At 31.3% G+C, this 144,179-nt stretch overlaps 1 protein-coding gene across 1 annotated transcript; it reads right to left on the reverse strand.

Moving 5' to 3' along the window:
- Positions 1 to 10,763: 10,763 nt before the first annotated feature.
- LOC135955421 (histidine-rich glycoprotein-like) lies at positions 10,764 to 64,665 on the reverse strand. The gene is made up of 3 exons (XM_065505772.1): positions 64,618 to 64,665; positions 63,882 to 64,220; positions 10,764 to 12,084 (listed from the first exon to the last, which is right to left on the reverse strand). The coding sequence occupies exons 1-3, from the start codon at positions 64,663 to 64,665 to the stop codon at positions 11,155 to 11,157; spliced, it is 1,317 nt and encodes a 438-aa protein (XP_065361844.1). The 3' UTR covers positions 10,764 to 11,154.
- Between the last annotated feature and the right edge of the window lie 79,514 nt (positions 64,666 to 144,179).

Genomic DNA, 144,179 nt, shown 5'->3' on the forward strand with positions numbered 1-144,179 from the left:
AAATTAAAAACGGAATGACAAACTTATATATACCCTTCTCACGAAGGTGAAGGGTATAAAAAACTTCGTTCTTTGCACTATAATTTTTAATAACTTAGGTGGGAATAAATGACAGATGTGTACAAGGGCGGGTCGATTTAAATTTTTTTAAATTTGACTTTTGGGTCAAAATAAGGAACCTCAGAATTCATTTTAGAGGAATGATTCCTTGTGCAAAGTTTCTTATTTTTATCCCTAGAATACGATTTTCCTTTGCAATGCGTGTGTATTTTTAGTATATCAAGTTATTTTCTTTAAAATCAATTTCCTTTTTCCAAAACGTCTAGATATTTTACTAATCGAGACTGGAACCCAATTCTAATCCAGAAATGCTGTCATTAAATTGCTTCACGGACGAAGGAATGAGATCAAAAAAATCTTAACACACGATTTTCCTTAAAACTTTTAACACAAGTATTATTTAAAAACAAGTAAGAAAGTATGGTCGGTCAAGCCCGATCATATAATAACTTACACTAAGTAAATGAGCAAAAACATTTTTCTTTTAAAATTTCAATAATTTATATTTTTGAGTGATTTTCAGAAGTGGGTCTTATGCTATGACCAATTATGGACCGATCACCATGAAATTAGGTCGTGTGATTTATGTCTCTATAAAAGTTTACTATGTTGAACTTTGTGTGTATACCAACATTTTTAAGCGATTTATGCACGTTAAAGTGATTTTCGGAAGCAGGTATATGTGGGAGCTATGACTAATTATGGACCGATCGTAACAAAATTTGATGACATGAATTTTGTATATATAAAACTTATTTGGAGTGCAATTTGTGGAGATACATTTATAAATTAAACATTTATGACCGATAAAGTCCAATTTCGGAAGGACATTTGGACTGATTTCAGCCAGTTTCAATAGGCTTGGTCCTTGGGTCGAACAATTAATATGTACCAAATTTGATCGAAATATCTTCAAGATTGCAACCTGTACTCTGCGCACAAGGTTTACATGGACAGCCAACCAGACGGATGGAGATCGTTTAATCGACTCAGATTCTAAGTCGATCGGTATACTTTAAGGTGGGTGTTAGACTAATATTTTTGGGCGTTAAAAACATCTCCACAAACGCATAATACCCTCCCCACTATGGTGGTGTAGGGTATAAAAACTGCGTACTAAAATTATTACAAAATTTTCAACAAAACCCAACTTGGACTTACAAAAAGTGCAAACAATCAAAGTTTGCCGTCTAACTGATTCCAGTGTTATTAAGCAGTATCGGGAGAACTTGACCGTTGATAGAAAGTCTGGTTCAGGTAGAAGGAATGGTCCACATTGTATTTCTAAAGCCAATAAAAGCATTTCAAAAGAGCTGCCAACACATCCGGTAGGAAAGTAGTTCGGTTAGCTCAGTACTCGGACTATTTGGTACGAAAAGTTAAAGTCAATGCAGACTTAAAAAGTACAAGGCTCTAAAAGTTCCTGACAGGAACTCTGCTAAAAATGTTGAGGCCAAAGAAAGATCACGGAAATTGAAGTCCAATTTTATAAAGAAAAAAATATACCTGCTGCATAACGGATGACGCAACGTATGTTTTGGAAAATTTTTCGCAGCTTCCTGGCCAATATTTTTAAGTTGCGGTAAAAGAAGCAAAACATTTGTTACAAAGGGCTCTATAAATATCGAAATTTATATCAACGAATGTTTACAAAAAAAGGATGTTTTCATTCATAAGACTTATTTTTGGCTTGATTTGGCATCCTGTCACTATGGTAAGCAAAGTCCTCCAAACTGCCTGGAGCTAAGGCCAGTAGAGAGATATTGGAATCTTGTTAAAAGAGAATTGAAGAGCACAAAAAAGGTGTCCAAAAGTGTGGTAGATTTTAAACAGTGAAAGCACTATAAAAACCTTAATGGAAGTGTTTCCGGAAAAGGTTAGAACTATAAAAATAATAGCGGTATTCATGATGAAGAGCTATTGGCCGGGTAAAAGTGTAAAAGAGCAATTTAGTGACACAAAATTTTACACATTGTGAACGTACCTTTAAATTTTGCTGTCGATAAATTTTATTCTCGAACCATAGATTGCATTTGTCGATTTCTTTCTTGGGATTTGTCCATATTATTTTGTGTTATATTTTTTTTTCTATAAAATTTATTTAGAAATAATATTGAATTTATTTCCAAAAAAAAATAAAATGTCATGAAATATCATGAAATATCAAAAAAAAATTACCTCAAATAGTTTAGAATGCAAAAGTGTAAAGAAGTAAGAAAGTAGTTTTAATGTATTTTGTTTTTGGTTTTTGCTAAACTGCTCTTTTGCTACTTTGCTAGAGGAAGTACTTTACATTGTGAATACCGCTAATATTTTTTGTAAATTGTAATAATAATTTCAATTAAATAAAAAATAAACAAAACTGTAGGTTTAGTGGATTCCTTTTTATGAAGATTTATGCCTGTTAAGATTTTTTCGATTTCACTCCTTATTACAAATGTGTCACTTTTCTGTTGAAATCACATGTCTTCCGTATCAATATCATCCAGTTTAGCCCTCATTTTCGAAGTAGTATGATCCAATGATGCCAACAGCCAACAATCCACAGCAAACAGTTAAATTGAGTTTTGGACAGTGTACTTCCATTACGTTCATTATATTTTCAACTACTACTATTACGACGGATGCTTTAGGTTTTTTTTTTTTTTATATTATCGATATCCCCTTTTTTAAACAAAGGCAGCTAAAACAGCAGCTACAGAAAACAACAGCAACAAAACGCCAGTTAAATAAACGTGCTTAACTATTACAACAACAATAATAACAACAAAAAATTCACCTGCAAAACAAACCAAAACTCAATTCAATTGAAGTGAATTGAATAAAAAAAAAGCAACAAAATGTGCAAGGGGTGAACCTCAAGAAACTATTACCAGCTAAACGAAACTCTCTAGTATTCGTATTCGTCTCATAAGAAAATGTACAATCCAAAAAGTTTAAGTTAAGGCCAGACACGTGTTAAGCATGCGCACTATGCGCATACAGCACACAAGGCTGGCTGGCTGGCTGGATGACTGGTTGGCTGGCTGGCTAACTGACTGGTGTACCAAAACCAAGGCTGGGTAGAGTACTAAGTGTACACCAAGTGTTTGTTGCACTAGTACTTTGCGTTTTTATCAACCACGAATAGTTTTACTTCTAAACAGAAATACACTACTACGTATTACATATTGCAATTGCATTTTATTCTAGCTGGGTTTGTGCGGTGTAATTGTTCATAATGATTTGCTGAATTAAGTTTTGTTGTGTTGTGTTGTTTGAGGACGCAAGTGTTTGGCTTTTTTTCTTTCTTTCTTTATCTGTGACAATGTCATAAACTCCCCCGTTGCTTGATGTATGACCATTTAGATTTGTAGGCGTTATCTCACGTTTAAGTTTTTTTTCTTTCGTGTTTTTTTGTATACCCTTCACCATGAGTGCAGGGCATATATAAGTTTGTCATTCCGTTTGTAATTTCTAAATTTTTCACTTGCGACCCCATATTCAGGACGTCTGTCTTTCCTTCTGTATGTTGAAATCAACATTCCGACACCTCCACATAATTTACATTCATGATTCATACATTAATATATATCCGCTATAGTCCCGGTTCGGTTACTAATTAAATTCGGGAAAATCGGACCACAAATGGCTGAGATATAACCAAAAAACTACGCCTACCTCGTTTTTTGTACCTTTTTTTGATCTACATACATATATCTGGATACTAAGTCATTAATGTAAACAATATGGATATATAATTATAGACATTTCAGAAACCGTCCTTTCCAACAATGTTCCGCCAGAGTTATTTGGATATACAATGTGTCACAATAGGGAAAAGTATTTATAACCCAATTTTTTTTAACGAAAAAAAATGTTTTTAACAAAAAATATTTTCAATTTTTATTTTAAACCATACTTTGGTGAAGGGTTTAGAAGAGTAGCTTCAGCCGAATATAGCTCTCTTACTTGTTGTTTTTTTTTGTCATACATTCACATAAAAATACAGAACATTATTATCATTTCATAATCATCTTTTTGGACACAATTGCCATGTAGAAACTGGCTAATAAATTGTACTTGAGGTGCAAAAAATTCTGTAAGATACACTAGTCAAGTAAAACGTAAAAAAATAAGTAACATATGTAATACAATTCTCATACTTGTAGTATTCGTTGTTTAAACAAAATACAAAATATATTTTAAAATGCTTGTCCCATACAGAAAAATATTGGTTTCCCACAGTTACGTCTCATTAAATTCCATTCGTAATAATTTATGAAAATGTCAATAGAAATTGCATTTATAACCCTGTAATTGCAGCATTTTAATGTTTTAGGATATGAAGTTAGTTAGTTAGTTTAGTTGTATGGATTTTTAAGGCCGTCTTATTAAAAATAGTTATTGGACAATCAATCATATGAATTAAATTAAGAATTCGTTTTTTTTTGGTAGAGGAGATAGATATATTGTATTGTATTTATATGTAATTTATTGTTGTGGATATTATAAATACTTCGATATATTTAAATTATTTGTTCATTTTCATATTGGTTCCAAAATGCATATTGGGTCAGTTATTTGGAGAAATGTGGCGAAAATTAAAAAAAAAATTAATACTTCTGCCAATGCACGATGGGGCCAATGACCAGTTTTTGAGGCAATAAATCACAGGAAACAGCTAGACCTTTCAAATTCCGTACAGATGATAATAATGAGCTTTTAAGTCTTCAGTAAAAAAATCAAGTCAATCGGGCAGTGCCACGCCCATTTCCAGTAGGTGGATTAAAGTACTTCTGCGGTTGATGATCACCGGGAAATAATAAGTTTCTGAGTTTCAAATAGGTCACATAAATGCTCACCTAAGACTTTAGTAATCATTTCAAGTCAATCCGCCTACTGCCATACCCACCTCTAGTGACAGGAAATATATGCATGGATATAGGCGGATCTTGAAATTAAACGATAATTGCATCAGTCTGTTCAAGATACATTTATTTAGAAACTTACTTTAAATAAACAAAATAATTCATATTAATACATTTAAGAAAATTACTTATTTTATTATTTTTTCTTAAATGGTTGACTTTAAAAAAGTAATTTTTGCCTCAAAAACCTGTAATTGACCCCATCGTGGATCGTTATAAAAGTGATTTTCGGAAGTGGGCTTTATATGGGAGCTATGTCTAATTAAAGACCGATCGACACAAAATTTGGTGGTGCGATTTCGGCTTATATAAAACTTATTTGTACTGAATTTGGTTTGGATATCTATATAAATAAGATTTTTATGAGAGCTTAACTATTTTCAGATAGGGCAATCGTATGGGGGCTAGGAGAAATAATGGACCGATTCTAACAAAATTCAACAGGCTTTGTCCCTGGGACAAGAGAAAAGCTTGTACCAAATTGTGTAGAATTTTCTTTAAAATTGGAACCTGTAGTTTGATTAAAAGGTTTACATTGACAGAATGACAGACGGACGGACGGACATCGGTTAATCGACTCAGAAAGTGATCCTGAGCAGATTGGTACACCATAAGGTGGGTGTTGGAACAATATTTGTGCTCGTTATAAACATCAGCACTAACCCAATATACCCTCCCCACTATGGAGGTTTAGGGTATAAATATCCAAATTTTTAAGTTATACGCTATCTGGAAATAAATTTTATAAAAATTATAAACAGCGGCAAATGGCGGCAGATGATTTTTCCAAGAAATTATAGTACACATTATTACCTTTCCCCACACATATACTTTTTCACGGATACGCTCGGATAAACAAAGTTCTATTCCAAAGAATATATGGACGACAGCAAAAACTTCACAAAAAAGACAACACAAGTTGACACAAAAAATTATTTACTACATCTAACTTTTTTTTTGAAATTTTTAATGACATTTTAATTTACACACCTTTACAAGTGTTTTCCATTTTACAAAATTTTTATAATCTTAAAAGTTTTTGTTTGACGACTAAAATTTCTTTGTTGTTTCATTATGATTGAATGTCGAAAAATGTAGCAAAGCAAAACTTGGCAACTTTGGCAGCTCGGCATGACGCCATGAGTTGCCACCTGACTTTAATTTTTTAATATTTGAGTATTTCAAAGTGTTAAATATAAAATACCGTTATTATTTTTTTTAAATGGTTGACTTGAAAAATGGACTTTTTGCCTCAAAACCTGTCATTGGCCCCATCGTGCAATGGTTTGAAAGTAATATATTTCAATTTCTTTTCGATGGTAAATACAGCAGCTGTTTCTATTCTATCAGATGGCATAGAGAATTTTACCTTATTATTACAAAATATATTTAAAAATTCTTCTCTCATGTTATCCATTTTCTTAGAAACCTAACACTGATCTGCAATTGTGAACATCGGCATAACAATAACTATCATAAGGTCTACTCTAAAACTTGCATGTAATTTTAAGATAAATAATTCACAAATTAGGTGTGGATCCTTTTCATTTCTCCGTATGTGGAAAACTTTAGTCGTTTAATCATAATATTAATAGGCAAGTTGAATTCTTTAGACACCTTTTACGCTCTCACTATACATTCAATTTGGGCAAGAAATAACCATTTTAAAGGGATTTATTCACAGAAGTGCAGAATATATATTTTATTGAAATCGGTTCAGTTTTTTTAGGAGTTATAAGCATTTAAAGATGTTACTAACACATATGCAAAAACGTGTACATGTGAACATTAAGCTAAAAATTAAACAAAGCAATGCGTGTTTGTCCAATTGGTTGTTGTAAATAAATAAGAGAAACAATTAAACTGTATTGATTTCGCTCTGTTTTAAGTGAGAGTTGTTATAGAAAACAAAGAAGAAGACTTTAGTAATTTAAAGTCACAAAAATATATTTTGAAGGTGTTTTTTTTATTTTCTAACTCCCATACGCATAAACAATTTTTAAATTTATCAAAGGTTTATAAAACAAAATTTCCATTCCAAATTTTTTTTATAAACCTTTGACAAATTTAAAAACTGTTTATGCATATGGGGGTAAATATGTAATTGTACATAAGTAAATACTGTGACGGTGACGGACTGTGACGGTTTTCAAACTTCATACGAATCAATTACTTATCACTGCATGAATTTTAATCAAAAATGGGACTGGTCGGAAAAAATGTAGAGTCGCCTCCCATACAAAGTAAATAGTTAATTCTAAATATTTTGTGAACTATAATTGCAAGATTCTCCAAACTTAGTGTAAATAGCTTTTTTATAATTTTGCATAGTTTCGTTGAAATTGTTCGGGATTGGAATAGTGTGCGTGGCACACCCTATAGAAAGTATATAATAATTTCGAATATCTGTAGAACTATAATTGTAAAAGTGTTTAAACTTTTAGCGAATTAATTTCTTATTACTGTGCGGTGTTTAGTTGAATATAGACAGAATTAGATTAGAGGGAATAGCACCCAAAATGGAAGGGGTCGAAAAAGGAAGTTAGTCACCTCTCATACAAAGTAATAATTGCAAGGTTCTTCAAACTTTGTCCGCATTAGCTCTCTTACCATTTTACACAGATTGGCTGAAAATGGTCGATATTCCATTAGTGGTTGCGGCTCAAAGTAGATAATTAATTTTGAATATCTGGAGAACTAACTATAATTCTAAAAGAATTTAAACTAAACGGAGGAGGTTAGCTAAAAACGAATTTATTCCTGTTCCATGTTCGAAGTTTAGCTAAGCATGATCGGCTTAGTTGGAATGACCCCTCCCTTATAAAGGAGAGTTAAAGTAAAGCTTGATATTTACATAAAAGGTTTAAAAATGGGTGGGATCAGAGCAGTGGAGTGGTATCTCACATACAAAATTAGTTAGTTATTTTCGAATATCAAGTGAACTGTAATTGAGAGATTCTCAAATTTTGTATGTGTTATTTTCGTATTTCCATTCATATTTTTTTTTAATTTTACTAGGATAGGGGTAGCGAAGTGCACTGGGTTATGCTAGTAGTTATAATTACATGTAGGAATAGGAGGAAGTTACTTTGGTTTAAAATTGTTTCTGCTATGAACGTAAAGCATCCTAGGTCTTTATAAAGTCTAAGCTTGAATTTTAGTTATTTCTTTAGTCTAGTTTAACTTTAATATAAGTTTTTTATTTAGTCTAGTTTTAGCTTTAATTATAGATCTCAGTTTTGTCTAGTTTAAGCTTCAATCCTAATATCTAGAGTGTGTAATTTAAATTCCATAGTAGATCTTTAGATAAATCAACTAGTTAAAGCCTCGAAGAGGTTTCTAAAGGAATATATCATATTCTAATTTAGTTACATATCAACCAAGACTTCGGGAACCATCTAAATTATAAAACATCCCTACTCAAACTCTTTCTCCAAAAATACAATCTCCAAAGTGCTATCTAGGATCAAGAATCCTACTGTGGAAGTATCTTAGACGTACTCCACTAAGGAAAGTTCCTATGTTAATTAAAATGATCGTAAATCACAGCTTTACTACATAATTCCTGGAAGATACCACCAGTAGCATTTTGATATGGAAGACAAAGATCGCTTAGGGCATCTAAAAAAGTTTGAAGACCAAGAATTGGAGGCATTACTCCATGAAGATTGTTTTCAAACTCAACAACAGCTTGCAAAGTCATTAGAGGCTACTCAGTCAGCAATTTCAAAACCTTCGTAAGTAGAAAATTTGCACCGAATCATTGAAAAATATATTACGATAATCCGATGAGTAAGAGATCGTATGTGAAACCCGTCCAAACAACCGAATCGATACCGGAGCCAAATATTCATGGCGCAAAAGTAATGTTCTGTATTTGGTGGGAGCAAAAGAGTGCTATCTAATATGAGCTGCTCATGTCTGGCCAGACCATCACAGGGAACCTGTACCGAACTCAGCTGATTCGTTTGAAAACATGAAACCGTAATATTCCATCATGACAACACTCGGCCGCATGTTGCAATACCTGTTAAAAAGTATTTAGAATTAAGTGGTTGGGAAGTTTTTCCTTACCCGCATTATAGTCCAGAAGGTGCCCCGTATGACTACTACTTGTTTCGATCGATGCAGAACGCTCCCTCTGGGATACGCTTAACTTTGGAACTGAGTATCCGATATTGGCTTGATTCGTTCTTGACCTCAAATCATGAGCAGTTATTTTAACACGAAATCCATATGTTGCCAGAAAGATGGGAAAAGGTTATAGATAACATTGGTCAATACTTTGAATAAATTTATGTATATTGTGCAAATGTTTCAAAATAAAAGTAGAGTATCCAAAACCGAAAACCGGTCAACCGGTTTTTTCATCTTTGTAAACTTCGGTTTTTTGACAAACCGGTTTTTGTATGACGGTTAACCGGGTTTAATGAATCAATGAAAAACATTGATACCATTTTTAAAAATATTGATTTATTTTATAGAAAATTGTACCATTTGACAACATTTCGTAAAAGATATAAAATAATTGCATAAAGCCTTCAAAAATGCTAAATTTACATTAAATATAATTATAAATTCAAATTATATTTGAATATAGGATATATATTTGGGGTATTCACACGGTCTGCTATTAATCATATTGTCGAAATGTCCTAATATATTATAATAGTTGTTGTTGTGTTTTTTTAAAGCATTATTTTATGACAAAACAATAAAGAAATAGTCGTATTAGTTTAGAACTATTTTGTTTGAAACACAACAAAAATTGGTTTAAATTGGTTTAAACTATCATAATATATTAGGACATTATGACAATACGACCAAATGTAGACTATGTGAATACCCCAATTATGCAACAAGTAAGAAAGTTGGTAAAGCCCGATCATATAACACCCTAGATTGAGATATGAGCAAAACATTTTTCTTTTAAAATTTCAATAATTTAGTTTTGTGAGTGATTTTCGGAAGTAGGACTTATATGTGAGCACTGACCAGTTATAGACCGATCGCCATTAAATTAAGTTGTGTGATTTGTTTATATAAGAAACTTATTTCTCTTAGATTTTTTTCTAGAAGCTAAAATTGTAAGACTTTTTGCTCGTTACAGTATTCTTCGGAAGTGGGACTTATATGGGAGCTATGGTCAATTGTGAATCGATTCGCACAAAATGTTTACATGCGATATACTTGTATATAAAACTTATTTGTGGACAAATTTGATGGATATCTATATAAACCAAGCACCGATATAGTCCTTTTTCGGGAGGACATTTGTATAGGAGTTAGGCGGGTTTCCTTGGACCGAAAATAATACAGCCAAATATATGAATGACACAGCTAAAACACCTGTGATCCGTATTCTCCTTTACTATGAATTTCATAAAACTAAAACAAAAACGTAACACAAAATGTGGAGCATCATTAATCGTATTCGGATTTCAAAGCACGAATAGCAGAATCATGAACTCGATCGCATTTTATTGACAAATAATGTTTAAACAATGCAAGAAGGAAATATAATGTTTTTATAAATTTGAAGCTATATATTGCCTGAACTCTTCAGATTTATAACCCTTTATGTGACTTCTAACTTATGTGTTTTATATTATCACAATTTGCTAAATAAATAGATAATATTGTAAAGTGATAAGTACTAGAAGAACTTACAAATTGTTCTGCTGTTTTTTTGGTAAAAAGCATTTAATTTTTAAATATTTTGTAATAGTTTAGTTTCTGTGGTAAAACCTTTAAGAAAATCTTATAAAACAATTAATAAAGAAGAAATTCAAGTTTTTGTTTCAATTATAATTTATTATTTATTGTACTGTAATATTTACATTTTTTGTGTTCTATATATGGTTTTGTCGAGTTTGTAACACTATGAGAAATAACTAGTAACAATAAACCTTAAAAACTAAATAAAAATGTTTAGACAGAATTAAAATGATTCAACTAATTAACGACTCCTGGATGGATAAAGGAAAATTATGGATGATGAATGATCAATGTGTGATCATGAGAGTTCGTTCGTTTAATAAATTATAGCTATGAAAAGCGTTAATTTTGGTTAATTTGTTTTTTTTTTTTGATGAATAAATGTGATGTAATTAGAATAGATTGGTATTTGGAATCCTTTCGAAAAGGAATAGAAGAGGGGTTTCAATTGTGGGAATGAAATCGTTTAGAAATGCTTTTCAGTGATTTTCACCTTGCCAAATTTGCCATGCAAATGATGTTTAGCAAAGGCTAAGATATCAGCATGAGTGGTGTGATGGGCAGGATAGACTTTGTGGACAATGGCGGCATTGTGATGATGGTGGTGGACGGCAGGAACGGCATGGTGGACCAAAGCTGCATGATGATGGACATCAGAGTGATGGACCAAACCGGAATGATGATGGGCATCAGCATGATGAACCAAACCAGAATGATGGTAATCACCGTGGTGAACTAAAGCGGAATGATGGAGATCACCGTGGTGAACCAAACCGGAATGATGGACATCAGCGTGGTGAACCAAACCGGCATGATGGTGAACATCACCGTGATGGACCAAAGCATCGTGATGAGCATCGGCATGCAAATCGCCATGATGATGAGCATCACCTTGATGCAATTCAGTGTGGTGCAAATCGTCAGCATGGTGGTGTTCATCGACATGATGGTTTTGGTGGACAACATGATGGTCTACAACGGGGTTGGTGTAATGCAAGAAATGATGGGGTTCATGGTGCACAACTTTGGTAACATGGTGGACGGGTTCAACCTTGTGGATGGGTTCATGATGGATAACTTGAGCCGAAGCAGCAGCAGAAGCATGATGAACATGATGGTCATCGTGATGTACTTCTACGGCGGCATGATGGTCAGCATGATGATAGACGGGATGGTGTTCAATGCCGTGATGATGATCAGCACCATCAATCACAATTTGCGATGAGTGTCCGTAGTGATAGCCACTGTCGTGATGAACATCAGCATGATGATGGATGTTATCATGATGGATGGCATGCTCAACGTGGTGAGGTTCGATAACCACTTCATTGCCATGGTGGGGTAAAAGACCAGCTTGGGCGGAAGCCAAGGCGAGAGCCAAAATGCAAACGAAGACCTGTATGTTAAATGGGGGAGGAAAGAGGTGTTGGGAGAAGTGTTAATAATTTGATTAAGTTGGAATATTGTGAGGGATCAAACAATTTAAAGTGATTTTTTGTTAGACTAGGGCAATATGACTTTTGTATTAGGGGTTGTTGCTTCTAATGTTATCAACATAGAGATTTTACACTTTGTTAAAGAAGCAGCATTGTTGCAAAGGTTTGAAATATTTGGAATCTTGTTAAAATTCTGTTTGTTTCTAAGAATGCTGAAGGCAGATTGGTAATGTTGCTTATGCATTCAGGAAAGACTTGAAAAGGGAATTTATTCAATGATGCAACATGTTGGTAAGAATGTTTGTTATCAACATTGTTGTAAAACTTAAGGTTTACAACTTAATATTGTTTTGCTGTCATTGTAAGCACCCAAAAGTATGCAATATTTTCTTGTGGTTATATTTATAGCAAGATATTGGCAACATGTTGCTAAGACAATTTGTTGTCAACATTGTTGTAAAACTTTAGTTTTAAAGATGAATATTGTTTTGTTGTGATTGTAAGCAACCAAAAGTATGCAATATTTTATTGTGTTTATGTTTATAGCAAGTAAAATCATGTTGCACTTGATTTTGTAAACATTGTTGCTAAACATGAGCTTAATAGCTTCATATTTCGGTAGGTTAAAATCTGTTTGATCTGTAGAACAGGATTTTTCACTTAATTCTAATCAATTTATGATTTAAATTTATATTTTGAATCACTTGATTTCTTTTGTATCATCACTTGATTTCAAAGGATTTGTTTTTGAAAATATTTTTGTATATTTTTTTAATATCGTACCTTCATTTCTACGATTTCACACTTAGATATTTAATCCCAAATTATAAAGTTACAAATAAACTTGAACGAACTCTTTGTTGTTTGACGCTGAGTACTGAACTGATGTCTAACCAGAAGCACCTTCAGTATTTTATACTAAAAAATTTTTGATTTTCATACGTTATACCTCCTCTTCCCCCTACCCCTTCCCCTCACGCAACATTAACATAAAACGGTAAAAGAAAACAGCTGATTTTGTTACTCCATAAACCAAATACCAAATTTAAAACCTACAAAACAAAAAAACAAAAATTAATAATAAATTCATTGCAACGAAATTGAAACTGAAATTACAATGAAAGTGATATAAAGTACGTTTCAATTATGTGTCCAGCATAATTAATTAGAAGACTCAATAAAATCGTGCAAAATTCAAACCAAAATACACACCATTCAAACAAACAAAAAAATACTGTCATCGCTTTTATGTTTTTAAATATTTAATGTGTGTGTTTCATTATTTTTGGACATTGGCAGCCAATTTAACGTAACGTCACCAAAGAAAGCCAATATTAATTTAAATGTTTGGTATTTTTACTGTAAATTGTACAAAAAAGCCGAGTCAATAAACCTGACTTAACAATTATCTAAGCGAACAATTTCATAATTATTTTCACAAGAAATCAAACAAAACAAAAAAAACCTAATTAATTATTACGTTGGCATTTCAAATGCTTAAGGTCAAATTGGTTCCCGTTATGAGGTAACCAGGGATTTCCTGTGGCCACTTACGATTGCTTTACATACTTGTTAACATACCTACCTACATATTAATTTAATTAATATTTTAAAATATATAAAAAAATATTAATAATAATAATGTTGCAATTACTTATTATTGGCCATCTTTGGTTAAATTTTGACATACTTTCAATATAATTTTAAAATTTTTAATAATTTGTATACATTTTGTGTATTTGTTACCATAAACTATATTACTATATTAGGTTTATTTATAGCAAAACTATTGTAGTTAACTACTGATAATCAATTATGTAGTTTATATTCATACATCATATAAATCATGATTTTTATGCTTTAAATATTTAAACATATTGTTTGCTAACTACTCAAATGTATTGAATGAAAATGTTTTAAATTGTTTGCAATGAATTGACATTATGTTTAGTTGAAAAAGTTAACTGCATTAGAAAACATCAGTTGGTTATTGTGGTGTAAAGTTACTTTTAAGTAAATCATAGCACAAATAAAGGCATTAAAATAAAAACATAGAAAATAATGTTTATAAGCAACTCAGAATCCTTTCAAAATGAATAATACAATTATACTTGCATGTAAAAACTCAGCAAAAACATGGATATGATTGCAATTACTGAACAACATACTTTTTAATGACTACGTCATACTGCATGCATTATTTGGAAGTAGTCTAGTTATGGTTGATATACAAAAAAGGAGCAAGTAGTAAAAAAATTCCTACTTAGTAGGTACTTGTTTACAATATTCATAATTAATTAATTTTTATACCCTTCACCTTAGTGAGAAGGGTATATATAAGTTTGTGTTTCCGTTTGTAATTTCTACATTCTTCATTTCCGACCCTATAGAGGATCCAGCATATTCCTTATAGATAGCGGAGTCGATTAAGCCATGTCCATCTGTCTGTCTGTCTGTTGAAATCAATTTTCTGAAGACCCCAGATATCTTCGGGATCCAAATCTTCAATAATTCTGTCAGACATGCTTTCGAGAAGTTTGCGGTCCATAAATAACGGAGATATGAGCAAAAAACCGGGACAACCTCGATTTTTGATCTATATCTGGATTACTAAGTCATTAATATAGACAATATGGATATCTAATGATAGATATTTCAAAGTTCATTGCAACGATGTAGATAAGGCTATAGTAAGTTGGACCTACAATGGATCAAAATCGGGAAAAATATTTTTTAACCCGAATTTTTTTTTCATCAACAAATTTTTTTTGTCATAAATTTTTTTTCCAAAAAAAAAAAAAAATTAAAAAATTTTTTTTTTAAAAAATTTGGAAAAAAAAAAATTTTTAATGTGGATCAAATTGTGAATCAAAAAATATTTGCAATCCTATTAAAATTTTGATACAAGGATTAGTTTTAGAAACTCAATAAATATGTAATATGCAACAAGATCTTTATTTATTAACAAAACTCAATGAAATTTTCAACGTTTTTTAGATTTGTCATTCTAAATAAAAAAGTGAAAAAACAAAAACAAAAGGTCAAAGGGAATCCCGCAATTCTTAAAAAAATTGGAGCGAAAATCCCAAAAATTGTATTTTTTACAATTTTGCCCATTTCCTTAGGGGCTGGGAAAATACTTTGGGGATAACTAGGAAACACATTAAGGTTTCAAAAGCTGCTTTCCGTTTTCTGATCCCAGCTTTGTAATTTTAGAACATGTGGCCCAATGTTGAAATATTGATAAAAAAAAGTTAATAAAAAGAGAACATATTTTTTATACCAAAATGTTCTCCTTACAGTAAAACATAAACTTGTTATATGTTCTTGAAGAAAGTTTTTTTTTTTAATAAAAAAGAGTTAAGTCACACTTTCGCCCAAAAAACAAGAAAAATCTACTATTTTTTTAATTTTTAAATTGAAAATCGTTTATTTTTGGATTGACAATTGATATTGCTCTGAAATCTTTTGTATATTATTGGTAATTTAGTTATCTCCACTCGGTCAAAATGTACACCCTATATTTTAAAAAAAACGGACCAAGGTATGGCAAAATTTTAAAATTTAAATTTTGAAATGCCTATGCCTATCTCGGATTATAACATATAAATAGCACACGCAAGCATATTTTTTCAAGACCTTGCCGAGCGCTTTCCAAATAGGAAACAAAAAAATGGCACATGTTTAAAAATTTTACATGTCGAAGGTACCCCACTTTGAGTCCCCATAGCGTCGCCCCTGAAGCATATGTAGGGCCCATTTTAATAACTTAAACTCGAATACTCCTTGGCTATGCCCACATCAAATTTTATTCCGATCGGACCAGCTGTTTAGAAATGCCAGATTTATTTCCAACAAATTTTAATTCTGCCCCACTGTGCAATAGTTAAATTACTTGTGCTATTTAAGACTGCGGCGATTACCATTGGGACACAAAATATCATGACATTTCCTATGTTTCTTCTTTTCTCATCCATTGTTTCCTCTATCGATATTCATGTATATTGTTTTTTAATGATTTTTTAAAATCTTCTTTACAATTTGTGTAAATATCTCAATCTGGTTTGAACTGATTTTTTTAAATGTATCCAAAATTTTGAAGTATTTTAAAAACATTTTTCAAAATATCTTTTAATTTATTACGTTTTTTAGTATTTTCTTTTGAAATTTGTAACATAAAATAAATAAAATAAAAAGTCCCTATTTGTAAGCGTTTGAAGTTTAATTATTTTGATATTATGACACGAACGCCATTTTTGGCTTGTTGAATACTCCGCTACTAAAGCACGCTAAAACTATTCATTTCGCTCATTGCGAGCAAAAGTTATATTGGCTTAAAGTTTAAACTAAATCTTAAAAATATAGATATGGTGATTCTCATAGACGCATGATTAATATTATTTATTACCTAAATCACATTCATATTTATCATACGCTCCATAAGCAAAATTTATACGCAATACGTACATCATGTAAAGGGCCAAAAAGGTGATTTGGGACCCCCCAGGGGGTGTGCGAAATTTTTGCTGGGAAGTTAGTGGGTGTTGGTCATACACTAAGACTCGATTGGGACACTTTAAATGGGTCAAAGTGGGATTTGACTTTTGGGTCAAAATAAGGAACATCAGAATTCATTTTAGAGGTATGGTTTCTTATTTTTCCGATTTTTAAATCGAACATACATTGATAAAAACAATTGTTATTAGGTATTTAGTTTTCAAATTTCTAAATATTTTTCACAGTCCCGATTTCAATTCCTTATTCTTCTGCATGTAATATTATGGAAGTGCTTAACACAGCCATATTGATGTGTCAGTTTGCAAATACAATATATAAAATTAGTAATTCAAATTGTATCAAAATTAATTATTTCTCAGTTTAATATTAATTAATTCGTACTTTTAAGCAACAATATAAAATTTATATTAAAACAGGTAAGAAAGTATGGACGGTCAAGCCCGACCATATAATACCCTACACTAAGTAAAAGAGCAAAAAAAAATTTTTCTTTTAAAATTTCTATAATTTATATTTTTGAGTGATTTTCGGAAGTGGGGTTATATGGGGGCTATGACCAATTATGGACCGATCACCATGAAATTAGGTCGTGTGATTTATGTCTATATTAAAGTTAACTATGTTGAATTTTGTGTGTTTACCAACATTTTTAAGCGATTTATGCACGTTAAAGTGAGGGAGCTATGACTAATTATGGACCGATCGTAACAAAATTTGGTGACATGAATTTTGTGTATATAAAACTTATTTGGAGCGGAATTTGTGGAGATACATATATAAATTAAACATTTATGACCGATAAAGTCCAATTTCGGGAGGACATTTGTATGGGGGCTAGGTGAAATAGTGGACCGATTTCAGCCAGTTTCAATAGGCTTAGTCATTGAGCCAAAAAAATTAGATGTACCAAATATGATTGAAATATCTTCAAAATTGCGACCTGTACTCTGCGCACAAGGTTTACATGGACAGCCAGCCAGCCAGCCGACCAGACGGACGGACGGACGGACATCGCTTAATCGACTCAGAAAGTGATTCTAAGTCGATCGGTATACTTTAAGGTGGGTGTTAGACTAATATTTTTGGGCGTTACAAACATCTGCACAAACGCATAATACCCTCCCCACTATGGTGGTGTAGGGTATAAATACATTAAAAAGTAGCCAAACAAATATTTGTCCATAATTTGGCTACTTCTTCTTCGCTGTGTAATCAAAGTGATTTTAACAGCTAATTTAAAAAAAAAAATAGTATTTCTAGAAACCTTGATTGGGTACTGTTGGCCTATCAGTTTAAGAGTTTCTGAATCAGTACATATCTGTCGCAGTGGCTACAAAACGCATTTGATTTTCGCTACATATTATTGTACATATTGTACAATAAAGTTGTAGTATTTTTGTTTATATCTAATTAAAAATTCAATTAACATTTTTAATAAAAAGTCATCATGTGTGGTGCGATTTGAATAATTTATTAAATTTTGGGCTTTACCAAAACAACATTAAGTATTTGTTTTTTCCACCATAATTTGGCACTTATGCTTAGACAGTGTCTCTTGTCAATTGTGTTTTTTTTTGTAAATATTTTTTAAATTATTTTCCATATAGTATCTTTGAAAAGACTTTTGAAGGACACTTGTTACAATTTTAACGCCCACTTAACACACTTGTTATCATTTTAAGTGGTGTGAAAAAATAAATAGAAGAAAAAAATAGAAACTTAATGCAAATAATTTGTACTATCAACCCAATGACCCACACACAGAGAGATACCGCCATTCAATTCAAAACGTAATTGAAATGTTGTAAATTTTATTCAAATTAGAATTTAAAATAAAATGCAAATGGAAGGAACGAAAAATAATAATGTGAAATAAATATTACTTACGAGTGTAAGTCAAAAGAAACGATTTATAATAATTTTATTTTGAAGTATAAATAAAGGGGGAGTTCTATACATAAAAGGAAATATGAAATTGGTTTGTGATACAGTTTAACAGTTTTGTCATTTGCGCTACAAACGACGTTGTCCAAAAGCCTCATGTATGTGATGTACGCCTTAAATTCAATATAACCAGCGAGGATTCTTATCAGCCTTCACTATAGTAGTCTGCTCAAATTCAAGATGCTTTTTGTTTAATCCGTGTGGGGATTTAATCACGATCGTCTCTCAGATTCATTGGAAAATATGCCCATTCCATATGATATTATTTTGAACTTTTGAAAAGGATTTGCATTTATTTTTGTTATCTTTATATTTTCTTCTTACAATATCCCTGTTACTATTACACTTTAACTATTTAATATTGATTGCCACAACTTTGCTCTGAAATAATGTATATGCTTTTGGAAAAGGATTGTTAACATTCCTGGCTTTCATATGAAATCCATGACTCCTTCTGTCATTCGATTTTGAGTCTTGTGTTACATGTTAGCTCCTGAATTGTGTGATGTGAGAATTTGTAACTTCCATTGATCCCTTTTGATAATTCGAACTGTCTTAAGGCCCAACTATAATATGCATAAGCTAGCTTAAGGTAATGTCGAAACCGAACGAAAAGTCTTTCAAATGCTTAAGGAAATCCGATGAAACTTTTAGGTGGCTATAATGTACTTACGTGCATTCAAAACAATTTAGCTCCATTTGCACATTTATGTGCAACATGCAATTAAAAAAATACGTATTTCTTATTATTTTATCTAAATAAATTAATTTCCTTCATCCTTTTCATTTAGTTTCCTATTTTCTTTGTATAAATAAACAAACAGCTGATTCCGTACGGAATGTGCGACCAGCTTCGCACTTTGCTTAAGCAAATAAAATTTGACGAAACTTAACGAAACTCTCTTAAGTACATTATAGTTTGTCACATACATTTGATATGTATTCGCACAGTTGCTTAAGCTGACTTAAGCTAGTGTATGCATATTATAGTTGGGCCTTTATTCTTGAGATTATATCTAATATTTGGTGGTTCTTTGATCGACTTAGAATCATGTCGTTCCGTAGCGAAGATCCGATTATCGTGTGAACTGTCTTCAAATAGGTATTCATCTTTTATAAAAGATCAGGATATATTCCGCACAGTCCTGCAACTTTTGTTAATAGAATTTTTCGTCATCGTTGTGGTTATGCAGTTCGTATTGTCACTACTGACATGAGTGTTTGGGAACCCTTTGAACCCAATACTACCCAGTTGAAAGTATTCCATTATAAGTATTCTCATCATTTGCTCCATAGTTACCCGTACTCTCTCCTCTCCGGTAGGCAAGAGTTTTAGGTTAAGCATGGGTGTAATATAGATAAACCTCCCTATTCAGCGATATCAAACACCTATTCCAAATTCTCGGGTTTTATTTAATACCAGCTTTTAAATAGTTTCGATTCAACTTGCAGATTTACGGTAATTAAAGCTTGCGGAAAATTTAATTGTCTGGTGGATCACGCATCTTTCGAGAGAACATTCATATTCCTATTATGGAACATTATCAATGAATGAGCATTAGGCCGACTAAGAGTGCCCCGTTAGACTAGACGATAGTGTGCTTGACTATCAATCTGGGGGTTGCGGGTTCGATTCCCGCCAGAGACTCTGGGTGTATCTGCAGACAAGCAAAATGCTTCGCAGTTTGTGTTTATTTTAAAAAAAAAAATAAAAAAAAAAAAAAAATAAAAAAAAAAGTGATTTTGCTATCTATCTTAAAATACACCTAGGTTTGTTTTAGGATGTCTTCCAAAATAATCTGGATCTAGTGATAACCGTTCGTAAGTGTATGACTTAAAAATGAGACAATAGATGGCGTATCTTTTGAATGCGGCTTTTGTTTTTAAAATCTTATACGTCGTTTTGAAGGGTCATTTATTCCCAATTTTTTTTTTTTGCTTCCAGTGTCGAATTTTGCACCAACAAGACGACATATGAAGGAAGTTTTGCTTTACTTCTTTAATTTGAAATAAAGTGCTGCTGAATCACACTGCATGCTCACCTAAGCTTATGGTGAATGTGTTTTATCGGTTTCAACGTGCGAGAGATGGTTTGTACGGTTCAGAAGACAACAAAGTTTGAAAACTCAAAATTGGAGGCATTACTCCATGAAGATTATTGCCAACCTCAACAAGAGCTTCCAAAATAATTGGGATATACTCAATCAGAAATTTCAAAACGTTTGCAAGCTGCTGGATTCATCCAAAAAGAAGGAAATTGAGTACCATGCGAATTGAAGCTGAGAGACCTTGAAATATGATTTTGTATGAGTGGCTAAAATCTGACCAGACAAGCACATGGAACCTGTATCGAATGCAACTGATTCGTTTGAATTGAGCATTTGCCGAAAAACGACCAGAATATGCGGCCAGGTAATACCGGTTAAAAACTATTTAGAATGAAGTGGTTGGGAAGTTTTACCTAACCCGCATTATAGTCCAGACCTTGCCTTGTCCAACTTCTATTTGTTTCGATCGATGCAGAACGCTCTCTCTGGAATATAGAATTCGTTCTTGGTCTCAAAAGATGAGCAGTTCTTTTGACTCGGAATTCATATGTTACCAGAAAGACGGGAAAAGGTTATAGCTATATGACCTAGAATAAATAGAATAAATTTATATTGTTCAAAATAAAAGCCAAAAATTTGAAGAAATTTAAAATTTTTAGTCCTACATACATCCAATATTTTTTTAGTTTTTTGAAAATATTTCGTCCCCTTAATAAAAAAAAATAGTGTATAATTTTTTTGCCATTTCGAAATAATTGAGTTTTAAATTTTTGTGTTAGTAGCAGAGACCGAAAATAACGGGTTCACTTTCATTTTAATGGTAAATTCTCATTCGCAGCCATTTAAAAATAATTTTTTGTGATATATCACTGAGAGAGTGATTTATTCGAGAACATTTTAGGTAGGGTTGAGAGAAACAGAAAAGAAACAAACACAAATAATCTGGATGAGTGATTTATAATTTATTTTTTTCGTAAAGGTCAGCTTATGACTTTTATTTGCGAACATGAAAAATAAATCGCAAAAATGCATTTGATGCAAATAAACGATTAAATATATAATATTTATCAAATAATTAATAACAATTTAAAAAAATTCTCATTTCTGTTACTCAGACTTCATTAATTCATACTTATCATATTATTTCCATAATTTGTTAAAAATTACTAATAATATGTTATTGTATGTAAATAAAAGAGAAAGTAACAGTTATTAAGAACAAGAACAAATGAATTCTTTATCTCACACCAAACCATTAAAAAACAACAAAAACGAATAAAGGTCATACCAAACCATTTAAATAAAAATCATTTTATAACTGTTATTTTCAGTGATTTATTTTTATCACAAATATAAATCACAATTTGGGTTTTTTTGGTATATGGACGAGTTATTTTCGATCTCTGGTTAGTAGACATCTAGAACAAAAGTAATATTTCAATTAATCTTTAGACCCACTTTGTGGAAGTAGAATTTCACCAAATTTTGATTACATATAGAATCAGTTATGAAGATTATTATTATGCAAAAAAAAAATGGCGTATATGCTTATCGCTACACTCTAATAAATTTTCATGTAAATTTACTCCATTTATAGTAGGTAACTTTTCTCCTACTATAATTAGGGTAAAAATACATGTTGTGTGTAAATTCAATTATTTACACACATTGTATGTAAAAAAATATACAAACAAATGTGTAAAATTACTTATTTATGTGTTTAAAAAATGTTTAGCAACATATCAAATTCATATAAATTTAAATATTTTGTGTCTATAAAAACATAGATAGTGTGTAAAATTACACGTAAAATTTGTAAATATACATTCAAAATGTATTCCACATTCTACTCCAAAGATACTCGCAAAAAAACAAGAAATATTTATTTTATTATATTAAACGATATTTTATTACTCGTATAATTAAACAAAACCTACAGTGAAAGACATTGTTTTTAGGGAATCTAAATTCAGCGGCTGCGAATTTGGTCGTAATTTTTGAGTTTGATCGTTTTTGTATAAAGCATGGTAGGTATATATTGAGGTAATAAGGTGGACATGGTGGACATATGAACAACAAGGACGATAGAATTCTAATAAAGATTTTGATAATTTCATTCTGTCATCCATATTGTTATAACCTCTTACAAATCTTGATTACATACCAGCTACTTCAAATAACATTCCCCCCACAATTGAATCATAAAAACGACCCGAGTAACACTCCGCCAAATATCGGCAACTCAGCGACAGCTGTATCAACCGGAAGTTTTTACTCCATGGAAGAACTTACGATGACAGCAGACCTGTTACAAAAATATCAAACAAAGTGTGATGATTTGATTTACATTTTGATCATTCGGCAGTCTCAACTTACAAATATAGAAATTGAGTTAGCTGTAATAAAGATTATCCTATCACTGATTATTTTCAGGTTACTTACATTTAGTTATATGATTTTTCCCACAATTTATATTAATTTGTATTAATTTGTTCATATTTTATTTATAAAAAATGTTTTACGAATGCTTTTTATTATTTTTTAAATAAAATTTTGACAATTTGTATATTACACTTTCAAAGTAAGATTACACATTTTGTGTGTAAAAATTCTTATTTAGGTACAATATATGTAATTTTAAACATAAAATGCCTATTATATTATAAACATGTTGAAGAACATTCAAAATACTACTTTTTGTATGTATTTTTGTATATAAAAGTACGTAATTAACTTTATCAAACATATTGTGCTTAAATTTACACACTTACTGCAATTTTACATGAAAACTTACTAACTTTATAGTAGTAAATTTACATGCATTTTTTAGAGTACTTTAATATAGAAATGCTCTAACATTTTTCTTACTCTACAGGAGAAGGAAACAACTTAATAAAACTTAGTTGCGATTTTTTTTAACACTGATTTTTATGAAGGTCTTCAACAATTTAATGTTGTGACATTTTATTATACCCTTCACCTTCGTGAGAAGGGTATATTTATGTTTTTCATTCCGTTTGTAATTTCCACAATATAATTTTCCGACCCTATAAATTATATATATTCTGGATCCTTATAGATAGCGGAGTCGATTAAGCCATGTCCGTCTGTCTGTTGAAATAAATTTTCTGAAGACCCCAGATATCTTTCGAGAAGTTTCTTATTTAAATTCAGCAAAATCTGTTCACAAATGGGCAAATGAGGAAAAAACCAGGACAACCTCGATTTTTGACCTATTTTTTTTACATATATCTGGATTACTAAGTCATTAATATAGACAATATGGATATCGATTGATACGACGTATATAAGACCATAGTAAGTTGGACCTACAATGGGTCAAAATCGGAAAAAAAATGTTTAAATCCGAAATAAAATATATATTTAAAAAAACAAAAAAAAAAATTTTAAAATTTAAAAAACAAATTTAAATTTAAAAAATTTTAAAATAACAATTCGAAACATTTTTTTTCCAAAAAATTAAAAAAACAACTTTGGAAAAAAAAAATTTTTGTTTACCTAAAAATATTTAAAATTTGTATTTTGAAGTATAATTTGGTGAAGGGTATATAAGATTCGACACAGCCGAATATAGCTCTGTTACATGTTTTATTTTATTAATGGTGTATTACGGGATTATCTATCGAAGTATGCAAAAAAACTAATGGTAACGTTATACTCTATTGTTTTATTGAGGGGACGATTTGTATGTATTTATTTATATATTTATTAATTTAAGTAAATTTGTACATAAATATTAAAATTTACTTTGGAATGTTAACCAAAATATTTGCGGGCACATTATAAAACAAACCAAGATATATTCTAATGGGGGTAACTAAATCACTTCTTTTTCTCCAAACGAAGAAAGTCGTTCTAATGAGCATACAGAAATGTTCGATATCTTAAATCCTATATATCAAGAATCTTTAGAGTCTTGCTAATAAGAAATCCACGAAATAACTATTATCTCAAACTGTACAGGCGATTTTTTTTTTTAGATTTCAAAGAGTGCCTGTTGGAATATTGTGACACTAGGCCTAAAAGTTAAGTGCTGAAAATTTGAGCCAAATCGGAAAACGATTTCTGGACGCGCATCGAGGTCAAACTTCAGATATATGCTAAATTTTACTATTTATATGGAATAAATATATGAAACTCGTTAACTTTCTGCACTGTTTTCTAGAAATATATAGATTTATTTATATTAATAGTAATATTACATTAAAAAAATGTTTTTGGAAATTAACCATTCGCTATCTTTTCATTAGAAATTCCAAATATTGAAAAATTTGACTTTTGACCTTCACGATTTAAAGGTTAGCGTTATCCGAATTTAGTAAAACTTTCAAACCATATTTGAAATTACCAGGGCTATAATATTATGAATAAGTTTTACTTAAAATTTATATCAGTAAGGCAATTGGGCTCATTCGCCAAAATATGGACAAAAAATTAGTTTTTTTCGAAAATCGCAAAATTTATATCGCAGGTGCGGAAAAACTGTAAGAGGTATTGACATAGTTTTTTCATATTTTTATTCCTATTATGATCTCAATGAATCCCAATGTGATGATCGAAAAATTCTTAAATTTGTTTAACAAAATTTTTAAAAATTTGAAAATAGAGATTCGAAACAGCCTTTAAAAAAAATATTTTTATTTGGCCATACCTGCGAATAGGTTAACGGTATCCTACGAAACCAAAAACACATACACAAATAAATACGGATATATTTTAAATAAAAATTAGCTTATATTTAAATTTTTCTCGAAATTTCTTAAATTTCTTGTTCAAGTGGCCTGAGACATGTTAATGGTGTGGCCAATTTGTAATAACTTTAACATTTTTTAACCAAATTTTGTCATTTATATCACATTACAACGACAATTACGTACACATTTCGATTCTTTTACATTCAATTGCAAAACTTTTTGCAAAAACTGAAAAATTTTCTTTTTTTTCCCGAATTTTTGCGATAATACAGTTTTTATGTCATTTTGACCCAAAGGGTTACAGGGTTAAATTCAAAAAAAAAAAAATTTTAATATAATATTTATTAATATAAATAAATCTACATATTTCTAGAAAACAATGCAGAAAGTTAACGAGTTTGACCTATTTATTCCATATAAATGGTACAATTTAGCATATATCTGAACTTTGTTATCGATGCGCGTCCAGAAATCGATTTGGCTAAAATTTTCAGCACTTAACTTTTAGGCCTAGTGTCACAATATTTCACCCGGCACTAAATTTAAAAAAAAAATGTTTTCCATACAACTGATTGTCACTCTACTGTGCATATTAACATATCTTGGTAATCAAATCTTTTATGGATATCTTTATTTAGTGTATCCTTTGTTTCCAAATGCTTTGCGTCTAGGCGCAAGGCTGCATTTTGACCGTTTTGAATATTTGTCTCTTGTACCTTGATACGAAACTCCCCATCAGTGAAACGAGTAGCTGGTACTGCTGCTGCTGCAGTAGTACTTAGTTATAATAATGTACTCTGCCACACAACCAACACATGTCTAGCGAACAGTAATAAAACACTAACAAGTGTAAGTAACTCATTTGCACTCGTATTAAATGCGACAACAACCAGAGAACTCATAAACAACAAACACACATTAAAACATAGATTTTAATTTATTTTAAATACGAATTTGAATTAAAATTTGAAGTTTCAATTTCAGTTACAATATGATTTACAAATTACCTTGAGAGTAACTACTATTTAAAACGTTTTCTATGCTGCTGGCAAAAACTAAACAAAAAAAAATTTAAACAAAAAAACACCAACATAATCGTGCGCATAAAAATGTGTAAATGGCTGAGTGACTGAATGAATGAATGAACGAATGATTGACTGTGTATAGTGCAGTTTAGTGCATTTGATTCACTGACTGGGGCATGCGACATGAAGCAAACAAACAAACAACCGCAGCAACAAAATGACTGTGACGATTTACTAATTACATAATAATTTGGTCAATTAAATTTATGTGCTAATGAGCCAATGATTACGTATGAAAAATGTTTATTTGGTTTGTTGGCTCTTTGAATGGCTGACTGACTGACTAAGTGATTGAAAGAGTGAGTGAGTGAGTTGAGTTCAGTTCCTTTACCACTTTAATAGTGCTGCTGTTAACTAATTTGAATTTTGTTGGCGCTGAGTCTGCTGGCTGGTCATTTAATGTTGCTCGCTACACCTCTCCCATTAAACGTGTTTGGCATTTTAAATTAAACACTAAAGCGAAGTATTTTTTTTGTTAGAAAAAAATATTTATGAAATTCAATTTGATATTTCTGTAGGTACAATTGTTTTTTATATGATTTGATTTGGTGTTGTACTTGTACATTTGTTGGTTTTATATTATTATTATTGTAAAATTGTCATTAGAATGCCAGTGGTGTTTTGGTCAATTGGAATGAATTGCTGCTGCTGTTTTTCTGCTGGGTTTTCTAGCCCACGCATTTTATTTCTAAAGTCAATATACAGGCAGGCTGGCAGACAGACATATACTCATGTCTGTCCGTTCATCCATAATGACTGTAAAATATTTGTAAACTTTTCTAATACGTTTATAAAATCGTTTGTTGTCGTGACAAATAACTTTATTTTGCAAAATTAATTAAAATAACAAAAAACCAACAACAACAGCAAACAAGTTAAATACATTAACTAAACCTTTTTTTTGTTTCATATTGTTTTTGTAAATTATGTCAACGTTGTTTGAGTTTTTATGTATTTTTTTTTTTTTTTGAATTGAAAAGTAATTTTTGTGTAAATTTTTTGCGCTCGATTAGAAACGTAGTATTTATGATTATTGGCGATATTTGGCAAAGTTTATAAATATTTTGTATTTTTTTTTTTAAATAAACAAGAAGCGTCCGTAAATTAAGATGGTAAATTTATAACGGATTAATTTGATTGCTACATATAACAGTGCCTTGTAAAAGTATGCAACACAAATATTAAACGATTTATATTGCTGTATTGAATAAAGTTATAGATTTTTAACAAGAAAAGTTTGAAAGTAATAAAATGAAGGGATTTTTGAAAATCTCAGTAGCAGCACCAAATATTTTGTAAATATGCAAGGGCAGGTTACAGCACAAACAGTCAACTAGGGTCGAAAGGGACCCGTTTTGACAAGACCGCACCACTCGTCAGATGTAGTGGCATTTACATCGTAATTTATACTAAAATGTCAAAGTTATAAGAACCAAGCTGTAGCATTGAGTTATCTCAGAAGGTCATTAAATTTAGAACCAGATATTTCACCAAAGTTGCTCAATATGTAGTTGCCATGGAATTTATTCCTACTAACACTCAGGGCAGTCCCAAAGAAGATGGAAACCCGTTTCCTCTTTTTCCCTATCCTTACAGCTACGACAATGTTCCGACAAGTCCAAGGCAATTTGCATGCTTGCCTACCGTTCAGTGCCCTGTTAATACTGCCACACAGAGAAAACAGATTCGTGATAGCAACCGAATTTGTTGCCAATCGAATGATTCGGTTGCACACATAGAATTTTTCAGTTTTAACAACAGACAGTTAGTTGATAAAGAAGAATTTCAGTTGAGGCAACCAAACTTTAGTTGCCACTTCCAAAATATTGTAGCCACAACTGTAAAATTCGGTCACTAAGACAGAATCATTCGATTGGCAACAAATTCGGTTGCTATCACGAATCTGTTTTCTCTGTGCAGCAATCTTTATATATTCCTTCCATTACAGGTAATCAGTTACATAGTTTTCATTAAAAGATAGCCACCTTAACTTGGTCACCCTATATGTATCTAAGTTGCGCCATTTGGTCTCAGCCTTTGCAAGAAAGTGTCTGAAGAAAATACTTTTAATAGTCCCCAGTGAAATTGCTACTGAAACCGCATTGGAGATATCCAAAGATTCTATTCTGCCTAACTCTTCTACCTTTTCATTACCATATTAGTCTCTATGCACAGGGACCCAAATTAAAGTAATTTCAGATAGACGACCCGGCCTTGACAAAGCATTCTTACATTGCCTGACTAATGAAGATGCAGTTGAATAGGCATTCAATGACAAAAGTGCCGCTTGACGGTCGGTCGACAAAAATAGGTACCGTGAAATAACTCCCAAATGAAATAATTCCCCACGTAAAAATTAAATAACACCCAACAAATTTTCCATACAACTTAGAACTTATTTCATTATGAAACAACTCCTAACGCATAGGGAGTTATTTCATAATTTTTTGTTGGGAATTATTTCATAATGCAATAACTCCCAACGAAACAACTCCCATTGAAATTTTTGTTGGGTTTTATTTCATATTATTGTGGGAATTAGGAGTTATTTCACTGTATTTGGAGTTATTTCATTTTTGTTGGGTTCTACTTTGCAAAAGCAAAACCCATAAATATCAAAAACTGTCTTCACTCAGAAAAGTTTTTTGTATTTCCTGCCTTCGACCGCGCGCTAAGGTTTTCTCCTCTGGAGTGTATCAAAAACTGGCTTCGCTAAGAAGAGTTTTTGCATTGCTGGCCTTCGGCCGGGCGAAAAGGTTTTCTCCTCTGGGATGTATCAAAAACCGGCTTCGCTCAGATAAGATTCTTTTTACATCGTCGGCATTTGTTAGGTTGCAACGATTTCTTAATCTGCAAATAGTGTTTAAATAAATTGCTTCGGAATGGGAATTATTTCATTTCTATTGGGATTTTTGGGAGTAATATTTTTAAAATTATGAAACCGCCGATTATTGGGAGTAATTTCATTTTACCCTTTGGTAGTTATTTCATTTTTTAATTTTGGGAATTATTTAATTTTTTATGAAAAACACAGGTTTTTGGATAAAACCCTTTCCGCCGAGAAATTTCTTCAGGTTTGGAAACAAGAAATAGTCTCTCGGTGCTAAATCTGGAGAATAAGGTGGGTGTGGGAGATATTCGTAGCATGGATATTTGAAATGAAAACTGCACTTGTGTGCAACGTTTTTCTTGAAAAATGCCGTCGTTTTTTTATACACTTCAGCTTCGTGAGAAGGGTATATATAAGTTTGTCATTCCGTTTGTAATTTCTACATTTTTCATTTCCGACCCTATAAAGTATATATATTCTGGATCCTTATAGATAGCGGAGTCGATTAAGCCATGTCCGTCTGTCTGTCTGTCTGTCTGTCTGTCTGTCTGTCTGTCTGTCTGTCTGTCTGTCTGTCTGTCTGTCTGTCTGTCTGTCTGTCTGTCTGTCTGTCTGTCTGTCTGTCTGTCTGTCTGTCTGTCTGTCTGTCTGTCTGTCTGTCTGTCTGTCTGTCTGTCTGTCTGTCTGTCTGTCTGTCTGTCTGTCTGTCTGTCTGTCTGTCTGTCTGTCTGTCTGTCTGTCTGTCTGTCTGTCTGTCTGTCTGTCTGTCTGTCTGTCTGTCTGTCTGTCTGTCTGTCTGTCTGTCTGTCTGTCTGTCTGTCTGTCTGTCTGTCTGTCTGTCTGTCTGTCTGTCTGTCTGTCTGTCTGTCTGTCTGTCTGTCTGTCTGTCTGTCTGTCTGTCTGTCTGTCTGTCTGTCTGTCTGTCTGTCTGTCTGTCTGTCTGTCTGTCTGTCTGTCTGTCTGTCTGTCTGTCTGTCTGTCTGTCTGTCTGTCTGTCTGTCTGTCTGTCTGTCTGTCTGTCTGTCTGTCTGTCTGTCTGTCTGTCTGTCTGTCTGTCTGTCTGTCTGTCTGTCTGTCTGTCTGTCTGTCTGTCTGTCTGTCTGTCTGTCTGTCTGTCTGTCTGTCTGTCTGTCTGTCTGTCTGTCTGTCTGTCTGTCTGTCTGTCTGTCTGTCCGTCTGTCTGTCTGTCTGTCTGTTGAAATCAGTTTTCTGAAGACCCCAGATATCTTCGGGATCCAAATCTTCAATAATTCTGTCAGACATGCTTTCGAGAATTTTGCTATTTAAAATCAGCAAAATCGGTCCACAAATGGCTGAGATATGAGGAAAAAACCAAGACTACCTCGATTTTTGACCTATTTTTTTACCTATATCTGGATTACTAAGACATTAATATAGACAATATGGATATCTAATGATAGATATTTCAAAGACATTTGCAAACGTCTTATATAAGACCATAGTAAGTTGGACCTACAATGGGTCAAAATCGGGAAAAAAATTTTGAACCCGAATTTTTTTTTTTTAAAAAAAAATTAAAAAACAAAAAAAATTTTTAAAATTTAAAAAAAAAAATTTTTAAATTTAAAAAAAAAAAAAATTTTTTAAATTTAAAAAAAAAAAATTTTAAATTTAAAAAAAAAAAATTTTAAATAACAATCGAAAATTTTTTTTTTTCAAAAAAATTCAAAAAACAACTGGAAAAAAAATAAATTTTGTTTACCTAAAAATATTTAAAATTTTGAAGTATAATTTGGTGAAGGGTATATAAGATTCGGCACAGCCGAATATAGCACTCTTACTTGTTTTTTTTCAAATACTCAATAAATCTTCCCAATAATTTGGTATAATATTCGCATTGATTGTTTTACCCTTGTGAAGGTAGTCAATGTAAATTACACCGCGAGGATCACTAAAACGGCGGACATGACTTTTTAGGCTGATAAACCTAACTTGGCGTTCTTTGGCGTAGACTCAACCCTAGAAAAACACTCTTTTAACTGTTGTATTGTCTCTGTTGTATGAGTTGTCCATATTGCAGTTGAACCACGCCAAACACACCTCCGAAGTTGTCATACGATTGAGTTTGTGTTCAATTGTTATCAAAAGCTTGCGGAAAGCTTTCTCATACCCATGTGATCGTTCGAAATTGCAACCATTGAGCCATGTGAGATGCTTGTGGATTTCACAATCTCTTGCACTTTCAATATCTGATCGGCCAACACAATAACGTGAATTGTTTCCGTTGTTTCGGGTGTAGAGACCTCAACTGGGAATCCAGAACATTCGGCATCTTCCGTGCTTGTACGGCCATCTCCAAATTCATAAATCCACTTTTTTACCATTGAAATTGATGGTGCAGAGTTCCCTTAGTATTTATCAAACTTAGCCTTGGTTTGAGTTATGAGTTTCTTCCCCAAAAAAATAATGTTTAATGAGCACATGAAATTCACATTTTTCCATTTTCTTCTCAAGTCACGCGGTAGTCAGTTATCAATGGTCAAACACAAACTAAATGACGCAGCTTACTCAAATTTTTACAGGAGTCAACTGACAGATGCCTGTCGATATGAGCAGTGTTGCCTTTCGGATTACTCAATGCCCAATAAGTATTTTATAGATCTTATTTTTAACTGGATACACAGATCAATGAAATTTCTTCCTGACCACGATATTGAAGTGTTTTATCAATTTTCAATTTATATTTAATTACCTTTCTGACTATACTAAACATAAATATTCCCGATCGATAGTCTCCGTCTGTTATTTCGTAAAAACTTTAAAATATTCCCAGAAATCTTACTCAAAATTGTAAGATTTCTGGTCAGTGGAAACAGGAGACGTTCCACCACGTTGTCGGTACTATCGAGGAGACACATTACTGGGAGAGTATATTATGGGATATTTTCTAGAACAGTATAAATATATCCACAATAGTCGACAATATAAAAATTCGGAATTTATACCACTTTTATTGAACGGCACCATTCAAGAATTTTCGAGCAGTAATTGCAAACTCTAAGCTCTCGTTGAAACGTAAAGCTGAAAGTCGATTACAATAGGTACTATGTGCCTTTTTAACTTGTAAGTATACATTTGGGAAGAGTCGGGTTCTCAACCCCTATATTATCAGTAGTGGATATGAAAACAGAGAATTTCATATCTTGCGATTATTGACTTCATGGGTTCCGGCCCTCTTGCCAGTTTGAAGACGATTCTGGGCATACTTTCTAACGATATCTACATCAAATAATACTCAGAGACCATATAGATTAGAAAGGTCCTACATCGAACTTTGATAGGATCTTTAGGATTATAATATAGACAGGTCCGTAAACTTTGTCCTCCGGCGTACCGCTATCTCAATTTCCCTAATAGTTCAGTGACGGAAATGGGCATTTTCTCTTATGAATTTGGCCTCTTGGTTTCTCAAAATATATGCCATCGATACAGGCGCGAAAAGAATCCGTGAAATAAATCTCGAGAATATTGATATCTATGTGAGCAGTCTTGCATTAATCACGACATTCAACTCCAACCTAATGAAACGTCATCGCGATTTCATATTTACACTGACCCAACTTCGACAACACCTCCAGTACCTGAGGTCATCGGAGAAATTCAATCACTGATGAATGCGTGACTAGCGTATCGTTCTTGTATGTAACTGTTGTTCAAAGTGTTGCATTTATATCCCCCTGGTTATGGTATCGAATATAATTGATAAATAGGGAGTCAAAACAGACGCAGATCTTCTACGATCAGGACTTGCAGAATATCATAAACGATCTGGCTCTTTATTGAACATGACTTTCTTAATTATTGTTAGGAACTTACATGTGTAACAACATCGCTCTACAGGAAGGTAGATCAAGATATTTTGGTAAAGACTTCTTTCATAATTTGGAATAAAAGGCATAAAACTCATTTTCAGTTGATTTATAATTAGAAAGAAGAAGGATTTCAGTAATTTGGGTGTCTCAACTTATGAAATAGTAGTTGAAAGCAATTCCTTATGACACTGAGCGCCCTTAAACGTACACTAGTATTCTAATATATGCACGAGAGGACTCAAAGAGGCTTGTAAAGGCAACATAGATCTTGCTGTTTTTATTGTTCTAATTCTTTGAGCTTAATGAATCTCATTATTTAATAAATTGAATACTAATTTAATTGTACTTTCCAAAAAAAAATCTCCTCTTATTAAAAAATTACATGGAAAACCAGGAACTTTCTCAAGAAATCCTCCTAATTTCTGGGCACTTGCTTTTAAATTTAGTCTCTCTATTACGGTTCATTACCACCAGATGCACATTATAACATTTCAATACATAATAAAGTTGATAATAATGATGATGATGGTCATGCATTTTATACATATATTCAACCAAAATGGGATGAATGAATGGAACGAACTTAGCTGAACAGAAAATTGTAAAAAAGTATTGAAAATAAAGATTATGAAAAAGCGCAAAATATTATATTACGAGTATAGTTACGAATATGTATGGTACTATACCATTACATATGCGAGAGTATAAATTCGTAGATAAATGTGTGAAGGTGATCACGGTACAAATTGAAGTTCGATTAAGAAAACGTTGGAAATGTGAAAAAAATGCAGCATTTTAAGTTTACAATCTTATATTGAGCATAAAGTAATATGAGTGGGGCTTGAAAAGGGTGTTCCAAAAGTAAAGTTAAAATCTATTGTTTTAAAAATGCACAGATTTAGGTCTTAAACAAGTCGAAAGAATTTTTTCAATAGATTTCTGGGTTTCATTTACTCCTCTAATTCTAATGCGAACCATGAATAGGACATTAAGTGATTTCATACAAAATTCGTTTTCTTTATTTTTAATTATGCAAACACAGATTATTAAAGAATCCAATTTCTACAGACTTTGAATTATTAACATTCGGAAGCTTTACTTTTCGCTCGAGATTGAGGAATATGTAACTAGGAATCTACTTAAGTAAAATAAACTTAATTTGGGGCTCATTAACTCCACTTTTATATATGCTAACGATGACTAGAAAAGTAAGTCGAAAAGTAATGGGAAATTCTATTTCTTTATTTACAATTCTGCAAATACAAATTATCCAAATCACAATCTTTTCGATTAGAGAATTCCAATTTCTATCGACTTCGAATGATTTTCGCTCGAGATCAAGGACATTGGCATTAAGAAGCCAGACTACTCCTAGCTCTAAAGTTTCAGATCTCATATTTGGTAAAAAGCATTACACATAGACCTGCGGTCCTATACACTATGGCTACAGACTAAATAATAAACGGTAAACATTTTGAAAAGTAAGCTGAAATACTAGAAGGTATATCGTTTACCATAATGTAATTTTGAAAAATGTAATGTAAAATTTCAGGAATGGAATGTGAAAAGCCGTATGTAATTTTATCCAGTGATCTGACAGTGATCTTCATGTCACCTCTTCTGTTTCTGGTGGTGTTGAATGGTATATTGAATAAATTGTTAACAATCACATATCCTGGGACATGTCGAGATATCTTAATGAAATTAGTCATAGTCAGTGCTGAAGTGCTTTTAAGTTGATTTATATTTACATCACTCATAGTAGGAATAGGGGCTAGTGAGCGGCCCCGCAATAGCCCCCTTGAAAATATATCTCTTCCTAAAAATAAGATTTGTTGAGGTCATCAAAATAGGTATTTGTTTGTGAGATGGTTTCATCGTTGGAATCAAATCTCTTTACACCGAGCCATTTCTTCAGGTTTCGATACAAGAAATAATTACACGGCGCTAAATCAGGAGAATTCGTAACCTAATTCATGATTTTTTGCATTGGAAACTGCACTTTGATGGTAAAAAGCACAAAGGTGCCATTAAATCGAACCAATAAGTTGGCCATTGATTTGTGTATCCCAAAAAAACGGTCGCCATGACCTTATTGGCTGACAACTCCACCTTGGCCTTCTCTGGAGCCCATTCACCCCTTGAAACCTACAGTTTTGACAGTTTGCTCTCTGGTGTGTTGTGGTGGATCCACGTTTCGTTCACGGTTACGGAGTGGTGCAAAAACTCCATATTGCGATTAAACAACGCCAAACACTCCTGAGAAGTCGTCACACGATTGTGTATGTGGTCGATTTAGATCAAAAGCTTGCGGAAAGCTTTCTCGTACCCAAGTTATCATATAAAAATTAAATCACTGATACATGTGAGATACCTATGGCATTCACAATCTCTCGCACTTTCAATCTCCGATCAGCCAACACCATATCGTGAATTTGTTAATTTTTTTTCGTTTGTAGAGAGCTCAACTGGGAGTCCAGAACGTTCGGAATCAGTCCAGAACGTTCGGAATCTTAAGTGCTTGTACGGCCGTCACGAAATTCAGTAAACCTCTTTTTTACCATTGAAATAGATGATGCAAAGTTCCCATACGGTTTATCAAGCTTAGCTTGGTTTGAGTGATGTTTTTTTTCCCCAAAAAAATAATGCTAATGAACTCACGAAATATTTTTTTTCCATTTTCTCATCAAGTCATGCGGTAGTCTGCTATCAATGGCTGTCAAACACAAACTAATTTTTCATAAAAATTGGACAAGCTGTGATAGTTTTACAAATGAACCGGTTTTTACACGCATTTATTTTAAGTTTTCTTTCAGAAACATATTGTATAAGAGAACAAATATGAAGACCTTTTTGGAAAAAGGCGTAAAAAATATGCTGTATTGTAGACCGGTTGATAAAGCTAACCTTTTGGCTGAATTATTTGCAAATAATTCGAACATACCGGAAAGCAATCAACCACTGCCCGAGCGTATCTGTTACTATGCCGAATATATTCTTTCGCGATCGCGTAGTTAAAAGGGTTTTAGCGGATCTCAACATAAATAAGTCTCCTGAGCCTGATGGTATACCAGCACTGGTATTGAAGCAGTGCTCTTCGACGCTAGCTCGTCCATTAGCTAACCTTTTCAGCACTTTATACCGTGCCGGCAAATTTCCAGTATGTTGGAAGGTTGCTAATGTAACGCCAATTCCTAAAAAGGGAGAGGCTAACAACCCTGAAAATTATCGCCCAATAACAATTTGTTCTGCACTTTCCAAAGTCATGGAGAGTATGGTTAACTACCATCTTGTGAAATATTTAGAGTCCAACAATTTACTCAGCGACTGGCAGTATGGATTTCGTAGAGGACGCTCTACGTTGGACCTGCTAGCCTTCCTATCGGAAAAATGGTGTCGTTCCATACACCGTTTTGGCGAAAGTAAAGTAGTGGCTCTGGATATTTCTAAAGCGTTTAATAGAGTATAGCATGGTGCGCTTTTAGCAAAACTTATTGCTTTTGGTGTCGGTAATAGCTTCTCTCGATTTATATCGAATTTTCTCAGAGATCGCACTATACGAGTTGTTATAGATGGAATCTCATCAAACGAGTTCAAGATCAATTCAGGGGTACCGCAAGGCTCCGTTATTTCTCCTACTCTATTTCTTATCTTTATAAACGACCTTCTACGTCAAACTTCCAACTCTATCTTTTGGTTAGTTTGGTTGGTTTACGTGGTAGTTCACTACGTGCGAACAATCAAGTAGAGTCGAAGGGACCCCGTTTTGATGAGACCACACCACTCGTCAGATGTATTGTCGTTTACATCGCAATGTAACTAAAAAGTGCTAGCTAGACCCAACCTGTAGCTGTGAGATTTATACCCGGCTACCTCACCAAGGTTGGTCAATGTATAGTTGCCCATGAATTTATGTCTCTTGACACTCAGAGCTGGGCATTCGCAGAGAAGGTGGAAAGTCGTTTCCTCTGTTTCCCTATCCTTACAACTGCGACAATGGTCGTTAAAGGGGAGTCCCAGGCGATTTGCGTGCTTGCCTAAAGCCCAGTGTCCCGTTAATACTGCCATCAACCTATATATATCCCTTCTATTCCAACCAACCTACTCTTTTGCAGATGACAGCAACATTTGCCATTCATATGCATTCAATTATAGACCAAGCCTGTCGGAGATTGGGGCAATGAGATAAAACATGAATGATACGCTTAACCAAGATATTGTGACAATCTCTGAATGGGGTTGTGCGAATAGAGTCGATTTCAACGCACGCAATACTCAAACGCACAACAGATCATGTTGCTCCATCTGTTTTCATGGGTGGTGTAAATATTAAGGAATCAGAAGCTCTTGATGTTCTATGCATGAGTATTCAGTGCTATGTCCACTGTACAAAACACATTTTTCGAGTGTCGAAAGAAGCATTCAAGTGCCTTGGTTTCCTTAAACGGAGTATGAATTACTTCACTCAATCTGATCTCCTTACTATTTACACCACTTATATTCGACCTAAAATGGAATACAACTCTCATGAGTGGGCCGGTGCTTCGAAGTCTATTTTGGAGTTACTCGACCGCGTACAGGAGAGGGCGAAGGTGCTTATCGGTGACAGTAGGATATCCAGCTCTATTGACTCACTGAAACATCGTCGCAATGTTGGTTGTGTTTCACTGTTCTACCGATACTACAATGGTATGTGCTCTGCAGAAATTAGGGAACTTGTTGCCGAAACCCGTAGTTTTTTACGCAACACACGTTCTTCGGCAAGGGCTCACCAATTCGGTTTCGACTGGACAGTGGATCGCACAACACATTACAGAGAAAATTCGTTCTTTAGCCGTACTGTCCGTATGTGGAATAATCTTCCTCCTGAAGTCTTTCCTGTCACTTTCAATATAGGAAAATTCAAATCTAATGTCCACAAACACTACTCCCTCTATCCTCCCTCCCATAACCTATTTTCCTAGTTCCAACACAATGCTTTGCATCCCCTGAGTGCTGGTCCAAGAAAGAAAAAACTCAACAAGATCTTCCAAAATCATTGGAACAACTCAAGCAGCAATTTCAAAATATTTGCGAGCAGCAGAATTCATCCAAAAGCAAGGAAATTGGGTACTATACCGATACTAAGCCGATTTTGCATGTCCGCTGCTTCGAAGCTATAAAAGAACGATAACCCGAAGCATAGGAGATCGTATGTGAAGACCGGCCAACCAGCCGAATCATCACCAAAGCCAAATATCCATGACGGTAAGGTAATGCTCTGTTGGAGACCTCAAGAAGATGTGATAGACCAATAACAAAATAAATAGATGATATTTTCATGTTTCTTGCTATCAAAATTGAAGTACTACAGCCTTTGGTAACAAAATTGATCTCTACAGAACTCTTTGAAACACCCTATCATGTAGTGTATTGATAGTGATACAATAAAAGTAACACTAATAAATGATGGACTGACTAGAAGGTCTGTCTTTGTACACCAAAATGAGTGCAATATGCGGAAGCTGAAAAAATCTTTTTACAATGATGATGTATTTTGTTTTGCCACTGCATTATTGTTTGGCTGGTTGGTTGGTCAGGCATTATACAGACAGCCTAAAAAAAAGCTGGGAGGCCGACAGCAAAAGTGCAAAAGTTACTGATGAGATTTTTACTTACTACTTTATTTTCGTTTCTTGTGTTGTTGTTTTTTTTTCTGCATATTTGTTGCCATGATCACATTATTATCATTATGGTAACACCAAATTCCATATGACCATAAGTTAATCAAGCATAAAAGTTATAGATGGGGGAAAAGAAAATAAAATAAAATATTGAACAAAGTAAAATTGTTATAAAGTTTTCGCAGTTTCTTGTTTCAGACATGTTAAATGTAATAATTATACAGCGTTCGGCATTATGCGTGGCTTAAAAGGGGATTTTGCGTTACTTTAGGCGTTGCAGCTCTAGGATTATACAGAAGCTGTAAAATTGTTTATATATATTATGACTATTTACAGCCCAGCCAAGTGTCCATTGCCACAAGTGAAAAAAAAGCTCAAAAAAAATCTCATCTCGGGTGATATGATGAACCTCACACTTACATCCCAGCTAATGGAGTAACACCTGCGCGCTTCAGTCTATGTGCAACAACGCATTGCTCTGTGCTATATGATGCTTTTGATTACGCATTAATGCGTAATTCATACGCTCTCAGATGCTCGCATACTGCACGATGTTGGCAGTTTGTTGCTGTAAGTGAAAAAATAAAACAGAAAAAAACATTTATTCATTCATCTTAATCGTGACTTATGCATTCTTGTTGTAGGGGAACATTTTTATTTGTTGCCATTGTAATGATCATGTCCATGGAATTAGCTGTACAGCTGGGTGTTTCTTTTTTTTTTTGTTGTAAGTTTTTGTTGCAATAAATAAAGTGCTATAAAATCAATAATTATGTGATAGAGTATGGTATATGTGTGTGTGTGTGTTTGCATTTGCAATTCTTGCAACAAGTGGTGGCACTGAGACTACTGAATAATGATGCTAATGATGATGAAGTTTTGTTCGCTTAAATCATGAGTTGAGCTGCTGTTAAATTAGTTTGTTGTGCTTATAAAGGCAACAAAAAAAACAACACAAGCTTTATAATTTGCACAAAGTAAAGTACAAGGTAACGTATGAAGTATTTTTATGATGTCATAAGGGTAACACAAACATAAGGCTAGTAAGTTCATAATAGGGAGCCTCTTGTTTATGAAAGGTCCGTTTTAAAGTAAATTTCTAGTTGCTTTGGGACTCTATATTTTCAACAGTGTGTTCCAAGAAGAAAAATGTCTGAGGAAGAGGTAAATTTCTAATAACTTCCTTGATATTGCTACGATCACTAAATTTAGCGATATTTTACTCTTGTTAACCGATAGTCGGAAATAGTTGTTTAAGTTCTGATAAGACACATTGATCTAGGGCCGAATTACCGCATTCGATATCGAGAAAATTCGATCGTAATTTTCTTATTTGAGATTACGGCATTCGATATCGAGCATGAAATTTAGTACATTTTGTTATAATTACGATATCGAAATTATTTTTCGATACGATAGTTCATTCGATCACGACTGCGGTAATTCGGCCCCTGTATTTCTGAACGAATATATACTATCATTCTGGATGATCTGTCGGAGCTATCGGGATGTAAATATAGTTAAATCGGATCTGATCACTAGCTAGATCTGATGAAGAGCTTAAATATTTCCGAGTGTTGTGGTCTATTCAAAACAGATTCACACTGTTTTAGATCAGCGAGTTACGTCTTGAACGAGATAAGAAGTAATTCGCTGTATTAACAGCGAAGGTGGTACAAAAAATATTGGCTGTATGACTTAATAATGCAGGATTTGTAATAGATGGCGTAACTTTTGAATACGGTTTATGTTTTTAATATCTTATATAACATTTTGAAGGGTACATATCTGTCATTAATTCTCACTTAGTTATTGAACATAGTGTAAACAAAAAAATTTTTTTTTGCATCGAAAATGTTGAATTTTGTACTAACAAAGTGTCATATGTGGGAAGTTATGCTTTACTTCATTAATTTGGCAAAAAAGTGCCGTTCAAGAACACCGATTGCTCACCAAAGCTTATGGTGAATGTGCTAAATGGATTTCAACGTGCGATTCAGAAGTAGTGATTTTGACACGGAGGACAAAGATTGTATGAGATCGTATGTGAAGTCCGGCAAATCAGCCGAATCGACACCAAATATCCATGGCGCTAAGGTAATTCTCGGTATTTGGTCGGAGCAAATACATTATGAGCTGCTGAAATCTGACCAGACTATTACAGGGAACCTATACTGATTCGTTTGAAGGTAGCATTGGCCTAAAAACAACTAGAATATGCGGCCAAGCATGAAACCGTAATATTCCGTAATATTAAAAAGTATTTCAAATGAAGTGGTTGGAAAGATTTTCCTCACCCGCCTTATGTCCCAGACCTTGCCCCGTTTTAATCTATGCAGAATGCTTTCTCTAAGATACACTTCTCTTCAGAACAGAGTATCCGAAATTGGCTTGATTCGTTCTTGGCCTCATAATATGAGCAGTACTTTTGGCGCGGAATGCATATGTTGTCAGAGAGATGGGAAAAGTTCATGGATAACAATGAACAATACTATTAATAAATTTATATTGTACAAATGTTTCAAAATAACAGCAACAAATTTGAAACGATCCCGCATTTTTAAGTCAAGCCGTCAATAGTTTTAGACACAAGACTTGTTCAAAAATCCCAGTTAGAAATTTATGAAAATAGAACAATAGAGTGAATAACTATGTTTCAAATAAATTTAATATAAATTCTGACTCAATCTGGACTCACAACATATGAGATTTAAAGATCACTTGAAAAAATAGAAGTCTAAAGTGGAGAATAAACCATCAACTCGAATGTCTGGAATTGGCTGATGATATCTATCTCATCAATCACTGCATCATATGTCCTCTGAACTATTGAATCTCGAGATCAAGGCTATAAACTAATAATTTTGGATGTAATGGTGCGTCGTTTTCGACCTTTACCAGGAACGCTGTAGATAACACTGTTAGTGGGATTAGTGAGGACACAGCTGATGCAGCGATGATGTCTGATTTTGTCGATATGTAGTTGTCAGCTGGACACATGTTTATATAAAAAAATCTTAACATTAAACCATTCCGATGCCAAAACAAATAGTTAGATCAATCCTATATAGATCTTCAAGCCTTTGCCGAAAGAATGATCCAAATAATTTTGATATTTTATCAGCTAGAATCAGACAGTCCCAGAGTAGGTGTATAAAAGTCTCCTTCTAATCATTTTTACATCTTCATAATAGAATAGAAATTGTTCGGATGTGGGGTTGTGCAATTTTCGCTAATCGAATTTGTTGCCAAATGAATGATTATTAGCAGCCAAGAAATTTAAAAAAATTGTATTCATAAAAGTAAGGAAAAAATGCTAACATAATCCTACTTCTGCCTACTGAATCTGTTTTCTAGGATAAACTTATAGTGCTCCTAATTATATATTGTTTTGCATAGAATCTTTAATGTAAAGTGTTATAAAACCTATTAGAGGCTGAAAAATTGTTTAGCCATTAGAGTTAGTGGCAGATACTTCATCATAGCGAATTAGGACTTCATCGTGCTCCACCAGATATTTTTTAGTTAATTTTTTTTATAATGTTAAATATCAATTTCACACTCTTAGGTCAGATACATCAGTTGCTTGCAGTAGCTCTATTTCATGAGTATACTGCCATTTATTCCTATCAAAGACCTAACCCAAATATTTTACGTTCTACGAAATACGAAGTTTATAATATTATCATATAAAATATATGTCGCCCTAATATTGTTATTAACCGCTGATCAGATGCACGAGGTAAATATATTGCCAAAAGTTTGATTATTCTTACACTTGACCATAAAATAGCTAGTGGCTCTAATTTGTTTTACTGGGTGTATGGAGTGTGAGATTGTTTATGTACTTAATAAACATATTTATTGTTTATAATTTTATTGTAGCCAACCATTACAGCCAGCCAGTAACTTAACTTCACATGGTATTCCAAGTTTACTAGGTATGATTGATTATTTCATTATAAAACTAATTTTGCAATGCACCTGCATTTTATACCCTTTTATTCTGGAATGAGTATCAACGATGTAAATTTAATTTCATAGTTTTTTGTTTAATAAAATAAAATGTTTGATTGGAATTTTTCGAAGAAAAAAAAATGGTGATGTAAATACTTACTAGATATATTTACATTTATTCATATCAATCAATTTGGGATTTAAAATGTTGCCATATTCTGTTTATTCTGTTGTGAAATAGGATTGATTGTTTTAGATGATCAAAAATCTAAATGATAGACTGAGAATGTATTTATATGAGAATACGTAGGTGGCTGAAGGAGAAAATTAAGAAGAAAAGAAACCAATATAAATCATAATCGACCAAATTGGCCTCTTTAGAATAACACTATAAAAAGAACCGGTACTCTTCCGATGTTCGCTGATCCCCAAAATTTTAAAAAATTTGAATTCGCTATTAAAAAGGCTCCTGATATTTTTCAAGTTATTCTATATTAGAGAACGAAGGAGGAAGAAGGAGAGAAGTAAGAACAAGTAAGAGAGCTATATTCGGCTGTGCCGAATCTTATATACCCTTCACCAAATTATACTTCAAAATAAAAATTTTAAATATTTTGAGGTGAACAAACTTTATTTTGTTTTGCAGTTTTTTAAAAAAAATTTCGAATTGTGTTTTTAATTTTTTTTTTGTTTTTTAAATTTTTTTTTTTAATATTTAGCGAAAAAAAAACTTTTGGTGAAAAAAAATCGGGTTAAAAAATGTTTTTCGGATTTTGACCCATTGTAGATCCAAATTACTATGGTTTTATATACTTCCTTGCAAAGGTCTTTGAAATATCTATCATTAGATATCCATATTGTCTATATTAATGACTTAGTAATCGAGATATAGGTCAAAAATCGAGGTTGTCCTGGTTTTTGCCTCATATCTCAGCCATTTGTGGACCGATTTTGCTGATTTAATTAGCAAACTTCTCGAAAGCATGTCTGACTGAATTATTGAAGATTTGGATCCCGAAGATATCTGGGGTCTTCAGAAAATTGATTTCAACAGACAGATGGACATGGCTTAATTGACTCCGCTATCTATAAGGATCAAGAATATATATACTTTATGAAAAATGTAGAAATTACAAACGGAATGACAAGCTTATATATTCCCTTCTCACGATGGTGGGTATAAAAAGGAGAGGAAAAGAAAATCATATTTTATTAGGATTGCCGCACAATTAACATATTTATGACTCCTCAAACTCCAATCTTTCTGGCGACAAATGGATTTGAGGCCAAGAACGAATCAAGTCAATATTGGATACTCTTTTCCAAAGTGAAACGTATTGCAGAGAGAGCATTCTTCATCGATCGAAACAAATAGTAGTTGAACGGGGCAAGGTCTGGACTATAAGGTGGATCAGGCAAAACTTCCCAACCACTTTTTTCTAAATAATTTTTAACATGTATTGCAACATGTGGCCGAACGTTATCATGATGGAATATTGCAGTTTCATGTCTGGCCACTTATTGTGGGCGCTTTTCGACCAAGTTGTGATCAATTTTGAGACCAAGAATGAATCAAGCCAATATCGGATACTCTGTTCCAAAGTGAAGAGTCTCCCAGAGAGAACGTTCTGCATCGATCGAAACAAATAGTAGTCGCACGGGGAAAGGTCTGGACTATAGGTGGGCATGGGCAATTTTTGTTTTCCGTGTCAAAATCATCACTTCTGAACAGCACAAACAATTTATCGCACTTTCAAACCGATGCACAGTGGTCGGTGCTGTATGGAGTCGGCGGCCAAAAATACTTCCAGTGTAGGTATCAACTTGTAAATTCGGTCACGGCTTTATAAATATGTCAGAACTATTTAATGATAAAATGGGAGTGGTTGATGACTCATACCCTCCCCCTACCATACCTTAGCATCCAAATTCACCCCAACGCGCAGTGCGAGGTTATGACATTCTAGTTAATCAAAATTCCATATCTCGGTAATAAATAATAGCACATTTATAATTTTTGGTACAATATATAATAAGGATATTACACACATTTGTTTCAAAAATGGGCGTAATTGTACAACTGCCACACCCACTCCCCATATAAGTGAAACTATAAACTTTTTAAAATTGATAAAAAATTAAAAATCAATAAGAATTCTTACTAAAAAAATTGCAAACTAAATCTGGGCGTGGTCCGCTCGCTCATGTGAGTTTAATAAAATCGACTGCTTTTAGGCAAGCCAATCATATGTATTTTGAACTTTTGTTTTTATACGATTGCATTTTTGCCAAAATTTTGAAATTTTTTTGCAATTATAATTTAAGCGTGTTTCTAAATTACTTTCTTTAAATGTGTAGCCCTCATTTTTAATATAGTTTTTCACGACATCCTTCACTTTTCGAGCTTTTTCAGCATTCCAAATATCAAAAATATGTGAGCGCGAAAGTTTGCAATTATAAGATGTGATTATTGCAAAAACAATTTATAATAAGGACCAAATTCATAAAGTAAAAATATTAAAAGTCCGTGGAAAAGAAAAATAACAAACACAATTCTTTACATGCAAAGCAACGCGAACATAAACTAATAAAACACCTCACAAAAATTCAAAGTTGGACATCAAAAACAACGAGGCCGCTTTGGTGTATGGGAGATAAATCAAAGAGATGCAAAAGGATGCAGCTGAAATTTCCAATTTTAGAATCTTGGAATATGAACTAATAAACCAGAAAAAATCCCATTGGAGACTTCAGGGGGAAACACAACTAAAACTCTAGTTGAAATTGAAATATATGGACGAACGAACACTAAAAATGACACTGGGAAGATATTAATTTTATAAAAAATACACAAGAATCTAAACACATTGTAATTATATTAAAATTAAGTTAATACCTTCCAATTCAGTATTCATTTTGATTTTTTTCAAAAAAACATTTTTTTATATGGTTTTAATTAATTTAAAGTTTCACTTAATTTTCCACGTTTTCACTCTGCAAAAACCAACTGTCAACATGCTCTCACTTTTGAAGCTATTCTTGAAGAGTATAGTTGGAATAAAACAAAAACAACTATAAATATTAAAACCTTGTTTTTATAAGAAATAGTGATGACACATTTGGTGACAAACTTTTCACTTTGTTTTTTTTTTATTTTTTGCCTATGGGATCGACCAGTGTGCGATGGAACATATTCACAATAAGCTTTGGTGAGCAATCGTTGTGCTTCAGCGGCACTTTTTTCAAATTAATGAAGTAAAGCAAAACTATAAAAAGTTATACGCATCCAAAGTTGGAACTTGTAAAAAGGGCCGTATTTTTTACGTTTTTTCCCAAAATTTTTTTCTTTTGTAGAAAAAAATTTTCTTCGGGACTATATAGAATTTTTATATGATCCGGAAAGACAACTTAATGAAAAAGCATGTAAAGAAAAATTTGGCTCAGTTAATCGGACATGTCACCTCTCAATCCTATCCAAACTTGTCCAATTTTTAAGAAAAAAATTCAGTTTGAGTAAAAATTTCTAAAAAGGCAAAGCACGGATCCACGATAGAGCTCCATATCTATATAACCCCATATGTTTCTTAAATACTTACTAAGTGTTTTTACTATCACACGGTAAATAACGTCCCAGTATGCAGTTTTCTGAAAAAATGCAGTTTTTGGAACACATTTTCATCGTTTTAGGAATTTCGGTATTTAAAAATAAAAAATTTCATAAATTCTAATGCTATTGATTTAAGGACATTTGGGTCTATATTGATTCCAAATTTTGTTATAAAACCTTTAACTGTTAAAGTTTTACATTAATTCAAATTTTGTATTTTTATTCATGGAAAATCACCATATTGTAATTTTTTTAGTTTTTAAGGCAAATGACGTCCCAAAATTTTATAAAATTATTTACTTTTACAAAGATCTCAATCCTCAAGTCCTAAGGTTTTCAACAATATCAAATACTTATATAAAAAGTCTTTATTTACTCCTCAGAAGTTCAACAAACCTTGCCCGCTTTTACAAATTTGTACGTTTTTTAATATAATGCTAAGTGAGGATAAATTACAGATATATCATTTGATATATCATAAAATGTTCAAAAGATACGTCATCTATTTATTATAAATCCCGCATTTTTAAGTTATACACCCAATATATACTCTTGTGGGTCTGCAAGGAATATTTCACTGAGTTACAAACGGAATGACAAATTCAATATGACCCCCATTTTTGTTGCTGGTGATTATAACAAGGTCATTCGGAAGCTAATGCCACAACTTCTAGATCACTTAAAATAAATTAGAGTTTCGTTTTGCTCTCCTACAATCTTGTTCAGTATAAAATCATTATAAAATAGCAATAATAATGACTTTGTTTAGTAAATAAAATTGAAAAGCAATTGTTGTAATTGTTTTAAACAATTATGTCTAAAACAATTTTTATTTTAACACTAATTGCGGATTAAAATAAAAACAAGTTTTGCCATAATTTTCATTACAAAATTTATAAAAAAAAAAAAAAAATAAAAATGAAAAACAAAAACACCTAGAACAAAGAAAACTATAAAAATAACTAAATAATTATAAAAAATTTACACTAAGAAGGCAATCAATAAAAATACTACTACCGTAAAACTAGAAAAAAATAAAATAAAATGATGAAATAAATAGAAATAATTGCTACCCATTCATATAATTTGAAAACCATACTTTGTAAAGCTCATCCATATAATGGAACCAGGCAACAGCAATCCACTTACAAACATTCAATTAAGTATTGACAATTTAATGACTTTTTCCGCGCTCTTTTTTTGCTTCAATGTTGATACTTACTTGCTGCAACTTCAATCAACAGCCTAGCAGCCAGCGGTAAAAATCTAGTTAATTTAACATTCGCTCAATGGATAATTTGACAAATTTCCCGTGTGCTCATTTATGTTTTTTCTGTTGCAGTTTATTCGTGCCTCATTCAACCAGCCAGCCAGCCAATGGCCGGCCATTTAACAGGAACAACACTTTGTCAAAAACGACAAAACTGGCTAACAAAACGCATTTTATGCGGTGGCATGCCACAAACTAGCGAGTATGAATGGAAGCAGCTTCTTTTTTTTTTTTGTTTGTTTTTTTTTATTAAGGCTACTGGTCTGTTAACTGGTTGCTACCAATTAATTTGGTATTCACTCATTCACCACTTACACATGCACTTACTCATGCAGCAGGATTACTGCACTAACAATTTACTCGCATTTGAAACTTTTCCAAACAATGAATGACTTAAGAATGGCCATTCGGGGCTGGCCATTCACTAGCTCAATGCTTGGATTGTATTGAAATTGTAATTTCCTAAATATTAAAGACGAAAGCAAAAAAATACTATTTGCCACGCATTGCCGGCTTCTGTTGTGGCAAATGTTGCCGCTTTAGTAGCAGCTCTCCCTAACAATGCTAGTGCTGGCTGCTGCTGATGATGATTATGATGCGGTTGCTGATGTTTACCGATGTTGATGTGTTGAGGATCATATTTAATGTTAAGTTTAACAGTAGCAGGAGTTTTAACCACACTTCTTTCTTTCTATTGCTTATTGTGCCGGTGATGATGATGGCGATGATTGCTCCTTTGCGACATTGATGCTTATGTTGCGTGTCTTAAAGGTATGTGAATAACGTTGGCGGCGCTTTAGTAGAGAAATGTTTTGTGTTTCTTCTTTTTTGTTGGTTTTTTAATAGCATGTCTAAAATATTCAATAGACACAAGACACAATCAAATCGATCACTTAACTATTCATATGCTCATCACCAGCTATTGTGATTGTAAGTATAAATAAACGGAGTTTAACTACCTTGTGGTAGTATGAGGGCCAAAATATCAAATTAAATCTAAATTGTTTAAAGGGGGAGAAATTTGTTTAAACTGAACTTTGCGTGTTGTTTCGCAATTCCTTCATTTTAATAAATATTTAAAAAAAATTTTGAGAAACTTACTTCCAAGATATTTTTGATTACATTGCGAGAATTTTTAATATAACTTTGTATATGTGTCATGACAGAATAAAAATCTCCCACCCAAATCAGCACTAAATTGCGATTTAGTGACAAACAAGCTGCTAGCTAAAAACCTAAGTCTGTTGCCAAAAACCTAAATCATGAGAAAATACCGTAGGTATGAAACTAGAGTAATTTTTTCCATTGATATTTTTCTCTAATTCTGATCTATGTATATTTCTATATGCTAGAAATATTAGTCTGCGTTCCAAAACACAAAGAGCAACGTTCAAACGAAAGAGTAAAATTTTAGAACAAAAGTTTTAATATGGAACCAAATAGAGACAAGATTGGGGTATGAACAAACCTATATAATTGCCAGAATAATATGGCCTAAGGTTGAACCGAGGGCGGACACCTTCTTGGATTACATCGGTTGCAACTAAGTAACATAGTGAGAGTGATAACCGGACATTACAAATCCAGGAGAAGACTTGGTTTGCTATATAATGACTTCTGTAAAAGCTGTCATAATGAAGAGGAGGATGAGATTATTTCAGACATCGGCAGCCTTTCTGAACTATTGGATATGCAGTTAAAATGCATTAACGAATTTATAAGAAATTTATAAGAAATACTTGAACCCGGTCCGCGTTGCTGCCCCTTCAACGATTGGTTTTGTGCTTTGTTAATGGTTATAGCAAAGGCAAGACGAAATGGGAACTGGAGACGCTTGAATTCAAATGGTACGTCTCACAGTGGCTCATTATCGTTTTTCATCGGCCAAAACTCTGTAACTTTTTTTGATGGACAGATAACTTTTTGAATTTTTCTCCAGTTTTAATTTCATTAAAATCGGTTTAGCAGTTGTTGAGCAATTTAAGGTTAAAGTTGAACTTTTATTTTTTGTATAGCATTTAGTATGAAAATGCAAATTTTTTGTTTTTTGAATCAGCTATACTTATTAAAAAAGTTATCAGCAGATAATAATAAGTAAGGAAGTATGTTCGGCCAAGCTCGACCATATAATACCCTACACTATAATTTATTTTCGTGAATAATTTTCGGAAGAGGGCATTATATGGGAGCTATGACTAATTATGGACCTATCGCCATGAAATTAGGTCGTGTGATTTATGTCTACATGGAAGCTATTTCTGTTGAATTTTGTGTTTATATCCAAATTTTTAAGAGATTTATGCTCGGTTAAGTGTTTTTCGACGGAGGATCTTATATGGGAGCTATGACTAATTATGGACCGATTGGCATGAAAATAGGTCGTATGATTTAGGTCTATACGGAAGTTATTTCTTAGGTGACATTAATTCAGTTTATATAAAAATTATTTGGAGAAAAATTTGTGTATATATCTATATAACTTAACCATTTACGACCGATAAAGTATAATTTCGGGAGAACTTTTGTATGGATGTTAGGTGAAATAATGGACCGATTTCAGTCATTTTCAATAGTAATTTTTTCGTCCTCGGGCCGAAAAATATATGTTTATGCCAAACAAAACAACTATTTTTACCTTTCCCTTGTTTTTCCCCGCAATTCCTATTTTTATTAATATATACCAATGCTGAGTATTATGAATTGCAGTATACGTTAAATTGTCATAGAGTTCTAAAAGAAAACGTCAATTTTATAAATATGTCGTAAATTGTTATTTCCGATAGAAAGAAAATTTCTATTGAGCTTGCTTGTACACTTATCCTAGCGTTGGTAAGAATTTCCATATTCCTAATAATTTAATAAATGCAAAGAAAAATCCTAATTACTTTGTTTTCCTTATTCCTTTTCTTCGCATATCCAAATTGAATTATTTATTCTGAGAAACAAAATATTCATATTTTGTTTTGGCTCAGAGAATTTATAAGATTCCAATCCTCCAGTTTCTTCATCCCCCCTCTCCTATTGAGCTAAACAATATATAAATACCAAATTTTATCGTAATATCTTCAAAACTGCGACTTGTACTTTGCGCCAGTCATTTGAACAGGTAAAATAAAAATAGAAAACAAATTTGGGAGTAATTTCATTCAAATGAAAAAAGTGTTCAACAAACAGGTCAAAACAGGTCAACAAGGTCTTGGTAGTAAAATTAGTTTAACCCTCTTTTATTCCACTGAAATTCAAATTTGTCTAAAACATAGTACCTGAGAAAAAAATTAATAACACATCAGGTATAAACGCTATAAATCATACCATTTCTTAAAGACTATTATCCTATGAATTGAACGAAAACAAATCATCCAATTATCGGTAATAGTTTGCGAGTAATGATAATTTACTTCTGATCAAATTTACAAAAATCACATTTTTATAAAATGACATAAAATATTTGACTTTAACAGCATGCCACGCACACAATTGACAATATTTTTATATAATTTTTAGGCTACCTTAGTTTCAATGTGTTTACTATTGAATGGCATTAAAATTTTTGAAATCGGAGTTAACTAAAAGTTGGACTTTTTTCCGATGAAATTGAGATATGAGACACAGTGCGTCTTCGCCTTTGAATCTGCCGATTATTGTTGCCTTAATTAATATTGGTGAATATATTTTGATGGTCAATCTTGTTCAGTTGCATAATTTTGGCGGGTTTAAGTTCCGGCGATCCAACCTTCAATGTTAATACAGGTGGTAACATTCAAAAATTCAATAGGATAATTGACAGCTTGTTCTTAGGACATTACTCGATTCTTTCTCTTGATCGAGACATTCGGATAAGTATGGCTTCTAGTATTTCGAAGCCTATTTCCGGTACTGCGGCTTTAGAAGCGATTTTCCTCAAGCGAAAAAAAATATTTTGTTGAGAAAAAAAATTTTGAGGACAAAATTAATTTTTTTTGACAAATTTACTTTTTGACAACAATCACTGACCTTGTAAGCCTATATTTAGGAAGCTATATAAACTATCTATAAAAATTTAAGTCGATGAACAATTATACATATAATCTTGTGATTGGCAACTTCAACCAAAACTTATTTTCACCACAGTATTTACTTCCCAATATTTTTGACCGCGGATGCACAGTGGGGCTGAATCAAAATTTTTTGGAAATAAATCTGGCATTTCTAAACGGCTGGTCCGATCGGGATAAAATCTCAATTAGATTCAAAAATATGACTAAGTCAGAACCAAAGACTTGTTGTACAAATTTTTTTAGTATGAAAAAGTGCAATATTTTTGAAGGACGGAGTTTTGAACCTAATTGAGATATTTACTTGAAATTTTTTTTGTAAGACCAAAAATTAACTTATCTAAACAAAACAATATAGCTCGGAATAAATGTGGATTAAATTGTTCCTAATATGTATTTGCAATCCTATTCAAATTTTGATACAAATTTTAGTTTTAGAATCTCAATAAATTTGTAATGTGTAATAAAATCTTTATTTATTAACAAAACTCAATGAAATTTTCATCGTTTTTTAAAATTGTCATTATAAATAACAAAGTGTAAAAAACTTGTCAAAAGGTCAAAGGGAATTCCGCAATTCCTAAAAATTGTAGCGAAAATCCCAAAAATGATATTTTTTACAATTTCGCCTATAGGCTCGGGAAAATACTTTGGCGATAAATAGGGAACACAGCAAGGATCCCATCTTTGGGATTTTAGAACATGGCCCAAAGTTGAATTTTTGATAAAAAAATAGGTCAAATTAAGAAGGGCGTAGGGGCGACATGTTTGAAAAATTTTACATGTTTTTTATACCAAAATGTTTTCCGTAAAGATACCTTACAGAAAAGTATAAAATTGTTATATGTTCTTAAAGAAAGTTTTTTTTAATATTTAAATTGAAAATCGTTTGTTTTTGGATCCATAATAGATATTGACCTCAAATCTCTTGTATATTATTACTCATTTAGTTGTCTAACTAACAAAAAAATGCGAGTCCATTCGGTCCAAAATTACGCTCTATATTTTTAAAAGAGCGGGCCAAGGTATGGCCAAATTTTAAATGCCTATAACTCGAAAATTAGATAGCACACGAAACCATGTTTTTTGAAGACCTAGCCGAGCGCTTTTCAAAAATATTAAAATCTTTGAAATGCAATGGGAAAAAAATGGCACGTGTTTTAAAATTTTATATGTCGAAGGTATCCTACTTAAACTCGAATGCTTCTTGGCTACGCTCACGTTAAAGTTTATCCCGATCAGACCAGCCGTTTAGAAATGCCAGATTTATTTCCAAAAAATTTCGATTCTGCCCCACTGTGTGCCGGTTTGAGTGTCGACACTTCAGCATGAAGAATGTGAATGTGTCTGAATGAAGCCTTAATTATGTATTGGGTGTATGACTGCAAAATGTGGGATTTACAATAGATGGCGTATCTTTGAACGCGGTTTTTGTTCTGCGATTGCTCACCAAAATTTATGATGAATGTGTTCCATCGGTTTAAACGTGCGACAGATGGTTTGATCACCCAAGCTAGCCAAAAAAGTTTGAAGACTAAGAATTAAAGATATAATGCATACATAGCGAACGCAACTAATTCGTTTGAAGCGATAATTGGCCAAAAAACGCCCAGACATGAAATCATTATAATCCAGTGGTTGGGAAGTTTTGCCTTATCCACTCTTGAATACGCTACACTTCGAAACATAGTATCCGACATTGGCTTGATTCGTTCTTGGCCTCAAAAGATGTGCAGTTCTTTTGGCAATCCATATGTTGCCAGAAAGATGGGAAAATGTCATAGTTAACAATAACATAGTTAACAGTCTAAAAATTTGAAAAAAAATCCTACATTTATAAGTCATACACCCAATACATAACTTATCTTTCAATAAATATTTCACTGTAAGCTTCCCCTCCAATTTTAGAAGTATCAGTGAAAATCCTCATGCGCTTTCCAGACAAGGAGGGAAGCACTTTACATCTCTCACATTATTCATAAGTTATGAACTTGTATAAAAACAAGTAAGAAAGTATGGTCGGTCAAGCCCGACCATATAATACCCTACACTAAGTAAAAGAGCAGACAAAATTTGTCTTTTAAAATTTCATTAATTTATATTTTTGAGTGATTTTCGGAAGTGGGCCTTATATGGGGGCTATGACCAATTATGGACCGATCACCATGAAATTAGGTCGTGTGATTTATGTCTATATTAAAGTTAACTATGTTGAATTTTGTGTATTTCCCAACATTTTTAAGCGATTTATGCACGTTAAAGTGATTTTCGGAAGCGGGTCTATATGGGAGCTATGACTAATTATGGACCGATCGTAACAAAATTTGGTGACATGAATTTTGTGTATATAAAACTTATTTGGAGCGGAATTTGTGGAGATACATATATAAATTAAACATTTATGACCGATAAAGTCAAATTTCGGGAGGACATTTGTATGGGGGCTAGGTGAAATAATGGACCGATTTCAGCCAGTTTCAATAGGCTTGGTCCTTGAGTCGAAGAAATAATATGTATCAAATTTCATCGAAATATCTTCAAAATTGCGACCTGTACTCTGCGCACAAGGTTTACATGGAAAGCCAGCCAGCTGACCAGACGGACGGACGGACAGACGGACATCGCTTAGTCGACTCAGAAAGTGATTCTAAGTCGATCGGTATACTTTAAGGTGGGTGTTAGACTAATATTTTTGGGCGTTACAAACATCTGCACAAACGCATAATACCCTCCCCACTATGGTGGTGTAGGGTATAATAAAGACCATTCGAATTAAAAATCATGGAAACTTCAAAGTATATTCAACCCTGTCCTGTAGGTTGCTCTTCCGAGCCTACTCCATGGAAAACTCGATTTTGAATGAATGATTTTCATTTCATATGTTTGAGCAAGCGAAGAAAGCTACAAATACTACTACTGCGTAGTACTAGTACAACAACTCAAAGTTCAAAAGGAACCTGCGCTCTAGAGCGGCTTCTTTTCATCTACAATTTGTTTCAATGATGCCAATAACAATAATACTTCTGATGCTTCTTAAAGCTTCTAAACTAATCATTACACTCAAACAAAATATATATAAAATAAATAAAAAAAAAAAACCAACACATCAAGAATAAAAACGAAGTGTTGATGATAATGATGATGACGATCATTTGGCAGGAAAACTCAAGGAGAAGGTAGGCATGCGAAAATGAAAAGAAAGAATGTCTACAAAGGAATTTTTGCTACTAGTTTGCAATTTTGTTGAACGGTTGACATCAAAAGCCGCACTGAAAAACAGAAAAGAATGGTCAAATCAAGTCAAGTTAAAATGAATTGAAATGATTCAGTCAGTCAGTCAGCCATACCATAGTTCTGCTACGGTTCGTTCCTTCTTCAGTTTACTAGCCAGCCTTGGAGTATAAAATTAACACTTGAACATATCAAATTCTTTTCTTTTATATTTCTACTACTTTAACATCTAATAATTGCAATTTAATGGTTATTTTTTGTAAAGTTATTGTATTGTAGTTTATAATAGAGTCATATCTTTGATAGAACCAACTTTTTACTACTTGTATGCGCACTCCTTCAATTTTATACAAAAGTTTTTAAAAAGCAAAAAAAAAATTATAAAATTTGTCTTATTTCTTTATAAGTACGAGTAGTTTTATGTTTTCCTTTTTAGATTTTGTGCAGTTCTTGTATTTTTTTGTTACAATTTGCTCATACAGTCATTAAAAATCTTTTGAAATTGGTTAATAAACGTGAACTTTTCAATAATCTTTTCAACACAATCAATTTATTTTCTTTCTTTTTTCCTATGTGTGTGATAGAATATGATAGTTATGTGCGAGGGTTGTGAAAATGTTTTATTACTCAGGCAGGAAATGAACCTGTAACCCTCAAACTGATATTCATATACTAAATATGGATAGGGTAAAAATATCCTAACATTTCGTTAAGGTGGCTTTTACCAATGACCAATTTAGCCATAATTTTAAGTTTAAGGGAATTCTGATAAAATTCCATTAATTTAAATTTGAGCCATAGACTTTGACATAGAACAATATTCAGCGATATTTCTGTATTTATTTTCACCGAATACTTTTGGTAGCCAACTTTACATATACAATATTTTCGTATGCCTAGCATATATCCCTCGCATCTGATTATTGTTAAAGTACCGCCACCATATGGACTACTAGCAACAAATTGTTTTTAGATATTTTTTTTTTTGATAACAACAATAGCAACAGCCAAGTGGAAAGAAAGAATACGAATTTAGAGTCCAGGGCAAAATATGTTTTTCTTTGTATATAAGTTTTGCTACTCAAATGTAGAGCTTTTGTTGCTGGTGGCACATTAACACGATCATCAATTTTCTGGAATGTTGCAAGTTCATTTATTAAAACAATATTCGATTAACCGAGCATAACAATACAATCATATCGAAATTTATACTTCTATATAAGTAAATATAACCCAACTAACATTGCTTAATGTTTTGGAAGTTTATTAAATTTTTAGAACGAAAATATAATGAAATTAATATGTATATTTAAATAATGAAAAGTTTGTTATAATTATACCCTAAACCATTATAGGAGGAGGGTATTTTGCGTTTGTGCTGATGTTTGTATCGGTATCTACACAAGATTCTAAGAAAATTACCAAAAGAAATATTAAAACCTAGCTCCCGTCGATAAACATAAATTTTTTATTTTAAAAAAACTCCATAGATTTGATGGAAAACAACATGTTATCACTAAAAAAATCGAAAAAGTTTTAGAGGCTTTTAAAAACTCTACACAATTTTGATGTATTGTGGTTCAGTAGTACAAATATGTTCCAAATTTTAAATTCTATGGAGAAGTTTTTTTTAACATTTTTTTTTTTTTGTAAAATTGTGAATTTCTTTAGACGTTTCTCCACATAATTTATGATAACTCGATATTATTAAAATAAACTTTGAAAAATTTACATAACCTTTAATCCGTTTATATATATTGCGTTTTAATCGGCTCAGTAGTTTCGGAATTATAATAATAAATTGAAGCAAAAAATATATTTTTTTTACGTGAAAATAGCTAATTTTTGTGTTTCAAAAAAACTCATGAAAAATCGAAAACGGCAGAAATTTTTCAGGTTTATTATTACATCGCAAAGCTTTATATGTAGCAACAAAATGACATATCGATCATAAGAATCTATCGTTTCTTTTCGAATTTATTCATAATTAAATGAATTCGCTCATTTTCATAAAATTTTAACTTTTTGTTTGATATACATAAAATTGAGTAGTTAATGTTCTTCTTTCGATTGATTGAATTTTGAAAACATTTTCCCTTTACTATGTACAAATTTTCACATATATATTGAGTTTTAATCGGCTCAGTAGTTTCGGAGTTATAATAACAAATTGAAGCCTAAAATATATTTTTTACGTGAAAATAGCAAATTTTTTTGTTTTAAAAAAATCATGAATAATCGAAAACGGCAGAAATTGTTTAGATTTATTGCTTTATCGTAAAGACACATGTAATAGGAACAAAATGACATACCGATCATAAAAATCGATGGACTATTTTCGAATTTATTCACAATTAAGTGGATTTGCTTATTTTCAGAAAATTGTATGTGCTTACAAGTGTGTACCTTTAGGGTGGTACACGAAGGTTGGATTTTGGCCATTCTCACAACCCAGTGTGGTGAACATTAGTAAAAAATCATCCTGAAAAAATTCTCAATAAATCACAATGAGATCATCAAAAATTCTGAAATTTGTTTAACAAAATTTTTAAAAATTTGAAAATGGAGTTTTTGGGCATACCTGCGAATAGGTTAACGGTATCCTACGAAGACAAAAAATGGATATATTTTAAGTAAAAATTAGCTTTTATTTTAATATTTATCAAAATATGTTAATTTTGGTCCAATATTTCTTGTTCTAGTTGCCTGAAACATGTTAATGGCCTGACGATTTTTTAATAACTTTAACATTTTTTGACCAATTTCTGTTTTTTATGTCTCATTAGAACGACAATTACGTACACATTTATATTATTTTAAATTAAATTGCAAAAGTAATTTTTTAATTGCAACATTTTTACAAAAACTAAAAAAATGCATTTTTGCCCCTTGTAAATGCATCTCAAAACTTCAGAGTGCTTGCGGCAGGTCTTAACACCAACCAATTTACCTACAATATTTTCAGGATGATTTTTTACTAATGTTCACCAAACTGGGGGGTGAGAATGGCCAAAATCCAACTTTCGTTTATTAAGGGCCACCCTAATGGACAGCCAGCCAGACGGACGGACGGACGAACATCGTTTAATCGACTCAGAAAGTGAGTGTAAGTCGATTGGTATGCTTTAAGGTGGGTGTTAGACTAATATTTTTGGGCGTTATAAACATCTGCACAATGGTGGTGTAGGGTATAATATTGACCCGAAAGCTGCGAAAAATTTTCAATATATTTTTTTGTATAAAATTTTCGTGCTATGTCTTTGGCCTCTAAATTTTTAGCAGAGTTCCTGTTAGCAACTTTTTGAGCCTTACTTGTTTTTAAACCTGCATTGGCTTTAACTTGTCGTACCAAATAATCCGAGTACTGAGCTAACCGGACTGCTTTCATACCAGATGTGGTGGGAGCTCTTTTGAAAATACTTTCTATTTATTGCCTTTAGACACATCATTCCTTCTACATGAACCAGGTTTTCTATCAACGGACAAGTTCTCCCAATACTTTTTAATAATACTGGAATCAGTTTGAGGGCATACCTTTGATTATTTGGTCAACTTTTTGTAGGACCAAGTTGGGTTTTGTTGGAAATATTTAATAATTTTAGTACGCACTTTTTTCTGGTCACTCATTTTAATAACTGACATACTTTACAAAGGTAACTTAATCGAAACGAAAAATCAAAGAATACTTGGGTTAAAAGTTTTAATGAAAGACGTTTTTTCGATCTCAGTCCCTAATTCAGACAAAATTTTTCAACAAGATCGGTCAAGAGCTCTCTGAGTTAGATGAGATAATAGGTTTTAGGAATAATAGTTTCATCCATGAAACTATTGTTCTTAGCAAAATGTGTCCCAAATTCTTTAAATAGCTATTTCTTCAATCTTTCGAAAAAAAATTTTGACATTTTTTCCAAAATAAAAAACTTTTGTCACTTTTTTTTCATTATTTTAAGAAAAAAGGGTCCATTTTGAAAAAAAGTCAAAAAAGGTTTTGATTTTGGAAAAAAAATGTCAACATTTTTTTATTTTTTTTAATTTTTTTTCGAAAGATTAAATAATTAGTTATCTAAACTATTTGGGACACAATGGATGGGACATGGATAATAAAAATCACCTGTTTGGCCAAAATGACAAATTTTTACCCCCTATAACTCACAGAGTTCTTGACCGATTTTGTTAAAAAATTGTGTCTGAATTACTATAGGACTAACCATGGTGCAAATTTCAACCATTTCGGAAGACATCTATTTAAAATGTTGGTTCACTTGACATGAAATGCCCCATATATAAAAAATAGAGGAAATTTTTCTTGGAATTTGTTTGTTTCTCATTAAATAAATCATATTTTTATAAATAAAAAATAGAATTAAATGAATACAACTTGATTTTAATGAATTTGACGATTTTTTCATAAAAATCCAAAAAGCAATTTGTAAAACAATTTGTGGTGAAAAAAATTGGTTAAAAATTTTTAGTTAAAAAAGAAAAATTTGGTGGTAAAAATTAAGTTGAAAAAATATTGGTGAAAAAATCGGGGTAGTCGCGTTTTTGCGTATATCTCAGTAATTTGTGGGTCGATTACTATTTTAATAGTAATCTAAGTTGAAACATAAAGGCTATATTGATGTATCAATCACGAATGTAAGTTATTTGGTGGCTATATCGATTCCGCTATCTATAACGATCCTAAATATATATACAGGTTCATTTCTTTAAATTATTCGGAAGAAAGGTGATAGGAAGAGGTGATAGGAGCATTAGTTTACCACTATGTGACCATAAAGCAGCATGATATAATATTTGAGTTAGAAGCCATAAGTTATCTGTGTACTGGGTTGTGAACATTGGACTATTTCGGCCAATGCATTGTTTACTTTAATCTTTGCTAAATAATCGTTAGATTAATAATGATATTAATGATCAATTGAACGTTTTAAAGTTAAATTACTAAATATATTACACTTGAAAGTATAAAGTAACTTTATATTGTATATATTCCAGTATAAAATGTGGGTCAAGTGTTTTCATACTAACAGCAATTATTATTTATAAGGTAGAGAAAATAAGTAATGGTAAAAAAATAAAGTTCATATATTGAGAACTATTTATAATTTCATTCAGTTTTAATTAAATTTAATATTTAACAAATACATAAATCAAAATCACCTAAATGTCATATTTCATTGAACATACTCACTCGTACTATAAAAAACTTCATAATTAAGACCTTTTTTTTTGCTGAGAGAGCATGTGTTGTAAATCAATGAATGAATACATTTTAAATTTATGATCAAATCATTTTAATTAAATTTATGAACACATTTGTAATTAATTGTGAAGGTGTGCAGCAGCAAATTTGAAATAATTTTAAATGCCTCTAAAATATACTTACAGCAGACATGCAAGCGAGTATGTACAACAAATGACATTTACGCTAAATTGTGTTGCAAACAAAATCAAAAAGACAAGACAACTGTATGTCTGGCTGGCTGGCTAAATAAAATGTTGTATGTGCGAGTATGTCTGTGTAAATCTTATTTACGTGTTTCGAGTTGACAAAGTCTGAGAATGTTTTTTTTTTTAATTTTGTTCGGCAATTTTTTATTCGAAATGATTTTTTAAGTTACATTACAACCATACATTACATGTTGTGACGACAAGCTCGACATCATTTAACCAATTAACAAAGTGTGGCAAATGCAAATGTGCACGGTAATTAGACAAAACATTACTCATGTTTAATATGCAAATTGTTCTCACATCACATCGCCTAGCCTAGGCTGTCTGCGCGGGAGGTAGAGAGAATGAGAGCCGGAGATACTACATAGAGGTTTAGTTAGTTTCTGCGGTGGATGTTCTATGCAAATTTTGCTATTATATGCCATGACAGCGACAGAAACAAAACGCAACACAAATAATATAACATAAATCCACCAACACCACTGCCACGCCACGTCAAATGCAACAAGTTTGTTGTGTTCTATGGCGGCAACAACGAATTTTAAATACACTACAACGAATTTATTGGTGATATCATTATAAATACAAAATACTTTTTTTTTAAATCAAAATTAAAATCAAATCGTTATTAATAGAAATATTTTTATAAGTTTTCTTCTTATTCATATTCGTTGTAATGACAAATGTATTTTCCATCGAATGATTGAATTTTTCCTTTGACATAGAAATACTTAGATTGAAATAACTGAATATTTGTCAGCTCAAGTAAAAATATTTCAAAAATAACAGAAAAATTCGGACACTCAGACTTAATCATCACATCCAAAACTTTGTGTGACAGAAACAGAAATTTTTTTTTTTTAAAAAATTAATATTTCGATATAGACAAGTTTAAATGTATTTCAAAGAACTTTTAATTTCAATGTTTAAAATTATAGTTGCTCCAAACATGTAAATAACTTAATATACTTCCTCTAACTGATAGTTACATGTCAACATTAGAAATATGAGCGTTTTTAAATTTATTGAAAATTCTGTTAAAAAAATTGTTAACGTATTTTGTTCTTGAGGATCTATGTTTTATAAACAGTGTGACAAATACTACTGGAAACAACAAATAAATAAATAAATTAAAGTATTGAAAAACTATAGTCTTCATCTAATGGTTTAGCATCAACAAAATCAATCAAAAGACCATATTTATACCCTACCACACCATAGTAGTTAGGGTATAATGCGCTTGTGCAGATGTTTGTAACACCCACCTTAGAATATACCGATCGACTTAGAATCACTTTGTGAGTCGATTAAACGATGTCCGACCGTCCCACAGTGGCTCATTTTCGTTTTTCATCGGCCAAAACTCTGTGACTTTTGAACCGATAGAGATATTTTAGAAATTTTTGGTGGACAGATAACTTCTTGAATTTTTCTCCAGTTTTAATTTCATTAAAATCGGTTCAGCAGTTGTTGCGCAATTTAAGGTTAAAGTTGAACTTTTAATTATACCCTTCAGCTTCGTGAGAAGGGTATATATAAGTTTGTCATTCCGTTTGTAATTTCTACATTTTTCATTTCCGACCCTATAAAGTATATATATTCTGGATCCTTATAGATAGCGGAGTCGATTAAGCCATGTCCGTCTGTCTGTCTGTCTGTCTGTCTGTCTGTCTGTCTGTCTGTCTGTCCGTCTGTCTGTCTGTCTGTTGAAATCAATTTTCTGAAGGCCCCAGATATCTCCAGGATCCAAATCTTCAACAATTCTGTCAGACATACTTTCGAGAATTTTGCTATTTAAAATCAGCAAAATCCGTCCATAAATAACGGAGATATGAGCAAAAATCCGAGACAACCTCTGAAAATTTCATCAAAAAACACAATGTATTGCATGCTTTGACAAAAAAGCAACAAAACGTATGTTTTTGGATGTACATGCTTTGCGTATTTTGTTTTTTTTTGTGTTTTGTTTCTTTTGGAGTTGTTATTGTTTTTTATACAACTAAACGTTTGTTTGGTTGTGTGTTGGTTTTTTTGACAAAAAAGCAACAAAACATGCTTGGATGTGCATGCTTTGCGTATTTTGTTTTTTTGTGTTTTGTTTCTTTTGGCGTTGTTGTTGTTTTTTATACAACTAAACGTTTGTTTGGTTGTGTGTTGTTTTTTTTTGACAAAAAAGCAAGAAATCGTATGTTTGGATGGCATGCTTTGCGTATTTTGTTTATTTTGACGTTGTTGTTTTTTATACAATTAAACGTATGTTTGGATGTGTGTTGGTTTCATTGGCTTGCGTATTTTGTTTTTTCTTTTGGTGTTTTGTTTCGTTTGGCGTTGTTGTTGTTTTTTGTGTTCTTGATAAATTTAGGATGCTGTACGCTGAAAGTGGGCAATGTACATACATATATACTAATTATAAAAAATAATAATGCATCCACAACAAAGGTGAAGGGTATATAAGATTCGGCATAGCCGAATATAGCACTCTTACTTGTTATAATTATTTTCATTTGTCTCCCTCACGACACTTCAACAGTAGTCTCCTAGCATATTCTGATCCCAAAAACCTTGATAATTCCTCTCGAAAAACTTCAAATTTTGATGGAAACGCTCTCCATGTTCGTCACTCATGTGTCCGAGGTTTTCCGGGAAAAAATCCACATGAGAATATAAAAAGTGATTTTGAGGGATATATTTACACCCATCAGTTCGAAATTGTGTAATAAATTCGCAACAATATCTTTGTAATTTTGACTTTTCTTATTCCCCAAAAATTCTTGAGCAACAAGTTTAAAAGAATTCCATGCTGCATTTTCAACATCGGTTAATAGGCACTCAAATTTGGTATCAACCTAATTTTTTCTTCTTTGAGGACCCGTAAATATCCCTTCTTTTAGTTTAGCCTCAGAAAGACTCGGGAACACGCTGCATAAATATTGAAATGCTGGTTTTGTCTTCTTTAAAGCTTTTACGAAATTTTTTTAATGTAAATAAGCGTTTTGCAGTGTTTGTGTTATAGGAAAACCTCGATTTGACTGAATAATTTTTCCGCAAATAACACAAAAATGGTCAGGGTTTATTTTACAATTCCTAGAAGACATTTTAAAATAGTTTTTACTTTAGAGTTTTGTATTTAATAGCGATTTATTAACCTTTATCTACAGGAAAGATGTACTTTTAAACAGTATTTATTTTTTTCCCGTTAATATTTTTTGGAATTTGTCAAAAGAATACAACTCTGAAAGTATCTAGTAGCTTCGCCAGAGTGTTGAGTACCCAAAAACGATGTAAATACTTAATTACTACAATTCGGTACACTACAGGTATGTATTAGTAGTACTCAGGGCAGGTGAAAAATAAAAACCCATATATCTCAAAATTTTGACGTATAGGTGGGAAACAAAAAATGGTCAATTAACTAGCATCCCTAGCTCTTCTCAAAAATATAAGTTTCATTCCATGAGCAAACAAAAATGTCTGATTTGTAAACTAGTGTTATCAAATTCCACTATTTAAATATTTATAAAAGTCGAAAAGTCGACTTTTTGTTTCAACTATAGAATCAACTTACCGTATCCCTCCAGTTTAACACCTTATTCATTAGCGGCACAGCCAATAACATGGCCAATACAAAGGCCGATGATTTGACCGTCTTGAAGGTACTATAAATATTTATATCCCATTTAAATTTAAAGCTGGTATACATGTACAAATATTGACCCTCATCTCTTTGGAACGTATATAAGGCCATAGAAATCAGTAGAAGGATCAGAAAACTGCGACGAGGACCAGGACGTTTTCTTACCAACACCGTAAAGGAATCTATGATATGCTGTTTATCGAAGAAATCTGGTATCAGGCCACAACAGCCCACTTCTCTTAGGGGTCTTTGTTTGGGAGTAGTTTGCCACTGAAAATCAAAAATAAAGAAAATTAAGAAAAATATAAAGCAATTTTAAAATATACAATTGGGATCAGTGCTAATAAATATGGATCTTCTAACATACTGGTCCGTTTGCAAAATGATGTATCAACGAATTGTAGAGTAGGACATAGGCTTTAAGAAAATTAAATTTGTGTTAGAATAGAATGTGGGATACAGTCAAATTTCATTTATCAAACTCATTTAAAAAATGTGACTTTGATTATATTTCACGTCTATGTGGATTGAGATATTTTCAAAAAAACCTGTTACGTATTATTTTGGAGTAATAACAAAATAAAGTCGGGGTAAAAAAGGAAAATTAAAAAAAATGTAAACTTCAGTATTGTTTAATTGTTTGCAGTTAAGTGTTCACTTTTCTAACCACCTTTTCTACGGTATTTAAAACATTTTTATTGACATCTATTGGCATTTTGCTAAACAATTATTTTATAATTATATTATATATTTTTTGGAAAGTCGACCTTTCGACTTTTTCCGTTTTTTAAAAAGTCGACTTTTCGAACTTTCGACTTTTGGTAGTTTATTAAAAGTCGACTTTTCGAACTTTCGACTTTTTAGTTAATCGACTTTTTTCAACTTTTTACCATTTCTTGTAAAAAATACATGGTTTCTACATTTATTGATGCGCCGTTTGTAATGATTAGCAATAAAAATTTAATTTATCAAGGCGATAATAGTTAGAATAATGTTGTAAGAATTTTGTGTAGAAAAAAGCATTATTTTATAAACATTTATTTATTATTTACATATATTAGCATACACTACAAAAAATGCAAGTGCAATATTTTTTTAACAATCTAAAAAGTCGACTTTTATCGACTATTCGACTTTTTTCGACTTTTATCGACTATTTTCGACTTTTATCGACTATTTTCGACTATTCGAAAATAGTCGATAACATAATCGATTGTTCGACTTTTTTCCGACCAAAAAGTCAATTTCGACTTTTTTCAGGAAATAGTCGATTGTTCGAACAATCGACTTATAGAACCCTAATATATAAGTTTGTCATTCCGTTTGTAATTTCCACAATATAATTTTCCGACCCTATAAAGTATATATTCTGGATCCTTAAAGATAGCGGAGTCGACTAAGCCATGTCCGTCTGTCTGTCAGTCTTTCCGAAGCCCCCGGTTGCTAATTAAAATCGAGAAAATCGGTCCACAAATGGCTGAAATATAAGGAAAAACCAGGACAACCTCAATTTTTTACCTATTTTTGACCTATATCTGGATTACTAAGTCATTAATATAGACAATTTGGATATCTGATGATATTTTAAAGACCTTTGCAACGACGTATATAAGACCATAGTAAGTTGGACCTATAATGGGTCAAAATCGGAAAAAAATATTTTTTAACCGGAATTGTTTTTTTCACCAACATTTTTTTATAATATTAAAAAAATTTAAATAACAAAAAAAAAAAAAAAATTCAATTTAAAAAACAATTCGAAAAATTTTGTTTACCTAAAAATATTTTAAATTTTTATTTTGAAGTATAATTTGGTGAAGGGTATATAAGATTCGGCACAGCCGAATATAGCTCTCTTTTATTTGTTTTATTTAATTTTATGAACCTGAATATAGAAGATATTTTGCTGGAAGGTATAACTTCGGATGGTGAAAATATCTGCTGTCGTGAAACCGAGGAAGAAGAGAATTATTAGGAGCAAAACGATTTGTTGATGCTAGGTGACATACCATTGGAGTCCACTTAAAATTTGATGTTGATTTTGATTCGTATGATGACATACCTTTATGAAATTTAGCTAATACATCCGTTAGTGACTTATCTGCCGAAACTGCTTTGGTGCTATCAAAATGAGGAACCCATTTTAGATTGGAAGAACCCGTGATTACACAGGATATGGAGATATACCAAATGAGATATACACAGCTATTTCGTTTGTTTTGATCAAAAAATTTAGTCAAAATAATTAGCTTTAATGTCAACCCACATGGTGGTTAATAAACTAACCACCCATATTCTATAAAAACCTTTGGTAAATTTTTATTTTTTCTTATTTTTCATAAACTTATTTATACACATAAAACCATGGCTGAATGAGTTAAACTATAAAATATAACTTGAAATAAACAGAATTTCTTCATCTTTCTACTTGATTTATAATATTCATTCATTCATTCTGTCCATATTTGTACAACTACAAGCTGTTCAAAGTTTACCTATCCAAAGGTGGTCGATTTTGCCACCCTGTATCTCATCATGCAATCTAACGTGGCAGTCACAAATTTCATTTGATTATAGACGATGTCCTTCTATACGAATTGTTCATACTGGTCCAATTGTAAAAAATGGAATATTTTTGAAGCACGGAGATTTAAAGTGTCATATTTTTTAATTGTAAGAAAAAAATTAACTTATTCAAACAAAAAAAAATGTTCGTAATAAATAAAATTGCTCCTAATATTTGCAATCCTTTTAAAATTTTGATACAAATTTTTGTTTTAGAAACTCAAAAAATTTAATAAAATTTTTATTTATTAACAAAACTTAACGAAATTTTCAAAGTTTTTTTATACCTTTCAGCTTCGTGAGAAGGGTATATATAAGTTTGTCATTCCGTTTGTAATTTCTACATTTTTCATTTCCGACCCTATAAAGTATATATATTCTGGATCCTTATAGATAGCGGAGTCGATTAAGCCATGTCCGTCTGTCTGTCTGTCTGATATCTTCAATAATTCTGTCAGACATGCTTTCGAGAATTTTGCTATTTAAAATCAGCAAAATCGGTCCACAAATGGCTGAGATATGAGGAAAAAACCAAGACAACCTCGATTTTTGACCTATATCTGGATTACTAAGGCATTAATATAGACAATATGGATATCTAATGATAGATATTTCAAAGACATTTGTAACGTATATAAGACCATAGTAAGTTGGACCTACAATGGGTCAAAATCGGAAAAAAAAAATTTTAACCCGAATTTTTTTTTCAAAAAAAAAAATTTAAAAGACAAAAAAACAAATTTTTTTAAATTTAAAAAAAATTTTAAAATTTAAAAAAAAAAAAATTTTAAAAATTTAAAATAACAATCGAAAAAATTTTTTTTCCAAAAAATTAAAAAATTAAATTTTGTTTACCTAAAAATATTTAAAATTTTAAGGTATAATTTGGTGAAGGGTATATAAGATTCGGCACAGCCGAATATAGCACTCTTACTTGTTTTTGTATAGCATTTAGTATGAAAATGCTATTTTATTGTTTTTTGAATCAGCTATACTTATTAAAAAAGTTATCAGCAGATAAAAACAAGTAAGGAAGTATGTTCGGCCAAGCCCGACTATATAATACCCTACACTATAATTTATTTTCGTGAATGATTTTCGGAAGAGGGCATTATTTGGGAGCTATGACTAATTATGGACCTATCGCCATGAAATTACGTCGTGTGATGTATGTCTATATGGAAGTTATTTCTGTTGAATTTTATATTTATACCAACAGTTTTAAGAGATTCATGCTCGTTAAAGTGATTTTCGGAAGCGGGTCTTATATGGGAACTATGACTACTAATGGAGCGATCGCCATGAAATTAGGTTGTGTGATCTACGTCTATATGAGTGTTATTTCTGTTGAATTTTATGTTTATACCAACATTTTTAAGAGATTTATGCTCGTTAAAGTGATTTTCGGAAGGGGGTCTTATATGGGAGCTATGACTAATAATGGACGGATCATCATTACATTAGGTGACATTAATTCAGTTTATATAAAAATTATTTGGAGCAAAATTTGTGTAGATATATATATAAATTAACCATTTACGACCGATAAAGTATAATTTCGGGAGAACATTTGTATGGATGCTAGGTGAAATAGTGGACCGATTTCAGTAATTTTCCATAGACTTCGTTCTCGGGCCGAAAAAAATTTATGTACCAAATTTTATCGCAATATCTTCAAAATTGCGACTTGTACTTTGCGCCAGTCATATGAACAAGTAAAATAAAAATAGAACAAAATTTTGGAGTAATTTCATTCAAATGAAAAAAGTGTTCAACAAACAGGTCAAAACAGGTCAACCCCTTTTGACCCTAAGCACTTTCATTCCACTGAAATTCAAATTTGACTAAATTATAGTACCTGTGAAAACATTTAATAACACAGTAAGTGTAAACGGTACAGTGACAAATCATATCAGCTCTTAAAGACTATTGTCCTACCAACATAACAGAAGAAAAATCATCCAATTATCTATAATAGTTTGCGAGTAATGATAATTTACTTCTGAACAAATTTACAAAAATCACTTTTTTATAAAATGACATAAAATATTTGACTTTAACAGCATGCCACGCACACAATTGACAATATTTATACCTACACCACCATAGTGGGGAGGGTATTATGCGTTTGTGCAGATGTTTGAAACGACCAAAAATATTTGTCTAGCACCCACCTTAAAGTATACCGATCGACTTAGAATCACTTTCTGAGTCGATTAAGCGATGTCCGTCCGTCCGTCTGGTTGGCTGGCTGACTGGCTGTCCATGTAAACCTTGTGCGCAGAGTACAGGTCGCAATTTTGAAGATATTTCGATGAAATTTGGCACATATTATTTTTTCGGCTCAAGGACCAAACCTAGCCCCCATACAAATGTCCTCCCGAAATTGGATTTTATCGGTCATAAATGTTTAATTTATATATGTATCTCCACAAATTCCGCTCCAAATAAGTTTCATATACACAAAATTCATGTCACCAAATTTTGTTACGATCGGTCCATAATTAGTCATAGCTCCCATATAGACCCGCTTCCGAAAATCACTTTAACGTACATAAATCGCTTAAAAATGTTGGTATACACACAAAATTCAACATAGTTAACTTTAATATACACATAAATCACACGACCTAATTTCATGGTGATCGGTCCATAATAGGTCATAGCCCCCATATAAGGCCCACTTCCGAAAATCACTCAAAAATATAAATTATTGAAATTTTAAAAGAAATTTTTTTTTTGCTCTTTTACTTAGTGTAGGGTATTATATGGTCGGGCTTGACCGACCATACTTTGTTACTTGTTTTATCTAATTTTTTGGCTACCTTAGTTTCAATGTATTTACTATTGAATAGCGTTAAAATTTTTGAAATCGGAGTTAACAAAAATTAAATTGAATTTGGCCGATGAAATTGAGATATGAGCCACAGTGCGTCCGTCTGGGTGGCTGTCCGTGTAAACCTTGTGCGCAGAGTACAGGTCTCAATTTTGAAGATATTTCGATCAAATTTAGTACATATTACTTTTTCGGCCCTGGGACCAAGATTATTGAAACTGGCTGAAATCGGTCCAGTATTTCACCTAGCCCCCATATAAATGTCCTTCCGAAATTGGACTTTATCGGTCATAAATGTTTAATTTATATATGTATCTTCACAAGTTCTGCTCCAAATAAGTTTTATATATACAAAATTCATGTCACCAAATTTTGTTACGATCGGTCCATAATTAGTCATAGCTCCCATATAGACCCGCTTCCGAAAATCACTTTAACGTGCATAAATCGCTTAAAAATTTTGGTATATACACAAAATTCAACATAAATAACTTTCATATAGACATAAATCACACGACCTAATTTTATGGTGATCGGTCCATAATTGGTCATAGCTCCCATATAAAGTCCACTTCCGAAAATCACTCACGAATATAAATTATTGAAATTTTAAAAGAAAAATGTTTTTGCACTTTTTCTTAGTGTAGGGTATTATATGGTCAGGCTTGACCTACCATACTTTCTTATTTGTTTACTTTACATATATATTTGTACCAGTTATTCTAAAACAACATAATAAATATCTAGTTAATGACGAAACCGGGCATTGGATCTCAGCCCTTTAATCTTTACTAGAGGGAAAAAGACCGACTTAGAACTGGTTACTTGATTGGTTCTTCAGAGGTAGGTTCCGGTTCCATATTAGGTACAACTGGATGGCCCGCATGTTGAGTTTTTGCAATTTTCAACGCTCCAAAGAAAAAATTGTTCTTTGCTATATACAGTTTTATTAAAATCTATTGCACATTTTATATGAAGTTTCGAGTTTTGGGTCAAAGTAGCAATATTTAGAAATAAAAACTCGCTAAATTAAAAACTAATATTATAATAGGTTTACCTATTATGGTATGGTATTATTGTAAGCCCAGTTTTTCATTTACTTCGATATACTACACGCAAAAAAAAATATAATTGGGCATGGTTACTGTAACCATTTAAATAGTGTTACACGATTTTTAACAATATTATAGTCACAGTAACTATTTACATGATTGTGGTAACCATAATATGGTTAATTTACGATTCACATGATTGTATCAACCATATATATGGTTACAGTAAACAAATATATGTTTGTGGCAACCATATTTATGATGAATATTTTTATCATAATATGTTGTTCTCAGATTATGATAAGCTTTAAGCCGAAAGCAACTTAATATGATCCTTCATCATATGAATGGTTGTCACAAACATATATTTGTTTACTGTAACCATATATATGGTTGATACAATCATGTGAATCGTAAATTAACCATATTATGGTTACCGCAATCATGTAAATAGTTACTGTGACTATAATATTGTTAAAAAACTTGTAACAATATTGAAATGGTTACAGTAACCATGCCCAACTATATTTTTTCTCTGCGTGTACATATCATATTTAGACAACAAATTTAGACTTCAAAAATCAAGAGTTAGGGCTGTTCTATATTAAGGTATTAACGATATTTAGGTTAATTTATTTAATTTTTTTGATTTAGCTCGATCTTTTTTTCGTATTTTAGATATAGAGGGGTCGAATTTTTCTAAAATATCATCTACATTTGCGATTAAATTCCAATTAAAAAAAAGAAACTTGCTAACAATTATCTCGTCCCTATAAAAAGTTACCCGTATCCAAATTTGAAACATGTAAGGTTTTTTCCAAAAAAAAAGTCACTATATTTTTTCTTTTATAGACACAAATTTTCTTTGGGACTTTATATTATTTCTATATGATCTTAAAAGAATTTTTGTATTTGAAAATAAAAATTGGTAAAAATTATAGTGGTATTGATTTAAGGACGTGTAGATCTATATTAGTTTCAAATTTTACATTAATTAATATTTTATATAGAAATACTTATAAAAAAGGATCATAGTTACTCATCTAAAGCTCCACAAAATCAGAAGCATAAAAAAAAAATTTCCAAACCACTGTGCACCATAATGGATTGCGTTTGAGCTGATGTTCGTAATGCTCAAAAATATCAGTCTAACACCCGATCGACTCAGAATCACTTTCTGAGTCGATGTCCATGTAAAGCTTTAGCTCAAAGTAGATCTCGCAGTTTTGAAGCTATGTAATGAAATTTTCTTCGGCTGCAATCGGCCCATTATTTCACCTAGTCCCCATACAAATGTCCTACCGAAATAGCACGTTTTTGTTATAAATGTTTGTTTATATAGGTATCTACACAAATACCTCCACAATATGTTTCATGTTACATTTAATTACATTTAAAAATTTTTTTCGGATCAATCCAAATCCAACAAAGGTAAGTTTCAAATAGAAATAATTCACAAGACCTAATTTCATGGCTGTCGGTCCAGAATTGGTGATAGTTCCCATATCAGGGCCTTTTCCGAAAATCACTTTAACGATCATAAATCTCTTATATATATTAGTATCCACATACAATTCAACAGAAATAAGTTTCATATACAGGCTGGCAGGTGAAAGCCGGTACTAAAAGATTGATTCTTAGATTTATTAAAAAAGGGCTCATTTCAAGAAACTCCCCCAGGTCGCCTGACCTAACTCCACCGGACTTTTTCTTGTGGGGTTATTCTAAACAGTGATACAAATCGCAACCGACAAATGTAGATGAATTAAAACAATCAATTCTAGCGACAATAGCTGCAATTCCAGCGTCAACATTGCTGGCAGTATTGAACAACTTTTTTCTAATTCTAATTAAATATTGGCCCATAATCATAGTCAAACACTAAAGTCGGTTCTTTTTAGAAAGAACTTTAAAATAAAAACCTGCTTTTAATTATTTTGCAACTATAGTCAAAATTAAAGTATGTTTTAAATTGAACCGACTTTAACTGGGTGCCACCGCAAATGTAGAAAATGTTTTCATACAACATACAACAAAATACAGACAAGTGGCAACGCTGAAGAGCTGACATACAAAATTAAAAAAAAAAAAAAAGGTAAACAATAAAAGGGACAACTAAAGAAAAAAAGTAGCTTGTTGTGGAAAAATAAAATATATAAGATGAATATCATAATTAGAATATGTTGGTACTAATTTTATTGATAACTGTTCAATAATTGCAAAATCTCTAGAAATTACAAATCCATAAAATTATAAAATGTTGCAGATTTGTCAATATTCATGATGAAATCGGATGTCACAAATTCGAACATACAATTTTCCGTCTATATTTATACCCTTCACCATGAATGGCAAGGGTATATAGTTTGTCATTCCGTATATAAATTCTGGATCGTTATAGATAGCTAAGTCGATATCAACTTTCCGTAGCCCCCAAATAACTTACAAATAAGATTGATAGATCAATTATCGGGAATTCTTTCGGCTCGAGAAAATCGGACCACAAATGGCTGAGATATAAGGAAAACAGCGGAATAACCTCGATTTTTTGGCCTATTTTTGATCTATATATGGATTACTAAGTCATTAATATAGACAATATGGATATCTAATGATAGATATTTCAAAGTCCATTGCAACGAAATATAAAGGACCTACAATAAGTCAAAATCGGGAAAAAAAATGTTTAACCCGAATTTCTTTTTACCAAAAAATTTTTGTGTCATACTTTTTTTTCACTAATAATTTAAAATTTTTTTTTTAAAAAAATGAAAAAAAAAAATTGGAAAAAAATTTATATAAAAACAATATCGAAAAAAAAAATTTTTAATTTTCAAAAACAATTTTGAAAATTTTGTTACCTAAAAAAATTTAAAATTTGTATTTTAAAGTATAATGTGGTGAAGGGTATATAAGATTCGGCACAGAATTGTATGCTTTAATATTTTCCAGCCTGTCTTCTTAATATTTGCTTAATATGATGCCAATGAACATTTGTTATTTGCCACTTTGATGAACCATAATAATGTTCATTCTTACGTTTGTTTTATTCATTCGTTGGTCGGCTGGTGTTTGCCTGTATGTCTGTGTGCACTTTTGAAAACGTCTGTCTAATGTCGTATCTGTCGGCAACTAAAATAATATTTTCTTCCAAGATTTTTTTGTATTTTGTTAATATGAAAGCGCAAAATGCAATATAACACCAACACACCATACCACACCATTCGTTACGTACATCCATCCACATTTGTACATAATCATCTGTATAGACTTGTCAATAAAACACTATGAATGTGTTTTTTTTTTCGAAAAAAAAAAATATACAAAATTGAAAACTACAAAATAATCGTGTTAAATACTTGACATTTTAATAATATAATAAATATTTTTGTGTGCATAAAATTGTAAACGACCAATAGTTGTCATTTAAATATTCAATAAATTATTTGCTAAATAGTTGGTAGTACTTTTAAGTAAATTCCATGTATCATTTATTTGAAAGGTGTTTAAGAGATTATTGAAAATAAATATTTAAATAAGATGGTAAGTGTTATATAACTCCACAATATCTATGCACAAGCTTATTTACAATACACTAGTTACCTTTGAAGCCACTGGTATCTTGTTAAGTAATGTATTCTGAAATACAAATAGAAATTCCTAAAATACCATTTGAAAATTCTGAAATATAATTGGAAACTTTTGAAATATAATTGAAAATTGTGTAGGTTTTTTAATTTAGCTTACAAAATATTGAAATCGAACTTATTTAAGTGCCTCCCTCAACCTTTCATATAAAAATATCTTTTGCATTTCTTGTTATTTTAAAACTCCCTACAAAATTTATTAATTTCCTATCTCAAAGCCGGAATCTTTTTGTGAAATTACAATCACGTAGTCAATGTTGATTTTATTTCACTACTATAGAGTGTTTTTTTGTTAAAAAATAATTTTACTTTCAAAAATGCCGTCATCACAGCCAAACTAACTGAAGTACATTTTCGTTTATTGTAGTAGTTGTTGGGCATTTAATGTCACATAAAACATTGTATTTTTCCAACAACTGTAACAGTCAGCAACAGGTACTAGCTGATTTTAGCTACCTGTTGAACTCGGCTTAAATATAAACGTTTAACAGCCCACAAATCAATGGCCAGAAACTGATTTCTACAGTTTTAGGGTTTTAACCGAGAAATTCAAATAAATACTCGTTAAACGATAACAAATTTATATAATTCTCTTAAATTGTTTTCTTTTATAAGTAACATGCACATTAAATAATTTTTAATGAGTTTTTTTTTGGGTGAAAATAGTAAAATATTTTCGGTTTTTTATTTTATTGGTAGAGATAGCAACACAATTTTCGGCTTTTTATTTTTAGTTGATTTGCTGATTAAAATTGTACAATAGTAAAGTTAAAAATTGTTTCATGGGAAATTATTTATGGAGGATGTTGTTGGTATTAAGAAATTAGTTGGTATTAACTTTAAATTAATAATATTGAGATCAGTGCTGACAATCTAGCGGGTTTTGGGACCAACTTTAGTGCTGCTTATTTGCCAAATAGAGCTTTTTTTAAGAGCCTTCTTATTGAATTTTTTGATTTTTTTAAGATCATGAAAATCATTATTATTACTTACTTAAATATTTTTTTTAGAACCGAATCTATTATTCAGCCGAATCTCCAACAAACCGAAACTTTTAAATTTTAAGTGATGTATAGATGTTTGTGGTGTTTACTCACTTTTGAGGCTGTGTTATATAAAAGAGTAACGTTACTGAGTGACTGACTGATTCATCATCGCACAACCCAACTACGACTACGGCTAGAAGCATACAATTATAACGTTTATGCGGGTCTTTTTCAAAATTCGAACCTTTTAGGGAAGGAAACGGGTAAAGACTGTATTTTGGTACTTTTTTTTTGGCACAAATTTTAAATCGTATTCTTTAGTTATCAAAAAATAACATATGGGCAAATCCTGCGTGACGAATGTTTCATTCGTACACATTTTCATATTTAAATATGAACATTTTAAAGATACAATACGCTATAGTGAGATTTAAGGGCAATTCCAAATGGCATAAGATATAACCTTTTAATTGCCATTTCTTGCGAAATAATTGATCGCAAAGTTTTGTGACGCACGTTACAAAAAAATGGAAGTAAAATTAAAAATTGAAGTGTTTTTTTCGTAGTTTTAGCGAATTTTGCATAATAAAGCACACAAAATCTTATTCCTAAAAGAAAGATGAATGAATGAGAATTCTAATATAAAACTTATTTGCATGAACAAACATTTGCCGTTTTCATAAAAAGCCGAGAACATTATGTGATGCACGTTACGCTCGTTACAAATTATCCAGATGCTTGAAAATTATCTCCTTTTCCGTGAAATTTCTCAAAATCTATTTGTATTTAAATTGAATGGTCAAAAATATAGCTGTCAATAGAACCATCTTGTTAACAATTATGTAATGATAAAAACACATTAAAAAATTTATTTTTGTTTGTATAAAATTAAGATATCTGAGCTAGTGTTGGATTTGGTAATAATTTTTGTATGAATGACCATAGAAATACATTTTGTTTATATATAAAATATAATATACATACATATCTAGTCTAATATTACAATTAAAAATTTCAAGTTTGATTCATTTAAAAATTTTTTTGTTGGTAGACTGTATCTGGGACTTGCCCATATGGACAATTCCATGTCATCGTACATGACATTTGTACGCCTATAGAGTGGAATAGATTTTGCAAAAATAAGAGTATCTGAAAAATAATTTGGTCTTTGAATTCCATTCAGAGGGTACTATATTTTTTTAAAAAAATAAAAAGTGTTTTCGAAACATTGTTGTCCAAAATATCGAGCGAAATAACGGTATATCGTATGTGACATAAAACGGAAGTAATTTTGAGGTACACGTAGAAAAATGCAAAAATTTGCGATATGTTTAGGCCGGGTCGATTTGTATGAACGATCAAAAAGTAAAAAATCGTATACGGAAAATTCTAAGAAAGTTTCCGCATTTCGTATTTTATCTCATAAAAAACCATTAAAACAAAATTTATATTGAAATATCATTGGATAAAATACGAAATGCGCAAGATAGAATTTGATTTTAGAGCTATGGTTTCTTGGGGAAAATTTCGTAGAATTTTCCATATAATGCGTTTCTGCTATACGATTTTTCGCGAAAAAAAATCGATCTACCCTAATATGTATATAAAAACTAAAAAAATAAATCGAAAATATATATTCTGTGCCAAGATGTATATTGAGCCAAATACAGGTAAAAAGTTTGTTACTGTTTTTAAAACATATTTTTCTTGAGCACATTAACACCACTTTTAATCGATTGAGATATGTCTGTAGCACAACAATTTTTAGCAAAGTGGAGTATTTTTTAAATTTTAAACTTAAGGGGTGTTCAAAAAGGCAAATTGGTACTTTTCTCCTAATGGCAATTTTTTAATATTTTAAATTATTTAACTTATCCACATTAAAGTTAGGTGATATGTATTTGACTGAAGTTGGAGTTAGGAATATGGGATAGTACGAACTTTTTCGTTATTCTAATGGTACTTTTTGAATTTTCTTTAAAAATGGCCCTAGAAATATGAAATTAAGCACATGGGGGATTTCATGTCAAAAGAGAGTTCTCCACCGATCTTGTTGAAACATTGTTGCTGAATTACTATCCAATAGAACTAACCTCGGAAGGTATTGATTTCAAAAGTTGGTTCAATTAACATGAAATGCCCCATATACATATATTCTGGATCGTTATACATGGTTGAAATAAACTTTCCGTATCCCCCAAATACTTACATATATAATTCATACATCAATATATCGGCAATTCTTCCAGCTCGGTTGCTATTTATCGATTAAATCGGCTCACAAATGGCTGAGATATAAGAATAAAACCGTTACAACCTCGATTTTTGGCATATTTATACCCTACACCACCATAGTGGGGAGGGTATTATGCATTTGTGCAGATGTTTGTAACGCCCAAAAATATTAGTCTAACACCCACCTTAAAGTATACCGATCGACTTAGAATCACTTTCTGAGTCGATTAAACGATGTCCGTCCGTCTGGTTGGCTGGCTGGCTGTCCATGTAAACCTTGTGCGCAGAGTACAGGTCGCAATTTTGAAGATATTTCGATCAAAAATGGTACATATTACTTTTTCGGCCCAAGGACGAAGCCTATTGAAACTGGCTGAAATCGGTCCATTATTTCACCTAGCCCCCATACAAATGTCCCCTCGAAATTGGACTTTATCGGTCATAAAAGTTTAATTTATCTATGTATCTACACAAATTTCGCTCCAAATAAGTTTTATATATACAAAATTCATGTCACCAAATTTTGTTACGATCGGTCCATAATTAGTCATAGCTCCCACATAGACCCGCTTCCGAAAATCACTTTAACGTGCATAAATCGCTTAAAAATGTTGGTATACACACAAAATTCAACATAGTTAACTTTAATATAGACATAAATAACACGACCTAATTTTATGGTGATCGGTCCATAATTGGTCATAGCTCCCATATAAGGCCCACTTCCGAAAATCACTCATGAATATAAATTATTGATATTTTAAAAGAAAAATATTTTTACTCATTTACTTGGTGTAGGGTATTATATGGTCGGGCTTGACCGACCATACTTTCTTACTTGTTTTTATCTATATCTGGGTTACTAAGTCATTAATATAGACAAGATGGATATCTAATGATAGATATAGTCAGTCCATTGCAACGATGTATATAAGGGGTCAAAATCGGGAAATGTATTTTTTAACCGAATTTTTATTTCATAAAAAAAATTTTTAAATTCTTTTTCCAAAAAATTTTTTTTTCAAATTTTTTTAAAAAAAAAAAAAAAATTTAAAAAACAATTTGAAAAAAAGAAATTTAAAAACTATTTCGAAAAAAAAAAAAATTAAATTTTGTTTGCCAAAAATAATTTAAAAAATTTATTTTAAAGTATAATTTGGTGAAGGGTATATATAGCTCTCTTATTTGTTTTTACTTGAAAATAAATTTATTCGATTAATCGGCAATTATTGATCGATTAACTTTTAATTCTAAATTTGAAAATATTATTCGTGACAATGACAACTCTAGTTATAGCCCTAATCTGCGATGTGTAATGATTTTGTAAACATGTTTATCTTTAAAAATTACATAAATAACACGGCGCTACAATGGAAACAAACTTGGAAACGCCCTAGCGTGGGTTATAGGTTATTATGTCAAAAAAATTTCAGAAACACATTCAAATTCAGAAGTTATTCTAAAAAAAACATTTTCAGTGATGTTCGTCAACTTATCTACCTGTAACTCAGTCAGTTTTTGTCCGACATTAAATTCTTTAACATGTTTTGAATGAAAACCGATTATGTATTGTTTTTGTTAAGAATATCGAAAAAAAAATTTTTTAAGAACTAATTTTTTTTTATAAATTAGTATATATTTTTATAAGATTTAATAATCAGTGAAGAGCTACTAAAACCTACTTTTAATAACGTAATAATAAATTATTTTGAACTTTGAGCACTTTCATATTTATGGAAATTATGTATGTGTATATACTTTTAGAACATTTTAACATATTTTTCAGTTTTTCCGATGAAAAAGTCATTGATTTGAAGATCGGTCCCTTTGGAACCGTAATATGTGTTTTAAATTTCATTAAAATCGAAGATGTCAAACCCGAAAATATCAGTTTTTTCTCCGTTTTGATATCCTAAAACATTTTTTTCGAAATAACTCAACATTTTAAGGGTGATTCAAAATCTTTTAAAACATTAGGTCGCTTTTCAAGTTCTGTCAAAAAGTGTTATTTTGTAACAGTGTGTAATTATCAAGGAACCCGGAAATATGCTCTAAAAAAGCGTTTTAGGCGCTAAAAACTTTAAAACATGTTCCTAAAATTTAAAAAATATGCTCTTAAAAAAACAAACTTTCACATAATTTTTAACCAAAAAAAATTTACTTAAATTTTCAAAAAAAAAAAAACTTTTACATAATTTTTAACCAAAAAAAATTTACTTAAATTTTCAAATAAAAATCGTTGTCTATTGGATCTGAAAACATTTTTATACATAGAAAATGTTCTTTCGACATCAACTGATGTTACAGGAGCAAATTTAAAAGACAATATTTCTTTAACACTTAGAACGGTTAAGTTTGAATTAGAACTAAAATTTGATATTTAGATGGAGCTATTATTAAAATAGTGCTTATTTTATATTAAAACAAGTAAGAGAGCTATATTCGGCTGTGCCGAATCTTATATACCCTTCACCTAATTATACTTCAAAATAAAAAATTTAAATATTTTTAGGTGAACAAAATTTTTTTTCAGTTTTTCAATTTTTTGGAAAAAAATTTTTTTTTTTTTAGATGAACATTTTTTTTCAGTTTTTTCATTTTTTGAATACAAAATTTTTTCGAAATGTTATTTTAAATTTAAAAAAAAAATTTCTGTTTTTTAATTTTTTTTTTTTTTGGTGAAAAACCATCTATTTTTCAATTTTGAATTTTAAACAAAGGAAGTAAAAACCTGTAACACAACAGCGAAAAATAAGTAAGACATAATTTGTTTTTGATAAACTCAAAATATGCTCTAAAAACACAAAATATGACATAAATATGCTCTTAAAACAAATATATGCAAAAATATGTATTTAAGGGTAAAATATGCAAAAATATGCACTAACAAATCGATGCCAAAATTCTTAAATAGTTCTGAAACGTGTAAATATCTTATCCATGTGCTCATTAGACTCACCAGAAAAAACATGCATTTGCATATTTTGGTTTCCCTGGTAATTATCATCATTGGATGTGATAAAATATTTCTCAACTAAAAGGACGATTTTTGGCCTAATACGAAGATTAAACGTAAAGAAATATTTCTTTATTATTCACAAATTATCATTTCCTAGAAAATTATATAATAAAAAAGGGGTTTTGTTCCGTAATCAACCACCACTTTAGAATTAATAAATCCATTAAGTTTCCTTTTACTGTTAAACCAACTAATTACTAGTTAAAGGCCTCAATTAAATTTAGTTTAAGGGAGAGCCTTTAAGACATTCGAAAGTATTAGTATTCTTATCAAAATATGAAAGAAACTAGAAACAAAATGGTTTAAAATAACAAAAAAAGATCAATAACTTCAAAAACGGCACCTGAAACTATTTTTTTAGTTTCTTTAAGCCAGAGTTTTTGTCTTGTATTTAACAAAAATCTATTTATTATTTTATAGTTACTATACAAGTATGTAAGTTTGTTCTATTAGAGAACTATTGAAATGATCTTGCTTGGCTGTAAAAAACCGCAAACAATGAAAATACATCGATCACATGAGAACATGGTTGGTTTATGAAAGTCTCTATGGAACTTAAACCAAATGCAGTTTTTTGTTTTCAATAGCTTTGAGCTGCATTGAGGCTATATTTTGTATGTACGTGTTTTGACCATAATGCTTTATAAGAAAAGTCAAAAGTCTTTTCAAATACTTATGTTTTTAAGCTTCTGTATTTTGTAAAGTTCTTAAGTCCTATTGTTTGTTATTGTTAATAGCAAATGTGATTTGGTTTGTAAGTAGTTTATTAACTATTGCGAAATAATAAAGTGATCTGTTTTCATTTATATTGAGAATAAAAAACCCTACACCTTACTTTGACATATTATGAAACTATTAAAACAATTGCAACAATATTTACACTATCTACTTTGCGCATTACCTGGTACCAATGATGTAACTGCTTTATCGTTATGTTGAGTTGAAAGTTCATCTGAAGTGTGTTAAGAAAGACACTTGTCTAAAGATTATTACCTTCATATTGCTTAATTAAATGATAAAAAAAACATATTGAGATACTCAGTAGCAACTAAAAGAATCAATGCTTTCAATTTCTTACCATTACTCTAGACATTACTTGGTAAGACCCCTTGTAAATGCTGGATATGTAAATTTCCCTAAATTATAATGACTTAAGCCCTTGTAAATCACTAATAATACCATAATTTGAATCTTTCATGCCTCACAGTTAATTTTAAATTTCAACAATGCCACCCATAACAATTCCAAAAAAATATCTCATAAAATAAAAGGGTTATGCATTTTGATAATCTTGATTTAAATATCCACAATATATGTAGATCAAAAAGACACGCACGTACAGGCAGAAAGTAAGGCAGGCATACATCAATGTAATCTACATTATGACTGTGATTATCGTCATTTTATGATCAGCGCTGTGATCATCACCATCATTATGAGCCAGATTATTAAAGACACCGTGTGCGGTATAATTTTATATGAATGTGGTCACAAATGACAGTCATAAAATCGTATAAAACAAAACGTTTTTGTTCTTTGTGTTTTTTGGTTTTATATTATTTTTTTATATTTAGGTTTATTTAATATAAACATGAGCTAAAAAAAAACATTAACTAAAGAGTTATAGAAAGAAAAAAAAGTCACATTTTATGACAGTTTTAAAATGTGAATGTGTTGAAGTAAAAGTTGAAAAAAAAACTTTATTACAATTCACCACTTTTAAACTTGCACTACCACGATCTACTAACTAATTTGGTTTAAAACATGTGTAATTAAAGGGTATATCTCACAGCGATAATAGTTAAGTTTAGAAATTTTTTATACAGAATTTAAAAATATTGTTTCAGTCTCGAAATCAAAATGCTTACAAGATGCTTAAGTATCCCATTTAAAATTTGGTAATTTTTTGCAATTACTCAATAACTTACTTTTCAATGGCTACTACACACCGTCTGCATTACTTAGACCCCTTTCACGCTAGGCAATATAGTTGCGCAAGTCTCTTGTGTTTGTAGATGTCAGATGTAATGTCGGGATAAGGAGAAGAAAATTTTGCATGCTGTTTTATTGTTGGGCAAGAGACTTGCTCAATTAAATTGCCTAGTGTGAAAGGGATCTTAGAATTAGTCGTATAATATCTTATTCATTATCTGTTAAATAATTACATACCTTCTGTTTTTGCCAATAACGGCTTATGTGAGACATAATTATTAATGAGTTATTTAAGTCATTATAGTTTTAGTTGTATTAAAGTAATGACTAAGTGCAGAATTACATGCATTTATTATTGGAAATAGACACCTTAAATATGCTCCAAAAAGATCCAAATATGACCTAAAACAAGTAAGAAAGTATGGTCGGTCAAGCCCGACCATATAATACCCTACACCAAGTAAATGAGTAAAAATATTTTTCTTTTAAAATTTTAATAATTTTTATTTTTGAGTGATTTTCGGAAGTGGGCCTTATATGGGAGCTATGACCAATTATGAACCGATCACCATAAAATTAGGTCGTGTGATTTATGTCTATATTAAAGTTAACTATGTTGAATTTTGTGTGTATACCAACATTTTTAAGCGATTTATGCACGTTAAAGTGATTTTCGGAAGCGGGTCTATATGGGAGCTATGACTAATCATGGACCGATCGTAACAAAATTTGGTGACATGAATTTTGTATATATAAAACTTATTTGGAGCGAAATTTGTGTAGATACATAGATAAATTAAACATTTATGACCGATAAAGTCCAATTTCGAGGGGACATTTGTATGGGGGCTAGGTGAAATAATGGACCGATTTCAGCCAGTTTCAATAGGCTTGGTCCTTGTGCCGAAAAAGTAATATGTACCAAATTTGATCGAAATATCTTCAAAATTGCGACCTGTACTCTGCGCACAAGGTTTACATGGACAGCCAGCCAGCCAGCCAGCCAGCCAACCAGACGGACGGACGGACGGACGGACATCGAAAGTGATTCTAAGTCGATCGGTATACTTTAAGGTGGGTGTTAGACTAATATTTTTGGGCGTTACAAACATCTGCACAAACGCATAATACCCTCCCCACTATGGTGGTGTAGGGTATAAATATGCACTTATATTTTTATGCAGAAACATTAAAGTTTTCATTAAATTATATTAACAATTAAATAGTTAAAGTTTAAAAATTATACGATCCTACTCATTTGAGAAAATGATGGATTTATTAATTCTAATATCTTTGGATTAATACTTGTTTAACACCATATAATTAGAGCCTTCATCATGCGACTTGTCTTTTAAAATCATCAAAATGTTGATCGTGCTGTAAAGTAGCATCTCAGCTTAATCTTTATCGCGTAATAAATTACGGTGAAGAGCGGTAACTGCCCAAATACTGCAAATACTTACATTGTAAAGTAATGAGTTAAAATGCTAATATATTTACAGTTCACTACTTATAAATTGACATTTTAACTAATTGTTTTAACACGGTGAAGTCATTGTACGCAAGTACATACCACGTTCGTATACAAATAGGGACTTAAATAAGTAATCTATTACAAATTGTCTTTAAAAATTATTACTCATATTAAAACAAAATTAAATGAAGAAAAAATTACAATATTTAATAATCCAATGATTGAATTAATTATGAATTTGGTAAAAAAAAGTACTACATACAATATTATATGTCAGCCATTACGAAACTAATTCTAAGTAATGCAGACGGTAAAATGCGGGACTTACAACCAAATTTCTAACTTATTTGTCACTTTGAAAGGTACGTATCTGTCACTTATTCTCATTGAGTTATTGTGCATTATAGTGTAATCAACAAAGTTTTTTTTTTTTGCTTCGAAAATGTCGAATTTTGTGCCAGCAAAGCGTCATATGCGAAAAGTTTTGTTTTTAAAAAAAAAAAGTGCCATTGAAGCACACCGATTGCCCACCAAAGCTTATGGTGAATGTGTTTCATGGGTTTCAATGTGCGAGAGATTGTTTGTGCTGTTCAGAAGTGCTGATTTTGACACGGAAGACAAAGATCGTCCTGGTCAGCACAAAAAGTTTGAAGACAAAGAATTGGAGGTATTATCCAATGAAGATTGTTGTCAACAAGAGCTTGCAAAATCATTGAGTGGTACTCAAGCAGTAATTCAGGATTCATTCAAAAGTAGGCAAATTTTTCACCATTTGAATTGAAGTCGAGAGGCCTGGAACGACGAATTTACATGTCCGAAATAATGCTTGAACGCAATAAAAGAAAACTATTTTTTTCGCCGAATCAATACTTGTGATGAAAAATGGATCTACCACAATAACTCGAAGCGTAAGAGATCGTATGTGAAGCCAGACCAACCAGCCGAATAGGCACCAAAGCCAAATATCCATTGCGCTATGGTAGTGCTCTCCTATTTATTATGAGCTGCTGAAATCTGGTCAGCCCATCACAGGGAACCTATACCGAATAGAACTGATTCGTTTGAAGCGAGGATTTGCTCAAAAACGCCAAGAATATGCGGCTGGCATCAAATCGTAATATGTCAACATGACAACGCTCCGTCCGACTACTATTTTTTGTTTTGATCGATCCAAAACGCTCTCTTGGAGACGCTGGAACAGAGTATCCAATATTGGTTGTTTTGGTTCGGAATCCATATGTTACCAGAAAGATGGGAAAAAGTCGTAGCTAACATAAATTTATGTATATTGTACAGATGTTTCAAAATAATAGATAAAAATTTGAAAAAAAATCCCGAATTTTTAAGTCATATATCATTTATAATACCCTTCACCTTCGTGAGAAGGGTATATATAAGTTTGTCATTCCGTTTGTAATTTCCACAATATAATTTTCCGACCCTATAAAGTATATATATTCTGGGTCCTTGTTGATAGCGGAATCGATTAAGCCATGCCCGTCCGTCTGTCTGTCTGTTAAAATCAATTTTCTGAAGACCCCAGATATCTTCGGGATTTAAATCTTAAATAATTCTGTCAGACATGCTTTCGAGAAGTTTCCTATTGAAAATCAGCAAAATCGGTCCACAAATGGCTGAGGTATGAGAAAAAAACCAGGACAGCATCGATTTTTTATCTAATTTTGACCTATATCTAGATTACTAAGACATTAATATAGACAATATGGATATATAATTATAGATATTTCAAAGACCTTTGCAACGACGTATATAAGGCCATAGTAAGTTGGACTTATAATTGGGCAAAAATCGGAAAAAATATTTTTTAACCCGAATTTTTTTCCTACAAAAAAAAAGTTTCTAAAATTTAAAAAAAAAATAATAAATTTTGTTACCTAAAAATATTTAAAATTTTTATTTTGAAGTATAATTTGGTGAACGGTATTTAAGATTCGGCACGGCAGAATATAGCTCTCTTACTTGTTTTATTTTACTGATCGAGCTCTATTTCCCAATTGAACGCTTATTAACAGAGTTATTGACGATTGAAGACAATTTGTGGTTTACATTAAAATATATCAGCCTTTGGTCAGAAATATGGGTGATCAGTAATAAAGCTCATTTTCTGAATCAAAAGCTAAAATCAAACAATTTTAGATTTTTAAAATTTTTCAAATAAATTTAAGTCTTTCGTTTGAGTTGTGAGTCACAGTAGTTCGAGTTCCTGCTCTCGATTAAAAGGCTAATTTAAAAAAGTTATTGCCAATATAAATGTTTTTGAGTTTTCCATATAAAATGTCAATATTTTGTCCAAATAACGAGTGATCACTGATCGAGATGCTTTTCTTGATTCAAAATAAAAGGGTAGTATTATTTGAACATAATAAAATATAATTGATTTTTTCATATAAAAGGTCAGTTTTTTGTCAGAATAATAAATGATCACTTAACGGGTTCGATTTCTGAATCAAGCGCTTATTTACTGAAATATGACTGATTACCGACCAAGTTTATTTTGTTGATTAAATGTTTAGAAAAAGTTTTTGGTCAAAAATTTAAATGATCACATAATAATTAGTTTGATATGGACGTTTAAATATTTTGAGTTTATTATATAACCGATCACTTTTTTCTCAGAGTGATCACAGATCAAAAAATAAGAAATAACAGATCGACCTCTTTAAAAAATTATAGTTGATTAATATTATTTGATTTTGAACACTTATAACATTTTTTTAGCGATCAATTGGATAAAATTTGCTTATTTTTAATACTAAACAGTTTAGGAAAGTGGCCCACTTAGCGCAAAACCGTCCTTTTAAAAGAACGGGAAAAAACGGGAAGACCGGGTTTTGTACGTGCATTTAAATGCACATTTTTTTTAAATTTTCATTGTTTATTACATGTTATGAAGCTTCTGAACCTTAAAGTGTCAGCTGAGAAAAGAAATTTCTCGTGGTTTAATTGTATATTAAGAATTTACGTTCCGAAATAAAAATTAAACTTTAAAAAAAAAAAAATCCAGCGCTATCTGGGTTAATGCAATTTTGCATTTTGAAGGTGATTGTGTTGTACAGGGCCAAAAACATTTATACTTCGTAGGTATTTACCGAACCATCACTAAAAATTATGGATGGAGTAACTAACTTACATGTGCTTTTGAACCAAAAAGTGCTCTAGTTCTTCTTAGTCATACAAAATTATCCAAATAACATGCTTTCATTGAAAACCCTGTAACTTTAACATTTAATTCATGTTATTCGACTGTGTGCATGTTTCTGTTTCTGTATTTCTTACTGTGTATTAAGGGAGAAATCGTTAATGTTTTATTATTTTGGCTTAAAGGCTTTAAATATAAAAAACACAACATCCAATGAAAAAACTACCTACCAGCCTTTAGACGGTTCTTTTTCATTCATGTTTTTCGTCTTTAAAAACTTTATAATTTGTCAACATTTATTAAAACTCATAAAAACACTGTATTGTTCTTTATATTAAGCTCAAATTTTGTATATTTTTTTTTTGTCCAAATGAACATAAAATTTTATGATTCTAGTTAGTTTTTTTGTTTCGTTTCTTTTCTTCATTTCATTTCCCTTTGTAAATGTGCAAATTATTATTGAGTGTTTGTGTGTACGAGTATTTCATGGGCTTTTTTGGTGCTCAATTTCGGTAAAAAGGGTCATAATGTTGAGGCTTACTTGTAAATATTTTAGTGGTTTTGAAATTAAAATCTATTATTAACACTTTCTATACATGTTGTTGGTGATTTAAATACATTTTCAAAGTGTTTTTTCTAGTATTCATTTGTATTTCTTTTTTTATTGCAGCCGGATTACATTTGTTAACATTATTTAGGTGTTTGTTTTAAACTGATTTTCTTTTATGTGTTTGGTTGCTTTTAACACGAATTTTTGAAATTCTTCAAAGAAATAAATTTGTGTCAAAGTTGGTCAGAAAATAAAATGAAAAGTAGTTTGGAGAAATGTTTAAAGTGCAAAAGTAAAGTGTGGAAATGGTTGAAAAAAAGTGTTTAAAACTGTTATTATTTTAACTTTATCAGCTTCTTGTTAATTTTTCTGATACAAAATTATTTTTTGGTCAGAAATATCAGTGATCGCAAATCGATCTTATTTTCTTATTTAAGGGCGATGAATTATTTAAATTATTTATGTAGAATATTAGTTCTTAGTCAGAAATACGAGTGAGCTCAAATTCAGCTACTTTTAGTTTTATTAGATGCTTGCAAAGTTATTAAGGATTTAAAGTTATTTGATAAGAAATTTGGGTGATCACAGATCGGTCTACTTTTCTAAACTAAAAGTTTATCAACAAAGTTATTGAAGATTTAATATTTGTGAGATTTTCATATAAAAGGTCAGTGTTTGATCAGAACAGAGTGATCACAGATCCAGCTCATTAACGATTTAAGATGTTTTGATTTTTTCATATCCAAAACCACAACAGTGACCACAATTTAAGACTTTAAACAATTTATTACTTTAAACCGTATTTACAAAAATATTGATGATTTATGATCTTTTAAATTTTTCACATAAAATAAGAGTGATAAAATCCGAACTCTCTCATGGAATTCTTAATATAAATAAATTGTACATAAAAAGGAAATTTTTATGAACAAAACATATCGAGCTGCTTTTCTATATAATTCGTTGGAATTAAACGATTTCAGATTTTTTTAATTTTTCATATAAAATGCCGGAACTATGAATGATCACCGATCAGGCTCATTTTGTAGACATTTGAAGTTTTTCATATAAAAGTTCAGTTTATGGTCTGAATTTTAAGTGAATAGAGATCAAGCTCCTTTTCTCGATTAAACACAGAAATAAAACGATTTAAGGGTTTTTCTCTAATTTTCAAATAAATTAAATTTTGAATTTTTAATGATAAATGAGTTTAGTCTGAAATATGAGTAATCACAGATCTACACTATTTCCAATTGTATTTCAGAAATTTCTGAAATACAAAAAGAAAATTCTGAAAAACAATTGAAAATTTCTGAAAATTTTCTCTATTAAATGTTAACTTACAAAGTTATATATGATTTAAGATTTTTGTAATTTTTCATATAAACAGTCAGTTTATTGTGAGAAATATAAATAATCGCTGATCGAGCTTATTTCCTTGATTAAGTGTTTTTTTTTTTAAATGAAGAGACTAATTACGATTTTTAGCGTTTTATATAAGAGATCAGTTGTTGACCTGAAATAAGATTGATCACTGATCGAGTTTTCTTTCTCGATTCAACGCAGAAATTGAACGATTTAAAATTTTTAAATATTTATTGTCAATTGATCGATGATCGAGCTACTAAACGATCGATGATCGAGCTATTAAACGCAAATTTACATGAATATTTTTGTAGGTTTTCTTATTTAGTCTTAAATATGGTCCTATATCAAGCCGTTGTTCTTGATTAAATACTTATTTCCAAAGATATTGAAAATTTAAGATTTTTAAAATTATTCCTTTACAATTCCAGTTTTTGGTCAGAACTATGAATGATCACCAGGGAAAGTGAAAATATGCTGTATTTGCATAAAAAATACTGTAAAAACCGAAAAATATATTTAGAAAAAAGCTGTATTTTAAAATCGAAGTGATCAAGAAAAACCATAGGTATTTCTGTACTCCACAGTGGGTCAGAATAAATTTTTTTTTTGAAATAAATCTGGCATTTCTAAGCGGCTGGTCCGATCGGGATAAAATTTGACGTGGGAGTAGCCAAGGAGTATCAGAGTTTAAGGTATTAAAATTGGCCCTACAAATGATCCAGGGGCGGCGCTATGGGGTCTAAAAGTAGGGTACCTTCGACATGTACAATTTTTAAACACGTGTAATTTTTTTCTTTCCCCATCCGACTCGAAAGATTTTTATACTTTTGGAAAGCGCTCGTCTAGATCTTCAGTGCGCTATTTAACTCTTATAATTTCCGAGTTATAGGCATTTCAAAATTGAAATTTTAAAATTTTGCCATACCTTGGTCCGCATTTTTAAAAATATAGGTCGTAATTTTGGACCGAATGCACTCGAATTTGTTTGGTTAGTTAGACAATTAAATTGCAAATATCATACAAAAGATTTCAGAGCAATATCTTTGAGCCCCCATAGCGCCGCTCCTGCATTATTTGTAGATCCCATTTTAATAACGTAAACTCCAATACTCCTTGCCTACGCCCACATCAACTTTTATCCCGATCGGACCAGCCGTTTAGAAATGACAGATTTATATCCAAAATATTTTGATTCTGCCCCACTGTGTACTCTATGGATTCAAACAAAACAGAATTGCTACATGAGAACCTTTGCATATTTTTATAGCCTTCAGCCATGTCCGTATGTCTGTCTGTTGAAATCAACTTTCCGAAGCCCCCAAATAACTTACATACACGATTTATACATCAATATCTCCGGAATTCTTCCGGCTCGATTGCTATTTAAAATCGAGAAAATCGGTCAACAAATGGCAGAGATATAAAGAAAAAACCAGGACAATGATAGATATTTCAATGATCTTTATAAGACCATAGTAAGTTGGATCTACAATGGGTCAAAATCGGAAAAATTAATATTTCACCAAAAGTTTTGTTTTCCCTAAAAATTAAAAAAAAAAAATTGAAAATTTTAAAAAAAAAATTTTTAAATTTAAAAAATTAAAAAAAAACAATTCGAAAACAAATTTTTCCAAAAAAATTTTGTTTACCTAAAAACATTTAAAATTTGTATTTTAAAGTATAATTTGTAGTGTTTATAAAAAACCGACTTTTTAAAAAACCGGTTTGTCGGTTAACCGAAAATTGGGCTTTTTTAGAAAACCGGTTTTTCGGTTAACCGACATCGAAAAAACTGGTTAAACCGGTTAACCGTCATATATATGTAGAAAACAAAAAATGTCCAATAAAGTATATACAGTTTTAAAATTTGTAGTTTTTAGTAGTCAGGAATGATTAATATTAAATACCTATGAATATACAAAAGTGCTAAGTCCATTTTATTTTGTAAAAATATCAAAATTATTATCTCAGTCAAATGGAATTGAGTATAAATATGTTACTAAATATATAATATACTTGTTTTAGTTATTGGTTTATTCATTAAATTTTTCTGATATGGAACAGAAAATGTAGCAAGTCCCAAAAAAGGACCTATAAGATGCAAACGCACTACTTCTTAGCTGTGATTATTTGTCATTATAAATCATACCAAATAATTAATAAAACTCCACTATCAGATTTCAAAATATTTCAAATTATGGATTTTGGAACTTAAAAAAAAACTCATCCATTCAAAAGTTACAGATCCGATCCGATCTGATCCGAAAATGACCAAAATTTTCCACTGTGCGTTGTTATTTCTGAAAAGGTATTTGTACACTAAGCTAACGAAATGAATAATAAAATAAAATTAAATTTTAAGAACAAAAAACACTAATGAAGTCAAATTGATTCAAAGAAGGTATGCACATCAAATTCAACTTGACGTTTGGTAAAATCATTACTAAGTTTATAATGAATATTAAGATTTTGCTTAACTTCTAGAATTCGGCGGAATTTAATTTTTATAGTTTGATTATGTGCAATTTATTCTGAAAAAGTTTTTAAGTAAACTCATCGTCCTCTACTATTTAGAATCATTGTAATTCTTAAAAATATCAATCTAAATAGGTTTATATTGTAAATCAGCAGTTTAGGTTTCAAATCAGACCAATAATGTTTGTACAATGAATATAAAAAATGCACAAAACCTTGAGATTTCTTAATTTTAAACCTAAATTTTAAAAACCGATTAACCGAGTGATAAAAACCGGATAAACCGGTTAACCGAAAATCAACATTTTAAATTAACCGGTTCGCAAAAAACCGAGATTTCGAAGAAAAACCGGTTTTTTGGTTAACCGGTTAACCGGTTTATAAACACTAATAATTTATTGAAGGGTATATAGGATTCGGCACAGCCTACTATGTTTAAATCAAATTTACGTAGCCCCCAAATAACTCACATACATAATTCATCCGATATACGGCTGAGATAGAAGCAAAAAATACGACTACCTTGATTTTTTTACCTTTATTATACCCTTCACCACCATAGTGGGGAGGGCTGAAATCGGGCCATTATTTACCTAGCCCCCATATAAATGTTCTCCCGAAATTGGGCTTTATCGATCATAAATGTTTAATTTATATAGGTATCTACACGAATTTCGCTCCAAATAAGTTTTGTATATACGAAATTCATGTCACCAAATTTTGTTACGATCGGTCCATAATTGGTCATAGCTCCCATATAGACGCGCTTCCGAAAATCACTTTAACGTGCATAAATCTCTTAAAAATGTTGGTATACACACAAAATTCAACATAAATAACTTTCATATAGACATAAATCACACGACCTAATTTCATGGTTATCGCTCCATAACTGATCATAGCTCTCATATAAGGCCCACTTCCGAAAATCTGTCAGGAATATAAATTATTGACCATACTTTCTTACTTGTTTTTATTTATATATGGATTACTGAGTCATTAATATAGACAATATTGATATCTAATGATAGATATTTCTAACGAGGTATATAATGTCATAGTAAGTTCGACCTAAAATGGGTCAAAATCAGGAAAAATATTTTCTAACGAGTTTGTTTTTTACCAAACAAAAAAAAAAAAATAGTTTTTACCTAAAAATGGTATAATGTTGTATATAAGATTCGTCACAGCCTACTTGTTTTTCGTTCGTTTTCTTTGCACTGTGTAATTGTTCTTTATTGGACGATCAATGATGGATATCTTTACTTCCTTCAGATTCAGACGGCTTAAGTCCCTAATAACAATTAAGCTCAAGTCAAATTGTTAAATCTTGAAAATTTCCTCCATTCGATAGTAAACAATTTTCAATTTCACTTAAAATAAGTCTAGACCTGTTGCATTGAAAATGCCCATAAATATTGCCAGGCATTAAAACAGTTTTAAATCACATTAACAGTGGGTGTTGCCGAGACACTCAAACAGACTGCTGGACACCGAGACAGACAGACATAGAGACACACACAAACCAGATAAATACGAATAAATTTCCAGGCTGCTGCCTGCTACCACACATTCATTACCAACCTTTTAAAAACTCATCCATAAAATGCATTTATACATTACGAATGGAAAATAATCGTAAATACAAAAAAAAATATTAAGTAAAAAAACAGAAACACAGAAATAATAATTTACAACAAAATGCAATTAATGCCATAATGAAATTAATATGACTAATATACGAGTAATATTTGATTATTGGGCCTTTTTCATATGGCCGACAAAATATAAAATATATGTAAACGAAAGTGGGCGTAATGAAAAAATAATAACAAAAACACATTTTTTTTGTCAGTTAACAAGGCTTAAATGGTGCATATTTAAAATGAATGTCAGCGAGATGCTGAATGGTTGACTGGCTGGCTGTTTGAACAGAATTGAATTTGAATGATGAGGCTGGCCCGGCAGTATAAACAAGTGTCACAGCCATAAATGTATTTTAAATGTGGTCAACAAAAAAAAAAAAAAAATAAAGAAAAATTTACATTAATTATGATATTTGTTTTTCTGTTTAAAAAAAGATAACATTTCATTTTATTACACTACATGTTGTGTTACATACATACGATGCCCATTTTAAATGACTCCAAATGCCGCCCTTTTTCCTACAAAACTGCTGTGACACTGACGACTGCATTGATTAAATTAACGTTTTTTTGTTTTTATTCTTTTAACAAACTGATTTTATATATTTAATTTTGTCTACTAACTAATTCTATATCTTAAGAGACAAATTTATTTCATGTAGTTTGATTAAAAGAATTTCTGTTTTTTCGTAGAAAGAATTAATAGACAGGTGCTTGTCGCCTTAAATTTGCTGCAAAACGAAAGTGTTGTAACTGTCACATAACTTTTACTTAAATTTAATAGAGTTTTTGTATTAATTTCAACACCTTTTTGAAGACATATTTTTGAAATTTTCATCGTTGGTTGGAAGCTTCAAGTAAATAGAAGGGTATTCGAATTATTAGATTTTTCTCTTGTTCGAATAATACGAATAATTCGAATAAGAGATTTTAACTTGTTCGAATAATTCGATCACACGTTTAAAATTTTAAATTTTTTTTAAAAAATTTAAGAATGAATTTTTATTGTCGGTTTTTTAATATTTTATTGTTAAAGAAAAACAAAAAATAACGTTAAAGTTAACAACTCAAGTATTGATAATGCTAAAAAACATTCGAAAACAAAGTCCATCATTAAATTATCAACAGAAATATTCTGATCAGAATAACTCTCGAACAATCTACAAAATAATTGACTAGCAATCAAATTAGTTTCCGTTTTGGAGCTATGCTTTAAAAAATTTGAGCTAGTTGGACATGATCATGAATTCAAATACTATATAAACGTATTAAGAACTTTTGTATGTCATTCATTAATTCGGCTTTTAAATTGAGTAACTAATTCTTTAGTAAATTAATTATTCACTATTTCTAAATTATTTATAACAAATTGTATTATACATCAAGCTCTATCATGGTTGCCTAATCTTTGCTTAATAAAGTGGTCTTGGGGAATTACACAATAAAGGGAATCTGTCCAAAGTTTGATATTATTGTCAGTGAACGTGGCTAATTTGAAGTCAGACAGTGCATGATTGACGCATTTACAAATACGCAAAAAGTTTATTACCATGTTAGACAAAGATGTTCAACGATGTTCAAAATCATGTATAAGACGAACTCGCTTTTCTTGCAACAAAATGTTTGTGTTTATCATTCGATTTATTAAATATTTTGCAACACTTACGTACGCGGTTAATAACATCACTTATATACATATATTTTAAGATCATGGCCTTCATCTATTTCAATAAATGCCATCCTCAATATCACCTTGGACGGCCGTTTCGGGAGCTGTCGGAACACTCATCTACAGTGATCGAAAGTCCCTTTGTCTTTAGTTATTTGTCGAATTTCAGAAACAATACAATTTTTGTGAGTCATTATTACTTATTTAAATTTGAAATTATGAAAAATTGTAAGCAATTTAATAAATTTAAATATATCGAGCCCTTAGCGCCAAATTATCTTATCGTAAGCGACAAAACACAAATTTTACAGGAGAAGTTTTTTTTTGATTATTTTGAAATTTATAATAATTTCGTTCAAGCTATTTGTCTATTTTTCAAAAATATTGATAACTTTTGACAATTAAAAATTCATTGAATACTTTATAGAAAAATATGACAAAAAATGTTTTTTATTGAATTTTTGCATAGATAAAACTTTTTCGAATTGAAATTAAATTTTTATTTATAAGTCCCGGTCCACACTGTGAAACATTTGCTGCAAAACATTTGAGTTTGTTGATGAAAGGGGAAAGAGGAATGAAAAAGGGAACTTTGTTTCATGTACATGAAGTTTTTGTTGAGTATGTCATCCACATTTATTCGTTCGTATTCGTACTGTACAGAAATGTCAAGAACTGAAAAGCAAAAACTTCACTGTGTGGACACGAATGCAGTTTCAAAAGAGAATTTAAAAATGTTTTGCAGCAAATGTTTCACAGTGAGGACCGGGACTAAATAGTTTTTAATGCATTTTCACAGTTATTTAGATTTTTCTATTTAAAATGGAAAAATAAAAACGATTTTTGAAATTTATTATCAGCAATCCCGTAAATCCCAAAAAAGTGTTGAAAAATTCCAAAAATGGTAATTTTTAGTTTTTTGGCTATAATATCCATACAAGGGTCGGGGTTATCGGGACCCTTTACAAAATAATTGGAAACATATTGAGCCACCTATAATTAGTTACTATATTTTGATATCGGATACGCGATTTTAGAATTTTTGCCCTAAAATTTTATTTTACATAAAAAATAGGTGTTTTTTGAAAGGACCTGGTCCCCTCGGTAACAATAATTTTGAAATTAGTTTTTCTTTAAAATATTTTATGAAAACATAGCTTTCAGAAAGTAGAAATTCCTTATACATCTTTTTAAAATTTTTTTGAGATAACTTAAAAGAAAAAAGTATTTTTTCCCAAAAAATTGGCGAAAAATTGTTTTTTAAAATTTTTTTAAATTCAAATGCATATAACTTTGGACTTAGTCATTATTTTTAAACAATTGTTTTTCCATTTGACACATACTTGTGTTGTTAGTCCAACAAATGAAAACTGGAGAAAATCGGGAAATATTTGGATACGCTGTTATAAAAAAACTGGAGTAGGCTGGGTAAAAATGTTGAACATTTAAATTACAAATGCTAATATCTCCTAAGCTATAATAAATAATTGACAGTTACGACGAGGTTTTTTGTAGTGTTCGAGGAGGAGATTATACATGAATAATGTTTTTGAAATCGGAACTCAAACCAAGAAATAATATCGTTTTATGAAATATCGCATGTGAAATTTCATTCAAACCAATCTAACAATTTAGAAGTTACAGATTTATTTCCCTCTTTTTTTTCTATACCGCTGTGTGTCGCTTACGATAAAATATGTTTACTGTAAAATATAAACATTGACTTACAATAAAATATTACCCCCTATATTTTTGATGTTAGTAACAATTTTGATATTCTGAGAACGCTAAAATAAAACAAAAATTTTAAAATTTTTTATTTGTTTTATTCGATTATTCTACATAAAATTGTTCGAATTATTCGTTATTCGAAATTGCCCATTTTTAAATTTTCCAAAAATTATTCGTAAGAAATTATTCGATTAATCGAACGATCATTAGTCGAATGAATACCCTAGTAAATAGTGACAAACCATAAACAGATATTCAACATGTTGAAGGCCATTAAGCGGGAGATTGTTAAAAAGAATATGGAAACAGAAATTATATTTAAATTCCAAAATTTAAATATTTTTTTAAGATTATTTTAAAATCAATTGGATTGTGGAAAAATACTTCATCAATGTGTACTAGATTGTCAAATAAATGAATTTGCCAAATATAACAACGTGCATAATTTGACGAGTACATATTTATATTTTCATTTACTATACATTGAATTATACTGTGTGTAATTTTTTGAGTCATGGAAATATATGGACACCACTACGTGATAAAAACCAAAAAATACCGGTGTCTCCCAGTTTTGCCCAAAGTCATGCACATTTTTTATGGGCCCCCAATGATTTGCGGCCTCGGTGTCATTTTTCCAAAAAAGTGATCATTTTCTCAGGCTCATATCTTGCAAACAGTTCGGAATTTTGATTTACTATCTGAGGCAAAGTTGTAGCCCTTGTCATAAAGAACAAAAACTGTGAACATATAAAATCAAAAAAACTTCATCTTCAAGATCAGAATCGCAAAAACCTTTGGCAAACAAATTTTATACATCATCGATCGATTTTGGATGAAAAGGCTTTTCCTAAGGACATCAAGAAGGCCATTGGCGGCGGATTACAATTCTTTGCATGGCTAATAAATTATGTGCACATATAATTAGCAAACGTCTTATGAATACTCTTTATACCCATTTAAAATGGGAACAAGCCGGTTTTCGTCCACATCGATCATGCATAGATCAAGTCAACATAGTACGCATAATAGTCGATCAAATGGCGATCACCGCTTTATCTTACCTATATAGATTTTAAAAGCACTCGAGTGTAAGGGAGTGCCCCACAAAATCATAAAGTTAATTAGGGCAAGGTGCAAGCTGTCGTATCAACTACGATCGAAACCTAAGCCATCATTCAACATTGCACGGTGGTAAATTCCGGCCAAAAATTTTAATTTTTGTTTTTTAAATTTTTATAAAATTTTGATGGTAAATTTTTCTTAACACTTCAGAATATACAGTATCATAATTATTTTGGCTATAAAGTAACTATATGGTTATTTATAGAGCTGTAAAGTCAAAGGTTTTTTCTTGTCATTTTAATATTTGAAAAATGTGAGTTTTTTACTTTTGAATTGAAGTAGCCTATGCTTTTTTCTTTAAAGTTTTTTTTTTGCAAATTAGCACATGCTTTTATAAAACAGTTAGTAGTTAACCATTCCACGTAGTTATTAAGGAGTTTTTGCGTATTATTTTTATATAAAAGTGAAATGATTCAGAACTAGTTTAAAATCTATAGAAACTAAATTAAAAAAATTTGAAAGGCCAGAACAAATTAAATGGGGCTATTAGATGTTAAGTGTAAATTACATCTAATACTATAAAGTATCAAGAGTAAGTACTATAAATTTCAGCTGCAAATATTTGCCATTCTAATAACCAGAACGATTTCAGTGCCTACATATTTTACACATTTTTTTGTATTTTTTTGGTCAATTTCAAAAATTATGTAAGTTTGAGTCTATGCTGAATTGGCCAAATCATGTATTTGTATGTCGAAATTTTTTCAATGGATCATTTATGTTATTTTTAATTATAAACCTGATTGAAGCCATTTACAAAAATGACATACTTTTTTCGATACTTTTATAACGTCAATGTTTATTTGGCCAACTCCTATATGCAATTTATAATATTATTTGCGATGGATCAAGTGTGTTTTTCTTAAATGTACACCAAATTTAAAATTTTTGCATGAATAACCTTACTTCTTCGATAATTTCGATGTATTCCGAAATTTGTACGACCATTTTTTCAATAACTTATACTATTCTTCATTTTTGGACTAAATTTCAGGCATTTACATGAATAACCTAATTTTATCTATTCTTTTAAAACGTCCATGATTGTTTGGACAAACCCTGTATATGTAATCCGAAATTTGAATGACCGATTTTTTTTTCGATCACATATTTTATTCTTTATTTTTGGAATAAATTTCAGCCGCTTACATGTAATTTTTTGATACTTTTAGAACGTCCATGGTTTTTTGACCAAACCCTGTACTTGAACATCGAAATATTTATCGATCGGTTGGTTATGTTATTCTTAATACAAATACCAAATTTCAAACATTTTTATGAAGAAATAAAGAAGTTATGGATTTTTGGCCGGAATTGACCACCGTGCATTGTATTGAGCAACGTACTGATCAACGTGATCCCGACAAACGCTGGTATTTCATGGAGACTTCTTGGAATGCCAGATGACTTGGATTATTCGGACGACATTTGTCTCATTTCGCTCATAAAAGTTCGAATATGTCATCCAAGCTGTAAGGTAGCCGAACGCTGGTTAAAGATTAATGTTGGCAAAACAAAAACCATGAGCGAAAATACTACATCGTATACGCCTTTTACTCTGTACGGCGCTGAAATAGAATCAGTAACCTCCTTCACATATCTCCAGTTCTGGCGGTTCCACAGAATATATCAATTCACGTTTATGTAAAGCTAAGGCTGCCTTTGTGAATCATTGTCTGCATATAATTATGCGAATATTCTGGCTTAACAACATCACAAACAATGAGTTGTGGAAACGATTTAAATGTTAATAGCTTGAACATACCCTACGCAAACCACAAGATGATGTAATAAGGCAAGGTATCGAGTGGAAACCTCAACGAAGCCTAAAGGAAGAATCGGAGGCTGATGTATCCTGGAGCGAAATCAAAGATATTGCTGACAAAAAAACCCAGATGGAAAACCGTTGTTGGGGCCCTATGCTCCTAAAGGGAACTACCACAAGATGATGTAATAAGACAGGGTATCGAGTGGACACCTCAACGAAGCCGAATGGAAGCAGCGCAGGCTGATGTATCCTGGAGCGAAATCAAAGATATTGCTGACAACAAACCCAGATGGAAAACCTTTGTTTTCCACTGATTGCTCACAAAGCTTATGGTGAATGTATTCTATCGGTTTCAAAGTGCGAAAGATTGTTTGTTCTGAATTGGTGATTTTGACACGGAAGACAAAGATCGCCCTGGCCAACCATAAAAGTTCGAAGACTAAGAATTGGATTCATTATTCCATGAAGATTGTTGTTAAACTCAACAGGAGTTGGCAACTACTCAAGCAGCAATCTCGAAACGTTTGCAAGCAGTACGATTAATCCAAAATCACTGAAATTATATACCGAATTGTAGCCGAAAGAACGACGATTTTACATGTCCCAAATGATGTTTGAACGCTATAAAAGAAAATCATTTTTGCACCGAATATTTTTTTAAGATGAAAAGTGGATCCATTACGATAACCCGAAGTGTAAGAGATCGTACATGAAGCCCGGTCAACCAGTCAAATCGATACCAAAGCCAAATATTCATGGTGCTAAGGTAATGATATGTATTTGGTGGGACTAAAAGGATCCTATGTATTATGAGCTACTGAAATCCGGCCAGGCCATCATATGGAACTTGTACCGAATGCAACTGATTCGTTTGATTCGTTTTGTACGAGGTTATTTTCGAATAACCCTCGTAGAAAATTGAAGGACCAAGCTCCCACAATTTTCTATTAACTTCACGATTGCGAGTCTGCCAGCACTTATTAAAACATCAAATAATGCCAACTGAAATTAAATTCAATTAACCGACAACAAACAATCAATTAATGATATTCACACTCAATAGAACTCAAACACAATAACAACAACAACTAAAATTGTAGCCAATTAAGAAAAAATAAATAAATATAATAAAATCAAAGAAATAAGTAAATATAAATAAATAATTTCAAAGACAAAATCCCACAATGAACATCAACTTGTGTCATTTTTTCAAACAAAACCATCACTTGGGGGACATGAATGTGTCCGTTTGTCTCTTGTTTGACTGTCGCTGGAGCTATCGCTACAATTTAGAGAAAAATATACAACAAACAAAAAATAAAAATAAAGCAACGAATTGCACAAAGCAATTCTAGGTAGTTAATAATTGTCAATTTGGTGAGCGCCAACCAACAATTGATTGGCGGTAAAATAATATTTTTGTGCCATATAAAGCGACTTAAATTACCCAACATTACAGTACAATTTGAGAGTGAATGAGTCGAGTGAGTGACTATTTTTTAAGATGAATGGCAGAGATAGACAGGAGTCAATAATAGTAATAATAACAGCAACAACTATAATAATAACAATAATAATAATAAAGAATAACGTTTTACATTGCCGCCAACGAAAAATACTTGCTTACAAGTTTTGTGTGATGTGGCAACAATGGTGCAGATAGACAGTAGCAACAAAAACATATAATATCTATCTATCTGTAAGTTGCTAATGTTGCAGCCAGCCAGCCAGCAAGCAACCTTTAAGCATGTGTTCGTTTAACTTTGAAAAGTTGTGAACGCTTGTTAAGCAATTATATCGCTCCTGTGTCATCTTTTACAGCCAACATCATCCATTCGTTTTTGGTTCGTTTGTTGCGCAATAGAACCTTTTGGAAAACGCGACTTTATCGTCTTTACGTGATTGGGTATTCATTGGTTCGTCTAATGTTTATTAAATACATTTTATGATTTTCTTGCACTTAAATAGGTTTTACTCTACTTTCTAAGAAAAGGCATAATGTGTGTTGTATTAGACTGTCGCAAATAGGATTTCCTTTGTGAATGATGAACTCTTCCAGAACTTAGGTTTATGGGGGAGTTGAACAGTCGTTTCCAATAAATCAACTTGGAATAACATTATAAATTATTGATATAATTTCATTGAAATATGTATATATTAATTCCTGTTGTTCATATGAGGAATATAGGGCCATAACTAGTTCGTTCCATTTGGATCTGTAGTATGCAATGGCTTTATTTTCCCTCCGGAATTTACGAACTCTCGTCAATTTCATGCCAATCTGCCGCTTACGTGAAAAATTCAAATTAACCCTATATAGCACTTGGGGTTAAAATGAACCCAAACTTCTAAAACCATAAAAAAAATTATTATTTTAAAAGTTTGGGGTCATTTTAACCCCAAGTGCTATATAGGGTTAATTTTAATTTGTCTGCAGTTTTTTTAAATACTAGCCTTTGTGTTATATTTTTGTTAATTTTCATCAAAATCGGCCCGAAAATATACAACATTTCGCTCTTTAAATTAGAAATTCAAAATATTGAAAAATTTGACCTTTGACCTTCACGATTTAAGATCTAAAGTTTTCCAATTTTAGCAAAACTTTCAGAGTATATTTAGAATTATCTAAACTATAATATTCTGAATAGGTTTTACTTAAAATTTATAACAGTAAGAAAATAAAGCTCATTCGCCAAAAAATTGCCAAATAATTGGTTTTTCTCGAAAATTTTAAAATTTAAATCGCAGGTACGGAAAAACTATGAGAGATATTTTCATAATTTTTTCATATTTTTATTCCCTATTATGTTCTCAATAAATTCCAATGAGATGATAAAAAAATTCTGAAATTTGTTTAACAAAATTTTTAAAAATTTGGAAATGGAGTTTTGAAATTGTAGTTAAAAAAAAAATATTTTTTTGGTCATACCTGCGAATAGGTTAACGGTATCCTACAAAGACAAAAACTCATATACAAGTAAATATGGATATATTTTAAGTAAAAATTAGCTTTTATTTTAATATTTATCAAAATATGTTAATTTTGTTCCTACATTTCTGGTTCTAGTTGTCTGAGACACATTAATGGCCTGGCGAATTTTTAATAACTTTAACATTTTTTGACCAATTTAGGTTTTTTATGTCTCATTAGAACGACAATTACGTACACATTTCTATTATTTTAAATTAAATTGCTACAATAATTTTTAAATGGCAAAATTTTTACAAAAACTGAAAAAAATTAATTTTTTCCCATTGTAAATGCATCTCAAAACTTCAAAGGGCTTGCGGCACGTCTTAACCCCAACCGATTTACCTAAAATTGTATCAGGATGATTTTTTTACTAATGTTCACCAAACTGGGGGGGTGAGAATGGCCAAAATCCAACTTTCGTTAATTAAGGGCCACCCTAGTTCACATATTCCTGTTTGTATTGGAATTTGTTGAGTTGTTTCCCAAAGGCGAGAGTTTGTATTTGGCTAATATATTTTAAGAAGTCTGCGTAGACAGTTGTTGGTAAAAACTTGGCGTCATTTCATATTTCACACCCATATAGTAGAACTGACTTTACGTTCTGCTTAAATATTTTGAGCTTCATTCTTTGTGAAATATTGGACGATTTCCACACGTTAGTCAACATTCCAAATGCATGATTTGCTTTCTTTACACCTGCTGAAATATCTGCGCTGGAGCCGGCCTGCCTGTCCAAGGTACCAAAAAAAATATACTGGCGGACTCCTTTTCCGATGTTTATCTTAGCAGATAGTTAATTTTCATGCAATATTCTACATGTTTAATAGATTTTATGAGACAGATCAGCTGTTGTGGAACTCCCTTACTGGCTAACGCGTTCCAAATTGCTATATGGTTGAGCATGTCAAACGCCTTTTCAAAATCTATAAAAAGGAGATATAATGGGGATCTCCATTCAACTGACTGCTTGAATATTATCCTGAGACTGTTGACACGGTCAACACAGAATTTTCCACGGCGGTAAACGGATTGTTCTCTTCTCATACCGAGAGAGATTGCAGCACAAAGCCTTTTCTTGATGATATGGGCAATAACTTTTAGCAGCATATTCAAAAGTGTGAATATGCTGCTCCAGTTACTACGTGCTGATAAGTCTCCTTTTTTCGGTATTTTTATGATCACACCTTCCAAAAGTGAATCTGGTAAATAATCCATCCATCAGCTGCAATTCGGGAGGGATATTGGTGAGGCCTGGATATTTGTTGTTCACCAGGGACATTCTGTGGTGATATTTTGGTTTACCTCATGTGACTCGCAGTCGCACTGTGTGTTGAGGGTTTGCGCTAGCATGTTCCTGTAAAAATCGGTTCAAAGATGCATTTGTTTATCATTCGATGTTGTTAGCTCTCCATTATCATATTTTAAGGGCTTTCCACCGAGCGCAGGGGTCTTTTTTAGTTTACGAATCTCTGCTCCGATTTGTTTCCCCAGCCTTTTTACATCTTTAGCAATATTTTCATGTCTACATGTAAATTCTCAGCGAGTTGTTTAGTTTTCCCCAATTTATTTGACACGCAAAAAACATAAGGTAGACATGTTATATATCAATGGATAGAGGATTTTGTCTACTTTTCAAAAATGTATATAACTTTTGACAATTAAAAAATTCATGGAATACTTTTTTGAAAAATATGACAAAAAATGCTTTTTATTGAATTTTGCAAAGATACATTTTTCAAATTAAAATACAATTTTTATTTATAAATATTTTTTAATGAAAATTCACAGTTATGTAGATTTTTCTATTTGAAATGGAAAAATAAAAACAAATTTTAAAATTTGTAATTGAGTATCCCGCAATTCCCAAAAAATCTTGAAAAATCGCAAAAATGGGATTTTTTCGTTTTTTGGCTATAATATCCATAATAGGGGCGGGGTTATTGGAACCCATTACAAAACAATTAAGAACTTATTGGGCCATCTAAAATAGGTCACTATATTTTGATATCGAGTATCCGATTTGAGAATTTTTGCCCTAAAGTTGAATTTTACATAAAAAATAGGAATTTTTTGAATGGACCTGATCCCGTCGGTATCAAAAATTATAAATGGTTTTTTCATTTAAAATATTTGGCGTAAAGTTAGCTTTTCAAAAAGTATAAATGCATTATACATCTTCGTAGAAAATTTTTAGATAACTTAAAAATAATAAAAGTACTTTTTTCCCAAAAAAATTGTGAAAAATCGCCTTTTTTAATTTTTTTAAATTCAAATGAATATAACTTTGGACTCAGTCATGATTTTGAAACACTTCTTTCTTTATTTGATATATAGATCTATTGTTAATCCTATAAAAGAAAAATGGATAAAATCGGAGAATATTTGGAACCGCGGTCACCAAAAAACTGGTGTAGGGTGGGTAAAAATGTAAAAATTCAATTTTCAAATGCGAATATCTCCTAAGCTATAAGAGATAATTGATAGCTACGACAAGGTTTTATGTAGTGCTCGACGAGGAGATTTTGTAATTTTAAATCGGAACACAAACGAAGAAATAGGACCATTTTAAAAATTGAACATAACCGAGGTGTCCTACTTTGGGAACCCCTGGTCCCGCTCCTGGTGGGGTCATAAGGTCCAAGTTAAAAACTTAAATTCGACTACACTTCCTCTTTGCGCATGTGAAATTTCATTCAAAGCGGCATAAGGGTTTAGAAGTTACAGATTTATATCCCTCTTTTTTTATTCTCATACCACTGTGCAGCGTCTCGCGCTTTTCTTGACTGCTCGATCTAGATTAGAGTGCTTCTCCTGACTTGTCATTCTAGCGAGGCGTGTTTTGGAGACGTTAATGTCACTCTTCGTTGCTTTCCTCCACCAACTTCCTTCTGTCCGTCCCTTCTCTTTGAAGCCTATACTTTGAACGGCAGTGTCGACCAACAGGTGTTCAAGTTTCGCCCAGCTATATTAAGGGGAAGTAATATAGCTTGGCATTGCGGTTTCCAATGTTTCGTTGTATTTCATAGCAACGTCGGGATCCTTCAGTTTACTTATATCGAATTTGATCCTTCACGATGTTTTGTTCTTCCTTATGGCAGCGACTTTCATTTAGGGTGTAGCAATTACTAAGTGGTGATTACTGGCAATGTCGGCTCCTCTCTTATTAGGTACGTCTAAAGGAGACCCCCGCCATTTTCGGCTGATAGTGATGTAATCAATTTGTTTTTGGGTCACATGGTCAGATGATATCCAAGTATCATTGTGAATTCTCTTGTGGGGAAACAGTGTTCCAACAATGACTAGAGAATTTGTAGTACACATTTTAGTAAATAGTTCGTAATTTTCCGTCATTCTTCCTAAGCCATGTCTATCGTACTTTCCATACTGGAGTTTTCAGCATCAAATTGCGCATTGAAATCGCCTATGACCATTAGTAGATCCCCGCGATTAACAGTAGCTAAAACCCTTTCAAGTTGCCTATAGAAAGCATCCTTTATTGACCTCTCCGATGTTTCAGTAGGAGCATAACACTGGACGCATGTTAGTCTTCCAGCTCTAGTATTAAATGTGGCAGCTATTATTTGATACGATATGGTTTCCAACTTACAAGTGCTCGTCGAGTTTCCTTCGAGACTTAAAACCCTACACCACTTGCGCTAACTTCGTCTGCCCTTCTGCCAGACTACAGCAGGGTTAGACTATTCTCCTGCATCAGACCAACGCAGCTCGCTAATGCCAAGTAGTGTCAGTTTATTATTTTTGAATTCCTTACATAGTTCTTCCAATCGGAATGGGTGTAAAAGCGTCCTTGCGTTCCATATTCCTATTCGTGTCTGTTTTTTCATGCAAAAGTTCGTCAGCTTGGGATGGTTAGCGGATTGGGCTAAAACATCCTAGACTGGTACTTGGACTGCTAGCTAAGCCTATCAGATAGGCTAGGAGAACAAACGAACACATTTATAAAGCGAGCCGCTTGATAGAGAACCGACGTACTATATCTGCGACACCCAGCAGTAGATATTGGTTTTGAATGGCTCCAATGATTCGTCATGACACATCGAGTATCATTGACACTCAGAATTTAGGAGGAGATCGGTACAACTCGATATCCCTCTGATACTCTACTCTCGACAACGCTGATTGTCCGCGACTCTATAAAGCAGCTAACCCGCATATCTGTCGGATGTAACACTATCCGCAACCTGTGAAGCTTCCGGTAGCATTCAGCTTTGCTTCCCACAGGCAGAAAATAGTTTAGTAAATTTTTTTCTTTGATTGAAACAATTCATGCATCCCTTTTTCGTCGTTGAATGTTGGAGTGGTATGATTTGTGTATCCAGAAAAGTGGTCGATATACAGAGAACATTCAATATAGTTTCTCTGTTGTAATCTGACCAGCTTGTTATTTTTGTTACTTATTTGATCATTTGTATGAACTTTATTGACATTCTGGTGACTGAACGAGAGACGATCACAAATCTAGAAGCAGTTCAGTGCTCTCCTAGTTATTCTTTTAAATCTAAGCTAACATCGTATGTGTCCTGAGAAACCTTAAACTGTTGGGTGTACATAATCAATATTAAGATCATTATAAATAGATTAATTTTTTACTTATGATCTGATATTGATGAATATGTTGGATCTCTCTCAATGAGAATTTCAAATTCTATAAGAAATTTTCTTACATTACTCTGAAAGGGTATAACAAAATTCTATATAAACCCAACAAACTCTGCTCTAAAATCAAGTGGCAATATAAAGAAATTATGATTTTAAACTTTGTTTGCAACACACTACAACCTCAGAAATAATATTGAAGGAGTCCTATTAATGTCTCAACCAAATGATAGATTGTGTGAACCGAAAGGAAAAGGTTGTTAGTTATTAACTTGGCTAGTTGATTGGTAACAAACATACAGAGACAGACAAACTTATAAGCCGCCCCAGCCAGCCACTTAATGCCACTGCAACAGCAGCAACTACAAACAAAATAATCGTAATCATAAAGGAATGAGAGTAATAACAAGTGTATGAAACACATTCATTCATACACTCACTCCTCAACCATTCACACAGCCCCAATGTACTGAACCGAACTGAATTGACGGTAAGTTAACGTCTATGATATCAAGCAGGTATGATACAATTATGTCTTAGTATTTCTTCAGTTTATGTTGTTCCTGTTTCTTAACGTTCCTACTAAACATCCGCTCAGACATGTGTCCAACAATAGAGATCAATGCAATTGTTATTTCGTTGTTATTACTCGTATTATTTTTTTTTTACTTGCTGTAATATGACCAGACAATATTTAACAGAATTGTAGCAATTGTTGTGGCTGTTGTTGTTGGTGTAGTTACAAAAATACAATACAAGTTAATGCCACTAAGGAAGCTGATCATTTATATCAGATATTTAAAGACTACAACAATCACTGTATCACTGTAACAACACATGTAACACATGTGTTTGCCCCAAATACAGTTGGGAGTAAAATAAAGCAGATTTTGGGAGTATTTGATAAAATGAAAGATCTCTATTTACTTCAAACTGGTGATCTTGTCAACCACTGTAAATCTTCAAAATGAGACCCGAAGACACATCTATCAAAATGTAAACTGTCTCGGAAGCCTCAAGTGCACTTGCACCTGGAGCAATTGTTAGCTGTGATCTACCTTATCCCGTCTTTCTGGCAACATATTTATTCCGAGACAAAAGAATTGCTCAACTTTTGAGGCCAATAATGAATAAAGCCAATATCGCATACTCTGTCCCAAAGTGAAACGTATCCAAGAGAGATCGTCCTGCATAGATCGAAATAAATAATAGACAGACGGGACACGGTCTGGACTATAAGCAAAACTTCCGAACCACTTCATTCTAAATCGTTTTTATCAGGTATTGCAACATGTGGCCGAGTGTTGTCATGATGGAATATTACGGCGTTTTTCGGCCAATGCCAATGTTGAGATTTCATCAGCTCATAATAGATATAACCCTTTTGGTCCCACTAAATACAGTGAATTACATTATCGCCATGGATATTTGGCTTTGGTGTTGATTCAGCAGGTTGGCCGGGTTTCACATATCGAAATAAATAGTAGTCGACTAAACTTCCCAACCACTTCATTGTAGATCGTTTTTAACAGGTATTGCAACATGTGGCCGAACATTGTCATGATGGAATATTACATTTTCATGTCTGGACGAATATTCTGCCAGTTTTTCGTTCAATGCTCGCTTCAACGAATCAGTTGCGTTCGGTAGAGCCTCTCTGTGATGGTAATGTGAGATTTCAGCAGCTCATAATATATCGAGCCCTTAGCGCCAAGTTATCGCCGAACATTGTCAAGATGGAATATTACATTTTCATGTCTGGACGAATAGTCTGCCAGTTTTTCGTCCAATGCTCGCTTCAACGAATCAGTTGCGTTCGGTAGAGCCTCTCTGTGATGGTAATGTGAGATTTCAGCAGCTCATAATATATCGAGCCCTTAGCGCCAAATTATCGTAAGCGACAAAACACAAATTTTACAGGAGAAGGTTTTTTCGATTATATTGAAATTTACACATAGAATTAAAAATTTTATGATGCGATATATTATAATTTCGTTCAAGCTATTTGTCTATTTTTCAAAAATATTTTATTGAAAAATATGACAAAAAATATTTTTTATTGAATTTTTGCATAGATACAAATTTTTCGAATTGAAATAAAATTTTTATTTATGAATAGTTTTTAATGAAATTTCGCAGATATGTAGACTGTTCTATTTAAGATGGAAAAATATTATCAGCAATCCCGCAATTCCCAAAAAAGTGTTGAAAAATCACAAAAATGGAAGTTTGTAGTTTTATGGCTATAATATCCATACCAGGGTCGGAGTTATCGGAATCCTTTACAAAATAATTGAAAGCATATTGGGCCATCTAAAATCGGTTACTATATTTTGATATCGAATATGCGATTTGAGAATTTTTGCCCTAAAGTTTAATTTTACATAAAAAATAGCTGTTTTTTTGAATGGACCTGGTCCCCTCGGGAACAACAATTTTAAAATTGGTTTTCCTTTAAAATATTTAATGAAAACTAAGCTTTCAGAAAGTAGAAATTCCTTATACATCGTCTTAAACATTTTTTGCGATAACTTAAAAAGAAAAAAAGTTATTTTTTCCCAAAAAATAGCGAAAAATAGCTTTTTAAAAATTTTTTAAATTCAAATGAATATAACTTTGGACTTAGTCATTATTTTTAAACAGTTCTTCTTCCATTTGACACATACATGTGTTGTTAGTCCAATGAAGGAGAAAATCGGGAAATATTTGGATACGCTGTTGTCAAAAACTGGAGTAGGGTGGGTAAAAATGTTGAAAATTTAATTTTCAAATGCGAATATCTCCTAAGCTATAATAGATAATTGATAGGTACGACAAGGTTTTTGGTAGTGCTCGATGAGGAGATTCTACTTCTATAACGTTTTTTAAATCGGAACTCAAATCAAGAAGTAATATCGTTTTAAAAATGTAACATACCCGAGGTGTCCTACTTTGAGGGCCCTTGGTCGCGCCCCTGGTGGGCCCATGAGGTCAAGGTTAAAAACTTAAACTCGACAACACTTCTTCTTTGCGCACGTGAAAGTTCATTCAAACCAATCTAACCATTTAGAAGTTACAGATTTATTTCCCTCTTTTTTTTCTATACCACTGTGTGTCGCTTACGATAAAATTTGTTTACTATAAAATATAAACATTGACTTACGGTAAAATCTAGCCCCCTATATTTTTGATGTTATTAACAATTTTGATATTCTGGGAACGCTAAAACATCAGTCAGTCCATAAAATTTTAATTTCTGCAATAAAACAAACATTTTAAATATGTCGCTTACGATAATTTGGCGCTAAGGGCTCGATATATGAGGAGCCGCAGAACAAAAGGTACTTTTTCGAATTTTTTTACCAATTGATTTTTTGGTATTTTTCTAATATTTGGGTTGAAATCTTCTAGAAAAAATCAATTTCCCAAAATTTTTAAATTTTCAAAAAGTACCTTTGGTTTTGCGTCTTCTCATATGACCCTTTTGCTCCCACAAAATATAGAAAATTACCTTATAGCATACGATCTTTTACGCTTCGGGTTATCGTAATGGATCCAAAATCGTCTTTCAAGGTCTCTCGGCTTCAATTCGTATGGAACACAATTTCCTTATTTTTGGATGAATCCTGCTGCTCGCAAACTTTTTGAAATTGCTGCTTGAATAGATCCCAATTATTGTGCAAGCTCTTGTTGAGTTTGACAACAATCTTCATGAAGTAATGCCTCCAATTCCTGGTCTTCAAACTTTTTTGGCTGGCCTAGGCGATCTTTGTCTTCCGTGTCAAAAGCTTTGGTGAGCAACCGGTGAAATTCAGCGGATTTTTTTCAGCCCAAGGACCAAGCCTATTGAAAATGGCTGAAATCGGCCCATTATTTCACCTAGCCCCCATACAAATGTCCTTCCGAAATTGGACTTTATCGGTCATAAATGTTTAATTTATATAGGTATCTACACGAATTTTGCTCCAAATAAGTTTTGCATATACGAAATACATGTCACCAAATTTTGTTACGATCGGTTCATAATTGGTCATAGCTCCCATATAGACCCGCTTCAGAAAATCACTTTAACGTGCATAAATCTCTTAAAAATGGTGGTATACACACAAAATTCAACATAACTAACTTTCATATAGACATAAATCACACGACCTAATTTCATGGTGATCGGTTCATAATTGGTCATAGCCCCCATATAACCCCACTTCCGAAAATCACTCACGAATATAAATTATTGATATTTTAAAAGAAAAATGTTTTTGCTCTTTTACTTAGTGTAGGGTATTACAAAATTCGACAAGTCACAGAAGATTCCAGACTCCACATTACATTAATTATGCTTCTTCCGTAGCGCATCCTTTACGAAAACCATGCTGACAGTCATTGAGTAAGGACCATTTTAAATTTACGCTAACTCGATTATAATTTTTTTTATGAATAATTTCAAAATCATGAAATTTTAGGATTTTATCAAGTCATGAATTTGCCGTATATAATTGATCGCGAAACACCAAAATCTCAATAAAATATTAAATTCTTTTCCCACAATATTGACATCTCCATACATTTGCACACCACTGTAACTCAAATTGTATTTACAAAAGTTGTATGTATGAATTTCTATACTCGTCTAGGAAAATGATCATTGTGGTTGTGTAATTGATCTCTGATCGCTATTAACTGATAAATGAATATAGTAAGTAGTACAATATGGTTGTTGTTGTTGCTGAATTTGACCATATCTATTTTTTTTTTCAATATTGACTTAAAACTGTCTATAACTGTGTAAGTATGTGCGATGTGAAAATTGTTTGAGTTTTATTAGTTCATATTTCTTGTACAAATGAAAAAAACAAATAAAAACTTTATGATTTGATTGTTGCATGTTTAAACTACGAGTTTATACAGAAAGACGCAAAGCAAAACAAAACACATTTTTGCCACATCATGTTGGCATAATCCTTTTTTATTGGCCGTAGTATTCTCTGTGGCGACATTAGTTATGGACACATGGGAACAGTTGGCAGTTATTTATTTTTTGTTTGTTTGAGTTAAGTATGGCATTTTGTTTAAGATTTGGTTTCAATAGGGTTTTACTGGTTGTGGTATCAGGTTTATGTCATTAAAGATAAAGTGATTTTAATTCATGTTTATTAATATTTCTTTAATTTGATTTATTTTCTATGAATTGGTTTATGGTTTTGGCGATTGATTAATTTCTGTGTGTGTGTGATTACTTAGGCAAACTGACTTAAATATTTGTGTTTGTTTTCATGTTTAGTCTCATGTTGCAAGATGATAAAATGATTTATGATTATTATCATTAAACGACAAAAGATTGATGCAAGTGGAGAGGTTGCGTCAGGTAGTTGGTGTAAATTAAATTTTAGTTATGGCCAGTTGGTGGTTCGAACTTTCGAAAAGTCAACTTTTAGAATTTTCTTTAATTAATGAGAAGTCATTTATTTTAATTTATTAAAGGTGAATTGATCCACTTTGAAAATAACTCTTGGACAATTTTATGTGTTTTCTTCGGTTTGACTTTTTAAGACCAGAAAAACGATTTCAACTTTTTTATTTTACCACATATTTTTAAAAAATATTCAACGTTTTCAACTTTTAGTCCTTATAACTTAAAAATGTAAATAAATTTGAACTTTGACGTCTTTGGATATATTAAGATGTTCGGTTAAATTTTAAGTTCAATTTTTCCACGATATAATACTCGACTTTTAAGCAAACAGAAACAAATTTTCGAAAAGTCGCTTATTCGACCTTTTATATTTTTATTTATTATTAGGTCCAGAAAGTTGACTTTTCAAAATTTTGTAAAATTGCTGAAATGTCAATAAATGGAAACTTTTGTACATATTAGGCAATTCGATGTTAATTTTTTAGCCAATTGTTCGACATTGTAATTATAAAAAAGTTGTATATTCGATTTTTTTATATTTGTATCTTATTAAGAAATTGCAACAACTTTCGATATACTAATCTGTTCGATGTAAAATTTTGAGCCGAAATTTTCCAACTCTTTTTCAGTTCTTGGATTTTTCGCAAATTTTACGATATAGTACTCTATTGTTCGACTTTATGCAAACCGAAACAAATTTATGAAAAGTTGTCTATTCGACAATTATTATTACCATAAATACGACTTTTAATTCTTTGAAATTTTTAACTTATAATTGTCAATAAATCGGAATTTTTGACTTTAAGCTGTTCGACGTTAAATTTTCCGTCGACTTTTTTAAATTTTTACCGACTTTTTTTAGTTCGTCGATTTTCCGACTTTTTGAAATATATAATCGATTGTTCGCCTTTGTAGAAAACAAGAATTCATTTTCGAATTTTTAATATTCGATGTTGTTCGATATTAAATTATCAGTCGGCTTTTTAAAATTTTTACCGGCTTTTTTCAGTTCGTCGATTTTCCGACTTCTTGCAATAGAACAATCGATTGTTCGCCTTTGTTGAAAACAAAAATACATTTTCGACTTTTTAATATTCGATGTTGTTCGATATTAAATTATCAGTCGACTTTTTAAAATTTTTACCGGCTTTTTTCAGTTCGTCGATTTTCCGACTTCTTGCAATAGAACAATCGATTGTTCGCCGTTGTTGAAAACAAAAAATCATTTTCGACTTTTTAATATTTTTATCTTTTGGTCGATTTTTTACTACGACAAAGTCGATTTCAAATTTATAATTTTAAGACTTTTTTCTAAAAAAAGTTATTTTAAGACTTTTTTCTAAAAAAAAGTTATTTTAAGACTTTTTTCTAAAAAAAAGTTGACTATGCGACGTTTTAACTTTAAAAATGTAAGCAAATCAGAACTGTTGACGACTTTTTGAAATTTTTCAGACTTTTATGCAAATAGAAACTAATTTTTAAAAATTTGTCCATTCGTCCTTTTTATATTTTTTTATTGATCGTCTTTTTAAGGACCAGAAAGTCGACTTTTTCGAAATTTTTTAAAAAAAAGTTGACTAGTCGACTTTTTATCTTTATAAATGTCAATACATCGGATATTTTGAAGGCTTTTGTGCATTTAAGCAGCTCGAAGTTAAATTCTCAGTCGACTTTTTAAAATTTTTACCGACCTTTCCTCGATTTTTCCAATATACATAATCAGGGCAACCAAAAATATGCAATATCATATTTTTTGATGTGCGTCGTATTAACGTATGAGTTAGTTATTTATCCGTTTCAGACAATTTTAAGAATTTTGGCATCGATTTGTTAGTGCATATTTTTGCATATTTTGCCCTTTACTGCATATTTTAGCATATTTTGCGTTTTATAGCTTATTTTTGCATATTTAACCCATAACTGCATATTTTTGTTGCATATTTTCTTTTTTTTTCATTATTTTGTTTTCCTGATATAATTCTATTGTTTGTATTGTAAGTTTTCATTTCTATATTTTACTATTTTGTTAAGGTCCAATGATAATTGGCCTAAGCAACTTAAATAAATAATAGAGTACCCATAATCGACTTATCTTCATAGAGTTTTCGTTGACTTAAGGGAGCTTAGTTTCCATATATTTCAATTAAATTAAAAATATACTAACACAAATATTAACAAATAGTAAAAATACGTAAAAAATTAAAAGAAAATTCCAAAATTGTATGTTATTATGGGCAACTTCTTAAAAAAAATTTGGACACGTTTAAAAGAAGGAATTTAAGGCAGTTATATTCGGGCATTAATAGTTTACCACAAATGTAAAATTAAACAAGTATTCAACAGACGTTCTGAATATTAAGATCTATCGAAAATCTCGCGTTCAAAACCCATTGATATATTTACACAACTTGTAAAAAAATTTATTAAGAAATCATTAAAAAAGAATATACGTGGATATCGATAGACGATACAATGGATGAGAAAGGAAGAAACATAGGAAATCACGGTATTTTGAGTCCAAATGATAAAACTTGAACAAACATTTTTTTTAATTGCCGCAGTCTTAATCAGAACTAATCATTCCACTATTGTAAGGCTCTTTTATAATTCTATTTAAATTTTAGAAGCCGAATTCAGATGTTAATCTAAATACATGATGAATGCTCCAAAATCCTTTGCAATTTTTTACCAAAAAATTACACGCTATTCACAGAGTTTTTGAAACATTATTCAAATGATAAAAAAGCTTTTAAAGCTTCATATAAAATAGAAACATTTGGAGAAATTTATTGGGTACATCCTCAGTAGGGATCCTATAAACATTGCGACACATGGATTGAGTATATAAAATATTATGCAACTAATTACTAAAAAAAAGTTTGAAATTTTAAGCAGTTTAAAATATGAGACAAATCAATTTGATTGTCTAAGAAACTCGGAAATCTAAAACAAAGATTTAGTTTAAAAATTTTAAAACTTAAGTAAACACATAGTAATTTATTGCTAAATATAATAAAATGAATTGAATCTAACTATTTTCATGGAGTACCAAATTTACTAAAATCGAAATATAATCCTATAATAACCAATTTTAATTTATGAGCTCAATATTTTATTTACTTCATATATATTTTTTTAATGAAATTTTGCAATCAAACAATAACCAACTATTTTTAAGTGCATATTTTTTATATTTTAAGAGCATATTTTTCGTTTTTAAGTGCATATTTTATGCGCATAAAACACTTTTTTTAGAGCATATTTTTGGTTGCCCTGTACATAATACTCGATTATTCGACTTTTATGCACTCAGAATCTTATTTTAAAAAAGTTGTCTAATCGACCTTTTTATATTTTTTAGGAGCAGAAAGTCGATTTTTCGTTTGGCTATTTGGCTTTTTATATTTTTAGCTTTTGATCGAATTTTTTGCAACCATAAAGGACTTTAAATTTTTCTAAATTTTTTTGGTCACTTTTTCCATCTCGAATTTTGGACCTTTTTAAAAGCCGATTCGATTGCTCGACTTTGTTGCAACCAGAAAGTAATTTTCGAAAAGTTGTCTAGTCGACTTTTTTATCCTTTAGTGGAATTTTTAGTCGATTTCTTTAAAAGTTTGATTAATCAAATGTTTTTACTTTAACATACAAAATTTAAATAAATCGTAACATTTGACGACTTTTCTATTTAAAATTTTCAGTCGACTTTTTTAAATTTTTATCAACATTGTTTCGTTCTTCGGTTTTTCGACTGCTTTTGCAATAAAATAATCGATTGTTCTACTTTTCGAAAAGTTGTCTATTCGACTTTTTTATTGTTTCATCTATTAGTGGAATTTTTTGCAACCATAAAGGACTTTAAATTTTTCTAAATTTTTTTTGGTCACTTTTACCAACTCGAATTTTGGAACTTTTTAAAAGAAGATTCGATTGTTCGACTTTGTTGCAACCAGAAAGTCATATTCGAAAAGTTATCTATTCGACTTTTTCATTTTCTGGTCGACTTTTATGCAACCAGAAAGTTATTTTCGAAATGTGACTTTCCTTTTCATTATTTTTATATTTTTCGAAATTTTTAAAAAAAATTTACATTTGACATTTTTATTTTTTGACCTTTATCTTAATAAATTGGAATTTCGGCGACTTTTGGTCACATTTAGCTCTTCGATATTTAATTTTCTGTGGACTTTTTCCAACTCTGGAATTTTTTTCAACTCGAATTTTGAACCCTTTTAAAAAAGTCGAAACTAATTCTAAAAAACTTAAATTTTTTTTCGTCATTTTCCGATATAATGAACGTTTGTTCGACTTATTTTCCACCAGAAAGTCGATTTCGCTTTTATCCACAAGTCGCAAATTTATAGAAATAAAAACTTCTTCAAAATTTACCTTTTCTCTTGCAACAAACAATAAGTGCCACGATTCCCTTGTTCCCTTCCCCAACATTTTCGTTTTGTCTGCTTTACAATAAATGCCAAGAACTGTCAATAACAAAACGCCAATTCGACATGAAATTGTAAATAAAACTAAACCGCGGTATGGTTAGAAAAGATCATATTGTTGCAACTATTGAACATCATCAAATTGACTTGCTGCAACAAACGGTAGCAACAACAGCAGCAGCAATGACAAAAAAACGTGTGTCTATTATGTTGCTTAAGCATCAATTTTAATGAACTCTAAACTTTTTAGAATGTTTCAAAAGTTACATATATTTTACGAGCATTTCGTTTGATATAAATGTTGTTAGAAACATTCTGCCACAAAAAAGAAATGTAAAGAAAAGAATTTGTTTAGAAAATTGTGTAGACGACGATTGAGTGACATTAACATGGGTGATATGTTGGTGGTTATTGAATAGAAAGTGGTCAATTACAATGTCAGGTTAATTGAGGTTTTTTCTTTGTAACTCAAGTGAAACAAATGATTTGAAGCAGGATGTTAAGCAGCAAGATTTTGTGCCAATTGTAAAATAATTTGAAATAGATATTGTGAAGGAAGGTAGTGGGAGATTGTTTATAATATTTGATGCCATTATTACCTAAAATCTGTTTATCATCAAATACTTCCTTGTTTTATAATATCCACCAGAATAATAAACAAAAATTCAGCTTAAACATTAATTGCTTAAATTTCATTAAATCATACAAATTAAAGAAAAAAATAAAAAAAACAAACATTCCCACACTCTGTGGGCTCATTTTGAAACACTTGTAAATTAAAACTGAAATAAAAAACTCAGTCAGTTTTTTTTGTTCTTATTCTTCTGTAGTGACATTTGAGGGCGAACAACAAACATAAAAAAACACCAACAACAAAAAAGTACTTAAAAAAAAATACTACAGGTAAATGCCACAATAAGCCAGCAACGACAAAAAAGGTTTAAAACCAAAAAAAAACTACTACTGGCCACTTTATTGAAGAAATTCTAAGAGCGAACAGAGGGGCATACAGACAGACAGACGGACAGACATTTCGACATGTGTATATGTTGAGTGGGGCAGTGATATGATAGACCTCCTAACTTACAAATGATACAACACAAAATAAAAATATGTATATACACACAGTTACGTATAAATTTGTTTATATTTTTCCGTTTAAATATAAAAATATCATCAAAAATAATTCATATGCGACATTAAGTGGTTAAACGACTCCATAAAATATAAATTTATTTTGTGTGTCTGTGTTTAAAGGAAATTATAAAAGACTCATCATATGTTTAAAATAGAGGGAAATCTTAGACTCAATGATGTACACTACAATGTCAAGGGATTTGTAAGAATTGTTCCATGTATCAAATCCTTCCAGAATTGTGTCTGAAAAACATTTAAATTTCTCATTTATGGTTTTCTAGTCTACCAACTAAGAGCAAACATATGATATTTAAAACCATTTATGTGATTAAATTGTTTAAAAATGTATTAGTTATGTGACGCAGTTTGTTTATGGACGATCATTTAATGATCTTCGAAAATGGTCAAAAACATAATTATGATGGGGTTGAATGTTTTCATTCACCAAATATGAATTCCGTTCCATCCTAATCTCCTCTAAGTTACGTTAATTCGATCAGAATCAGGGGTCGCCATTTATCTTGTGCAACCAATCTGTGGTTTTAGTAACACATCGTAGTACTGGTATTTATGGAAATTAATAAAATATTTACTAAATTTTAAATAACCATTATAGGGTATTAAAACATACAATCACACACACTCCAATAAATACCTACTAAATAATATATAAATGACCTAAAAGTCATCATAAATGCAAAGTTTAAAAATGTGTTTAAACTTCATCATGAAATTCTTTATAAAAAAATCATAAAATTGATAATGATGCAGTAGCATGATAATGATGATGTGGGTTTAAAGGTAAAAGTAACCAAAAGTACAAGTACTTTTCAGAATACAAGTGGTGAAATAGAATAAATTACACAAAAGTGTGTGCTGCCCTGCAAACATGCATACAAACTTAAATTCACAAAAAATAAATACCCTGTAGATCATGGAACGGCTTCCTCTGTGACAATGACATTAGTAAGAAACACCATTTAGTCAAACTAGCTAAACTTTAAGTTACAGAATGCTATTTGGCACATTATTCCATTGATTCGATCTGTGATCACTCATATTTTTGACCAAAAACCGATTTTTTATATAAAAACTCAAAATATCTTAATTCGCTAATAACTTGGCCAATAAGCGTTGAATCATGAAAGGGAGCTCGATCTGTGATCACTCATATTTCTTAACAAAAATCGATTTTTTATATAAAAATCCAAAATATCTAAATCCGCTAATAACTTGGCCAATAAGCGTTGAATCAAGAAAAGGACCTCGATCTGTGATCACTCATATTTCTGACCAAAAATCTATTTTTTATATAAAAACCCAAAATATCTAAATCCGCTAATAACTTGGCCAATAACCGTTTAATCAAGAAAAAGAGCTCGATCTGTGATCACTCATATTTCTGACCAAAAATCGATTTTTTATATAAAAACTCAAAATATCTAAATTCGCTAATAACTTGGCCAATAAGCGATTAATCATGAAAAGGACCTCGATCTGTGATCACTCATATTTCTTAACAAAAATCGATTTTTTATATAAAAACTCAAAATATCTAAATTCGCTAATAACTTGGCCAATAAGTGTTGAATCAAGAAAATGACCTCAATCTATGATCACTCATATTTCTGAAAAAAAATCGATTTTTTATATAAAAACTCAAAATATCTAAATTCGCTAATAACTTGGCCAATAACCGTTTAATCAAGAAAAAGAGCTCGATCTGTGATCACTCATATTTCTGACCAAAAATCGAATTTTCATATGAATAAACTCAAAAATCTAAAATCCTTAATAACTTGGCCAATAAGCGTTGAATCAAGAAAAGGAGCTCGATCTGTGATCACTCATATTTCTGACAAAAAATCGATTTTTTATATAAAAACTCAAAATATCTAAATTCGCTAATAACTTGGCCAATAACCGTTTAATCAAGAAAAAGAGCTCGATCTGTGATCACTCATATTTCTGGCAAAAAATCGATTTTTTATATAAAAACTCAAAATATCTAAATTCGCTAATAACTTGGCCAATAAGCGGTGAATCAAGAAAAGGAGCTCGATCTGTGATCACTCGTTTCTTAAAAAAATAGATTTTTTATATAAAAACTCAAAATATCTAAATTCGTTAATAACTTGGCCAATAAGCGTTGAATCAAGAAAAGGAGCTCGATCTGTGATCACTCATATTTCTGACAAAAAATCGATTTTTATATAAAAACTCAAAATATCTAAATTCGCTAACAACTTGCCCAATAACCGTTGAATCAAAAAAAGGAGCTCGATCTGTGATCACTCATATTTCTGACCAAATATTGATTTTTTATATAAAAACTCAAAATATCTAAATTCGCTAATAACTTGGCCAATAAGCGTTGAATCAAGAAAAGGAGCTCGATCTGTGATCACTTATATTTCTGACAAAAAATCGAATTTTTATATAAAAACTCAAAATATATAAATCCGCTAATAACTTTGGAAATACGCGTTTAATCGAGAAAAGGAGCTCGATCTGTGTTCACTCATATTTCTGACCAATAATCGATTTTTTTTGTATAAAAACTCAAAATATCTAAATTCTCTAATAACTTGCACAAGAAACGATTATTTAGGAAAAGAACCTCGATCTGTGATCACTTATATTTATGACCAAAAATCGATTTTTTATATAAAAACTCAAAATATCTAAATTCGCTAATAACTTGACCAATAAGCGTTTAATCAGGAAAGGGAGCTCGATCTGTGATCACACATTTTTCAGATAAAATTGGATTACTTATATAAAAACTCAAAATGTGTACATTGATAAGTGGTAACAGATCGAGAAAAGGAGCTCGATCTGTTACCACTTATATTTCTGACCAAAAATCTAATTTTCATATGAAACAACTTAAAAATCAAAAATCCTTAATAACTTTGTAAATAGGCGTTTAATCAAGAAAAGCAGCTCGATCTGTGATCGCTTATATTTCCGACCAGAAACCGATTTTTCATATGAAAAATTTAAAAAATCTAAAATCCTTAATATCTTTGTAAAAAAGCGTTTAATCGAGTAAAGGAGATCGATCTGTGATCACTCATATTTCTGACCAAAAATCGATTTTTCATATGAAACAACTCAAAAATCTAAAAACGTTAATAACTTTGTAAATACGCGTTTAATCCAGTAAAGGAGATCGATCTGTGATCACTCATATTTCTGACCAAAAATCGAATTTTTCATGTCCTTTTGTCAAGGAGGCCATTTTCCCGATGAGTATTTAGTGGAAATATGAATATGGAAGTAGAGTTGTAATAAGTTCAATGGCTACTTTTAAAACAGCAGGGCAGTCAGTGATGTGTGTTGGAGTAGATACATTTTAAATCATACATTTAGTAGTATGTGATGACGATGACGTTGAGGTCGGTGGTGATGAAGTACAGAATGACGATGATCATCGTCATGATGATGTTATTGTGTTGATACCTACCGCGTGTTATTTCATGAAGCCACACTTCTACGAAATCACATCACAAACAAATTTGTTTTGTACTCCTCGTACATATGAGTACATCATTTTCAGTCTGTCTGTCCGTCCTTCCATTTGATTCTCTCTGACTGCGTTGATATATCTTTTTCTGCGAAAATTACTAAATAAAACAGAAAAAAGCAGACACACACTCACTCACATTCGGAATAAAAGTAGTTTGTAGTTAAATTTGAAATTTGTTTATTTGTTGTGCGTTCTTGTTTTGGTTTCAATTTGAAATAAAAGTTCCCATAATGTTGGTTACAAAAAAAAAAAAAAAAGTTAAAGTTCTACGAAAGGTTAGAGTGTACGCAATCACTTTAACTTACATTTTAAATGATGATGAGGCAACAATTGAAGTTTACATTTAGGTATGATCGTGGAAGTTACATGCATATGTACACCAACGCATTGAGTTTTAAAGCACGAAATTTTATGAAATCTAATTCAAATGCATTTGTATTTTAATGAAAAATTTTTGAGTGTGGAGTCGCTGGAGATAGTTGAATTGTGGGAGAGAGATACTGTACAATTCATTTCCAGGAATAAAAAGTTATTTGTAATTAAATATCAATCAATGAAAGGTTCAAAACTCTTTTTAAAACTCAAGTTAGTTTCTCCTTAAATCATTTATCCTTTCTCAAAACAGACAGAAATTAGGTGTAATGTCCAACAAATTAACATCCTTGTGATAAAACCTCTTAAAACTTAAATGTTTGTTCGGTTCTCCCCCAACATGTCTGAATAATTTTAAGAAATTTTCCATTCTCCGAAACTGGGCCAGTGCATTCATGCTGATTTGTGACATTATTTTCCCCCAAAAACTCTTAAAGAAATAAATTCATAAAGTTTTAACTCTATAAACATAATTAGGAGTTAAACTGTTCCACTTGCAGTCGTTGTAACTATTTGGTGTTCCATAAAAACAACACGAAACTGTTTCATGAAACGGGTTATAATTCCTCAAAACAAGCTAATATTTCAAACATTTAAATTCAAGCCATATATTTTTGACAAACAACATTAAAACCCAAAAAATGATTTTGTTTCCCAAGCTTTTTGCTTTAAGCTAGTGAGTCTCTTAACATTTATAATGAATCAAACGACACCTGCGCTCTTTTCATTATTAAATCTTTTATTTCATTTTATTATTAATAATAATCTTAATTTTGTTTGAATAAAAGAAAAAAGAAATAAAAAGAGATTTTTGGGTTGTTTTTAGGGTTTTTGAGTTGTCTAATTAACAAATTTATTCAATTTGAAATTCATCAAAACGATCAAAACAAACAAATCAATGGTTTAATTTATCGATCGTTAGATCGATCTCATCATCATCATCATCGTCACCCATGATCAAATCATGTTAAACATTATACATTGTCATTTATTAAACAAATTTCAAATATATTTTATATTTATGTTGATAAAATGTACGTTTTTTTTTTTAAATATTTCTTCTATTCTCATAAAAAAAAAAATCAAAAAATCTCATAAAAATTTAAAATTAAGCTATAAACACTGCAAGTGGTATTTTTCAGACCATTCATTAATTTTAGTCTTTTCCAACAAATTTGAATAATGCTTTCTTTGGCTTGAGTTTGAAATTATGGAAAAATAAATCCCGTTACCGGGTCTCATGACTATAAGTAACGGCCAATGCTCGTTTAAATTCATTGATCAGAATGGTGATTTAAATATTAATTGTCACATCATTAAGTTTGTTCCATCGATTTGGTAGCAATTAATTGCCTGGCTAAATATGTATTTCTTTATTTCTTTATTTCTTTATCTTATGATTGCTGCAGCCAGTCCCATTTAAATGATTTTAATAATATAAAACAAAACTAAAGAAAGACATTCCAAACGTGATTTTTTTTATAACTTTGTAATCGTAACGAGGGTAATTAAAATTAAAACAAAATTTTTTTTTAAAACCAAATTAGTTTAAATGTTTAACTAAGAAAGAGTAGATTGAGTGGAGTTTTGAGCATTAAAAACATGCTTATGATTTGGAATGGAATTTAATTGGACAATTATCTACAGTTATATTTAATAAAATAGGAAAATTTAAACTAATTTTATTATGCAGTTTCAGATTTTATGCGATTGGGGCTAAGGGGTTAAGCATGATCTATTCAGAAAATTTAATAATACCATTACCAAGCAAGATAATGCTATATCTAAGATATTTGAAATAATGATCTCTGTGACCTGATTATTCCATAAAAAGAAACAATAAAGTATACTTTAAATGACAAATTTTAAAATAACAAGGTCTTCTTCAGTGATTAGACTCATTTCGATTGAATGGGTTCTTCAACAAACAAAAATTTAAGAATCCACATGCTTCCCGAAAAAGTCACTGTTTGGTGTAGATTTTGGGCAGGCGGCATCGTTCCATATTTCTTTAAGAGAGCCTTCAACGGCGATCACTATAGGTCGAAGATTTTGGGCTGAATTGGACATTATAGACACTAACGACATATGGTTCAAACATTACGGTTTCACTTGCCACACTGGACATTTTGCAAGAGCGAATTGAGGGCATTGTCATCTCAGGCAGAGTTGAAGTGAACTGCCCACAGGTACCTTATCTTTTGAGGTTTTCATAAGTCGCAGAACTATGCAATGATATCCCACACACATTTTGTTTTATTTCGATTTAAAGATAGGAAGAGCTTAACCCATTCCCAGCCATTGTACCTGCTTGAGTACAGAAAAAAGGGAACATTCAAATACTCATAAATTTTTTAACAAGACAAATTTGACAACTTTTTTTGTGATTTTGCATTGAACACACTGTGCTTTTAAACATCACACATAAACATTTAAAAAAAATAATACCCTTTAGGTGTATTTTGTCCTGTTTTTATAATGCTATATAATTTTTTGGAATATTAGCGAGGTTAGTAACAATTGAGCTGCGGAGAGCAAACACAGTTTTACGAAAGCAAGAGTTTTTTATAATTTTGTGAAGTAGAGTGATTATGTGTACATTTTATAAACATGTATAAGAAAAATAATTTTTTGGGACAAAGTTGTGTGATTAGGAAAATTGTTGTACCCAATTGGGTACAATGGCTTGATATGTATTATTTTTATTAAGATTTTTCTTACGCTAAAATAGAATTTCAGACCATCAAAACGTGAAGTTTTTAATGCAAATGTTTTAAAAACTAGATTTTTTGGAAAAATATGAGCACCACAATTTGGATAGCTATTATTTTATCAGATCCGGATTGTAATATGGATGAAGATGAAGGTGTTGCTGAGGACTTTGTTAGAGATCGCATGTACCAGATGAAATATAAGTATTTTGTGACAGTGATAGCGACGATGATGTTCCACTTGAGATGTTCTGACAGAAAATAATGCCCTCGAGATCAAGCAAAACAAATTCTATTTGGATAATAAGACCATGCGATGTTCAAATGTCTCAAACTATTTTTTTGGACAATGAGTTTAATATTATTTCATACTTGAATGGGAAAAGGTTATTAGTTTAACCATTTAGCAGACTTGCATTTATGCATCGCAAGCTAATAAACACAATTTATCCTTCAACGCAGAAGATTTGAATATATTCTTGAGTATTTTGCTTTACAGTGGATTTCGCTCTATGCCAAAAGAAGATATGTATTGCGTGCTCTGCGAGAACACACGCACTGCAAAATTTCCGAAATTATATCACGGAACAGATTCAATGAAATAAAACGTTTTGTTAATTTGGCTGATAACACTAATTTAAATGCTACTGACAAGGTGAGACCCATATACAAATTACACTGGCTTCTGGTGTCGCAACTACTCCTGGAAACCAATTTTCTTAAAGGATAAAAAATCCCCTACGATGGGGTGAATGTCATAACAGAATAAGATGGTTGTCTGAACAATGCGATATTGCGTTGTGTTGAAAAAGTAATGTTTTACAAATTTTCATACATTATAAAAATAGCATACACTTTACGCCATTGTACCCATTCAGGTACAGCCCCAAAAACACGTTTCCTAAATTTTTTTTTTATTTTTTTTTAATTTTCTATGTTCTTTGACCGTATTTTAGTTTAAATAAACAAATGAATTTAAAAATTTTTCATTTTAAATGGTCTTGGTTTTTAATGGGTTAAGGAAAGACGATAAGATAAGAATTTTGGTCTCGGCTCATTACCCGGAAATCGTACTTTGATCCTTGCTAAACATCTAAACTTGACTTCTTTTATTTAAATTCCCACAAACAAATTGAAATTAAATTCAACCGTTTTCTCGAACAAATCCTCCGAATATGTCGATCAAGGCTAGTAATCCAAACTGACAGGGAACTATATAGCAGGGAGTTAATTTCGTACTGTATGTAATCATTTATTGCTAATTGAATGATTCCATTATATACATAGATTCTTTCGGTTCTAGCAAATTAGGAACCCCATATTAATTGCAATTCGACGATATAAGAGACTCGGCTATATGAATCCAAATGACAAATGGAGAATTATAATAATCCGCCGAGATGTGTGGATTAAATTTGTTCACTTCATGTTGAAACAACTTGATACTGCAACACGACAATATGTGGTTTTAAATAATGGATAATGATTGAAACTTGAAACATTCGAACTATTTTCGTGTCATTGAAAGTTGAACAATTCAGGACGGGGATGTCAAATAACAACTTGGTGTCATGACAGAATAGTAGTTCACTCAATCGAATCATTTGCACAAATTGTCTTCTTCTCTCACCAAAGTCATAATTTCTGCTCGACTCAACTCGAAATTTCGCAAAATCTTTGTCGTAATAAATTACTCGATGGAGGCAGACAATACTGAAACCAAGAACTACATCTACAACCAAATGAAAGACATTCTGACGACTATTTCAGATCAGAGAAACCTAGAGGTGATAATGGTTAAAGACTTGTTGACATATTTTATTTCGATTGCAAATGAGGAGTGATCAAATGAGTATGGATAGACGGAGGTTATATTCAGCTATTGGAGTCAAATATATTCACCGGAAGAAAAACAGAAAACTTCGCGCCATCGTTTCTGTTTTTCTTCTGGTGAATACAACACCAACTCAAGTCAATGAAATTGATACTGATAATATACCGGAACAGATCATAGATAAGTAGGCGTCCGACTAGGCTATGTTTTATGTCCAACATGGTTTTTGATACTTTTCCATGGAGTAATGAACCAAACAAATCTGCATGAACGTTTTAATGACATCGATATTGCTCACGGTATACATACATATGTATGTTGTCACCGATGTGAATATATCCACTAGAGTTTAACTGCCTTGATATAAAAGTCAGGAACGTAGATCCAAAAATAGCAACCGAATTTGTTGCCAATCGATTGGTTCTACCTTAGTGATCGAATTTTACAGTTGTGGCTATAGAATTTTGGAAAGGATAACACAAGTTTGGTTGCTTCAACCGAAATTCTTCTTTATCAACTGACTTTCTGTTGATAGAACTGCAAAAATTCGATGTGTGCAACTGAATCATTAGATTGGCAACAAATTCGGTTGCTATAACGAATCTGTTTTCTCTGTGTGTATTTATTTGAGAATTACTTTTCATTCTCTTTATAAAGCATAACGTGTCTGTAACATACCCATAATAAGCTGAACGTATTTGTGAACAGTTTTCTCAGACAACTAATAATATCGCCAGAACTGCTTTCGGTTGGAATTCTCAATGCCAACCTCAAGGAGAAGAGCTCAACATTACATTGATCCAAATCATGTTCCTTGTGGAAAGATTTTGTATATGTTCTATCTTCCTTTATCTGGAAGATCTTTTGTGTAGAGAGTTGAAGATTGTGAATAGAAGCACTTAGATGAAAACATGAAAACACGGATATCATTCAATGTTGCAAATGACAGGGAACTCTATTGTTATTCTGGAATAACAAGTGTTACGTAAAAAAGTTCGGGTATAGGAAATAAATTCCCTAGTTTCACCACAACAGATTCCATTGTTGTGTCAATAGAAAAGTGAAACATAAGACATATTTGTGATGATGAATCAGGGTGAGTTCCGAAACCCCTGAAAATTCTACAGTGCTGTCTTTATCAAAATAAATGCATTGCAAACAGAGGTTTTGGAATTAACCCTCAAATGAGTTGAATACTCTATTAACAGCTAAGGCCACCATCGCATTCTCATGTTACTGGCGAATACAAACTCAAATTATTGTAAAAAGTTTTGAAAGTTTTCAACTTATACTTCTTTGTAGCCCTTATACAGCATAAATCAAGAACATTCTACTGCAAAAAAATTTGTTATTGGAGCTCAACTTACGCAAGTCGTTACAACCACCTGACTTGTTGCGACAACTCAAACTTAAACCACATTTTAATCTTAGAATAGAGAAAAGAAACTATTTTTCCCGAGGATACTTTGATGTGAATTCCAGTGTATGCTTGAACCTTTTTCATATAAAACCATCATGAGATTCAATTGAGGATTCCTTGGATTTCTATGTGCTCGCTTATGTCTTAATATTCTTTTGTGTTTTTGTAATCAATATAGTTCGCTTTAGATGACATATGCCTGGAGCAGAACGCAACTAAGGTCCATATTCTATGTACAATATAAGAAGGAAAAGTAATTTTACAATAGATATTGGGTGTATGACTTAAAAATCTGGGATTTACAATAGATGGCGATTCTTTTGAATCCAGACTTGTCTTTAATAACTTATAAATATCTACGTTTATTCTCAATTATTTATTGAGCATTATAGTGAAAACAACCATAGTTTTTTTTTGGTTAGATGTCGAATTTTGGGTACCGTGAAATAGCTGCCAAATGAAATAACTCCCTATGAAGTAATTCCCATCAAAAATGAAATAATTCCCAAACTTGAAAAATTAAATAACTACCAAAGGGTAAAATTAAATTACTCCCAATAATCGGCGGTTTCATCATTTAAAAAATATTATTCCCAAAAAGCGAAATAACTCCCAATGAAATAAATCCCAATAGAAATGAAATAATTCCCAATCCGAAGCAATTTATTTATGTAATCTAAAATTAGGAACTTCAGAAGTGCAATTATTCTTCGCTTACCAAACATTATTTGCATTGCGTTTACTCCTCTGGGATATGTCAAAAACTTGCTTCACTCAGAAAATTTGTTTTTCATTGCCAGCCTTCGGCCGGGCGCTAAGGTTTTTTCCTCTGGGGTGTATCAAAAACTGGCTTCGCTCAGAAAAGTTTTTTGCATTGCTGGCTTTCGGCCGGACGCTAAGGTTTTCTCTTCCGGGGTGTATCAAAATCTAGCTTCGCTCAGAAAAGATTTCTTTCATTGCAGAAAGGTTTTATAATGCAGGTTTTTTATACACCTCAGAAGAGAAAATCTTAGCGCATGGCCAAAGGCCGGCAATGCAAAAAACTTTTCTGAGTGAAGCCAGTTTTTGATGTGTATGGGTTCTGCTTTTGCAAATGAAATAACTCCCAAGCATTATGAAATAACTCCCAACAAAAAATTATGAAATAACTCTAATTTGAAAACAAGAGCCGCTCACGAAATCTTATGGTGAATGAGCTTCATCGGTTTCAATGTGCGAGAGAAGGTTTGTTCGATTCAGATATGGTGATTTTGAAGATCAGCCAAAGAACTTTGATGACCCAGAATTTTAGGCATTACTCCATGAAGATTGTTGTAAAAGTCAACAAGAGCTTGCAAAATCATTGGGAGGTACTCAAGCAGTAATTTCAAAAACGTTTGCGAGCAGCAGGATTTATCAGAAAGCAGGGAAATTGGATGATTCTATATGTCCTATATTATGAATGATCGCTATAAAAATAAATAATTTTTCCACCGAATCATTACTTGCGATGAAAAATGGATCCATTACGATAACCCGAAGGCCAACCAGCCGAATCGTCACCAAATATCTATGACGCTAAGGTAATAATCTGTATTTGTTGGGAGCAAAAGGGTCCTGTCTATTATGAGCTGCTGAAATCTGACCAGATATCACAGTCAATCGAACGTATTAGCCGAAAACGTCCAGAATATGAGGCCAGACATGAAACCGTAATATTCAATCATAATAATACTGTTGCAATACCTTTTAAAAGTATTTGGAATGAAGTTTGGGAAGTTTTGCCACGCTCTCTTTATAGTCCAGCCTGTGACCCATCCGACTACTATTTGTTTCGAACGATGCAGAAGACTGTTTCTGGGATACGCTTCACTTTGGAGGAGGGTATCCGATATTGGTTTGATTAGTTCTTGGCCTCAAAACATTGAATTAATTTATATTGTACAAATGATTCAAAATAAAGGCTAACAATTTGAAAAATCCCGCATTTTTAAGCTGATTTTTTTGTATCTCAGAACTTTGTTTAGATACGAGGGAATTTTGAGAAAAAATTTTAATAATCCCCCATTAATTTATCACAAATATGTTATTCTAATGCAATTGAAAATGAATCTATTTATATTCTTACCCACCATTTCCATTCGAACACATCAATAAACTAATCTATATTAAAAAAAAACCAACATTTAGCTTAGATTAAATACACGATCATATGCAACACTCTTCCTTAATACTGAACAGATGGTATTAAGTACTGATCTCTTTATATATGTACATTAATTTTTTTTAGCTTGTTTTGCAAATTTTGTCAAACGTTAAAAATCCATTTAAATAAATCTTGGAAATCAAAGCAAACAACTAAATGATTTTAACAAACAACACAAAAGACACCATTCAAAGTGCCAACAAACATGTTGAATTGAACACAAACACTCAAATTCAAAATCTGAAGGAATATAGGAAAATAAAAAGAGACCAAAAACGATTTTACACCAGACCTGATTTGCTTGCTGCAAGTTGCATGCAATGCGTTGTTGTCGTCGTCGTTGTCGTTCATTTATTCGTTCATTCGATGTCTTCTCAATGTCGGCATTTGGAGGAATCATAAATAAAAATAAAGAAAACGGCAAAAACTGTTTAAATGGCAATTAAATGTTGTACAAAAACAAAAAAAGAAATAAAACGAAAAACGAAAAACGACAAAATGCTAAATTAAGCCAACACTGTATTTTATTCTCACACATCAAAAAATGGCAGCAACAACTTGAACTAAACTAAATGTTGCAAATGCAACCCAGTGACATTTGAATGGGTTGCAAAGAAGGAGTGATTCTAAAGATAAGATGAGAAATAAGAGACAATCTGAGATTTTAAACATATTTATCGTGATTAGGCTTGTCCATTGTAGTTTAAGAAGCGAGATCACTTTTTCAACTCCTAGTAACTATTTAGTTTAGTAGTTCATAAACAAGATATTCCGCTCTCTCTTCAGTAGAAGAAAAATATATATTTTGAGTGAAATAAAATTACAATATGCATTTCGATAGAATCTCAAATAATTGATCACTTCATCTCTCCAATCATTTCAAAAACTATCACTGGGTTTAACTCGTATCAACCACTCGATAATAAAAATAAATATTTAAATATTGTAGGCTACAAAATGTACAAGTATTAAATGATCACAATTATTTTTTATACGCAAGAGAACGAAATGTAAAAAAAAAAATAAGTACAAAATTGGGGAGGATAAAAGAAGGAAACAGGTCGAACAGTAACAACCACGCCAACAATCAAAGTGACCAACAATCTACAACCAAATGGATGCAACAACATCATCATGCTTAAGCATTAATGCTGCAAACAGATCTTTAAGGATGTCTTTCCAACACAATAACAGCAACAAAATTGGATTATTGTAGTATTAAAAATGATGATGTTGTTGTTGCTGGTGATGGTGTTTGCTGCAATGGTTATTGGTAGTAATTTTTTTCTGTTGCCTCCAAGCAATTGTTGCTGTTGTTTTTACAGTCAATGCCTTGCGTGTCAATTGCAAATAATTTTTGTGTTCTTCTTAACTTTTTTTTTGTCAGTTCAAGAATTTGTTTTTTTCGTTCATTTTTGCTCCAATATATTCTGAAAATGATGACCATGATGATGATAATGATGACGACTTTGTTACTTCTTCGTCTTCATGATCTTGCTTATCTGATGATCCAGTTTTGAAATGCGAAATCTTGTAAAAACTGTTTATTATAAACGCACTTCCGGTTGTATGCATGTTTTTCATTTCTCCTTCAAAGTGCAAGTACTGTTGAAAATGTTCCAGAACACTGTGCGTTGTTGGAAAATTTTGTCTTTTCTTCAATACAATAGGTTAGTTATGATATTTGCGAAGTAGATATTAAAACATACTCTTCGACAACACACGGAACGCTATTCTCCTTAAAAACACCTAATACCCATTACAATTTCTTTACGTAACAATTTAGTTATCTTCTAAACAGATACCTAAACAAACTTAATATGGATTTCTTGGGTACTGCGAATCCATGAGCCATTTACGCTGTGATATGAAGACTGGGTCTAAGATGCAAACGATGCAAATGCAAACATAAATCGTGTGACAGAATAAATTTGTAATGATGACAAAACGAATTTAAATTTGGTAAATGACCCAAAAAGACCAGTATCATGGAAAATAATCGACAAGCTTAATAGTAATTTCTCGTTAAATCTTAATCCCAAATTTGCATTATAGAAAAGTGAGGATCGATTCCAAACATTTTTATTTTCTCATAAAGAAGTACCAGAGAAAAGTTCTTATATTTATATCAGACCAGATGAAATAGTGTTGAGTGTTGACAAAGTTAGTTAGAGCTCGGACCGAATATAAAAACTCATCCAGAAAATATGTTATCTTAACAAAAGCTGAAGAAGGCGGTACAGAGTGCTTTGTTTTCATATAGGCAAAAGACAAAAATAGAAGGAGTTAGAGTTAGGAGAAAATTTTTATTACAATCGCAGCAAGGATTCGGATGGCTGCCATACATCCTTTTCCTTAAAAAACCTATAAACCTGAATAAAATTATTAATTTTCAGAAATTATTGTTCTCTTATAATATTAGATGCAAAATTATGAAAATTTTATCGGAAGGATATTCATAATTCCAAGACATCAAGATTTCAATATCCTGTATAACATCTAAGTTTTTTTTAAAAAAATTCGAAAAATCGTTATTAACATTTCAATTCTAGCGAGGATTTACATAAAATAGTGAAATATTGTATATATTTTCTAAATTCGGAAGGACGGATGGACGGACATTTTCAAATGTTGATAGCCTTATGGTTCAGCTGTAATATTAGAAACTGGATGTTGGATTATACTTTAAGTGTTCATAATATCAGCAGAAGCTCATATTACTATCTCAACCTAAGAACATGTAGTTTATATTCAATTATTGAGTTACTCACATTTACTGTAAAAATGTATTATTTATGGGTGCCATCAAAAACAAATTTTTTTTAACGTTCTAGTCAAAACGGACAAATAATGATTTCACATTATAATAAATAAAAGATAGGCATTAGATAAAATTAAAGAAAAATTAAAATTGATTACATGTTTTTTTTTCAAAATTAAATCAAACTTTGGCATTTTTTTTGATTTCAGCAAAAAAAACATACAACATCATGAACCAAATAAAGACCTATTAATACACTTTATGCCATTAAACTACTTTTGTTAAATAACGCAATATTTCTTAGTTATTTAAAAGAAAAAACGGTGTTATTTTATAAAAAGCCAAAAATCTGGAGCTATTTCCCCAAACCATCAAATTGAAAATTTACGAAATGGTAATTTATACATTTAAACAAAAACAAAATTTTAATAGTTTTCATACGAAAGGACAACTAATGATTACATTTTCTTATAGATAATACTTAAGGATATTACTACACAATCAAAATAGATTAACATATATTTTACTAATATTCCAACAAAGTTTTAGAATTTCAGGATTACAATAAAAAAAATGTTAATTATTAAGAATTGCGCAGATTAAACTGTTAAACCTTTTTTGACAAAAACAGTAATTTTCCATTATGCCACATTCATATTCTTTAATTTGCAGCCAATCGCGAATTTATATCTTTTAAAATGAACTTTTAACAATTATTTTAGTTAACCATAAAAAAATATATTTTTCTCCATAAAATTTATGTTGAAAATGTACTAACTTATAAAATAGTCTTTTTTACACGAATGTTTTTGATTTCTGTCCACTGAACAAAGCACTGTACGGTAGTTGTTTTACATAGTCTCAAATACAACCCTTTTGATACCCTTCACCTTCGTCAAAAGGGTATATACATATAAGTTTGTCATTCCGTTTGTAATTTCTACATTTTTCATTTCCGACCCTATAAAGTATATACATTCTGGATCGTTATAGATAACGGAGTCGATTAAGCCGCGTCTGTCTGTCTATCTGTCTGTTGAAATCAATTTTCTGAAAACCCCAGATATCTTCGGGATTCAAATCTTCAATAATTCTGTCAGACATGCTTTCAAGAAGTTTACTATTTAAAATCAGCAAAATCGGTCCACAAATGGCTGACATATGAGGAAAAAACCAGGACAACCTCGATATTTCAAAGACCTTTACAACGACGTATATAAGACCATATTAAGTTGGACCTACAATGGGTCAAAATCGGAAAAAATATTTTTTAACCGGATTTTTTTTCACCAAACAAAAAAAAATAAAAAAAAAATTTTTTTTTTAAATTAAAAAAATTTTTTTTAAATTTAAAATAACAATTAAAAAAAACATTTTTAACAAAAAATCAAAAAACGACTTTGGAAAAAAAAAATTTTTTACATAAAAATATTTAAAATTTGTATTTTGAAGTAAATTTGGTGAAGGGTATATAAGAATCGGCACAGCCGAATATACATAGCTCTCTTACTTGTTATATTATTGTTTTGTATTTATTTGTCATTTGGTGATCTGCTCTGTAAAAGAAGAGAGGAAGTTATAAAGAATGATCATGATATGTATCACTGAACCATTCCATTTATGAGAGATTTGGAGATGATTAGTATCGGCAACTTGCCTTTTATGCAAAGATCGAAAATAACTCGTCCATATACCAAAAAACCCAAATTGTGATTTATATTTGTGTGATAAAAATAAATCACTGAAAATAACAGTTATAAAATGATTTTTATTTAAATGGTTTGGTATGACCTTTATTCGTTTTTGTGTTTTTTTAATGGTTTGGTGTGAGATAAACAATTCATTTGTTCTTGTTCTTAATAACTCTTTTATTTACATACAATAACATATTATTAGTAATTTTTAACAAATTATGGAAATAATATGATAAATATGAAGTAATGAAGTCTGAGTACACAGAAAAAATTATATTTCAATTCAAACATTTATCACATTTTGAACTGGTTTCAATTATTTTATAATTGAATCAAGTATTTATGTGCTCAAAAACAAAATTTTCTGATATTTTCTATTGAATTTTGAGTTTTGAATTTGATAATTTAGACAATTGAATATACATTTTTCGTTATTGGTTGAACTTTAAATACAAAAATTATGGAATAGATAATTTTCGTAATTTTAAAACACAAAAAAATAACAAAAATGTGTTTTCAATTACCAAAATAAAATGGCTATTTAAAATATCCGGAAGTTGGCATACTCGCTAAGTTTGCTAATGAATATTCACCAAGAAGTCTGGTGGCTTAGCTGGCAGCCTCAGCGCCAGCCTAGGGAAGCTATGAAATCAAAACTAATGTAAATAATGACATCAATAACAATTCGAAAGAAAGGGATACGAAGGGATAAGCTCGCGCAAATCGAAAATGAGTTCCAAAATTACAACATGCTTATGTTGGGACTGAGCGAGATACGTTGGGGCAAGGTATAACACGAACAAGAAATCTATGCTATCTATCCATATCCAAGAAAAAGTCTGGAAATTTGGTACATGTATTTTTTGAAACAAAAAAAAGAACGCAATAAAATCGGTCATGACCACCGCCCACGAAACCCATACATAGATAAGAATTTTTTTGATATTTCATTTATTATTCGACAAAAAATTGTAAGTTTTCATCCTGTTGCAAAAACTTCCGAGAACTAATTTTTTTTATCGAAACAAGACACTCCCACCTTTCATTAGGCTTACAGATATGGCCATATCTTCTTAATGGTTTATGATATCCCCATATTTTTTTTGTATTTATGGAGAAATGCTATATTTTCTAATATGTTAAAGGTAAATTGTATTATCAGGAAAATTATACATATATAAACTTGCGTGAAAATATTAGTAAATTTTTTGTTGCATGGACTTTACTTAAATTTTTTAAAAATAGAATACAATTTTTCTAAAAACTATAAATGCACATTTCATCTTTAAATATTTCACTACAAAACTGCATCATTTGATTTTTGAAATTGAGTTGTCGAAAAATTGGGTTTTTGACACAAAAATCCCTCTGAACAATGCACTGATGATATGAAAAACTTTTGCTATTCTGAATATATTCAGAATTGACATGTAAGGCAAGGCAAAGTTATGGTATGCTCAACAAATTGTTGAGAATACGATCGCGTTAATTTGGTTGGCTGGGGCACACAATGAGAAAGCCAACTAACGATATAACTAGAAAGTCCCTCGAATATAACCCTTAAGATTGTAGGAGACCTGGCAGAACTGCCAAAACAAATTGAGAACGAGTTGCATGAGCATGGTGTATCCTGGCGTGAGATGAAATTGTTGTGTAATGATAAAATACAATGGAAAACATTTGCTGCGGCATTATGTTCCAATGGGAATTAAAGGATTAAATATATACTATGATAAACATTAACCTTATATGATTTAGAACATGATTTTTTACTCAAACGACTTTAAGTTATACGATCGTGTGGGGTTATAAGATATTTTTATGATTGTTTAGTCAATGGAAATCATATGACCGAATTGTGTCTTTCAAATCCACGTTCCTGAAGACAAGAACAGCATTTGCCATTTATCTATCAATGAGTTGACAGAACAGTAGTTCACAATCAATATAATTTGCTTAGTGGAGACACTGTAATGTTAGGAAGGATTCCACTATCTTGCAAACTCAGACTTTGGCGGTAGTCTGGTGAAATTACCAGGATGTGGTGCCTACCAAAAACTAAATAACTTCTCAAATGTAGCACATCTAGATATAAATCGTTCTACATCCCAAGTTTTGGTGTCCTGGCGATATATATTACGGACACTAGATAACTGAATTGTGAAGAATAAGGAAGAGAGTGATTCATTTTGAGAAAGCGAACATCCATTTTTGGAATAGCTGCCTTTGGACTTGGTCATTTAGTTGGATTGTAATAAAATAAACTCTGACTTATTACTGAAATAATAATCCATATTCATTTCTCTTGCAGTGTAATTGTCATGTTAAAGAATTTGTTACCGTGAGTATGTCTGTTGTTTTAATGGACTTTAACAATCATGGTCGTATGTATCGACATCCCAACAATAATAATAATGATAATTGAAATGTTGTTTTCAGCAACAACAACAACATGAACAACAAAAACCATAACAGCAATATAGTGTTACTCTATACAACATCAACAACATGCAACATATTTTTCATAAACTAAAAATAAAATCTATTGCAGCATGTTTGTTAACGTTGCTGTGTTTTGTTCATCTAACACATTTCTTTGTTTTTAATGTCTTCTTAAAATGAAATGCGTTCCAAGGAAGAGTGTTCTGTTGCAATGGCAAGGTGTAGGTGTCCTGAATGTGTTTTTTTTTTTTTTTGTAGAAATGAGAGTTGTTGAGGAACATTTTTAAGGCAAATCATCTTAAAGTGTTTACAGCATAAAACCCACGCATTTTTATTTAAAGTTGTATGAAAAAAAGTTGAGGAAAAGAGTTTAGAATTTAAACTGGAACATGTCGATTATGTTTTTATTAGAAATTCATAAATAAATTGACAGTATTCTGAGAGTTTATTTGTGTTTGCGAGTGTTGAATTGAGTTGTTTTGTGTTGAGGCTAACACTTTGCTGAAGTATTGAAAGACGTTTTAAAGATTTAGGAGAATTGCAAGGTAAGCTATAGATGAGAGCAAAGTAACTGATTTTAAATGGAATTTATGAGAAATTTTGTCAGTTTTGCCAAATATAAAACTTCTAAACTAACGAGAGATTTTGAAATTACATGGTTCAAAAACGAACTCGTTAAAACTAGAAAATAGTTCTTGATAATTTGTTTACTTTTGATCTATACTAAAGTGTTTAGTATTAATTTTTGTCAGTGTATTTTTTATTTTATCTGTTTAAAGGTCTTCTTTTTAGTTTATTCGAATACAAATTAATAAACAATTCCATAATTTTACAATTCAAATTAATAACTCAACATATTAAATTTCAGAAATTATAAATTTCAGCATAATTAAGTCACAATTTGCTTTTTTGTATTAAAAGTTTTTTATTTAATTCTTTTTCAAATTTATGTATTTAATATGGCAAATTTCCATTATCATAAAAGTAATAAACTTTAAACAAAAAACAGCTTAATAGCCATATTTTCGCCAACCGAACACAACTCAACTTGGGAGTTTCAAAATCATTTAAAAGGTTTTTTTTTTGTAGTTAGCAAATGATGTTGATGTTGTTGATGTTTTTGATGATTTTGAAAACAAACTGATGATAATTTTTTATTACCTTTAAACTTTAGTCAATATATAGAAATAGAAATAAATAAATATACAATATATTAATGTTAAACAGGCAAACTATCTACTAATAATGCTGATAATGATGATAATAATGCCACTCCTAGTAGTTTGCTTGATTATTGTTTTTATGGAAAATTATTATCACTTTTATTGTGGACAACATACAATACAATACAATGAATGGGCTGGCAGAGAAACGACTTACTGTCAATGTTAAATATATACTAACTGACTGATGGCGATAGTGCTGATGAGTTAGTGAGTGACTGACCGACCAATTTAGATTGAAACTAATTTGTTTCGCCTGTTGACTTTACCATTAATTTGCATAAAATCAATATACTTTACAAAAAAAACAAAAAAATATTATTTAAAACACACAAAAACCCTATTAAAAAGTATTAAATAAATATTGATTACAACACGTTTTGTGTTAGTTTTTTTGGGGGTTTTAAGGGAGGGATTTTTATGGGTTCTCTAATAGCAATTTAAATAATCATAAAATTTATAAAATATATTAAATATGAATTTATGAATTGATGGCTGTTAGTTAAATCATATCTGTTGCCGTGTGGTTTATTGTGCAAGCAGTTATTGGTAGACGGCTTGACACCAAAAAAACAAAATTAAAAACATTTTTGAACACACCCTTCTTTTAGTTTTTGAAATATTGTAAAGTAGTGTTAAGAAAATATTTAAAATTTCTACATTCCCAAATATCTAACATAGAAAACTTTCAGAAGCAAAAACTATGTGTGAATGAAGTAAAGATAATAATAGAAAGTGTTTAATGATTATTGACTATTTTAAATTAAAAAATCTTCTTTTTAAAATAAAAAGGGAGGTGTGAGATTAATTCACCAATTAGAAACTATGTTTAGCCCTTAAATGCACGATTTTTACTTTTATTTTTCTATAAATTATCAAATATTTATTTGGTTTTTATTTATTATATTTCCTATAGCTTCAATTTGATTTATAATTTCTTTAGCTGAGACTTATCGTACTCCATTTGATTTTGCTGAAGGAGAATCTGAATTAGTATCAAGCATATATTCGTCTAAAATAAAATGGAACTGGAATGTAGACAATTGGCAACAATATGCATTTAAGGGTTAAGATATAATATATATTTGGTCCTGCTAAAACCAAATATCTGTTATTATAATTTTTTTCAAATTGAGGCAAGAAAAAGTATATTTCTATACTGCTCACCATTGACTGAAATGTTTTGACCATCGCGATGGTCCACCAAACAGTTAATTTTTCTGAATGTAATGGTATTTCGACAATGCCTTGAGGATTACCATCACTCCAAATGGAGCATTTGTGTTTATTGTTATAGCTATTTAACCAAAAGTGTGCAACATTGCTAAAAAAAATTTAAAATAAAATTGTGGGTCAATAGTAGGGTGATCGACCCGGTTTTTAATAACCGCTTATAACCGGGTTTTTTGGTAAGGTCGGTTTTGGTTTTTTTGAAAAGCTAACATTTCGAATATCGAAGACACCGGATTTTTCTATTCGAATAACCGGTTTTTTTGTGTTTATGAGTTTTAGTGTATTAAAAACTTTAAAAAATATTAAAATTTTAGGCAAATGTCACAAGTGATCTGGAAAGCTTGAACACTTACTCAATGCTTTGTTTTTTATCCGGGAATCCCAGTTTTCATTTGAGTATAATGTTCAGCAATTATGATGAAAAGAGACAGACGTATATTAGAGCTAACAAAAATATATTGCTACCAAAATTCTGAAAAAATTTAACTTAATTGTGCATAACAAAAGACTTTAAGTCTAAACAAGATTATAGATATTTTTTTGCCAATTTGTTTTTCTAAAAATTTAACGTAGTTGTTGACATTTGAAATTAAATAAAACTCATAAAATATCAACCACTCACTTTTAGAAAAAATTAAATATTAATTTTAAAATGGGTCAAATTTAAAGAAGACCTTGTGATGGATAAAAGAAGTAATCCAAATTGTTTTAATCACTATTATTTTAATAAATAAAAATTTTTCTTCTTATTTCTAGGCGTTTTAATATTTTTCCAAAAAAAAACCGAAACCGAAACCGGTTTATATAAAATTTCAATTTTTCGAAGAAACCGTAAACCGGTTTCTAAAAAATGTCGAAGAATCGATCACCCTAGTCAATAGTGATGTTCCCTTCAGGAAACGCACTGCGCAAACGATGATCGCTAGGCTTCAATTCCTGAACGAGTTGAAACTGGAAAGCACGCAAAATTGTCCATAAAGAAGATGGATACAAGTTTAATTGTTGAGTACGATAACGAATTGACACATTTGTATCGTGGTGTTATGATGATCGAAATGTGTCAATTCGTACAATGCATACCATCGCTTTTTGTATTCAATGATCCTGTCGGTCAGCAGATCCAAAATTAATTTGACAATTGATGAGTCGATTCCAAGCTCCACCCAATAGCTGCTGGTTTGGTATAAGGAGTGAGATCGAAAAATTCTTAACATACATATATGTTTATAAAAAAGAAACCACTAAACTTACAGCTTTAATTTTTTTTTTATTTGATTGAAATTATTATTACAATTTACAAAAAAAATTATTTTTATAGTTTTAATCACTAGTGATGAAATTTTGAACCTTTTTCGGAAACCCTTCCATTAACGTTTTTATAGTGCTTTCTGTCACTTTGCTCGAACATGTAGTCCATCTCCGTTTAAAATCTACCACACTTTTGGACACCTTTTTTGTACTCTTCAATTCTCTTTTAACAAGAGCCCAATATCTCTCCACTGGCCTTAGCTCCGGGCAGTTTGGAGGATTTGCCTCTCTTGGTACAAATACCACATTATTGTTCTTGTACCACTCAAGGGCTTGTTTGCCATAGTGACAGGATGCCAAGTCAGGCCAAAAATAAGTGGACACATTATGAAGTCTTATGAATGGAAGCAGCCTTTTTTGTAAACATTCCTTGATGTAAATTTCGGTATTTATAGAGCCCGTTGTAACAAATGAGTGGCTTCTTTTGCCGCAACTGCATATTGCTTGCCATACCAAGAACTTTCTGGGAAATTTTGTCTGCTTTTGGGTCCTAAACTTTTCTTCAACATTCCCTCGAGCATCAGCAACATAAAATTTTTGACCTGGAAGTTGCGAAAAATCTGCCAGAACATACGTTTCGTCATCCATTATGCAGCAAGAATATTTTTTTATAAAACTTGACTTCAATTTCCGTGCTCTGTTTTTGGCCTCTAAATTTTTAGTAGCATTCCTGTCAGGAACTTTTTGAGCCTTGTATGTTTTTAAACCTGCATTAGCTTTAACTTTTCGTACCAAATAGTCCGAGCACTGAGCTAACCGGGCTGCTTTCCTACCGGATGTGTTGGGAGCTCTTTTGAAAATGCGTTCTATTTTTTTGGCTTTAGAAACATCATGTGGACCATTCCTTCTACCTGAACCAGGTTTTCTATCAACTGACAAGTTCTCCCGGTACTGTTTAATAACATTGGAAACAGTTTGACGGCAGACCTTTGTATGCTTGGCCAACTTTTTGTAAGACCAAGTTGGGTTTTGTTGAAAATATTTAATAATTTCAGTACGCACTTTTTTCTGGTCACTCATTTTAATCAGATTAACAAAAAAATTAATATAATTGACATTACACATAATAACTGACATGTTTTTCAAAGGTAACTTGATCAAAAAAAAATTCAAATAATACTTGGGTTAAAAAATGTAATGAAAAACGTGTGTTAAGAATTTTTCGATCTCACTCCTTAATTGAAGGCTGCTTCAATATCCAGAAAGGCTACCATCGTTTGGATCTTAAATGCGTGATCATTTTATGAGATAATGTTAAGAGACGGCACGTGTCTTTATGCATATTAAGAGAAAGATACAAGAGTTTTATCCACCGATAACACAGTGCAACAGTGAAAAAAATACACGATCATGTCTATATAGGTTCGAATCTACTACCAAAGTGTAGTAAAACCCTGTACTCAGTTTGTCCATTTTGGTGACCAATTTTTTTTTATGGGCCCCTAAAGTTTCTGAAAATCAGTGGGGCCTCTAAAAAAGGTGTCATCAGTTTTTGGTTAACAGCTAATTCACACTTTGTGATACGGCTTAACTTTATATGGCAATAATATAGCTAAGAGTCCGCCAAATAAGTTTTGTTAAAATGTTTTTCCAAAAAATAGCTTTTTCGTGCACTTATGTTGAAAAAATATAGGAAGAAAAATTTTTTTTTTTACTTTTTTTAGAATAAATTCCAGGGTCTCCTAATTTTTCACTAACAATATTTAGCAAAGTTGTAGCTACGGTAAAGTTGAACAACTCATGAGATCATATCAATGCATTCTGAACGTGTCTAGTCACTCTAAATAGCACATAAAGACTACTTTGTAGCTTAACAATTTTCGTTTTTATTATTTTTTGACTCTAAAACAAAGATTTTTTGTTAAAATAGTATGATCAAGTCCACACTTCTATGTTGTGCTGTATTATCTACTCGGCTGAAGTGTTCGGAATGGGGATCAGTGAGTGGACCCTCAATGTCACACATTTAAAAAAAATCGCCAAAAAGCCATTTGTGATCCGAATGAAATTAAAAATATAGATAGTCCTTGAGAAGGTCTACAAAAATATGCTTTTATCTGTAGGTTATCTCTTTTAGTTCAAGAGATATTTAAGTTTAATTTTTTTTTAAATTTTGCTCGATATTTTTTTTGTATTTTAAATATGATGGGCCTACGAAAGGTCGAAATTTGTTTTTTATATATGACGTATATTTGCGATAAAATTCTAAAGAAAATAAAACAAATCTGATAACAATTATTTCGTCCCTATAAAAAGTTACACGCATCCAAAGTTGAAGCTTCTTTTTATATATTTCAACTTTGTATGCGCGTGTTTTTTAAGTTTTTTCCCAAAAAAGTCCCCATATTTTTTCTTTTATAAAAAACTAATTTTCTTTGGGGCTATATACATTTGTTTATGATTTGTAAAGAGAACTTAAAGCAAAAACGTATAAAGTAAAATTTGACTAACTTAAGCGGACATTGTACCCCCCAGCCCTATCCAAACTTGGCCAATTTTGAAACAAAATTTTAGGTTTGAGTAAAAAATTCTAAAAACGCAAAGCACCGATCCTCAGAACCTCGACATATTTGTATAGCCCTATATGTTGTTTATATACATACAAAACGCTTTTACTATCATACTGTAAATATGGTCAAAGTGGGCTATTTTCTAAAAAAACTCAGTTTTTGGAACACATTTTCCCCGTTTTAGGAATTTCGATGTTTGAAAACAAAGAATGGCAATATTAGTGATGCCATTGACTTAGGAACATTTAGATCTATATTACTTCCAAATTTTATTGTGATATCTGTAACTGTTCAAATTTTTCATTAATTCAAAGTTTTTGTTTTTCTTGATGGAAAATCACCATTTTATAATATTGTTAGTTTTTAAGGTAAAATACGTCCGAAAAAACACAAAATTAATTCATTACACTAAATGTCAATCTACAAGTCATAAAGTTTCCACCGATATCAAAAACTTATACAAAAAGCTTATATTTACTCTTCAGAAGCTCCACAAACCATGCCCACTTTCAAAAATTTTAATGTTTTTTCATATCCTGCATCAAGCCGGTCTTGCGTGATCAAGATTGGACAAAGTGATGCGCCCGGATCATACCGATAATGATTTGCCCATTCTTCGTTATTAAAGCACAATAGAGAAGTATATACTCGAACATAAATTTTTAACAAAAAATTTTTGTTTTTGAGTAAAAAATTTTTATGCTACAAAGTGATTTTTGACAGCTATTTAGAATGCCTAGATATGTTCGGATTGCATTAATATGTTCACAAGAGTTATTCAGATTTACCGTAGCTACAACTTTGCAAAATATTGTTATTGAAAAATTAGGAGTCCCTGGAAGTTATTCTAAAAAAAGTAAAAAAAAAAACTTTTCAAATTTCAAATTTGCGAACTGTGCTTTGCGCACAAGGTTTACATGGCCAACCTGCAAGGCGGATGGACGGACGGGCGGATATCGTTTAATCGTAAAATAAATTAAAAAATCTTGATAGAGACAATCGAACTTGTGAACCCGGTTGAACGCATTTTGAAAGGTACATATCTGTCATTTAATCTCACTTAGTTATTGAACATTATATTGTAAACAACAATTTTTTTTTTGTTTCGATTATATCGAATTTTGTGCCAAATTATGAGGGAAGTTTTGCTTTACTTCTTTAATTTAAAAAAAGTGCCGCTGAAGCACACATATTGCTCACCAAAGCT

Source organism: Calliphora vicina, chromosome 3 (genome assembly GCF_958450345.1).
Source record: "Calliphora vicina chromosome 3, idCalVici1.1, whole genome shotgun sequence".
Classification (NCBI taxonomy): Eukaryota; Metazoa; Arthropoda; class Insecta; order Diptera; family Calliphoridae; genus Calliphora; species Calliphora vicina.

Excerpts from the sequence above, each read along its gene's own strand:
- LOC135955421 (XM_065505772.1), bottom strand. The coding sequence starts at position 64,665 with ATGCCAATAGATGTCAATAAAAATGTTTTAAATACCGTAGAAAAGGTG. Across the intron at positions 64,221-64,617 it reads TAAATACCGTAGAAAAGGTG|TGGCAAACTACTCCCAAACA; the intron begins GTTAGAAAAGTG and ends TTTGATTTTCAG. Across the intron at positions 12,085-63,881 it reads TGTTAAACTGGAGGGATACG|GTCTTCGTTTGCATTTTGGC; the intron begins GTAAGTTGATTC and ends TTTAACATACAG.